The sequence below is a fragment of the Protopterus annectens genome, chromosome 12.part0, assembly GCF_019279795.1.
Source record: "Protopterus annectens isolate FY-2018-M chromosome 12.part0, PAN1.0, whole genome shotgun sequence".
Lineage (NCBI taxonomy): Eukaryota > Metazoa > Chordata > Ceratodontiformes > Protopteridae > Protopterus > Protopterus annectens.
The window spans coordinates 446,444,622-446,588,800 of NC_056746.1; positions in this window are offsets into that span (position 1 = coordinate 446,444,622).

Here is a 144,179-nt window from a genome sequence, read left to right on the forward strand (position 1 = left end):
CTGAAATTCTTAAAATATTTTATGAAAGGGGAAAGTTAATTCAGGGGGTTGCCCAGATTTTTCAACAAAGCATATAATATAAACTTTCCTTTGAGTTCAGATTCCTTTTATATGAAACAGAATAAACAATCCCAGCAAGGCACAAGCAAATAAAATTTCAGACAGCAATGGCATGGGGGTTCAAAAAAAAAAAAGAAGGGATTGCCCTTCCAAAATCAAGGGCAATCAAAGAAAGCAGACTGTCTATATGCCCCATCATGTACCCCACCCCCATATTCTAATGCAACTTTCCTAAAGTCTAGGTCTTCACTTCCTTCTGTGGCAGCAGATAACTTCAGAAACATGGGTTCTGAGAATCATTCTAAATGGCTGACAGTTCTGTGGCAGCAGATAACTTCAGAAACGTGGGTTCTGAGAATAATTCTAAATGGCTGAGAGTTCTGTGGCAGCAGATAACTTCAGAAATGTGGGTTCTGAGAATCATTCTAAATGGCTGAGAGTTCTGTGGCAGCAGATAACTTCAGAAATGTGGGTTCTGAGAATCATTCTAAATGGCTGAGAGTTCTGTGGCAGCAGATAACTTCAGAAATGTGGGTTCTGAGAATCATTCTAAATGGCTGACAGCTCTGTGGCAGCACATAACTTCAGAAACATGGGTTCTGAGAATCATTCTAAATGGCTGACAGTTCTGTGGCAGCAGATAACTTCAGAAATGTGGGTTCTGAGAATCATTCTAAATGGCTGACAGTTCTGTGGCAGCACATAACTTCAGAAACATGGGTTCTGAGAATCATTCTAAATGGCTGACAGTAAGATTCTCTCCCTCATTTTATTGGATTCATCTGCATCCATCCAATCAAACCTCCCTGTTAACAACTATCCTAGATCAAAGCCTGTCTCAAAGAGTTATAGACCTGTTCCCCCAGATCAGAGGAAAGCTTTTATTCAAGAATAGTTCTGGTGCGAAAGAAAGAAAGAAAGAAAGAAAGAAAGAAAGAAAGAAAGAAAGAAAGAAAGAAAGAAAGAAAGAAGAGTAAATGAATGAATGTGGAGACCCATCCTAGACCTTTCTTTTCTGAACCTTCACATCAATATCTCAAAACTCAAAATGCTCTCTGTACAGTCTCTGTTACCTCTTATTCTGCCTCTCAGTTTACTAGTAACTCTACATTTTAATCTTATCATCACATTCTATTTCCCAAAGATTCCAGTTACTTTTTACACTTTTGATGTGTCTGGTTTATATTTTCACTTTTCTGATCTACCATTTTGGTGATCAACAGCTCCAAGAGGGCTTATAAAATAAACGGTTCCTATAATAGCCAATTGCAGGTTGCAAGACATTCACATTTTTTTCATATTTAAATGACTGACGTCTTTTTTGCAGATTCTTTTACAACTTAACAAGAATCTCTGACTTGGGTAAAAAACTTTTTCTCAAACTGGGATTGTAGGTGAACATAGAGAAATCTCTCATTCTATCTCGCAGTTTCTGGAACATCTTCTGGATACATTCATTATGGAGCCTTACAAGCAATGGTTTCTAATATTTTTCAACCAGACTCTGGCATCAGCCGGAGAATATTTCAGGATTCTAGGTTTCCTGGTTTCTACAATTTTCATGATTTCTTTGGCTAGACTATACATGAGGAAAGGTCAGTGGTTCATCAGATCAGTTCACCCCAACACCTGCATCTCCTATCTTTTCAGATTCCACTGCTGGGAATATAAAAAGGGAGTTACTTTGATGAGTGAATCAGTTGTCTTTAACAGCCTGCATATCATTGCTGGAGCCTTCCTGTGTCCTGACTGAGTGCTCTTCAAACTATCTGGAGATATACAGAGCTAAGTATATTTTTCTGGCACTGCAGAGTTGTGTACTGTTAATTGTTTGACTAATTTTATATCATTGCTGGCTGACTTCAGAGTTGTGCACTGTTATTTTTGCTTCACTGTATAGTTTTTCAGATCTCTGCTGAAGGTGTTGTTTTTCCCCTACCCACCCTATCCCTGTTTTGTTGTTTAAATTTGGAGGCTTTTGCAGTTGCCTGCCCCCACTGTAGATTTGATCTGGGACACTCCCCCCAGTCCCATCTCTTTACCTCATTCTACATAACAGACTTCTTCTGCACTTGTTTTTAGTCATTTTAAATTTAATTGCATTTTTTTAAACTGTTTGGTTTAACATTGCTACATACTCAAGTGTGCTAGCTTGCACTCCATTTGAATTGTTTTTACTGCTGTTTTAGCTACTTTTCTGTATAAAAAAAAATCGAAGCTTGTTTCCTACCTTTTCTGTAACTAGTGTAGTTCAGATTCAGATTTGCTGTATCCAGGACTGTATGTAAGCTTCTGAGCCCCCCAAGCTTTCTGTGTTGGAGGGAAGCCTTCTAGCTTATCAGTGGGAATGGTAAGCACTAGCTAACCTATCTACCACATAAGGAGTGTTTCTGGCCCAGAAATTGTAGTTATTGGCCGTTTGGGCAGTTTTTCCATCTCTCTCAACTTTCTGATTTAAAAGCCCGCATTTGCACTTGTCCCCCCCCCTTTCCTGTAACTAGTTTAGTTCAGATACAGACTCTTAGTTTTAGCACTTGAATTTGCTTATTCGTGATCAGCAGTTGTTCAGAACTTGTCGTAAGCACTAAATAACCTACTAATTACTACAACACTCAACCTTCCTCATTACCTAGAGGAAAACAGTTTTGGTGCTTACTTCCCTCACTTGCTTAGAGAAAAACAGCTCTTGTACTCACTTTCCTCACTTATCTAAAGGAAAATACGTTTTTATTCAGGCATATCCAAGGATTAGCTCCCAGTGTTCTCTCCTGTCTATCTGATGAATCTGGGCATCTTGAAGCAATGTAGAAATTGCCTCATGTACACAGACAACCCTCTCCTCCTACCACCCCACACTACAACCTGTGAGAGATGCACTTATCTAGCCAAACTGGAGGTAAAGCTCTCTCCAACCAAAATGAACCTTGACAGTCAAGAGGAGAAGGTAAACACTTGCACCACACCACACTCATCACATAGTCTCACTAAATCTACACCACCAAAATCCACATATAGAAACACAAAAACATTTGCGGAGGCTCTCAATAATAATCTGCTCAAGCAACAGAGACCTCCAAAGCACAAATGCAAGCAACCTCCACCCTCTAACACAACCAAAATGACACCTAGCCCACAGACTCTGTGTGCCCCTCAACCACAGCCAATAAGGCAAAACAATGTACCCAACACACTAGTCATAGGTGACTCTATATGCAAATGGACAATACAGTTACAACTACTGAATCCTACACAATTGCACTTCATAAACACATACACGAGTACATGGATCGTGCTATCCCAAACAGAACCAAGATGCTATCCTCCAAAAAAAGGAAGTCAATTTGGTGGTCCCCTGCCATAAACAAACTGTACAACAGAAGGAAGAAACTGTTGCAAAAGATAGTAAAATCCCATGAGTGGAGGAGCTCCTTGGTCAGCCTCAGTAAGAAGCTGCGATCCCTGATAAAATCCTCCAAAGCTAGTTACAAAAACAAAATTGCCACTGATTCTAAAGACAACCACAAAGCATTCTATAGCTATGTCAAGAATCTCAGTGGCAACACTCAGATCTGCTCTGAGTTACAGCACAAAGGCACTAAATATACAGACCCAACTGATATTGCCAACATCCTGGCAGATAGGTTCAGTGCTAACTTTACCCCCATCTCACCCCCTAAAGGGCTCATCTCTATACCGGAAGAATGCAAAGTTCCTGTAATCACGGCTGCACAGGTAAAAACCACACTCTCAAAAGCCAAGAACACAGCATCCATCATGGAACCAGACAACATCCCAGGCTGCATTCTACACGAACTACAGAATGAACTGGCACCCCACCTAAGCACCATGTTCAATCATAGCCTCACCTCAGGCTTTGTGCCCACTGAATGGCACACAGCGGCGGTTATCCCACTCCACAAGGGGGGAGCCACCACGGACCCCAGGAACTACTGCCCCATTAGCCTGATGAGCCTGGTCTGCAAGGCCATGGAATGTATCATCATGGAACTTATAAACAAAGACACTGGTAATCTCCAAACTCTGGACCCCACCCAGTTCAGATTTGTAAAAGGCAGATGATGTCTCCTAAACCTGATAGACTCCTTTGAAGCAGTCACCACAACTGTAGACAAGAGTAAGGTGGTTCACACAGCCTGTCTAGATCTTGCCAAGGCTTTCAACACCATCCCCCACTCTGGAATTATAGATAAACTCACTAAACTGTGTATACATCCCTATGTCACAAGATGGGTTGCCAACTGGCTCACTGGCAGAACCCACACTGTGAAAGTAGCAGACTCCAAATCCGACTTCAGACCAGTGACAAGTGGAGTACCACAGGGTTCGGTCCTGGGTCCTCTCCTGTTTGGTATCTACTTCTCTGAAGTACAGGCTGACACAGAAGGTCTTTGGTTAATGAAGTTTGCAGATGACTGCAAACTAGGAGCAATAATTGAAACTCCTAACGATGTGGACATCCTACAAAAGGGCCTCACTGAGACAGATGTCTGGTGTCAAAGCCATGGCCTGAAGCTCAGTGCCAAAAAGTTTATTGTCATCCCCTTTGGTAAAAACTCTGTACCCATGAACTACAACATAGGTTGTAGTATACGTAACACTGAAAGTGTGATGAGACCTTGGGACACAGGTGGACAGTAGTCTCTCCTTTGATAATCACATCGCCACAGTAGTCAGGAAATCCTTCTATGTGGCACACCTCATCACAAAAGGTTTCTCATCCAGAAAAAAAAGAGGTCATTGTTCCCCCTACTCATCACTCATTAGACCCATTATAGAGTGCAATGCCCCTTTTGGTATGTACCTCACAAGACATCTACAACAACTGGAAAGACCACAGAAATACCTCGCAAAGAGGATTATCGGCCTCAAACAGATGCCCTACAGAGACCGTCTCTAAAAACGTTGTCGCATATCGCCTACTCAGAGGGTGATCTCTGCCTAACATACAAAGCTATGTCAAACCCAGAGCTGTTGGACATGCTCCACTTAAAGAAATCCCAATCCCTTCGAGCTACACGCTCTAGGAACCTAAACCTTGTCACCACAATAAACAAAACATGCCGGAGGGATAGATTCCTTTCCCAGAGACTTCCCATACTCTGGAATAAACCACCTATCTATATCAAACAAAGCTCCTCATTAGCACTCTTCTTGATGATTGGATGGGAAATAGGAAATTCACCCCGGGGATCACTTCTGTGGCTCTGCTCAACAGTGGCACAGAAAAATAATTTTCTTGGGTATCAGGAGCCACAGTACCTTTTTGGCTGGGCTTGTATAGGCCCCAGGGCCGATAGCCTAGTACCTACCTATGAACCTATGAACCGCAAATACCCGAAGACTTTGCTTGGGAAGCAGTATCAAAGGGGGTGACATTTCAGGATCTCATGAACAAGCAGGATAAATTAAAACACATAAATGTCAAATGATGGCACTGATAAATGCTGTCAAATCTCTAAAGTATGTTTAGATTCCAGGTCCTCTCCTAGAGGTCCATGACAACTGCCTGTGTACCATTTACTTGAATCGCAGTTGCTTGAACCCAGTTGCTCACATAACCAATAGCCTGAAGGGTTCAGTTGCTCTGCTGTGCACATGTGACTGATAGGTTGACAGAGTGCTATACAAACCAGAAAATGATGTGGTTTAGCTGTAGCTCCTTTCTTTCTATATCACAGCCATCACATACCCAACCTCAAAATAAAGACAATAACCCTAGAATGTAAAGAAAAAAAGAAACAAAATGCTCCTTACAATCCCGTTCCCACTACTCTTCAGTAGAAAAGTTTGCCACCATTCACAACAGGCAGTTAAATTCTGTGCCAGGATTCTTGCAGACTAATGCCTTTTCATTCCCATGGATGGGAATGTTATGATATCCCTTTCCAACATCTCCTATGCATGTAAACTCCTCATAACAGTAGATGTCTGAATACTGCACTTTTACTGTAGGAACACCCTACCTGCATTCTAGTTCCTTTTGTTGTTTTTATACCAGGGTGTGGTTTTGTCATTTTTTCTCGTACCTATCTAGCAGAGTTCTTGCCTCCTTTGTTCTGAAGCAAGAAATCTTTGAGAGTTTTGTGCCTTAACCAATGATCTTATACTGCTCATCACAAAATATACAGCAGTTAGCGTACATGGAAGATGCACTAAAGCTTTGGAAGTTGACCGTTCACCCATTCCTTGGCAAGACAAGTCCCATGTTGTCTAAACTACTGCAAGGTGACCTAGTTGAACATCTATTGTTATTGAAAGTTTTAATTATGACTGTGTGCATGATGGGGAGGGGTTGCTATGTATCTATAAGAAGTAAATGGCCACATTTTTTTTTTACTTTCCATCACAGTATAACATCAGCATTGTACTTAATAAGTGAGTATTTCATGTGGTGTGGGTAGGATGTGGGTTTTAGTAACTGACTATTGAGTGTTGCACTGAGCACCATTTTTGGCTGTGATTACGTCTATGTGGAGTCTGCGTGTACTCCATGTTTCTGTGTGGGCTTCACCACCCGCTTTGTTTTTTTTTTTTTTCTCTGAGACCCTCAGCTGTATAATATATGCCTCAGACGATTTATGTTTTTCTTTTTATTCACATATAGCATAATCCATTCTGTGTGGGTTTCACCATGTGCTTTGGTTTCCTCTCCTAGAACCTTGCTGTATAATATATGCCTCTGGCCATTTGTGCCTTTATGTTCATTTTGTATAGCATAATCCAGAAAACTAATACCAGAGGGGAACATATTATGTAGCTATTGTTTTGAGGGATAGGAAGACATACACTATCCCTAGATGGGATTTATATATCCTGGCAAGGATTTGCCCTTTAGTTTACTGGGGTACTACTATTTTGTTAGCTGTGAACCTTAAGTTTTATACCTAATATATTTTTCATTGAAACAATAAATAAGACTAAATCTTCTTTCCTTTCTCATGATTTTTGCTCAGGCCATCTTTAGTTCAAAATGTTGTAAAAAATAAATAAATAACCTCAGAGCATCTAGAGCAGTATGACTTCTCAGGGCCTAGTTTCCCCCAGACCCCTGTCTTAATTCTGTTATTTCCAACAAAGTCTTGGCCAGTTGGCATGTGTTAAAGGCATGGGGGTAAGCTATAAAGTAAGACAAAGTGTGAAAAAAAGAAGAAAGAAATAATCTGTCTGAATGGTGAAGGGAAACAGGAGAGCACTGGACACTGGAAAGGTGCAGGAGGAGACTATTGTGCAATAGGGGGTCCCAAGAAGTCCTTTTTCTAGGGCTTCATTTCAGCTAAGGTTAGCCTTGTTTATTGCAGTCAGACATGTGAGGTATCGTTGGTAAAATAGTTATAATGAGAGAGCACTGCAGTCTGTGTATGAAGATGAATGAGTCTGTCTGTTCTTTAGTCACAGGTAATGGTCATTGACTTTTTGTAATAAAGCCCCACTCCATTCCAGTTATCCTCACCCAGTAAGTTACCCTTTGCCTTGAGGTCAACAGCCTGCACTGAATTCCGTAATTGCCAGCAGTCACCTAGGTATCTCCTACACATCAGTACATTCAAAATAACACTTATTGGAACAGTTGTAAATATACTTTAGATGCAAATTCTTTATAAATAAATCCAACTAAATGGGGAAAAAACTGCCCCATAGATGTACCCCTTAATTGGTGGAAACTTTTATCCTGAAAGTAGTCACATTGTATGTTAAAACCAATTGAATAAGTTGTAATGTAAATTCTACACACATTTTAAAAGATATTTGTTGATTTAAAATTCAACATCTGCCAACCCCCACCCCATGAGGAATACCGATGTACAATGATTTTATATTTAGAAAAATTGTATTTTGTTAGTGTTATTTTGTTCTAAATGGATAATCTGCATTAACCATAGAAAATCATTGCTATTTTGTATTTGTATTCAAGCATTAACCATAGGCAATAAAGGTGTAAGGCACTGAGCCAAAAAGACATACAATGGTTTGCTGAGATACACTCTTCCAGCCACAGTGGGATGATCAGAATATGGAAACTAATATTTGTGAATTCTGGAAAACATTGATTTATAGGCTGTTCATCTTGAGCTCCCTTCTCAAATGTTCAGCAATAATACCAGACATAACCAGAAATCTATCAATATTTTTTTTAAATTCAGCTGATGGATGTAAATGCAAGTAGTGATAAAATGTTTTATCATGGAGTTGGGCAAGGGCTTCAGTTCAATAATCCTACCAATCCCAAATGACCACAGCACCATCATAATCAACATTTACAACCATTAAATTAGGTCTAGGTCTTATCTGAAACAAGGTATTTCTGTCATCACTGGACATATCATGAACATATCTTTTAAAAATGTAAGAATAATCAACATGCAATGCCTTGATGACAGACTGTTCAAACAAATGAACAGCAGGATGGTATGGGGTTGGTAGGATGAATCTTAAAGCTAAATTTTCAAGTACTCCCATCATCACTATCATATCCCGTCATATGTAACAGGTATATTAAACTGAGTATTCTGGTATGTGTTGCAGGCAGGTATGTTCCTAGCCTTAAGCAGCATTTTACAGTCACCCAGAATGATGCCTCAATACAAACAGAAAATGACTGACTTTAACAATTGGCATAGTTTCTGGTGTCATTCCAAGGGGATTCAGTACCTGACAGCCTGGGATGACATGATTGACAAGCCTTGATGCTTTCCAAGAGATGGCCTGCATCTGTCTCCCTTGGGCTTCAGGCTCCTGGCAAAGGCTCTTGCCTACCCCATAGTGCCTTTTTTAGGCAATGCCATGATGTCAAAACTACCAACATGAAAATTTCATCAAAATAAATTAAAGGTCATGCTGCTAAACACTAGGAGTCTAAACATGAAACTGCACTCATTGCAAGCATTCTTAACCCTGGAAGAAGCTGACATTTGTGTAGTCACAGAAACCTGGTTCAAAGCTGCGGAGAGCACCCCAGCCATACCAGGTTACTCATTCTATCATTCATTCAGACCCCAAAACCATGGGGAGAAAAACAAAAGGAGGTAGAGTTGCAATATATATATATATATATATATATATATATATATATATATATATATATATATATATATATATATATATATATATATATATTTAGATAGATATATATATTTATAAGACATGCACACCTCTGGGCTGGTCAAACAGTATTATGCACAGGAAATACTCCAGCTGCAGTTAACAACTGACAAGACCCCTATTCAAATCATAGCTAGCTACTCAAGATGTCCACTCTACCTATCTGGACCTCTTTGAATCTATCAAGATTAAACCCTTTACCCTGATCCTCAGTGACTTCAACTATCCAACCATAAAGTGAAAGAAATTCTCATGCCAAAACACAAATGCCCAGAGATTACTTGATTTCGTCAATGTAAATGCCTTGGACTGGTTGGTTGACACCCCCACAAGAGGTGAAAATTTCTTGGACTTGGTATTAACCAACATGAGCAAGCACTGCAACATCCATACAGTGTCATCATCCCTGGTAAGTTCTGACCACAAAGCAGTCACTTTCGAAGTCACCATCTCTCCTGCCCCCCCCCCCACAGCTAGGGTCAAACAAAAAGAACTTCTCCAAAGCTGATTACAACTTCCTGAGGGAAGGTATAAACAGCTTCACTGCCCCCTCCCCCTCCACAGGAACTGCCACATATGTCCAAACCTGCATTTATATAGCTGCATGGAATCAGGAATACCAGACAGGATGAAATCCTCCTCCTCAAGGAAGAGTAAACCTCTCTGGTGGACATCTACAATATACAAACTCTATAATAAAAGGAAAAAATTGCTGTCCAGGACCAAGAAGGAGCAGGTGTCTAATTGGAAGTAATCTCTCCTTAGCCTGAACAAGCAAATAAAAGCACTAGTGAAATCCTCCAGTGCAAACTTCGAGTCCAAACTGGCCACATCTACTAAAGACAGTCATAAGGCTTTCTTCACATATGTCCGCAATCTCAAGGGAAGCACCCAGATCTACTCAGAACTGGTGATCAAGGACACCACATACACAAATCCTGTAGATATAACCAACCTGCTGGCAGACTGGTTCAGTGAAAACTTCACTCCTCTGTCCCCCTCATCAGTAAAATAGGGCATCCCCAGTGCCTGCCCACCTCCTCTTATCTCTAGGGAGCAAGTCATCATTGCCCTCTCAAAGGCAAAAAAATACAGCCTCCATGGGACCCAATAATATCCCAGGCTGCATCTTACATGAACTCAGGCAGGAACTTGCAGCAACATTAGGCACCTTATTCAACCAAAGTCGGAGTACCAGCTTTGTCCCAGCCGAGTAGAGGACAGCTACTGTCATCCCTTTGCACAAAGGTGGAGCGTCCAATGATCCAGGAAATTATAGACCCATCAGCCTAAGTAGCCTGATCTGCAAGGCCATAAAGTGGATTATCATGGACGTCATTAACAAGGACATTGGCTCCCTCCAGACACTTGATCTCACACAGTTTGGTTTTGTCAAGGGGAGGTTATGCCTGTTAAATTTGGTTGACTTCTTTGAGACAGTCACCAAGGCCATAGATGAGGGGAAGATGGTGCACACCACCTACCATGACCTGGGCAAGGCCTTCGATACTATTCTCCACTCAGGTATAACAGATAAACTCTCTCAACTAGGCATCAATCCATGTGTTACAAGATGTATAGCAAACTGGCTCACTGATAGAACCCACCTAGTCAAAATAGGGGAAGCCGCCTCTCAACTAGACATCAATCCATATGTTACAAGATGTATAGCAAACTGGCTCACTGATAGAACCCACCTAGTCAAAATAGGGGAAGCCACCTCAAGTAGTAGACCCGTAACAAGTGGTGTACCCAGGGGGGCGTGGCCAAGATGAGCACTGAGTAACAGCACTTTCTCTCTGCTCTGTCTTTACAGACAGAATATTTATGACAGGATTTATTGAGTATATCTATCCTAATTTTGTTTTTTTTTTTACATATTTGGAATCTATTAATCATTCTTTAGGATAGTATATAAAAATGTTGGCATTTTTTTTTTTCCTGTCAAAAAGTACTAGAGAAAATATTTGAACTTCAGACTACAGAATGAGCTATTCCAAATCTACACTTCAAGAAACAACCGTTAAGAAAGAACTTCAGTCACTATTAACTAACATTCAAGAACTGACAGCAAAGATTGATAGAATGGATGTGAAACTGGATAACTTCAAAGAAAAATGTTTCCAACAAATGGAAACATTACACAAAGACCTTAACCAGCAAAAGAGACAGATTACTGTTATAGAGACTTCACTAAATGATATGGACACTAGAATTGAAGAAGGTGAGCACAATATAGACTTTCTTTTAAAACATAATACTCTTTTACAAACAAAAAATGATGATCTAATATAACTGTTATATTAAAAGTATTTATGAGTGTTTATAAACAGAGCACTTTTGATACATTTATACCCCTATGTTTCTACACTTGTATTTATAATTCTATTTTATGTAAGTTAAGCCTCTTTTGATTGACACAACAAACATATGGCATATATAACATCATTAAAGTATTTGTAAAAGAAAAAATAAATAAATAAAAAATAAATATATATAAATCTTTACATGAGACCTAAGCAGAAGTTAATATTCTTTTACAAGACATAAAAGTCAGAAATAAGAATAATTCTAGTACAGATAGAAAATAAACAAATAATGATTGAAACATAATATATTCTCTATGAATATAGCTTGCTGCATACAGTATAGTCCCAGATGCAGATGTTTACCATATAAACTAGTATTTTGATATATTCTGACAAATCTAGAAGTTCTCCCAGATTACTAAAGGTCTTAAAGGAAAGAAAGGGAATACGTACCTTCTTAGAAAATACTGAGCACTTTTATTGGTGGCCCATACTACATTGGGAAATTAAATTGTAATATTTTCTATGCTTTTGTTTTCAGATACATAGAGATGGGGAAGTAGTGTTATTAGATATTGCCACAATACATAAAGAGAGAGGGGATTAGTCTACTTATTATTATAGCAGTTCATTACATATAAATTAGTTATGACTTTTGTATTATTATATAATACATGACTGGTATTTATGATATGTTGAATTCATTTGACAAAAGTTAAAATGAAACAGTTATATTTGATTTACTTTAATTTGTTTCTTGACTTGGTACATACAATTCTAATGGGTGTTTGTTAAATTATGCAACAACATATATATTTAGACAGGGAGGTGATGAGTGTTGTTGCTAGCTTGATGGTCAATTTGGGTGACAGATGTCACGCAAATTCGGAGTTTTTAACTCCGGGGGGGGGGGGGTTTGAAAGAGTCTATGTTATTAGTAAATGTTATAAGTTTCTGTTAATAGTTATTATGATGTTCACCAAGTCTTACAAAATTGAATTTGATATAAACATATTTCATTGGATAAATGTTTTATATGTTTTATGTGTAAATTCTAATTGTATTCCTAATAGTCAATTTCTATTCACTTATAAAACATGGGAAAAAAGGAGAGTTATTCAACAACAGATATTCAGAACATCAATGTTTCACGACATCATTAAAGTGTATATCATTAAACATCAATGGATTAAATAATCCTAATAAGAGAAGATCTTTGAACAAATATCTTAAATTGCACAATTCTCAATTAATATGTCTCCAAGAAACTAATTTACTAACTGAAGATGTCACAAAATTGGAATCCAAATCTTACAAACTTTTGATTAGCTCAGATCATACAAAAAAGGGGGGTGGCCATACTATGGAAAAATACATTACCTATGCCTAAAATAATTGATACCTACAAAGACAACAAGGGGATGTTATCTTCAGTTATTATAGAATTTAATAGAAAATTTTGACATTAATAAATATGTATTGGATTCCTGGCATTGGACCTACAACAGTGATACAACATATAGAACATATAGTTCAGTTTTCTAAGGGTAGTATTATTCTTACTGGGGATTTTAATTGTATTTCTGACATAAAAGACTCTAGTACCAATGGTAAAAGGAAAATTCCAACTATAGCTAAATTAGTGAATGAATTTTCAGATTCATATGTGATGAAAGATATTAATAACTTTACTGATGCTACGTCACTGTTCTATACATTTTACTCACATAAACATAATTCATATTCAAGAATAGATACAGTATTAATTTCCAATAACTTAACTGATTTCTTATCAAACTCAAAAGTGATTTCTTGTCCCCTTTCAGACCATAACTCCATAACATTTGATTTTATACTAAAGTCCACATTTAATGTTCAAATTAAAAGAATACCAGCCTATGTAATTAAACTGAAAGATTTTATTGATTTCTTCACTACAGAAGTACAAAATTTTATTGAACTTAATAGTACACAGGGAACTTCTTAAGTATACATTTGGGGTGCTCTAAAAGCTTACCTATATAATAAAATTATTGATTGGTATAAAAAGAAAATAATTTCGTGGGATAAAGACCTTCAAGATATACAAACAAAGTTAGATGCTTTAAGGCTTGATGCTTCAAGGAATCCAGATAAGAAAGATAGAATGAAGGAAATAAATACTTTAAACAATATGTATAGCTGGGAAACTGGAGGTATATCTTTACCAGATCTAGAACTTTATTAAATTCTGTTAGTTATTAAAACAATTGTTTATCTTATAGATGGAGAGTATTTTGCAAAATGGAAAGAAATTATTTAAAATGTATCCCAAAATACCAAAAACAAAAATAACAAACATCTACCACAGTTAATAAATAATTCATTTATATGGAATTTGAGAGAGTATTTTTCCACTCATTCCATTCAAATGCTTAAATCTACTTATGTAATTTTAATTCTAAGGGCCTTTAAAAACTATATATTTAGGTTTAGAATCTTTGAAAATTGGCTGTTCCTCATCTTCCCTATTGCCTATACACAAGGCATAATTATATCTGCAGATCATTCCAAAATGTTGTTATTTAAACAAAAACAATGAATATGTTGGCATCAAATGTTAAATAAAAATGAGGCAAAATCTATTAATGTTCTTATAGATGAATATAACCTTAACACTCTACTTTGGTCAGATTTGCAAGAGTTAAAAAAATATATTCTAGATAAGCTCATTTTAATCCCCTCAAATGCTAAAAATCCAATACCCAAATGTATTTAATATTTGATTTTATACACTTATAATGATTTACCAGTTAAAAATAGTATGTCATATATTTATAAAGCAATTAAGCAAGATCTAGATGTATATTCAGATAACTACTGGAATTCATTTTCAGTAATTAATAGTTTTATTCCTTCAGAAAAAGACAAAGTTAATTTTTTTCAGTCAGTCAGCAAAACCACTTCCTCCATTAAATGGAGAATCTTCATATGGAGATTTTTACATAAATCTTTCATCACACCTCAGAAAATGAGTAAGATAACTAAACAAGATATTGTTTGCTGGAGATGTAATGCAGTAACAAATGCTGATTGGAATCATATACTTTATGACTGTGTACTATTAAAGAATTTTTGGGAAGAAGTTAACACTTTTTACAGGCAATTTTTACAGACAATTTTATGCTTACAAAGTCACTTGTATTATTCAATACACCTGTCCCAGACTGTATAAATAAAGACAAATATTCTTTGCTCTGGTCATTACTATCCATTGCCAGGAACATAATTACAAGAAATTGGAATTCCTCATCAGCTCCCTCATTTAATGAGTTTAAAGGTCTTTTCTTAGAAATATCTAAGTTAAAAATGTTAACTATCAAATCTAAATCTACAAGGAATACAAAATCATATTACAAATGGGAAAATGTACATGAATTATTAGTTAAAGAACTGGATAAATGATTAATGCCATAATCTTTCCCTTTTTTTTACCTTTTATTCTTTTTTTTCATTTTTTTCTGTCAAACTTAAATTAATTGATCTTGCTATTCGATATATAGTGAACATCATTGTACATAGCTTATTGTGCTGTTAGTTATTGTATTCATTTTTTCTTTTTAAATATTGTAATTTAAAAAATTCAAACTTATTCAATTTTTTCAAAATATCTGTTCATTATATTGTTTTCAATAAAACTGTTTAAAAAAAAAAGTGGTGTACCTCAGGGATTGGTCTTGGGGCCTCTGCTGTTTGGGATATACTTCTCAGAGGTGCAGGCCAAATCTTGTGGGCTATGGCTGAACAAGTTTGCAGATGACTGGAAGCCGGATGATGTCATCAATTCCCCTAGTGATGTGGACATTCTTCAAGAGAGTCTCACCCAGAAAATACACCTCTGGGATTCCACCTGTGTCCCCGCTTGACAGTGGCATAGGGTGATGACTTGTTGGAACATTGGCTCATTTCTTGGCTAGGCTTGTAAGGGCCCCAGGCCAATAGCCTAGTAACTTCCTATGGTCCTATAAATGTCTTGGTATCACAGACAGTTGAATATTCTGAAACATGAAACAGGGGCATAATTCAAATCTTCACTGAGGACAGATATTTCACAATGACAGAATTACTATTCCAGGGACAAAAATTAAAATGGGGATATTTGAGGGTGACTTTCTGACACCACTGCTATTCTGCCTTGTCCTTAACCCATTAAGCTTTCTACTTAACAGCTTAGGCCATGGCTATAATTTGGCTTCTAGAAAACAACAAAGTGTAAAGACTTCTCATCTTCTCTTTGTCGATGATTTAAAACTGTATAGCTCATCAGCTGAAGAACTGCAAGTACAACTGCAAGTTGTCAAAACTTTTTCAGATTATATAAGAATATCATTTGGTCTTCATAAATGTGCAAAAGCAGCCTTTAAAGCAGGAAAACTGCAGCACCAAGAAAATGTCAATTTAGGACAAGAATGTGATATAAAAGAACTTGAGCAAGACTGAGTGTATAAATATTTGGGAATTGATGAAGGATCAACAACAAAACATGAACAAATGAGAATAAAACTTAGTAAAGAAAATTTTAGAAGACTTAAATTAATCCTGAAAACACCGTTGACATCTAGGAACAAAATCCAAGCTATAAACCAATTTGCTCTTCCTGTCCTGACTTACAGTTTTGGAGTGATTGACTGGCCCCAAAACATGTTGGGTAGATTAGACAGGAAAACAGGAAGATTATATATTCCCTGTTCCAAAGGAGGGATGGGCCACCTTGAAATTGATTACATGTATAGATCTGCAATCGTGGGACTGCACATATATCTGCTGACCTCACAAGACCCAAAAGTGGTGAAAGTACTAAAACATGAGACTATATCTAAGATGACTTCCCTGCTTAGGCTAGCAGAAGCATATCAGCATCAAGCAGGAATGGAAATCAAACCAGAAGTAGATAAAAATCAGGCAGCAACTGAATGTGCCAAAAACAAAAGAAAGAATATATGGTGAAAGACCAGATGAGAAGGCAAGAAATGTGGAAAATGCATAAACATAGTCCCAAGTATAGAAAACTTCTGGAAGAACCTCATGTTGATCAGGAATGAATGCAAGAATGGCTAAGGAGAGACAAATTCAAATCAAGAGATGAAAGGGTTAACACTGACAGCCCAAGATAGTGGGATATGTACAAGTTGGTTTAAAAACTCCATTGAACATGTGGGATAAACAGACAACTGTAGGCATTGTAAAACAGAATTGGAAACAGTTGCTGGTTGTGACATACTAATGGCAGAAGGACTGTATACTGAAAGGCATAATAATGTGGCAATACTGTTGCATTGGGGATTGTACAAACATTATAGCTGAAAAACACAGAATCATGAGCCACAAAACATCACAGAAAATGATGAAGTCTACATCACGTGGGATCACTCATTACCAACATTTCAAAAGATGGTCCCCTGTTATATGATCGAAGACGCATTCTTTCGAATGTGTCTTGATCGAACCTGAAAGCAGGAAATGGCAAAATACTGAAACGGCATATAAGCGAATACTTTCCCTGGGTAAGAAATCGTTTGGCCGCCTTTGTTATTTTGTCATTTTCATCACTGTAGTGCGATCTCAGAGTTGGTATATTTAAGTAGGGGGGTGGGGGGTGAAGCCCCCCACTTTATGTAATGTTTTAAATTTTTTTCTTTTTTTTCTTTTTTGGAACAGTGATTTTTTTTCCCTGTGATTGTAAGCTTTCGCTTACATGGGGTCGATAAATCAGCATTCGCTTTTTTAAGCATTCGCTGATTTAATATAGGCCCCAAAAGATGGATACTAGAAAACTGGATATAGTGGTCCATGAAAAGAAGACAAAAGTAGCATTGATCATTGAAATCGTCAGACCCACTGACTACAGTGTCTTGCGTGCAGGGAGTCACAAAGTCATAAAGTATCAGGATTTGCAGGCAGACATGAGAGCAATGTGGAAGAAAGATACCCAGACAGTTCCAATAGTAATAGGAGCAACAGGTCTTATAAAAAAGAATCTACAATCGTATTTAGATATGTTGCCAATACATGTAAACCTGTACAAATTGCAGAAGGAGTCATTACTGGGCACACTGTGGGTGGCTGACATCAATGATTGAAACAATACTAATTTTATGAACTTTTATCATACTTTGACTTTGGAATGGGGTCCATTCCGTCATAGTATTAGAAACCCAAAAGACTTGAGTTCGTATACTAATTGATCTGCATTCTAACTACCAAAAGACGCAACCTGTGCAGAGACAAAGCTCCTGCACTAAATATCTATCCTAATTTTGTTTTTTTTACATATTTGGAATCTATTAATCATTCTTTAGGATAGTATATAAAATGTTGGCATTTTTTATTTTTCCTGTCAAAAGTACTAGAGAAAATATTTGAACTTCAGACTACAGAATGAGCTATTCCAAATCTACACTTCAAGAAACAACCGTTAGAAAGAACTTCAGTCACTATTAACTAACATTCAAGAACTGACAGCAAAGATTGATAGAATGGATGTGAAAATGGATAACTTCAAAGAAAAATGTTTCCAACAAATGGAAACATTACACAAAGACCTTAACCAGCAAAAGAGACAGATTACTGTTATAGAGACTTCACTAAATGATATGGACACTAGAATTCAAGAAGGTGAGCACAATATAGACTTTCTTTTAAAACATAATACTCTTTTACAAACAAAAAATGATGATCTAATATAACTGTTATATTAAAAGTATTTATGAGTGTTTATAAACAGAGCACTTTTGATACATTTATACCCCTATGTTTCTACACTTGTATTTATAATTCTATTTTATGTAAGTTAAGCCTCTTTTGATTGACACAACAAACATATGGCATATATAACATCATTAAAGTATTTGTAAAAGAAAAAATAAATAAATAAAAAATAAATATATATAAACCTTTACATGAGACCTAAGCAGAAGTTAATATTCTTTTACAAGACATAAAAGTCAGAAATAAGAATAATTCTAGTACAGATAGAAAATAAACAAATAATGATTGAAACATAATATATTCTCTATGAATATAGCTTGCTGCATACAGTATAGTCCCAGATGCAGATGTTTACCATATAAACTAGTATTTTGATATATTCTGACAAATCTAGAAGTTCTCCCAGATTACTAAAGGTCTTAAAGGAAAGAAAGGGAATACGTACCTTCTTAGAAAATACTGAGCACTTTTATTGGTGGCCCATACTACATTGGGAAATTAAATTGTAATATTTTCTATGCTTTTGTTTTCAGATACATAGAGATGGGGAAGTAGTGTTATTAGATATTGCCACAATACATAAAGAGAGAGGGATTAGTCTACTTATTATTATAGCAGTTCATTACATATAAATTAGTTATGACTTTTGTATTATTATATAATACATGACTGGTATTTATGATATGTTGAATTCATTTGACAAAAGTTAAAATGAAACAGTTATATTTGATTTACTTTAATTTGTTTCTTGAATTGGTACATACAATTCTAATGGGTGTTTGTTAAATTATGCAACAACATATATATTTAGACAGGGAGGTGATGAGTGTTGTTGCTAGCTTGATGGTCAATTTGGGTGACAGATGTCACGCAAATTCGGAGTTTTTAACTCCGGGGGGGGGGGGGGTTTGAAAGAGTCTATGTTATTAGTAAATGTTATAAGTTTCTGTTAATAGTTATTATGATGTTCACCAAGTCTTACAAAATTTAATTTGATATAAACATATTTCATTGGATAAAAGTTTTATATGTTTTATGTGTAAATTCTAATTGTATTCCTAATAGTCAATTTCTATTCACTTATAAAACATGGGAAAAAAGGAGAGTTATTCAACAGATATTCACAACATTAATGTTTCATGACTTCATTAAAGTGTATATCATTAAACATCAATGGATTAAATAATCCTAATAAGAGAAGATCTTTGAACAAATATCTTAAATTGCACAATTCTCAATTAATATTTCTCCAAGAAACTCATTTACTAACTGAAGATGTCACAAAATTGGAATCCAAATCTTACAAACTTTTGATTAGCTCAGATCATACAAAAAAGGGGGGTGGCCATACTATGGAAAAATACATTACCTATGCCTAAAATAATTGATACCTACAAAGACAACAAGGGGAAGTTATCTTCAGTTATTATAGAATTTAATAGAAAATTTTGACATTAATAAATATGTATTGGATTCCTGGCATTGGACCTACAACAGTGATACAACATATAGAACATATAGTTCAGTTTTCTAAGGGTAGTATTATTCTTACTGGGGATTTTAATTGTATTTCTGACATAAAAGACTCTAGTACCAATGGTAAAAGGAAAATTCCAACTATAGCTAAATTAGTGAATGAATTTTCAGATTCATATGTGATGAAAGATATTAATAACTTTACTGATGCTACGTCACTGTTCTATACATTTTACTCACATAAACATAATTCATATTCAAGAATAGATACAGTATTAATTTCCAATAACTTAACTGATTTCTTATCAAACTCAAAAGTGATTTCTTGTCCCCTTTCAGACCATAACTCCATAACATTTGATTTTATACTAAAGTCCACATTTAATGTTCAAATTAAAAGGATACCAGCCTATGTAATTAAACTGAAAGATTTTATTGATTTCTTCACTACAGAAGTACAAAATGTTATTGAACTTAATAGTACACAGGGAACTTCTTAAGTATACATTTTGGGTGCTCTAAAAGCTTACCTATATAATAAAATTATTGATTGGTATAAAAAGAAAATAATTTCGTGGGATAAAGACCTTCAAGATATACAAACAAAGTTAGATGCTTTAAGGCTTGATGCTTCAAGGAATCCAGATAAGAAAGATAGAATGAAGGAAATAAATACTTTAAACAATATGTATAGCTGGGAAACTGGAGGTATATCTTTACCAGATCTAGAATTTTATTAAATTCCGTTAGTTATTAAAACAATTGTTTATCTTATAGATGGAGAGTATTTTGCAAAATGGAAAGAAATTATTTAAAATGTATCCCAAAATACCAAAAACAAAGATAACAAACATCTACCACAGTTAATAAATAATTCATTTATATGGAATTTGAGAGAGTATTTTCCACTCATTCCATTCAAATGCTTAAATCGACTTATGTAATTTTAATTCTAAGGGCCTTTAAAAACTATATATTTAGGTTTAGAATCTTTGAAAATTGGCTGTTCCTCATCTTCCCTATTGCCTATACACAAGGCATAATTATATCTGCAGATCATTCCAAAATGTTGTTATTTAAACAAAAACAATGAATATGTTGGCATCAAATGTTAAATAAAAATGAGGCAAAATCTATTAATGTTCTTATAGATGAATATAACCTTAACACTCTACTTTGGTCAGATTTGCAAGAGTTAAAAAAATATATTCTAGATAAGCTCATTTTAATCCCCTCAAATGCTAAAAATCCAATACCCAAATGTATTTAATATTTGATTTTATACACTTATAATGATTTACCAGTTAAAAATAGTATGTCATATATTTATAAAGCAATTAAGCAAGATCTAGATGTATATTCAGATAACTATTGGAATTCATTTTCAGTAATTAATAGTTTTATTCCTTCAGAAAAAGACAAAGTTAATTTTTTTCAGTCAGTCAGCAAAACCACTTCCTCCATTAAATGGAGAATCTTCATATGGAGATTTTTACATAAATCTTTCATCACACCTCAGAAAATGAGTAAGATAACTAAACAAGATATTGTTTGCTGGAGATGTAATGCAGTAACAAATGCTGATTGGAATCATATACTTTATGACTGTGTACTATTAAAGAATTTTTGGGAAGAAGTTAACACTTTTTTACAGGCAATTTTTACAGACAATTTTATGCTTACAAAGTCACTTGTATTATTCAATACACCTGTCCCAGACTGTATAAATAAAGACAAATATTCTTTGCTCTGGTCATTACTATCCATTGCCAGGAACATAATTACAAGAAATTGGAATTCCTCATCAGCTCCCTCATTTAATGAGTTTAAAGGTCTTTTCTTAGAAATATCTAAGTTAAAAATGTTAACTATCAAATCTAAATCTACAAGGAATACAAAATTATATTACAAATGGGAAAATGTACATGAATTATTAGTTAAAAAACTGGATAAATGATTAATGCCATAATCTTTCACTTTTTTTTACCTTTTATTCTTTTTTTTCATTTTTTTCTGTCAAACTTAAATTAATTGATCTTGTTATTCGATATATAGTGAACATCATTGTACATAGCTTATTGTGCTGTTAGTTATTGTATTCATTTTTTTCTTTTTAAATATTGTAATTTAAAAAATTCAAACTTATTCAATTTTTTCAAAATATCTGTTCATTATATTGTTTTCAATAAAACTGTTTAAAAAAAAAAGTGGTGTACCTCAGGGATTGGTCTTGGGGCCTCTGCTGTTTGGGATATACTTCTCAGAGGTGCAGGCCAAATCTTGTGGGCTATGGCTGAACAAGTTTGCAGATGACTGGAAGCCGGATGATGTCATCAATTCCCCTAGTGATGTGGACATTCTTCAAGAGGGTCTCACCCAGAAAATACACCCCTGGGATTCCACCTGTGTCCCCGCTTGACAGTGGCATAGGGTGCTGACTTGTTGGAACATTGGCTCATTTCTTGGCTAGGCTTGTAAGGGCCCCAGGCCAATAGCCTAGTAACTTCCTATGGTCCTATAAATGTCTTGGTATCACAGACAGTTGAATATTCTGAAACATGAAACAGGGGCATAATTCAAATCTTCACTGAGGACAGATATTTCACAATGACAGAATTACTATTCCAGGGACAAAAATTCAAAGGGGGATATTTGAGGGTGACTTTCTGACACCACTGCTATTCTACCTTGTCCTTAACCCATTAAGCTTTCTACTTAACAGCTTAGGCCATGGCTATAATTTGGCTTCTAGAAAACAACAAAGTGTAAAGACTTCTCATCTTCTCTTTGTCGATGATTTAAAACTGTATAGCTCATCAGCTGAGGAACTGCAAGTACAACTGCAAGTTGTCAAAACTTTTTCAGATTATATAAGAATATAATTTGGTCTTCATAAATGTGCAAAAGCAGCCTTTAAAGCAGGAAAACTGCAGCACCAAGAAAATGTCAATGTAGGACAAGAATGTGATATAAAAGAACTTGAGCAAGAGGGAGTGTATAAATACTTGGGAATTGATGAAGGATCAACAACAAAACATGAACAAATGAGAATAAAACTTAGTAAAGAATATTTTAGAAGACTTAAATTAATCCTGAAAACACCGTTGACATCTAGGAACAAAATCCAAGCTATAAACCAATTTGCTCTTCCTGTCCTGACTTACAGTTTTGGAGTGATTGACTGGCCCCAAAACATGTTGGGTAGATTAGACAGGAAAACAGGAAGATTATATATTCCCTGTTCCAAAGGAGGGATGGGCCACCTTGAAATTGATTACATGTATAGATCTGCACTCGTGGGACTGCACATATATCTGCTGACCTCACAAGACCCAAAAGTGGTGAAAGTACTAAAACATGAGATTATATCTAAGATGACTTCCCTGCTTAGGCTAGCAGAAGCATATCAGCATCAAGCAGGAATGGAAATCAAACCAGAAGTATATAAAAATCAGGCAGCAACTGAATGTGCCAAAAACAAAAGAAAGAATATATGGTGAAAGACCAGATGAGAAGGCAAGAAATGTGGAAAATGCATAAACATAGTCCCAAGTATAGAAAACTTCTGGAAGAACCTCATGTTGATCAGGAATGAATGCAAGAATGGCTAAGGAGAGACAAATTCAAATCAAGAGATGAAAGGGTTAACACTGACAGCCCAAGATAGTGGGATATGTACAAGTTGGTTTAAAACTCCATTGAACATGTGGGATAAACAGACAACTGTAGGCATTGTAAAACAGAATTGGAAACAGTTGCTGGTTGTGACATACTAATGGCAGAAGGACTGTATACTGAAAGGCATAATAATGTGGCAATACTGTTGTATTGGGGATTGTACAAACATTATAGCTGAAAAACACAGAATCATGAGCCACAAAACATCACAGAAAATGATGAAGTCTACATCACGTGGGATCACTCATTACCAACATTTCAAAAGATGGTCCCCTGTTATATGATCGAAGACGCATTCTTTCGAATGTGTCTTGATCGAACCTGAAAGCAGGAAATGGCAAAATACTGAAACGGCATATAAGCGAATACTTTCACTGGGTAAGAAATCGTTTGGCCGCCTTTGTTATTTTGTCATTTTCATCACTGTAGTGCGATCTCAGAGTTGGTATATTTAAGTAGGGGGTGGGGGGTGAAGCCCCCCACTTTATGTAATGTTTTAAATTTTTTCTTTTTTTTTCTTTTTTGGAACAGTGATTTTTTTCCCTGTGATTGTAAGCTTTCGCTTACATGGGGTCGATAAATCAGCATTCGCTTTTTTAAGCATTCGCTGATTTAATATAGGCCCCAAAAGATAGATACTAGAAAACCGGATATAGTGGTCCATGAAAAGAAGACAAAAGTAGCATTGATCATTGAAATCGTCAGACCCACTGACTACAGTGTCTTGCGTGCAGAGAGTCACAAAGTCATAAAGTATCAGGATTTGCAGGCAGACATGAGAGCAATGTGGAAGAAAGATACCCAGACAGTTCCAATAGTAATAGGAGCAACAGGTCTTATAAAAAAGAATCTACAATCGTATTTAGATATGTTGCCAATACATGTAAACCTGTACGAATTGCAGAAGGAGTCATTAGTGGGCACACTGTGGGTGGCTGACATCAATGATTGAAACAATACTAATTTTATGAACTTTTATCATACTTTGACTTTGGAATGGGGTCCATTCCCGTCATGGTATTAGAAACCCAAAAGACTTGGAGATATTAAAAAAAACAGTTATAACTAAATTGTTATTTCACAATCACTTAAAACAACCTTACTGAAAGCTGTAACCAAATTGTTAATATTACAGTAGCAAGCTAAAGCTCCTGCATCATAGTATTTAACACTTTGTGGAAAATTAAAAAAAAAAGAAATAAAAATGTAGGTATAGTAATACTGGCAGCATGCCTGACATGCTTTGGTTCCTGCACCATCTGAGCATATAAGATGCTTGGCTCTCTAGCTGTCCTCATACAGGTTTTTGCAAATGGACACCATTGCTTCAGTCATGTTCAAACTCAGTGGTAGGTTCCATAGTTATATGCAGGTTTGTCCAAATGGACATCATTGCTTCAGTCACGCTCAGACTCAGTGGCAGGTTCCATAGTTATGAAAAACCTACTAAGTGATTGCTCTGTTTACTTCACCACTGGTAACATAATGAGAGGGTTGAACATGTTCGGAACAATGAATATGTCAGTACATTCGTGCAGTATATATCCCCATATTCAAAACCGCTACTTGATTCCACCGGTAAGTCATGTATGGCATACGGAGCAACAGGTATTAGTACTGGCTTTATGGCATGGCTTTGTCTTCTTTAGTGGGATTAACAGATGTTGTTCCACTGGTCATACAGCTAGTAAGGTTCCCACTCAGTTATGGACTTGGAAAGGAAATGAGTCATTGACATTCAGTTAGTGCAGGTACCTAGGTAGCCTACATATCATCCCACAGGTATTATATTAGTGGAAAGTTATGAAATTAGGAGTTTTTCTGCAGGACTAATCTTTTATTTTATTCATGTTACATAGCTTTTAATAATACACTAAGCATGTATGAAATGTTAAAAAATGCCATAATACTAAAGACTAGCAATTTCTTCTTTTTCTTATCTCATGCAGAAGAGGTAGATCTCCTCTGTTTAAATCAGCATTTATTAAGTGCATATTACGTGCATCAGAGTACTGCCCTTAAAATTCACTTTATTAATCCTGTAATTGTGGTAATAGTGACATTGTATGGATGTGTCACATGAAATGGTAAGACCTACATTTCAAAACATTTTCTTTTGCTATGATGACTGATAGTAGTATTATTGCTAACATATTACTTCATCTTCATATGCTTATGGACTTGCAGAACAATAAGGTGGCTAACTAACTCTAAAGCCATGGAAGGGCTAAAACAAGTTCTAAAATTCATGACTGAGGAAGGTGACCATACAACAAGCCTGACAAGCATGTGTCTGTTAGAAAATACAAATGAGACATTCACCCCAGCATGGAGCACTGGTTTGGTGTTTGTCACATCAAGAAAGGTGTGCAACTGACTTTGCAGGCAACCTTCATACAATGAATACTTGAACTGTATAGATACTCACAAATGTCTGTGTGTTAATGGGACTGTAAAAAGGAAAGCTGTGTATTTTGAAAAACATTGGCACCTTCCTTTCTACTATAACAACTTCACGTGCATATGCCCTGCCTCATTTAATGCTACTTAAGAATTAATATGCTTTTTTCTTTTATTTGTATCCCTGATTACAACAGTATTGAAAATGTAAGCTGTGTAAGTACAGAGGCTCACATCATATGGTTTAGTTACGCTCAAGTGCATGTAGTAAAGATTGTGCTTTCCATGTCACATTGCTGATTCTTTGAATATGCTTCCAATAAATACAGAAATGTGGAAATTATATACTTCACAGACAGCAGTACCTGTCAGAAAAGACTTCTGCATGTCTACATAAGTCATACTGAGTATTGTTCTGTTACCTCCATTGCAGGTGTAAAGATGAAATTGGATAAATGTGCTAGTTGGGTAGAAAATGTCATATTATGACAATAAGCACAGTCAGTTAGCAACCATTTGTTTAGGTATGCTCATTCCCATGGTGGCAACAGAGACATAGTAACAGCAAAGTGATTGTCACTAATAAACCACATTTCTGATATCCACATCGACCACAGCGAGATTTTCCCTCGTTTTGAGCATGACCATGTTGAGTCTTGAAAATGGTTCACATGAACAAAGCATGGGAGTACTACATCAAGCAGTTGGATGTTGAAAGTTTATTTTCAATCCCATCCTAACAATTAGTGTTAATATGTAGGTAGCGGGCATAACAATAATTTTTAAATGGACTGCACTGAATTTGATGTTAACGTTGGGACCACCGTGTACCTGTAAATGTGGAGTACTGTGATTTAGTAGCACATAACTCCTGCAGAATTAGACCATTTAACATGCAGTGCTCTCAACTGTCATGATTAGATAAGATTTATACTTCTGCTTTGCTCCTACAGGAAGTTCTGCCTACAAAGAGCTAGGGGTCATCATAGCTAATCAGACATTATAAAGGGATACACCACATCTTCTCGTCACATCAGGCATCTACCCTGACTCCTTAATTTTTTGCAACATAGAGGATTCACAATTTCTCTAACAGTATGCAGGCTACATATGTTTACAATATAGAAATATTAATTTTTTCTGTAAGGTGCATGGTTGTCAAAGAAGTTTGCAGTGCACTCTCAGTGTAATGACTGATAGTTGCACTGACAGAACTTTTCTTAATTAGGTTAATGATATCCGTAATTCACTGCAATGAAAATGAGAATAGCTCACTGGCAGGCAATGCAGGTGGTGATCCTCAGTAATTTGCTTCAGGTGAAGCAGTTAGCAAGGAGCTGAAGACACCATTGACATATGGCAAGCAATGATAATTATTTCCATATTGGCTTAATTTTCATGGCATTATCCTGTAATTGTGCAGATGTCTAAATCTCTGCCCTTTACTCTCTTGTCCCCATTTGTAAAATCATTATATTCCCTTATTGTAGGTTACCTTGTGGGCAAAAGTTATATGTATCCAGTGAACCAATTACATATAATCATGTATGCTCTTCTAATCCATCAGATTCCTGTACTAAGAAATGAGTATTTTTTTTTTGTTTGCATATTTATATTGAAGTATTATATTTATCTGTGCTTCATGGACACCGACAGAATTAATGGTATTCATTTCTTTCATCCAGGTTATGTGATGAATTTAACACATGCCATAAATGGTCTATAGAAAGCTGTCCCTTTGTACAGTTTAGATAAACAGTGAAGGTCAGACTGCTATGCCCCTGCCCCATTTCTGGCATGTAAGTATAACAGACATAGCAAAGTTCAGCTAATCCCTTGACTGAGAGCCCAGTTCATTGGTGGCAGACAACTGACATTCTGACCCCTAACAGACAAATTATTAATGGAGGTCAACATTAATTGAATATGATGCTTGCACCTTGTGTGGAATCACATCCAATACTTCAGCTTATACTCAGCATGTCTTGTTAAATTTCTTATGAAGATAAGTCCATTAAACACTGTCAGATGTAACAAGTGAGCAGGGTGGCTTCCTAATGTAGTGGGAAGTGTACACATAATCCATTTTACATCAATGTAGCATGCCATTGCTAAGTGATGTCCAAAATGTTATGTGACCAGCATTACATGCATTGCATGCACTTAAGAGGATAAATGTACATGCCTGAATGATTGCTGTCACTGCCATCGTGCATTTCTGAAACAACATTTATAAAGTATTCCTTGAGTGACTCTGCTTAGTTGGGCATTATTGTATTTGCAAATTCTGTATTACATATTATTCTGCAAACGTTTGATGTTATTTATTCATCTTATGTTTAAATAGTGCTAATGGTTTAAGAAACTAGCTAGACAAGTACAGTATCCCTGAGTGTCCTTACACTGTTGACCTTCTAATGCTAACTGTGTGTGCATACACAACAACAAAAGTTACACCACAATATGCTCAGTTGAAAAACTGCTGTGTTACTGTATAAAGTGCATATGAGGGTTACAGCTCAGTGACACTTGATATCCTCCATTTATATTCCTACTTGTACTTGTAATGAACTATCTGTGTACCATGCAAAGGCACTGAGTGCCACATACCCTAACAAAGGTGTCAATAAGTAGGAGCAGTAGGCATACAGAGGTGTACACAGGTATGGAGCTTATGTAAAATATTTCAATATTTGGCTACAGATTTACTGACACATTACAGATCTTACTGTATGTCATTAAAACAATGATGAACTTTGTAGAATTGTTTACACATTACTTTGTGAGACATTTTAGACAGTTGATGGAAAGTCTGAATTCAAAATATATTTGTTTCCCCTTGGCATGATATAATCAAGAGTACACAAAACAAAGAAGAGACATCACCAAATGTTTAACCAGTTTTGATTGTAAATTTGTTATTGCTGTATAAATAAACAATTTTTATGTACTTTATCTTTACTCAGTATATATTTTATCACACATCAGCATTTCAAAAAATAAAGGCATGCATTCAAAGATAATTTCTGAGAATTTCCCACAATACAAAATACTCCATTAATTTGTTGAAATCAAGGAAATGCAGTGTGCTGTTGCATACATGTACTCTTATGCATTAAATTTATCTGTGTTAATGTTATATATATCTTTTCTATACATGCTGGCTCTAACACAGTTCCAGCAATTATTGTTATAAAGTTGGTAGAGGCTACCTATATGTTGATGTCCATAGTTTTTCACATGCAGAATAATATATATATATATATATATATATATATATATATATATATATATATATAAACGGTTCCCCTTCAGAAGGTCGAACGGCTGAAATCTCGAAATGCATATGGTCGAGACCATATGCTCAAAATTTCAGAAGCTCGACCTTCTGAATGGGGATCAGCATACAGTGCATAATGGGAGATTTCCCTTTCTGCGCTGTAGTGCGATCTCGGAGTTAGAATAAATAAGTAGTGGGGGTGTGGGGTGCAGGGGCTTGCTGCAGAAACACTGTTTTGTGTTTTCTTGCTTTTTTTTTCTTTCCCTTTCAGAAGGTCGAGCTTCTGAAATTCGAGCATATAGCTTCGGCGATATGCATTTCGAGATTTCAGCCATTTGACCTTCTGAAGGGGAACTATATATATATATATATATATATATATATATATATATATATATATATATATATGTGTGTGTATATATATATATATATATATATATATATATATATAAAGCAGAGAGAGACATAGACAGTATTTCATACATACACATAATAACAGATGAACATACACAAAAACACACACACACACACACACACACACACACACACACACACACACACACACACACAAACATCCATGCAAAATAGGCAAATAAGCTTAGATAAACACTCAGAAATTCTCACAAACCAGGGCTGCAGTTAGATATCCTGTTACATTGTGCTTTCCCCAATCTGGCACCCTCCTTAAAATTGCAGAGCAAAAAAAAGTCATCTTATAGTCAAGAACTAAAAACAAATTCTTCAGCCTTCAGTCCTGACCCTACATGTAGTACTAGCATTCATTTTGTTTTGATCTAACGTGTAGAACTGGCATTCATGCAATCCTCCCCCTACATGTAGTACTGGCATTCATTCAGTTGCAACCCTACATATAGTACTGGCATTCATTCTGTCCTCACCCTACATATACTACTAGCATTCATTCAGTTCTGGCCCTACTTGTATTACAGGCATTCATGCAGTCCTGGCCCTACATATTGTACTGGCATTCATTCAGTCCTGACTTACATGTAGTTCTGGCATTAATTCAGGCCTCCCCCTACTTGTAGTACTGGCATTCATTCAGTCACAACCCTACATATAGTACTGTCATTCATTCTGTCCTGACCCTAGATATAGTACTGGCATTCATTCTGTCCTCACCCTACATATACTACTGGCATTCATTCTGTCCTCACCCTACATATACTACTGGCATTCATTCTGTCCTGACCCTAGATATAGTACTGTCATTCATTCTGTCCTGACCCTAGATATAGTACTGGCATTCATTCTGTCCTCACCCTACATATACTACTGGCATTCATTCAGTTCTGACCCTACCTGTAGTACTGGGATTCATGCAGTCCTGGCCCTACATATTGTACTGGTATTCATTCAGTCCTGACTTACATGTAGTTCTGGCATTAATTCAGGCCTCCTCCTACTTGTAGTACTGGCATTCATTCAGTCACAACCCTACATATAGTACTGTCATTCATTCTGTCCTGACCCTAGATATAGTACTGGCATTCATTCAGTTGCAACCCTGGATATCGTACTGGCATTCATTCAGTCCTGACTTACATGTAATTCTGGCATTAATTCAGGCCTCCCCCTACTTGTAGTACTGGCATTCATTCAGTCACAACCCTACATATAGTACTGTCATTCATTCTGTCCTGACCCTAGATATAGTACTGGCATTCATTCTGTCCTCACCCTACATATACTACTGGCATTCATTATGTCCTGACCCTAGATATAGTACTGTCATTCATTCTGTCCTGACCCTAGATATAGTACTGTCATTCATTCTGTCCTGACCCTAGATATAGTACTGGCATTCATTCTGTCCTCACCCTACATATACTACTGGCATTCATTCTGTCCTCACCCTACATATACTACTGGCATTCATTCTGTCCCGACCCTAGATATAGTACTGTCATTCATTCTGTCCTGACCCTAGATATAGTACTGGCATTCATTCTGTCCTCACCCTACATATACTACTGGCATTCATTCAGTTCTGACCCTACCTGTAGTACTGGGATTCATGCAGTCCTGGCCCTACATATTGTACTGGTATTCATTCAGTCCTGACTTACATGTAGTTCTGGCATTAATTCAGGCCTCCTCCTACTTGTAGTACTGGCATTCATTCAGTTGCAACCCTGGATATCGTACTGGCATTCATTCAGTCCTGACTTACATGTAGTTCTGGCATTAATTCAGGCCTCCCCCTACTTGTAGTACTGGCATTCATTCAGTCACAACCCTACATATAGTACTGTCATTCATTCTGTCCTGACCCTAGATATAGTACTGGCATTCATTCTGTCCTCACCCTACATATACTACTGGCATTCATTCTGTCCTGACCCTAGATATAGTACTGTCATTCATTCTGTCCTGACCCTAGATATAGTACTGGCATTCATTCTGTCCTCACCCTACATATACTACTGTCATTCATTCTGTCCTGACCCTACATATAGTACTGTCATTCATTCTGTCCTGACCCTAGATATACTACTAGCATTCATTCAGTTCTGACCCTACCTGTAGTACTGGGATTCATGCAGTCCTGGCCCTACATATTGTACTGGCATTCATTCAGTCCTGACTTACATGTAGTTCTGGCATTAATTCAGGCCTCCTCCTACTTGTAGTACTGGCATTCATTCAGTTCTGACCCTACCTGTAGTACTGGGATTCATGCAGTCCTGGCCCTACATATTGTACTGGCATTCATTCAGTCCTGACTTACATGTAGTTCTGGTATTAATTCAGGCCTCCCCCTACATGTAGTGCTGGCTTTCAAGGTGAATTTCTTGGCATCCATGTCTCAAACACATAATAAGCTTGATATGATCAGAGTCGATCATAATCCTCTATGTTGATACCCTTATTACTACATTCTATTACTGTACCCCATAGCCATATGAAAAATAAATTTGCACTTCTTCAACTAAAACTCATTGAAACAAGGCTTAATTACATACATACCATCCTCATAATAAAAACGCAGAGTAAACCAAATAATTATGCAATTCATACAGCAGACTGTTACACATGGCTGTAACTTACACCAGCAGATGAGTTGGATGGATATTATTTTTGTATTTCAAATGACACACAATGGAAGAATACAGTGGTTATTTCATCCCGGGCAATGTTATATTGAATAAACAAAGCAGTGATAAGTTATGTAGCACAGTAACCTACAAGATACATAACAATGAGTGAAGCAGTTAGATCACACATCACTTATGCCATATTTCAGTACAATAAGCTTTTTTCATGTACACCACCGATAATAGCACTACAATTGCATTTAAATGACTTACTTAACCAAGTAAAAATGTTATGTTATGCTAATTAAGTACAGGGGATGCACTGCAATTCCAAATAAGAAGTTAATTGTATAGCAATGAATTAATTGGTTCATCATCTCAATTTGGACCATGGCATACCTCTCAACTGTACCGAATTCCTCGGCTTTTACCGGTTTTGAGGTCCAAATAATGGGGTGCCACGAATTCCCGAGTGCCCCCCTTTATTCCCGAATTTCCTGGCTTTTTTTCTGGCAATTTTCAGGCGTGTGTTATGACGTCAGCAATCCCAACCGTTTCCCAGGCAGCAGCAGAGTTGCTTTCCCCGGCCCCACCACGTAAGAATAAAAAACTCAAAAGGGATTAAACTAAAGACTGAGTCACTTTAGTTGCTGTGATAATGGTTTTCTTCCTGTCCGCATTTAAGCTGGAAGACAGAGTGGGTAACTTTGAAGCATTTAAGTGGGAAAACTGACTGAGTAACTTTAGCTGCTGTGAGAACTTTTTTTTTTTTCCGGTCCGCATTGAAACTGTGCAAGCATTTAAGCTGGAAAATACAAGCATTTATGCTGGAAAACTTCACCTCTTGTGAGAATGTTCAAGTATTTATGCTGGAAACAAGACCAGGTTCAGATGATTTCAAGTAAGTATGTTTTTAGCTGCTGCTGTGTTCTGCTTTGTGAACGGTATTCTTCCAGTCTGCGGTCATGCTGCTGTGTGCTCTATTTTGAGAATGGCTGGAAAGTTGAACAAGTGCAAGTGCATTTAGCTGGAAATTTGTGTGTGTGTATTCACTGTTGTTGGTTCATTTGAACAACTCGAGTTCATGCTGCAGTGTCCTTCTTTAAGAACATAAGTTAGTTTTTCAATTAGTAAGCACATTCATCATTCCTGCCAGGTTCAGTTGAACAAGTCAAGCTCATGCTGCAGGGTTCTGCTTTATGAATGGAAGTGAGTTTTTAGTTGCTGCTTTGTGAAGTTTTCCATCAGTCTGCGGTCATGCAGCTGTGTGTTCTGCTGGAAAGTAAAGTTAAACAGAAATGTGTGTGTATTCACTGTTGATTTTGCTTTGATTTAAGAACGGAAATTAGTTTCCAGAAAAATGGTCATGCTGCTCTAAGAATGGAGTAATTCTGCTTTGGTTTAAGAACGGAAATTAGCAAGTGTATTTACCGTTCAACTGCATTAATTGAGCTGGAAAGAAGGGTCATGAAAGGAAAGTTGAACAGAAATGCGTGTGTATTCACCGTTGATTCAAGAACAGAAATTAATAAGTGTATTCACCATTCATCTGCATTTATTTAGCTGGAAAAATGGTCATGCTCCTCTAAGAATGGAGTGATTCTGCTTTGATTTAAGAACTGAAATTAATAAGTGTATTCACCATTCAACTGAATTTATTTAGCTGGAAAGATGGTTATGCTGCTGGTTTGTGTGTGTGTGTGAAAAGATGGTCATGCTGCTGGTTTTTGTGTGTGTGTGGAAAGATGGTCATGCTGCTGGTTTCTGTGTGGAAAGATGGTCATGCTGCTTGTGTGTGTGTGTGTGTGTGTGTGTGTGTGTGTGTGTGTGTGTGTGTGTGTGTGTGTGTGTGTGTGTGTGTGTGTGTGTGTGTGTGTGTGTGTGTGTGTGTGTGTGTGTGGAAAGATGGTCATGCTGCTGGTTTGTGTGTGTGTGGAAAGATGGTCATGCTGCTCGTGTGTAAAATGCCAAGTAGTCAAGTCCATAAGTTTCACAGAGTATCTGGAATGTTTGGCTCATACTTTTGTTCTGTGTTTATCTTAAAATTTGTGGTTGTCTGGCAAATCAGTGAGAACTGAATTCACTAAATAATTACTTATAGCTGTTTAAGTTTTAGATTTCCTGTCGTTCAGGAAACACATGGTAACAACAAAACTTTTTATTCTGGCAACTTTCTAATATTATAAAAGCAGTGTTTAAAATGTGTCCCACACTCTGCTTTTCTGCTTTTGTCCCCCCCCCCCTCCAATAAATTTTGGCTTCTTCCAGATTTCTTGTGCTGCAAGTTCTTCAGGGGAAGAGAAGTTTAGTGCTGCTTATATCAAGTCTGCATTGTTTGTAACACAACATATACTATACTTGGTTTTGATGCAGAAGTCTATGGGTTCTGCCCCCACAGTATTTAGATGGATTTCTGGTACTTTGTTGTACTTTTAAAGGGGGTGGATGCTGCAGTCCTGAGATGCCTCCTGCAAGATTTTATTCAAGTTAACAAGTGGTGTGTGTGTGTGTAAGGGTCTGAAATCTTTGTTAGTAAACTGCAGAATCCCCCAAGGGTTGAAAGTTGTATTTTATTGGATTGCTGAACATTGGTTATTTAGTCTTGATTTTTCAAGGGTCTTTCAACATGCAAATCTGCATTGGTACAGGAGTCTGTATTGAGCAGAGAGTCATCTTCACATTGGCAGGGAAGCAGTGCAGTGGGTGGGTAAATCTTTCACATTAGTGTCCTGGAGCTTGAATAGTTCACATTTCTTTGTAGCACATTGCTGGTGGTTTGCACTTGAAATGGGGATGAGTCAGACACTTTCTTTAGATTAACAGTGAAGACATTAGAATCATTAAGTGGACTATTACATCCTATGGCTTTCTCATTGCCAAATTATTCCTGTGCCCAAACTGACAAGTGCTGCTACATTAAGGATGAATATTTATAGTAGTTATGTATTGAGTTTCATGACAAAATATTTCTGAAGACTTTGACGTGTGTTATCAAAATCTGTGTTGTAGGTATTTTGTAGCCCTTGAGTAGGAATAGATTCTTCATCTGGCTTCAAAAATAAGGCTACTGGTTTGTCCTTCACTTCAGGATCAATTTATCCTTGCTTTTGAACCTGATTTCTCTGCTTGGTTAGTACACTGCTATAAAATGTAAAAATAAAATCTAAATAATCATTGTAGAAGTAAAGCAGTATGCACATTAGTGTTTATGGTAAATGGGGTGAAATAGCCAGATAATAGGACAATGGACTGGCTGCAGAGGGACTCTGGTGCTATATTTTGGTTGTCTGTTCTTTAGTTTGCATTTGAAAGTTGGTATCCCACAATTCCATTGGAGTAGGCGGTGCTATGTAATTATGTATGCAAATGTTATGTTAATCAGCGTACAGATTTGTACCTATTTTTCATGGGCCTTGTCCAGATTTCTGATGTTTCCAGGTTGAGAGGTATGGACCATGCATTGCCACATACTCATACAGACAAGGCATGAGGTTCCCTTCATTGTAGCAGATGGGAGGGAAGTCAGGATGTCATGCAACACATCTGACAACTTCAGATGAGGGGACGTCTCATGTACAGTATGTAATGCCAGCAGAACCTTTTCTCTCTAACAGTTATCATTCTACATTCATCACAGTGACACCTGGAATGGAAACAACATTAAATAAACATTTGTTTTATGGAAAAAATAACAAGCTAAAGGAAGCACGTAAGTGGAACATAATAACAGCACTGTAGTGATGTCACCCTTTACACAACTACTATAAACAGACAATGAACATGCATTATTAACTCACAGCTGTTTCAGAATGACCACATGCCTAGTAATTACTTATAATAAAATATTTTGTATGACATTAAGAGTGAACAACAAATAATCAATATATACAATAAATAGTTTTGTCACTTCTGGTAATGTATATGCAGCTGCAGACTTCAAGTGAAATTAGTAGGGAGATATTAAAGGAATTTAGTGACAATGAACCAATAAGAGTTGCTTGTAGAGATCCTTTGACTAGGATCTGTACTCCAAAATACTTTAAATTGATATAAGAGTTTATTGGAATTCTAGTTCAGGGTGTTTCTGCAATCTGTCTTTTCCTCTCATTTACAGACTATTTGTGTGTCAAGGGACCATGGCTGTTGTATAAGCCTTGAGCTTTAGCTATATTTTTGGCATGCCTGATTTAGTAGACGTCAGTCACCTTTAAGCAAACATAGCTACACTAGACAGACAAGAAAAACAATCATACGTCAGATATTTGTAGAGAAGGTCAATATATCTTATCTAGCACCATTGTGCTATCTAAGAGTAACATCTTGGAATGTTTTAATGTCAGTATAAATTTTTTTGTTTCAGTTTCTTCCCAAATTAAATCAAATTGTATACAAGTAGCTGTCTTTTCAGGGTAGGGAAAAGGAAGTATGCCACATATGTACATCTGACAAGTTGTAATATGTTGTTTTGCTCTATTTGCCCTTTCAGTTTTGTCCTAGATTGACATCAGATAGGTATACAGAGGGATACTCAGAAGGTGTCTACCTTTTGGGGTTAGAACTGAGGAGTCATGTTAAGTAGATGTATGACAGCAGTAACTTGAAATATATGACTAAAGCCATTTGTCCATTCAATTTCATTCCAATCTAAAAGCAAAATGGTATACAGAAAGTAACTCTTTTTGAGGTGCAGGCATGGTGGAAGGCAATCATCCCAGATTTGATTTATAAATAAGTTCATAGATTAGTACTAGGCTAACTGCTCTCATGGACCAATTTAACCCTAGCCAATTACCCCATGTGAGAATCAAACCCTGCATCTTGTGGTTCTAAGGTAAGCACCTTAACCATTACGACAATCTCCCACCCTTATGAGACCTTACATGTATTTTTCTTCTTATTGTATGGCTAGGTAACTACTATTTTGATAGCTTTGAGGATTGAGCCTTGCACACCACTTATTGCTTCCTTAAAAGACACAATAAAAATATTGTCTTTCCTTAATGCATTTTTTTCAGGATATCATTGGATCAAAGGATGTAAAAAAACTGTCTAAAATACATTTGAGACATTTAGAATCGGGTCTATATCAGATAATCAAACTTTTAAAAGTTCAAACACCATATGGTTGAGACCATATGTTTGAACTCTTAAAAGTTTGAAAATCAAAAAAAAAAAAAAAAACAGAAAAACCTACTTGAAAGCTTCAGCAGGGTGGCAAGCCCCCCTGCACCCCCACACCCTCTGCTCTTTAAATATACCAACTCCGAGATCGCACTACAATGCAGACAATGGAAAACTTCCATTGCCACACTGTACGGGGATTTCCGTTGATACATTCAAACTTTTAAAAGTTTGATCATATGGTGTCGACCATATGACATTCGAACTTTTAAAAGTTTGACAACGTGATAGGAACAGTTTAGAATCCCATAGCTTCTGGGAACCAGTAGCCCCCCAATCCCCACCCCCAGCATACTTGGAAGGTAAAGATAACAGTGGAAAAAATCAACAAAGCTTGTGTCTTTTCCCATCTGGAAGCATCATGCTTCCCTGAGCATTGCAGTTCTCCTTAACTAGACTTTGTTGAAGGTAGAATATAAAACTATACCTGCTCAATTGGTGAAGATTATTAAGATACTAGCTGAGTAAATAGACAAAATGCTTGGATTTCCTTAGCTTACTGAGATAAGGAAAAGCCCCATTTAGCAGGTATTTAATTACTGAAGAAGCCAAGATACTTTTTTTGTGTGGGTGCTCCAAATCAAAGCTTGAGTGTTATTTTAGTCTGTTATACAAAGTAAATTTACCAGTTTGCTTTTTCCTCACATTTTTGACATTTAAAGTTACAAAATAACTGCTATGTAACAGCATAGTTATCTTCATGATTATACATGATAACAGCAGTGCTACATTATATAATTCTGTCTGTCTGTATTTTACATTGCTGGGGTAGAGGGATATCTATTGCCCAGGCATTGGTATGTTCAGTGTCCTGTGTAAGTCAGCATTTTATTGAGACTGTGCCTGAGACTTCTGTTCTTTTCAGGTATTACTTTATTCGTTTTCTCATTTGGAAGAAGACTTCATCTGTTCTCACTTTTTTCCTTTTAGAGTAAGTAAAATAGGACTATTTTGAAAGTGTGTGTGCCTGTTTGTGTCTCTCTGTCTGTCTATCTGTCATGTGTGTACAGGAGTCATTGCTTGCTGCCATAGTAATTTTATTTCCTTTCTTTTTCTATCTAAGTAAACACACACACGGGGAAAATGTAGGAAGCCCAATTAATATGTTCATTGTTATGGACTATATTTTTTCACAGCTTAAAAATTGTAATTGAAACAGAAAATGAATACTTTCCAGCACAATAAAAACTGTTGTACAACTACTGAACCAAGGCTGTTGTCAATTTCTAAGTGAGGTAATGGAGTTTGTTATTTCAACACAAGTAATTTTTGTCAGTACCCACTCTTTCAATAAAAATATAGCTTCCCAATCTGTCAAAAAACTAAATCTAATTTTAAGAAAAATGCTTTTGCAGAGAGAGAAAAAAGCCCTTCTATGATCCTCATGCTTTCCAACTCTAAATATGCTAACTCTGAAACTACACAGTAGTGTAGGCAAGCAGAAAACTTCCTTATCCCCACTGTTCTGATATATCCTTGTAAACACAAAAATGTACAAAACAACTTCCCACACTGTAACAAACACAACCACATATCAAATGTTCTCAAACTACAGAAAATAAAAATTGAACACCTTAAAACAACTATTTCAAGTTCTGTAACAAATACAAAATAAAACTGAAACTTCTCAATTAGTCAATAAAGTAAAGCATCAGCTGAATGTGAAATGGTTGAACTGGATGTGACTGCAATATTGTCCTTCAGAGTGCACACATTGTTAAGATGGATGCACAACAGCTTAATTTTGGCTTTCACAGTATGCAAAAAAGAAACTAATAGATAAGGGCCAGTAATTCTGCCTGTTTTAGCAAACGCCAGTTACTGGCTAATAAGTACACTGCCTGGATGCCAGCAAAGAAGAAACTTAAAAAGCCTTAAAGAAAATCAGTTAGAAAAGGAGAAGAGAAAACACTGACTGGGGAGAATCCTACTGCTGTTCAGCAAAAAATAGTTCAAGCTCCAGCTTTGATACAAGAATTGACCTTCAGTAATTTTGAGGAAAAATATGTCAAGTTTGTTCAGAGGTGAATAAAAGAAAAGAAACACTGAAGGAGTATACCAACTCAAACAGCAAAAGACTGGGAAAAGAAATTAGCTTTAAACAGCTACTTAGCTGAACTGATAAAACTGCAAAAATCAGATGTCAAAATGAAGAAAAGGCTGGCTAAGTATTAGAATGATCAAGAAGAGATGTTTAAAAATAGTAGTTAGAGGACAGAGCATGCAGAGAAAACCTGGGGCTTTCTGCTGTACCAGAGAAACTGAAAGGAACAGACTGTATTAATTTTATGAAAGCACAAATAAGTAACTGGACTGGTATTCCACAGCAGGATTTGTAAATTGAAATGACACACTGTGTGCAGCCAATACCTATGTTAGTAAATAAGCAATCATATCAGCAGAAAGAGTTGATCCTGACAAAACTGTGGCAGAAGGGCAAACTATTAAAGTTGGAGACAGTGGTGTTTGTGGAAAATGATTATTCACTGTACACCAGGAGGAAAAAAGCAAATTTATCTCAGCAGTTAGTGTGTGTCAAGAAACGGATGTAAGATTCAAGGTTCTGTATCCAGAATATTTTTTTCCTGGAGGATCAATGTCATTTTTTTTAATGCAGAACAGGCTAAGTAGGAAATATAAAAGTTTATCCATCAAAACGTGAGCCATCAAACAGAAGGGGACTCTGCTTCTCATTCTTCTGATAATAAAGCTCATAGAGAAACGTTATCAGTGAACAATTTTCTAATACTTCAAATGAAAATGCTTGAAAGACAGAAAAAAGCACAGGGGTTGACTAGAAGAATCGGGAGTACCTTGAACTTGAACTGGAGTCTGGGTTTGGAAGATGGAGATAAACAATAAGAAAATGAGCAGCACTAAAATTAGTGAATAAATGTGAGCCTATAAAGCATCAACCATATTTGTGAAATATGGCTTTACAAACAAAGGTGGCTGAGAAAGATTGCATTTTTGTTGACGCTGTTAAACTTAAGGGGGATTGTCAGGCATATACCCTACTTCATGTCATTAATGTTTGGAAAGACACTCAAAGGAAAAAAGAGAAAGAAAGAGAATGTAACTGTAAGTAAAATGATTTTTGTTCTTAACAGTATCTGTATAAAACACTGCATGAAATAATGTGTGTGTAATATAGTACAGCATTTTTAGTGGCTATTGTGTGTCAAAAGGATACTAATGTAAGCAAGTACTTTTTTTCTTTTTTAGTTTTAAGAAATGTAGGTATAACAAAGTAAAAAGAGAAGAATGATAGAAGCTTGTTTAAATTAATAGACTATAATCTTGGACTGTTGTGGTGGGGAATGAATTGTAAAAGTGCACTGATTATAATATATGCAGAGTTAAAATGGTTTCTTTTACTTTTGCATAGGTGAATGTCTGGAGTAATGCCTTTGGCTTACCCCAATGACAACTTTTTGTTTAAGGAAGTTTTTTTTTTTAAAAAAATGGGAGACCAGAATGTAATGAATATTTTTCCTTTAGCCAACACATATTCAGTGTTAGTTGAGAAATACATTCTGTTATTATGTTTCCATGGAAACAAGTTGACTAAAGATGAAGGAAAAAAATTAGAGTTTTGGACAAGGTTTACTGATGAAATGTAAAATTAAAAGTTACAAGGACAAGCAGCTCAGTATAACATAACATTTGAAATTATTGGAAGTTAATAACAGCAGCTTTTCTGGTAACTGAATGGTACATTTACTAGAACAATGCATAATTTACTTGCATTTAAAGATGCATTTTTTCTTAAGGCTAATGGTTAATGTTTTATGAAAACATATAAGCTGTTTTTTACATCTGGGAGGGGAATAAAGTAAGACAAGAACAGACAGCAATTAGTGTAAGTAATAGCATAGGCTGTAACATGCACTTTAGCAAGGATAACCTTAATTTTAGGTTACTTAATGCCTGTTGATGCCCCTGTCAATTTGGAAAATTGTTCTTATCAAGACGGTTAAACTTCATTATTTGAAGATGTACATCATTTGTGTGTTAGTTTTAGGTTAATAAGTTGTAGGGGTGTCCTAGGGAAGGGGTTTTTTTTGAGGGTTTTCATTAAAACAAAAAGTTGTTTGACATAAGTTCAAGTGGCGATGACAAGAAACAGCTCTATAAAGGATCATCCTGCCAAACATTAGTGGGTACATCCAACACAAAAGCTAGAAAAAGACATTTAAAAAAGCTGTCATATAATAGGCAGGAATAATAACTTTTTATCATAATGGCTGCAGTAAACATATTATTTTGGAATGTGATTGGCCTCAAAGGTATAGAAATAAAAGGTAAAAGTACTGAATTATATTAAGAAATGCATAGTGTAAATAGCAATGCTACAGAAGACACCTTTAGAAAGAAGTGAGCATGTGAATGTGATAAAGAAAGGATTTCATGATTGATATTCAGCAGAATATCAGGGGCAAAGGTAAAGGAGAATGCTTATACTAACTGCTAGAGGAGCTCCAATAGTGATAGAAGAGGAAAAATAGTAATGGTATATTTGAGGTAGTAACAGGCCGCTGGAAAGGAATGGAGATTACACTGGTATGTATTTATAATCCACATAAAACTACTATTATGGAGCTTAAGAAAATTTGGTCAGAAGTAATCAGATTTCAGCAGGGAATATTACTGATAGGTGGAGACTGGAGTTTGATTTGCAACAATGAGGATGCATCTTGAGAACTTAGAAGGGAAAATATAACAAAAAGAGGGTATATTTCTGAAGAAATTTAAAAAATATTTGGTATTAAAGACCTGAATTAAGTATAGAAAGTCAGAGATAATGTATAAATTATTACCCAAGATACAATAACTGGGCTAGAATAGACATACATTGTAGTTCACATGAATATGTGCACTTAAATGAAAGCTTCAACACACATCCAGTAACTATTTCAGATCATGTGCAAATAACAACTAAGATAAAAATTAATAGTAATGAAGTACAAATGAGACACTGATGCTTCCCCACTTATCTGTAAAAAAGAGAGGAATTTAAGGAATGGGTTGTTGTTGTTATCTTTCGACTTTTTCCGGTTATGGGTAGTGGAAATTATTCAAGAGTTATTGAGAAATATAGAAATTTCTTCAGAAGTTATAGCTACTAAGTAGAATAAAATGAAAGTGGAATTTAAAATAGGATAGAACTAAAAGAAAAGGAGATATGGTTAAGAAGGACAAGAATTATATAGAGAAGCTGACAAAGGTTAAAGTATTGCAGAACAAAGGGATCTTACAGAATAAGAAGAGCAAATGAAAAGTGCTAAAGAGAAAATAAGGGAGCATCTGGATAATAAGCAGAGTTTAGACATATTGCTGTTAGGCTACATTTTTATAATACCTCCAGAGCACAAACACTTTTAGCACAATGACATAGGCAACAATAATTAGAAAGGGTTGTTGCTAAACTTAGTACGCCTGTAACAAAAAAAAATAAACCTGAGATTCTGTAGCGGTATTAGAAATATTTCAGAAATTTTACAAAAATCTGTATTAAGTAGATGAATGTGGAAATTAAGAAAAAGCACAATGGAAATATTTATGAAAGACTGACTGAATGGTATGGCAAGGTTAGAGGCAGATGAGGCTCAACAATTAACAATTAAGATAGGAGGAGACGAGATAAATACGACAGTGTATAACTGATCTGCAGGAAAGTCTCCTGGAACAGTTGTTATTCCTGTGGAAGTTTGGAAGCTGGTAGGGAAGAAAGTCATAAAGATCTGGAAGAATTTAACAGCATTTTAAAAGGAGGGGAAGCACCAACATCCTGGAAGAAAGCTGTGGTGGCTGCAAAACCTAAAGATGGTAAAGACTCATCAGATTCAGCTTCATCTAGGCCCATTTCAAATTGAAATAATGATTATAAAGTGTTTATGTCTATAATGGCTAAAGAATGGGAAAGGTATTGCTAAAATTGATAGATATAGCTCAGTGTCGTTTTGTGGTGGGGAGGCAAACATTTAATAACATTAATAGGACAACGGCGATACAGAGAGAAGCTGAATGTAAGAAAATACCACTGTTGTTGATAGGTCTTGATACAGAGAAAACATTCAACAGAGTAAGCTGGGATTTTATGAGTAGAGCAGTGGAAGCATTTGCATTTCCTGATAAAATAAAAAAGGTTAATTAGGAGGATATATGAAGGATTAGAAACAAAAATTAAAGTGAGAGGGTTCCTCTCTGGTACGTTTTGTCTGAAAAGAGGAGCCGGGCAGGGGTGCACTCTTCCCTCTTTGTTATTTGCTTTATATTTAAAGCCATATCAAAAAATATAAGGGACTCAGTTATTGAAGGATATAATTGGTATTGTAATCAAGAAAAGTTGATATTATTTTGTACCTGATAAAACCAGAAAATGACATCTCAATGTTGCAGAACATTCTGAGACAGTGTCAAGTTTTTTGGGATATAAAATTAATGAAAACAAAATAAAGGCTATAGTTATTGTGGCATGATAAAATGAAGTACTTAGGAGAATGGGTTATAAATGATTCTGTTATGGCAGCTAAAATATGTGAGAAGAGACTAAACAAAAGATAACATAATGTTAATGGATATTGATATCAAGATACATGAAGTGAAAATGTTTTAGTCTGTTTAGTTTTATATTCATGTCAGGTATGTTTTTATCAACCACCAGAGTAGCTGTAGACAGTAATTAATAAAGGGTTGAAGAATTTTATCTGATCGGGGAAGAGGGCAAGGATCAAGTGGGATAAGGTGATCCTTCAAATAAAACAGGGTGGTTTAGGATTACCCGATATGAAGGGAAAGTTTTGAGCTACACAGTTAAGGCTCATATACATAACATAAGCAGAAAGTTATAATTCAAAGTGGAAGGGTATGGTGATGAAGCAGGGATAAATTCAAGAGATAAGGAGAGAGTGGGATTTTGGATTCAGATCCTTACGGAGAGACAGGCATACATAATATTATATTCATAAAGTAGCAGAAAGTATTCTAAGAACTAAGCAAACATGAGAATGGAGAACGGAGATTCTGAAGATAGGGATGACTGTAATTAGGGGTACAGAGAATGGGCAAGAGGGGACTAGAATTTACTGGAGAAAAGTGGCAAAACACCCAAACTATTGGGAGCAAATAATGAGAGAGGGAATTGTAATAGAGTGGGAAGAGGCCAATGAGACATTTGGACTGCAAATAGAGACTATCTTCCCTATCAGGGATTGATATCAGATAGTCAAAGAGAAAGGGATAGGGGAATCCTAAGTGAAAGCCCTGCTCTGATAAAGTTTCTAATTAAATCAAGAATCTAAGCTGCTGTAAGAAGGGATAATTAGTACAGCATATAAAATATTGCACAATAACTATAGGAATTAATTCGAGGTGGTATGAAAAGATTAGAAAGAGAGATTGTATAAGCAATTCACAAGAAATAGGCAACAAAGTCTAGAAGAGTTCAGATTTTTTCATTGTAAATCTTTGCATAGGTATTTTTATACCCCAAGCAAACTCCAAAGAAGTTTTCCTCAAGTAGATGGCAAATGTTGGAGGTATAATGGGGAAGAAAGAGGTAACTGAGAACACATGTTTTGGGAGTGTGATGATTTCGCAGACTTAAAAACTCCTTATAGAATATTTTGTCAGAAATATTGGGTGAGCAAATGGGCATAATTAAGGAAATTCATTTTTAAGCTGGGATACAGAATCTGAATTGTCTAGATATAGTAAGACCTTGTCAAGTCTAATTCTAGTGGCTGCCTAAAAAAGCAGAAAATGGAAATCAAAGTCTAAGCCAACTGTATTTGAATTGGTGGACATTATAACAGCGATAAAAGAAGTGTAAGTAGGATCTTCAGAAAATGGTAGGAGTAAATTACATAGAAGAAAAATGGAAATTGTGGGAATGATACATACACAATAATGTTTTGGTGGAGGAGTTAGGTGTAAGGGAAGGCAGGAATTGATTAATGTATAAAAATATATGTGATGTATAAAGGTGTAATTGTGAATGTTAATGTTGTTTTATTTTACATGAATCCATGCTATCAATAAAGGTGTTTAAAAAAGTGGATATTGTAGGAACATAATGGGCCTTCTACAAGGAGTGAGACCCTACTTCTATGTTTTCAGACCTCTTTACAATCCTGGCCAGTCTATTTCCCCACAACATCCATCATGTTAGGCAGTATTGCTTATTTAATTCACCTTACTTTTTCCCATTGATAAGTCAATGCAGTAAGTAAGTGATAGTTCTTAAATGTCTGTACTCAAGAAGCAGAGACAAGTTTAAATTGCATATACATATATACATACATGGATCTACTTTAAATAATCAAATTGCCACTTCATTATATCACAAAAGATCAAGCCCACATTGCTGAAAACTTAATTCAGCAAACTCCCAGAACATCGTATTTTGGTGCCAGGAAACTATCCACTTGGCCAGCATGGCAAACTTTGCCTTTTTCTCAACTGTAGTGTGATCTCAGAGTTGGTATATTTAGTTAGGGTGTGTGGGGATGCTCAGAGTTGGTACATTTAGTTAGGGTGTGTGGGGATGCAGCCCCCCACACACGCACACACTTTGGTGGGTTTAATTTGCTTAATTTTGAGTTTTGATTAATGGTGACCAAGAGGTTAGTTTCCAGGCAGCAAAATATAATGTACCAGGAGTTTGCTGAATTAAGTTTTTGGCAATGTGGTCTCGATCTTCTGCAACAAAATTATAATTCAATTATTTAAAGTGGATCCAAATACATGCATACAAATATTTCAAGCATGGGCAATAATGCCCTCCTAGCCTGCCAATTTAGCAAAAACAGTTGTTCCCATAATAAGCATCCAGGATTTTCTTAGAAATATTTAAACTAGTGCTTGTTTTAATGTAATTTGGTAGTCTGTTCCATGCATCAGCTGCTCTCTCAGAGAATCAATTAGTGCACTTCTCATTCCTATAGAATTTTCTGCATAGATTGTCTGATGATTTTTTACTGCTTTTTGATAACCACAAACATTCCCAGAGGTAGTTGTCTTTAAATGCCCTATATACCTGAATAAGTTCTCCTCTTAAATATGTGTATGAGACACTGTACAAGTTCAGATAGTTTAGTCTTTCAAAATAACTTAAATTTTCACATCCATGGATGCCCTTAGTATATTTTTACTGTACCCTTTCTAGTTTACTCATGCTTGTTTTCTTATAAGTTTCCCATATTGTTATTCCATACTCGAGTTTGGGTCTAATGTAACTAACAAACAAAGGCGTCATAATTTCTGATTTACTAGACAATACATTTTATACAACTTATAGTTCTAAAACTATCATTAACCAATTGGTTGATGGGATAGAAAAACTCACAGCTGTATCTACCCATATACTCAGGTCCTTAAATGAGTCTACAGTTTCAATCACTGTGTGCTATATTAAATATACACCTTTCAATTTATGTCTCCCAAATCTCATATGCTTAGTTCTGATATATTTATTGGCATATATGCCGCGGTGGTACGGCAGTAGCATTGTTACCTCACAGCAAATGGTTCTCCCGTTTGATTCTCGGCTTGGCTTGGGAGTTCCTTCTGTGTGGAGTCTGCATGTCCTCCCCATGGTTGGGTAGTGTTTGAAAGATATGCGTGCGTAAATGGGCATGCCTTCGTTGAAGGTTAGGCATCAAGCTGGCACCTCTGCATTTTGTACAAATCTACTGCCAATCATTAGCGGACTGGAGTTCCGCTGTGGCGACCCCTTACCGGGAAAAAGCCGAAAGACAAACAACAACAACAACATTCTATGCCAAACTGGTCAATTTGGTCAAGTTCTTTTGCAGGCATGCCCTATCTGTAACACATCTAATCTATAACAAATCAATAATTTCAAGTCATCTGCATATAGACTGTAGAATACCTCGGATGAAAAGGATAGCTCTGAAAGATACAATCTAAACAAGTATGGGCCTAGGACAGAGCCCTGTGTGACACCCTGACTGTAACTGAGAATCTCACCTGTCCAACTGCTGTATGATACTTGTCAAATCCTATTTGTACGACACAGGAGTGCTCCTGGCCCTAGCATCTTTGACCTCTATATTTTTATTCTGATGAAGTCTAGTGGACGAAAACATTGAATAAACTATTTTACGTTATTTCCTTGGCTCGTTTTTCTGGTGCACCAGTGTTGCTTGTTGCTCGAAGTTGATTTAGCTAGTTTTGGGTTTCTTCTTTGGTTATTAGTAGTGGAAACAACTGAAAGCTCCCTGTAGCAGTGAGCCACCCTGGTATTTTAACCTCAGCTCCAGTGTCGTCTGTGTTAGTCCAGTCCTAACAAGAATGATATTTAACATTATCATGTGTAGGATGAAACAAAAATTATGGGTAAAATTACAAAAGACTTATTGTAAATTAGTGTAAGACTACATGGTAGATGTGAATTACATTGGAGTAACATTGTATTTACAAGCTATTTCTCCATGATAGGGTTTCTCAGGTTATGGTTTGATTAAAAACTACTCGGTAAGAAAACATATGATCACAATAGTACTGCCCATATACACATTTTAAAGTTAAGGTATCACTCCTTTACCTTGTAAACTGTACATTTTTTCACAAAATTAGCTGAGATATTTTTATGACCATCTTCAAGGCTTGAATTCCTTTTTATCACTAGTACTAGTCCTAAAATCTAAACCATGCAGCTGCAAAATGATGTAACTTAATACTTGATATTACATGCACTGGATGAAGCAGAGAAGTAGCAGTGATACTACCGCTTATGAAATTCTAACCATGTGCTATCAGGCCGTCTGTAAGACAGTCAGTATAATGTACATTAATGCCACACACTTGCCGCATACACCAAATTGTATATTACGATTTAGGTTAAAATCGTAAATGATGTAGACACGGACACTGTAGTGGCAATCTGTTTACCAGCTTATTTATTGTCATCAGTAATGTTTAGAATGTTATTTTCACGGAAGAGTGGTGGAATAAAAAGTCACTTTTGCCTCTGTTAACAAGTTCATCTGTTCCTCCTCAGGCTTGCTTCATATTTTTAACTACATATATACTGCCACGAGCTGTTGCAGTAGGTCTTAAAAGTGATTAAAGTTAAAAATAGTAGCACATTCATTTTTGTGAAATCCCTTAATGTAAGGATGTCATGCATTTTCATCCTGACATCAGAATTCCTCATGGTTTGTGATAATTAAACTACACAAAATGAGACTGAACCATCAACTGAGAATTCAGTAACATACATTAATGTTAACCCTGTAAAAACTGACTGGTTGTACCATAAAAAATAACTGGCCCAAGATTTTCTGGGACTGTTTACACAGTGTGTGCATAAATCACTGTACATGAAAGATGTTTATATAGTTATAACTTTACTAGATCTATTTATTTTTGGTCACATAGCAATTATAAAACTGCAAATTAATGACACTGATTGAGTAAGTCAGTTTATAGAAATCATTTGTTTTGTGTAAAGAGTTAATGTTATCTCAAAATGAATACAGTAAATAGCTTTGACTATAAAGTTATAATAGCTTGTAGTTTAATATATGAAAATCATGCTGTTTTTGAAAGTGTAATTGTTGTCTTTCGTGCAATATAAAACAATTATTATTCAAAATACATTACTTTTGTTGTATATTTTTATTTTTTGATGCAGTACAAAAATGATTGTTGCTCAAACTTGCAATATAACTCAGTAAGCAATAACAATTAATTACACACATTCTTCCAGAGCCATAAGTCTGTAACCTCACCTTCATATGCTGAGCTACACATCAAATGTCAGTATAAGAATACAGTTTCAAATAAATGTAATAAAAAATGTAAAAGCATTTATAATACTTGTTTTCTGTTAACTTTCTGTGCTTTGCACAAATAATTCCTTTTCATGTTTTTAGGTCTTTATATTCCATAGATATGCCGCATTCTGTGTGAGCATTTGAGTTTGGATTCATAAAAATCATTCTTTGCAAAGCAAAGGCTTCCTTGCACACTGTAGGCTTACTAGTAGCACTTTTGTGTAAAGAAGGCAGTCTTTGCTTAGTCAGATTGTTCACTAGCTGGAATCCCCTTTGCTGAATGTTTGGTTTTCCAAAAAGTTTATGAAAACAACTGCTTTGCTCCTTATATCACTTAATTGTCCATTGTGGTGCTTACACAGGGACACACATTCAGATGTGGTAATGATTTTAATGTAGCACTTCACTCAAGATGGAGGTGAGTAACATCTATCATACCATAATGCCCGAGCTATAATAATACAAGCTACAACTCTCCAGCTCCTGTCAGGTGTACCTAGAACCAGCTACACCATAGCCTAGCCAAGGTGTGCATCAGAGGTCATTTGTACTGTCCATATTCTAGAATATCTGCTTCAGAGGATAGTTGTACTGTCCGCATTATGGAATTTGTTGAAATATCCCAGGTTATTGCACTTTGCCTCCCTACCACCTTCCAGAATCTCATGAAAGACTTATCAGCACTGGCAACAGTAGGATTCTCATACACATCTTACTGATTTATCCCACACCGCAGATGATGACAAAAACTGCAACATCAGGCTTTATATAACAAAATTGATTAGTTGACTCTCCATCTAATTGACTTTAATGATAACTAAAAAAAATAATATTCTGTATAGATGGAGCCATCCTGCACCTCTGACACTCCCATATCTCTAGACATACTAAATCTGATGTGTATCAACCTCAGAGGTAAGGGTAAAACTTCCTGACTCCCAAACTTCAGAGAAAATCAGAGTTAGCATTAAATCTGCATGCCATGGCATGGGAGATGATGACCTGGGATCAATATTTGGGATTCAGTCAGACTTGCTGAAGAACTAAATGGATTCCAGCAGATTATTTCATGGCACTGCAGTCAATAGTGACCACATCTCTGATACTATATGGTACTATATTATACACTCCACCAGGCAGAAATCTGTTGCCTAGTTTAACTATTTTGTGCACTGCACATTTCCCCCCAGTAGCAACTATAGGGGAGGACAAACATCTCTTGACTACCAGAATTTTTTGGTTAGAAGTTACAAAAAAGAAGCATCTAAGATTCTCTGAATTATTTAGTAGCCTATTGTCTCAACAACTGTTGGAGTCGGTTTGATAAACATTTGCATGATAAATGAGTTCCAACCTCCTACAAGCTTCTTTCTGTATTGTGTCTTTTATTAATCATGGAAAGAATCCACTGGTGCAAGTCTTTGAGTTAGTTACCTTCAGTCCTAGTCTTGACTACAAGCTGGTTGCTTCTGTTTAGGTCAATAAGATGAAACACATCCTTCATAACCTACTTAACCTGGAGCAGTATGGACACATATCAGGCATGAACAATGCAGATGTCTTTTAGTTCCCTAACCTGCTAGTTATCATTCTTATAACCTACTTAACCTGGAGCAGTATGAACACATATCAGGCATGAACAATGCAGGTGTCTTTTAGCTCCCTAACCTGCTAGTTATCATTCTTATAACCTACTTAACCTGGAGCAGTATGGACACATATCAGGCATGAACAATGCAGGTGTCGTTTAGTTCCCTAACCTGCTAGTTATCATTCTTACAGGATTTTGGCCAACCAACCTGGCTGTTTGTGTGAATGGTCCTTATTAAGTTTTGTTTCCTACAAGCAAAATACTTAATGACTATTTTAAAGGATGCAGCTTCAACATTTAAAAGAATGTGCTGTTCTTAGGTCCATTTTCTGTTCTGCTGTAATACATATGAGGTGTCCATGTTTTTTTTTCCTCGCTCTCTCATTACCTTAATACTTGAATGCATCATACAAAAACATTCAAGCTTCAGAAGTTAAAGACTTCAATAAGGTATAAAGGTTACAGTTTCATCTGTACACAGAGAATAGTATTATTTCTTACCTCCCTTCTGTCAGGGTAACTTTAGTAGAAAAGCCAAGGAAAGACTCACCAACATTGCAGTACATAATAATTCCAAGGGACCAAATAGTATCAAACACAAGAATATTAAATATGCTAGTAATATCCATGGTAGTTCCTCAGTATTTCTAATTGTAATTTATTTGTTCACTCAATTTCTAGATTACTAAGTAGTAAGATAAGATTCATAGTAGATTGTAAAAAAAAAAAACAATGGAAGTACATGCATCTAAAACATGAATTGCACAACACTGAGAGCACTGCCTAAACAAAGCAGATATTTTGAAGGGGCAATCCCCCTTGTACCACCACAGTGCTTTACAAAAATATATGAATTCCACAACTTTGGGGAAATGGCAAGAAACCTTACAAATAAACTACCCATTACTGCACACAACATTTGCTGTACTTCACTGCAACAAAAATAAATATAAAATACAAATAACAGTCAAAAGGAATATACTTAAGAACAAATACAATAACCTAAATAAAAAAATACAATAAGATGCAGTTTAAAATATATATTGCACTAGTGTCAACTGCCCTGCCCCATCAGAACACAAATTGTAAAACCATAATCCTCATTTCGTTTGACCATACAGAATCTTGCTAATCACATTTTTCTGCTACTGTAGTCAACAAACAGTCACTTTACAAAAAAAACCCCAATGGGATCAGAAAGATTCTCACTGCTTATATAAATTGCCTAGCATTGGTGGGTTCAGTTACATGATGCTAAGAAAATGCACTCCAGCGACAGCTATGGCCACAATGAGAAACACCTTATTTCATATCATTACGATACTCTAAATCAACCTTTTTAGCACTAACACTGTCAGACCTGGCTGCAGTAGTGTTTTCCCTGTAGCACACACACACACACACACACACACACACACACACACACACACACACACACACACACACATTCATCTGGCTTCATTCATTCTCATACATGCATGCGCACACCCTTCCACACACATAAGCACACTAACACCCCTGTGCACACCCTTCCAAACACATAAACACACTAATACCCCTCCACCCCTATGTCTTTGCTGTATTTACGTGCAACATGACTACTTCCACAGGAGTGAGTGAGTGACTGCTGTCTTTTGACAGCATTCACTTTTTCCTCCATCAGTGGAGACTTACACAGCTGAGTTGTTGTTCTTTGTCTTTCGGCTTTTCCTGGTTAGGGGTTGCCACAGCGGAACTCCGGTCTGCTAATGATTTGCAATTGTTTTTTTTTTATGGTGTCGAGTTGCCAGCCCGATGCCCAACCTTCAACGAAGGCAAACCCATTCAACGCATGTCTTTCGAACACCCAATCGACCGTGGGGAGGACATGCAGACTCCACACAAAAGGCACTCCCAACCCAAGCCAAGAATTGAATGGGAGAACCTTTTGCTGTGAGGCAACAACGCTACAGCTGAGTAATTCTCTGACTTGCACAGCAGTATCAATGAGGAGTCACAGGCATTTCTAGGGGAGAGCACATAAGTAATTAGCATTAGCCACTCCCCTGGATTGCTGTATTAGCATGTGGCTTGACCAGCTGGACTGCCCTTTACACCGACTGAGACCTCCACCAATGAGAAACCCATGCAATATTGAAGTCTAATAATCACAACAAGTGGTAAAATGGCCATGTTATGGCTTCTTCCTCATAGTAAGCCTTTCTGAATTCCAGGGAACGTGCTCCCACAAAATAACCTTTTATTTTATTCATAGAGTGTTTGGTGTGATGGGCAAGCATCCTCTCCATGACTGGTTCTTTCTTATGGCTAGTACTTGCTCACATAGACCCTGGCTCACCCCCATTACACTGAATAATATAATGCTGGTATTGAAAAATGAATAAATGTAGAAAAACTGAGGAAAATAAAGTTGTTTTTTTACATACTGAAAAAATTACAGTACTCATTTCCCAGTAGTAAATGTGTGCGAGTGTGATAGGCTAATAAAACTGAAAAATTTTCACACAGACTGCATTTTCTATCTGGGGGATGGTTACAGTACTAAGAAAAGTAAAGTTTGCACCAAACTGAAAGAAAGCATCAAATTGCAATGATTAAATGCTTTTGGAAAAACCTAAGAAAAGAAAAGAAAGTGAAGAATAAAAGAGACTAGAAACAGGAAAGTGAATGAGCAGAGCAGAGAGGCAAATCCACAGAAGTGCTTGTAAATGAAATAATTAACTAAGTCTCTCTTTGGAGAACTATCCCTAAAGCCTCCCATAACAGGTTAAAATAAAAAGTTTACTTGTGTTAGATCAGGTCACTAAATTATGCTTTATTGTTTTACGTTCATAACAAAACATAGTTCAAAGCCATAGAAAGTACTCTGGCAGTGCATGGCTATAATGCCTATCATAAGTTCCATTCGCCCACTGAATGTTTGTTTGTCTGTCTGTCTTTTCGGCTTTTTCCAGTTAAGGGTTGCTACAGCGGAACTCCGGTCCACTAATGATTGGCAGTCAATTTTTATGGTGCCGAGTTGCCAGCTTGACGCCCAACCTTCAGTGAAGGCATGCCCATGCACCCATGTCTTTTGGAGGCCACTCAACTGCGGGGAAGACATGCAGACTCCACACAGAAGGCACTCCAGCCAAGAATCGAACAGGAGAACCTCTTGATGTGAGATAACAACACTACCGCTGTACCACCGCGAAAGAGTGAAAGGCTCGGGTGTATTTATCCAACTAACTATGGGAAAAATCCATTACCATATGCTTGATAGCTACAGGTCCCCCACCATGAACCAGGAAACCCACACATCATACCTAGAGATATTTGAATCACTCAACATTCAGCCCAGTACTATACCCATGGGTGATTTAAACTATCCCTCCATTAACTGGGAGGCATACACGACCACTAACATAGAGACCCAAAGATTTCTTAACTTTGTGAATTCAAATACCCTGGAGCATCTGGTCTACACTCCTAATAGGAGAACAAATATCCTAGATCTGGTACACACAAATACGGGAGAGTTCTGCACCCCCCCCCCACCCCCAATATGTGATATCCTCACTGGTAAAATCAGATCATAAAGCAGTCTCCCTGGAAATTAAGGCAAAACTAGACCTCCCCACTGAAACCCAAAAACTTTAAGAAATTTTCTAATGAAAACTACCTCCTATTAAGTGACAGCATAGCTAGATTCCAAGCTCCCCCAAATCTAGAAAACAAAGAAGCCCATACAGAGGAGTACACAAAAGCCCTATACAACAACATAAACAACTACATAGAAATGGCAGTACCAAACTGAAATAAACCCAGGTCAAACTGTAAAAACAAGCCATCCTGGTGGATCCCTGGTCTTAATAGGTTGTACAACAAAAGAAAGAAAATCATTTTGAGAAGTAAGAGGGATTGTGCACAACAGAGCAATAAGTCTCTCATTAGTTTAAACAAGTGAATCAGGGAACAAGTCAAGTCTCTGAAAGTAGACTTTGAGGTAAAAATATCCTCCAAAGCTAAAGATAACCATAAGGCATTTTCAGTTATTTCTGCAATCTTAACAGCAACAACCAACAATGTGTGGAATTAGTTATAGATGGCATGTCCTGTACTCAGCCAGAAGATATAGCAAATCTTCTGGCCGATAAATTCAGTACAAACTTCACTTCCCCATCACCCCCAGTTCTCCCCCAGATATATCCTCCCCCACGCCTCCACCAATTATCACTAATCAACAGGTACCCACAGCTCTCTCTAAAGCTAAAAACATGGTATCAATCAGGCCCAATGATATACCAGGTTGTCTCTTAAATAGCTTATGTCAAGACTTATCAGAACCAATAGGATCCCTACTTAACCACAGCACCCAGACTGGCTTTGTTCCGATAGAGTGGAGAACAGTTACAGTCTGCATAAGGGAGAACCATCAATTGACCTGGGAAATTACAAACCCATAAGCTTGACTGGTCTTGTTTGTAAGGCCATCAAAAGAATAATCATGGACCTGATAAATAAAGACATAGGATAACTACAAACACTGGACCAGACCCAATTCAGCTTCATCAATGGCAGGTCGTGCCTACTAAATCTGATGGACTTACTTGGAAAAGTCACTAAGGCCATAGATGAGGATAAAACAGTGCATACTGCATACCTCGACCTAGCCAAGGCATTTGACACAATTCCCCACTCAGGTATTATAAGTAATCTCACAAAACTGGGCAAACATCCCTGCATCACCAGATGGATAGCCAGCTGGCACAAGGACAGGACACGTGGTTAAAGTGGGTGAATCAAATTCCAGAAAGTGGATAGTTACTAATGGTGTGCCACAGGGCTCAGTACTGGGACCACTCCTGTTTAGAATATTCTTCTTGGATGCCAAGTCCAATGTGGAAAGCCTCTGGATGGTAAAGTTTATAAATGGCTGCAAGCTGGGGGCAATCACTGAATTCCCCCAATGATATAGATATCCTTCAGGAGGGTTTACATCAGGCAAATGATTGGTGTCAGAATCACGGCATGAAATTAAATGCAAAGAAATGCAAATACCCCTGCTAACTACAACATTAACAACACACCCCTAAGAGTAGACTCAGGGGTAAGGGATCTCAGTACACAGGTGGATAGTAGCCGAACTTTGACCGTCATGTATCCACAATGGTGAGGAAGTCAATCTATGTGGCATAAGATATACGTAAAGGTATAACATCCAGATCCAAGGTGATTATAGTCTCACAATACAAAGCCCTTATTAGACCAATACTCGAGTACAATGCACCATTTGGAATGTATTTGACTAGGCACTTACAACAGCTAGAGTGACCTAGGAGGTTCCTTATTAAAAAATACAGGGTGTTAACAACATATGCTATTTGGATAATCTAAATGTCCTTTCCCTTTACTCTGTCTATTATTGACTATTAAGTGGTGACCTATGGCTGACCTACAAGGCACTCACAAATCCAGCCTTGATGGAGCTGCTGCCTACCCAAAAGACAAACAGTACAATGGTCACCCATTCTAGTGAACTAAACATGGGTAGTGAATCAAGCAGCACATGCTTGTCCTTCTCTGGCCCCCTTCATGACCAATATGGATAGATGGATGGGGAATCAAAAATTCACACCCCAGGTGGTTCCTATGTCCCTTATGGATAGTGGTTGTTGTTGTTGTCTTTCAGCGTTTCCTGGTTAAGGGTCACCACAGCGGAACTCCAGTCCACTAATGATCGGCAGTAGATTTTCACGAATGCTGAGGTGCCAGCTCAACGTTCAACCTTCAATGAAGGCATGCCCATTTGCCCATAGTGGTAATCTGTAAAAACTGTAAAATATATATATATATATATATATATATATATATATATATATATATATATATATATATATATATTACTCAAGACATAGCCACAAACCCATGCTATCCTTCTGTCTGCAGAGGCCATATACTGGATAAAACTGGGTTATGTTGCCTAGGCTTGCAAATGCTCTTGAGCCATTAGCCTAGTAATCTCCTATGAGCCTATGTAAGTACATGTATTGGAGTGTAGAATAACCACATTACACCTGTCAAAAAGGTCACTTACAGTATACAAGATCCCAATGTAGACACAGATCCTAGGATTCAGAAAGGCTTACCATGATGTGATGGTCTTAATTTGGAAGACTTCCACATCATAGAAAGCCTTTCTCATTTAAAGGGTGCTCTCCCACTACTGTTATCCCCTGGTGCTGGCCATAGAACAACAGTCCAGGGGGAGTGGGTAATTCTATTTAGCCATGTGCTGCCTCACAGAAATGACACTGACTCCCAATAAACTAAGCAGAGTGATTCAAAGAATTGATCTGCCAAGGTAAATTTTTCTCTAGGAGGTAAAAATAAACCCTGTCTTTTGACAGTATTCAAAATCTCTGGAAGTAGTTGTGATACATGTAAATACAGAGGAGCAATGTGTGTGTGAGTTTAAGAGTGCATGTGTGTGTGTGTGTGTGTGTGTGTGTGTGTGTGTGTGTGTGTGTGTGTGTGTGTGTGTGTGTGTGTGTGTGTGTACATGTTTCTGAGTGTGCATGAGTCTTTCTGAGTGTGCATGTGTGAAAGTGATTGTATGTGAGAGGGTAACGTTATGCGTGTACGTGAGAGTGATTGTGTGTGCCTATGTGCGTGGCTTTCCACAACTATACAAAAACACGTTAACTGAAATACACATTCTGTGTGCAAAAAAGACTACATCTCATAAGTACTACAAGAAATGAATAAAAAAGAAAAACACCATAAAGAATGTCTTTTTTCTATGGGTGCTGTACCTCTCTGTGCTCTCCATATTGGTAATTCACCCCCACCCTCCTACTTATTCATTGTTATTCCACAGTGGCACAATGACATGACTCCAGTAAAGTACTACAGCAACAAACAGGGAGGACCGCATGCTTACCCACTATGAAGAGAACCACTCAATCTCTGGGATGTGACCATTCAGAAACAACTTACTTTTCAGCCAGAACTTTTGATTGTCATAATGCAAACCTGTGCTGAACAGTGTCATGAATGTCAGGATACACCAGCATTTCAATAAAACAGATAATTTCTATTCAGTACAAAATGGCAGCTCAGTAAGAATGGCACTGGTACTAGGCAATAAACTCATTGCAATATAGGATACAGTCATTCTTAAAATAACAATACTATACATTTGTTTTAAACAATACTATACATTTGTTTTAAAAATGGTAAAAAGTACAATAAATATTCACAGTATAAACATAACTAAGCTGCTCTATATTGCTTCTGAAAAGCAAAAAAACTGGAAACTTAACATAAATAAAGCCAAACATGCATAAAACATTATTCAGCAATGGAAAAACAGACTCTATTTAGTGCTTTCATTCTTTTAACGTAACTCACAAGAATTTCATTCAAATTAGACTTCTCTCATGCTCTAATAAGTATACAACATGAATAGTTCACAGAGTGCAGCCACCAGTCAGTTTTCTGTCCATATAAAACATCTACATCTACTCTTAGTCATTAAAACTATAAGTTTGGATATCTGTCTGCTCCTTCATTACTAAACCTTGTCACTTTAGGAATACAAGTCATGAATGAAGCCAGAGCATGAGGCCCAAGTGAAAACAAGTTCTGTTTTTGAGTAGGAATCAGTGATCTGCAGCTCCAGAACTGCCAGTTTCTTATTCCTTTACACTGTTTGTTCTCCATTCTTTTAAGCAGGAATAACTTATTCACGAAGTTAAAGTGCAGTGGGTGTCACTTTTTAATTTCTCCAAGACTTTTTGGTTTCTAACACCATGATGGGAATGGAACCCATTCCTAAGTCAAAGTATGATTAAAGTTCATAAAATTAGTACTGTTTCAATCTTTAATGTTAACCAAAATTGCTCTTAGCCACACCTGCAATGTGCCCAGAACTGACTCCTTCTGTAATTCATATGGAGTTAGGGCCTATAGATAACATATCTAAATACAACTGTAAATTCTTTTTTATGAGACCCATTGCTCCTACTACCATTGGAAATGTCTGGGGATCCTTATAACACTTTGACCTCATTTCTGCCTGCAAATTCTGGTATTGTATAACTTTGTGTCTCTGTGCGTAAGACACTGTAATCAATGGGTGCAGCAATTTCATGATCAATGCTACTTTAGCCTTCTTTTCCTGGACTACTATATCTAGTTTTCTCACATCTGTTTTTTGCATTGTTGGTAATGGGTGATCCCATGTGAAGTAAACTTCATAATTTTCTATAATGCTTCATGGCTCATGTTTCCAATGCTTCTCAGCTATTTCAAAGTTATAATGTTTGCACAATCCCCAATGCAATAGTACTGCCACATGATTATGCTTTCATTATACAGGCCTTCTGCCATTAGTGTATCACACTCAGCGACAAGATGTGCAATCATTTCCAATTCGATTTTACAAAACCCACATTTGTCTGTTTCTGTGGCAAGTTCAATGGACTTTGTAAATCAACAAGTATGTAGTCCAAAACTCTAAAAATGTCCCAAAAGGATAGAAAGTACACAACACTATAAATAAAAATCCACCAGGTAGCTCAGAAGAAATCCACCAACAGCCGGAATGAGCCCAAAAAATCATTAGCGTAAAAACTTTGTATTCGCTTTATCACAACTGACTTCTTCAGAACAAATGCCTTGGCCAGGTCAAGGTAAGCAGTGTGAATGATTTTGCCCTCATCCATTGCTTTGGAGACCTTTTCAAAGATGTCCTCCAGGTTGAGTAGGAATGATCTGCCCTTGATGAAACCAAGCTTGTTTGGATCCAGTGTCTGGAGGTTTACTATATCTCTGTTGATCATCTCCATGATAATTCTTTCCATGGCTTTACATATAAGACTAATGAGACTTATGGGTCTGTAGTTTCCAGGGTCTGTATATGACCCATGTTTGTGCAGAGGGATGACTGTTGCCTTTCCCCATTCATGAGGCACGAAGCCTGTTTTGAGGCTACAGTTAAATAGTAATTCCAGAGGCCCTGATAGGTTGTGTTTCCTGCTATTTAGAAGGCATTGTGGGATATTGTCTGGGCCCATTGATGCAGTGTTCTTGGTCTTAGAGAGAGAGCATTAAGGACTTGTTCCCTAGTGATAGTAGGGGGAGTTATATTTGATATTTCCTGAGGGAAGGTTGAGGGGGAGAGAGAAGTATAGTTGGAGCTGAAAAGTCTGTAAGCTAAACCAGATTTAACAATAACACTTGTAATGACAGTTACTAAAGCTGTCTATCTGTGAAAGTCAAGGAATGGCAAAAATGCCTATGCCAAGATTGAAGTATAAAAACTGCATAGAGATAAAAGTTTAATCCTCTGATGTATATATATATATATATATATATATATATATATATATATATATATATATATATATATATATATATATGGGTCTATCTTAGTACATCGACATTTCAAAATACCGAAAACGAATTAACCGACACCAAAACATCGAAAGACATTTAACCGACGCCAGAAGATCGACAGTTCACAAACACGACATCGCATACACCCGACACATCATACCAACAAACAAAACACATCCCCTATCCAACACCCACACACACAACACAAGCACACCAAAATCCTTACAAACAAACACTAACCCATACATACACAACTATCTACAACCCTAACCCAAACCCTTACCCTAAGGTCCGTCACTATCGCACACTCACCCAACCCGCGCCCTAACCCTAACTCACTTATCCCACCCCTACCCCTACAAAACACCAACATCGCACACTTACCTTACTCGCACACTCACCTAACCCGCGCCCTAACCCTAACTCACTTATCCCACCCCTACCCCTACAAAACACCAACATCGCACACTTACCTTACTCGCACACTCACCTAACCCGCGCCCTAACCCTAACTCACTTATCCCACCCCTACCCTACTAAACACCAGCATCGCACACTTACCTTACTTGCACCCTATCGTCCGTCACTACCGCATACTTACATATCCTTTCCCCAGCGCAGCTTCTCAGCGTCGGTGTCTTCCTCCGTCGGTCTTCTGCCTTGTCGATCTTCTGGCGTCGGTAACATGACTTTCGATATTATGGTGTCGGTGAATCCGTTTTCGGTATTGTGAATTGTCGATGTACTAAGATAGACCCATATATATATATATATATATATATATACATATACACACACATATATATATATATATATATATATATATATATATATATATATATATATATGGGTCTACTACTAATTACCGACACGACGATTCCCCGACGGAAAACTCCCCGACGCCAGATAACCGACATCACACAAACCCGACAACGCAAAACACCGAACACCATTACACCGAACACCATTACACCGACACACGGAACGTAAACAACACGCGACACTACATAGCATACACACTAGCCCTGACCCAAACCCTAACCCTAAGGTCCGACACTATCGCACACTTCACCTACCTGCACCCTAACCCTAACTCACTTAACCCACCCCTAGCCCAAGCTCCGACACTAACGCACACATCACCTACCTGCACCCTAACCCTAACTCACTTAACCCACCCCTAGCCCAAGCTCCGACACTAACACACACTTCACCTACCTGCACCCTAACCCTAACTCACTTAACCCACCCCTAGCCCAAGCTCCGACACTAACGCACACTTCACCTACCTGCACCCTAACCCTAACTCACTTAACCCGTCCCTAAACTACAGTCCCTCACTAGCACACACTTACCTTACCCGAACCATACCTCCGACACGAACACACACTCACCTTTCCCACAGCCTAACCCAACATCCCACAATCTCGAGCACTTACCTGACCGCTCCTAACTCCGTCACCATCGCACACTTACCGCGTCGCGATCGCACATTCCCTTGTCAGTCTTTCCGCTGTCGGCAAATCACCCTGTCGGTACACTTACCTGTCGGTCATCTGGCGTCGGTGAGTTTTCCGTCGGGGAATCGTCGTTTCGGGCATTAGTAGTAGACCCATATATATATATATATGACACTTTTTTGTAACGTGAATAAATCTATCATGTACCTGAAAAATACGATCATATCACAGCAACATCAGAAGCCTTCTGTACAGATAAATCAAAAGGAATATCAATCCTTTGTGTTCTACAAATACACAAGTCATCTCACCTTCAAGTTCCCTAGCTACACAGTTACCTTGTTATGGTGTAGACTCATGCCTTTGAGCACACTGAAGATGCAACTGAGGTGTGAACTCAATAGAAATGTTGAATCCCAAACTTTTGGATTTGTGCATCAGATGTAAACATAGTGTAGTCGCTACATCATTGTTTTTTGCTAATGGAGTGCAACTCTGAATAATTAGTTGTAAGGAGATGGAATACATAACAATTCAGACTCCCTACCTGCAGTGGGTGTATCAAGCAGAATACACTTACAAAGTGTAGAAGTAATTGTAGCAAGCTTTGAAATGGAAGTGAGCAGCACACATTTCTCATTTTCAGTGCACTAATAGGAAAACGTTCCTTCCTTTAATGAAAACTGTATTTTATTGTCATGTAATATTGTCATACATTTTAAGGACAATGATACAAAATGCCCTAGAGACTGCATGTGTGAGAGTACAGCACGCATAAGAGAAGAATGAACACAATATAAAGAGACGACAGAGCTGCACTGGTTACAAACAATACTCATAATTGGTTCCGTGATCATTCCTTTCACTAAATATGTAAGCAACACATGTACAAGCAATGGTGAGTGTACAAGTGTTATATGTCTTTATAATGCTATGGTGGAAATGGGACTTGCTTATATGCACAATGATTTTCATTCCTGCTGTTTCTGTGGCAAAGAGAGATAAGACACCCTTACTGTGTATTGAAGGCTCAGTAGTCTGACAGTTTAAATGCAGAGTTGTGTAGAAATCAGTAATGTATGTTAAAATGTATTTTGTATTTTTTCTTTTACTTTTTTGGAATATTAATATATGTGCAACACACATCTTAGCTCAAACAGTGAAATGAATAAATACATTAAATTTAATGTTAAGTTATTTGTATGATAAAGACTGCATAAATTACAGCTGTGAATGAAGTGTGTGTATAACACACCTGGTAAAAACAATGATCCACACAGTATATAACATCTTATAGATCATGGTTCAAGTCCCACATTTATCTGTTAATGTTGAAACCTAATAAACACTTGTTACCACATTAATGCATGTGGAGCTTTGCTTGTCACATTTGCACATCACTTACCTTCATCCAAACATGGTCTAATGGCCCAGACAACATGCACACATTTTCAATTTCAAAAAGGATGCATTGTTATCTCTTTTGCTTTCCATCAAACAAACCCACTAAGTGGTGCTGTGTGATGTCAACAAGCTTACATAACACCTGCAGGCCCAGAACATATGCAGACAGGATGCAGACAGTAGTACATGTCAAAAACGGATTACTTGTTGCATCTATTGCTTACCATCTTGCAAACCCGCTAAATGGCATTGCGCGATGATCAACAAGCTCTCACAACACCTGCAAATCCAGAACAAAAAGCAGACAATAGACAATTTCAAAATGGATATATTGTATCATGTGTGGTTTGCCACAGCACAAGCACGCTAAGCGGTGTTGCATGATGGTCAATACACATACATTATAATGAATGTGAAAATATACAGCTGCTGCCTAGCTGTTTCTGTGGCAGCAGTTGTAGGTTAAGGGCTATAGTACAGGTGAGCTTTTGTTCTAATCCAGCAAAGGTCAAACTTTTCTTACTGATGTTTCACTTTATATAAAAATTAACAGTAGAAAAATACTTACACATAGAAATAATTATATACAGCATTTGCATTGAGCATACACAGGATACCAGAGATATATTACATGTGTAACTGTGGGTATTGGTGCAATTATGATTTTCTGAACTTTCATGTCACACACATACATGGTTAAACACTCAACTCTTTAATGAGTTTGTATAATAAATGAGCAGGTCTGACAAATAAGGTCTTAGTTGCAATGAGCACTCTGCACAGTAATAACTAAATAATGCACTTACAGCCCAACCTTTCATGTGACAACTGGTATAACTTAATGCTCACAAGTGAGCCAGGTTCTAATCTAGCACACTACCAATTTTATTAATGCTTTTTCACTCAATTTAAAAAATATAAAACAATATAAACATAATTACAAATACCTATATGTATGAGTAGTATTGCAGCTCATTTGAATTATATGTGTGACTGAGGGTATGCTGACAATTATGTTTCTGTAATTATAATTTTGTCTTTTCTGGTCTTGGATGGACTCTAGATGTCAATGATACTCATACACACATGAATATATGAACCAGGAACTTGTCAGGGCACACACATACATGGCTAACCCCTCACTCTGTCATGTGTATTTATACATAATTAATGAGCATGTCTGACAAGCACTTTTCTGTGGCAAGGATGAAAACTCACCTATGTGGAAGAATATGTTTTGCCTATTTTGTATAGGCTTGAATCCCACATTGAACAAATAGCACTGAGTGAAACCACATAAGAAATGGGTCAGGTCATAAAAATATATGTCCCCAATACATGTCTTCAAAGTTACACTAAATTACAGTTATAGCAGCAACCAACCCATAAACGAACACCAATTGTTAGATTAACCTTCCTATTTTTAAATCTGCTTTTCTGTCAGTTTGTCACTGTTTTTCTCTGCTTAACATCGCACAAACTCGGTTGGCATGGTTGTTCGTGTTTGTATACTAGCATTAAATGTGATAACAGGAATTCTTGGGCAAACACTCTTAACTGTTGCTGTCTGACATAAATGGACATGTCTGTTGCTAGAAGGGAAGGTGCCCAATTTAGGGCTCAAAGGTGGTGTGTGTAGGAGTCCAGAATCTTTACTGGATTCCTTGTAAAGTGCCACATCCAAAGGCTTCTGCAGGGGGGACTATACCAGATCCCAGTACAAATCTGAGGCTTGGAATAATCTGGCCAAGGCTGTCTCCAGTGCAACTGGCATTCCACACAATGGACAGCAAAGTAGGCACCACTATAATGAACTCAAAAGGCGATAGTAGGATACACTTAACCAGTGGCTGGATAAGTTTAGGACTGATAACATCCCACAGTTGTATAAGTATACAGATAAATATAATTTAAATTAGATAGAAAGCTGGATATAGGCAAGACTGGTATGTATAACGCTCTTTTCTTTTTCTCTCCTCTTTATTCTACAGCTGATGAGGAGACTGCAGTGAACAGAGAAGCTCATGCTGATCAACACTTAGGGAAGGAAAGGGTATGCATGCAGCACAACATAAGTATTATTTTATCTAAAGCATTGATCTTCTATACAGTAATAGTAAATTAAGCATGTGTATCTTAACATTAAAATCAAACCTGTATGCTTCAGTCTGTAGATCAAGCCAACTGTAGGAGTCAATTGTAATACTGCATTCAGATGTTGTGGGTTCATATCCCACAGGAAACTGATATATGACAACATTATTTAACAAGATTAAATAATAATTTCAACAAAATTGGCATACATACCATGCTGTTTAATTAATTTATATTATTTGATCAAGCTTATGTGCAATAAATGCATATTGTAAGGATTACTTGGAGCAGTCATCAATTATAATTTGTAGTCATTAAAAAGTATACTTAATGTAAAAGTAGAAATAAATTATTTATATTGTACTAATTTAATGTATGCCACATACGACAGTACTTATTATCTTTTTTTTTGTCTCTTACCCCAACCATTATCTTGGTTTTTATATTTTTATTTGTGTGCTCACAACATTTTGATGTCATCAATTTCTGACAACCCACAATATAAATTATAGCAGAGGAGGTAGGCCAACCAGTGTGGCTTAGCCTGCCCCTGCTCCAATAGCTGCTGCACCAGCACACAACACATCTGGGACGCAACCTAAAGTACTGCCTCTGCAGCCACTGTACTACCTAGGCTGTCCATGTCAGGTAGCACTACCTCAGAAGATACAGGGAGTATTGGCACCTGCCAGGAGATGCATGGCATGGTGCGTGAGGTTGTGGAAAGCACCACAGGTGCACACCTCAGCCAAATAGAGAAGATGCTTGCCAGAATGATGAGCAAACTAAAACATCAAGCATTCCAACAGCAAGCTAAGGAGGGATCAGTGATGACAGTTCTGAGAGAGTGGACTAGATTCTCACTGTCCCCACATTTGAAGGGCATGGGAATTTGATGACCCCCTCCCTATCCCCAATCATGATGTCCCCCAAACTGTTTTGTCCATCCTTCCTGTTTATTGTCTTATTTGTCCAGTTTGTCTGCATCTGCTTCCTCACCTATCCTACTTACCTGAACCTGTCATACCTACATCTCTTACCCAACATTCCTGTCTTACTGAAACAAAATAAAAAAAATGGACACCTGTCCCACAAAAAAAATATATATATATATATCATCCTATACATAGCTCTCTGTTTCTCACATGTCTTCTGGACACACTTGATTTGGTCCAATTGGCTATACTACATGATTGGGTTTTGTCACCCACTTTTGTTGAGGTGACAGTCCAAATTCAGCCATATTCTATAAATATTTATTTTACACTGTTGAAGAAGTAGATAGCTGTAGTTCTTTCCTAATTATCCTGCACATTCCTATATTGTTTTCCCTTTGTTCTTCCCCTGCTTACCCCTATTTCACCACTGTCTTAACTACCCTATTTTCACACTTTTAATCTGGTCAAAAAATGGAATCCACAACACACATAGAGCCAAGAAATCCACAATGAAGCCCTTCACTTTTTGTCCCCTGTGTTTGCATGGAATTTTGCATCATGCACCAATGCCAAGGGATGGTGACTGGCTTTACACCATCGGCATGGTGTGGTTACCTCTGCACAATGCTACTTAAACATGCTGCATGAAGAAAACACATACTTAAAGTGGAATAAAGGCACTTACATTAAAAATTTCATTTAAATAACTATTTTATTTGGTCTGATGATTGTATCAATATGTAATGCCATATGTGTACTGTTGACATAAATCCGTTGAGTAATGTTTGTTTTTACACAGTACTGTACTGTAGTAATTCCCTCTCACATATCAAATAATTATCACATGTAATTATTTAATTACATCATGAATACATATTAAAGTTATTACAGCTGGATTTGACCTGTGTTTGCTCATCACTTAACTACACACAAATGGGGAAATCAGTATAAATACTTTTTTAAGGTTAGATAATTTATGACACATTTCCGATGTGAACCAGTTATGAACACCATAGTATCTGTTAGCTGTGTATACCATAGCCAGTATGGGTAAGCAGTTCTCAAGTTCAAGTAAGTGTCATAAAATTTGCATCTCTCATGCACCAACACTTTGCCATCGATCGTGCAAACCAGTTGTTTGGTGGTGTGCTATAGAAAGTGCTTATTGACATGCATTGCTTACATTTACTGTATAGTTAGTCTTCATACCAGTAAAGTACATGTAAAAACACAACCAAAGGGAAGGCACGTTTTAATGATTGAACACATATTTATACTATAGACATGTGCTACCTGCACCAATGCACTTGAAACTTGATATCTAAGTACTTGTTCCCCAAATATTAACTACACTACAGAAATAAATACCAAAATGCTTTTATTACATACCATAGACATCTTTATACTGACAATACGCATTCAGATTGTCTAATACATGTACTAATGAGGACAGTAATTATTTACAAACATGAACACACAAATATGATCCCAAAAAATTGTGTGTATCTGTATGTGACAATTTAAGTGTGTAATGTAAACAATATACTGGGAAAAAGCAGAAAATGCCTCATTTCTGCTACATGCATTCCTGATAGATGTTTGCATGCTATCTCTTAAAGTATACCTGCACATTAGAAACACAACAGGAAATTGAACATCCACACTTTGCACACCACTCTCATAACAGGATATGTCAACCAGATCATATAATGATAATGGCATCATCTACAAAGACAACTCTGACAAGGCAACTACATATTTCAGTGGTAGTGCAATCATCACATACTGTGTTTTGCAGATGGGAACAAATTAATTATGTGTGCTAGATCAGCACAGCAGCCACATTATATGTGTGTCTCTATGTATGTGTACATGTGTGTGCACAGTCAGAGGAACATCAGTCTGCATCCTACTATCATCCATCCAGTACCATGCAGAACTTCAATATCTTGACAGTCATACATGGCTACCTATCCATTTCATACAGGCCTCCCAACATCTTCTCCCAAACATCCAATGATCCTCTATAAATTGTCCAGCAGGATTGTAAAAATCCGACTTGTACAGTGGCACTTGCGTTAAATACTGAGTTCTCTAGCTGGTGTACTTAGGTAGGGGTTCTAATCTCACTGGGGTGTGTATGTGTTTGTTCACTTGACTGACATTCAATAGAGCATTTTACACCAGCATATGAAACCTTGCAATTACCATCCTCTTCTCAGCAGACACTGCTGATGGTATCAACTATAAAGTGTTATCAGACACTATAAAAGCCAGATTTGTGCTGTGGTGCTTGCATTAAGTACTGTACTTTGTAAATAGTTAGGTAGGGGTTCTGTTATTACTGCAGTTAATTGGTAAGTTTCTGTGTCTGTGTCTGAATTTGTTAATTTGGTTGACATTTGAGAGAGGATTTTACACCAGCATGTCATACCCTACTTTTACTAACTTCTTCTCAGCAGACACTGCTGATATCATTAGCTATAAAGTGCTGTCAGACATTATAAAAGCCAGACTTGTGCTGTGGAGCTTGTGTTAAGTACTGTAATTTGTAAATAGGTAGGTAGTGGCACTATTCTCACTGCAGTCAACCATGTGAGCATTCAACAATCACTGTGTTGACAACTTTAGAATGATATAAGAGTCCACAGCTATGTCAGACCCTCCTCTGAATATCTTGTTGTAGCATACACTGATGACATTAACCTGTATAACATGCACCCTGACAGTATTCAAGACAAACGTGTGCTGTGGCAGTACCATTAACTACTGTGTTTGCAAGCTACTTTACCTACACATATAGGGGTTCCAATCTGACAGCAGGCAACTTGAGTCTCTGTACATACAAATATCACTTTTGAGACAATTTAATATAGGGATGTGATGCCACATCCATGTCCTACTTTCCTCCCAGCGTGTTCTCCTCAGCATACAATCATATCATATTCCATAAAGTGCAACATGGCAGTGTTACAGTCAGACATATGTGGCGTTGTTACTGTTACATTGCATGGCATTCATATTCTGTACCTACACAGGTGTAATGTTCAAATCAGGCCCAGTGTGTGTAATTGGTGATACATTACGGTCACTGTATGATCTTTAGAATCACCCTTCATTTCACTACCACTTAGAGGAACCTTTCACATAGCCCCATGCATCCACCATCCTCCTTTTTCATCTGGCCACATGACATTTTTCCTAGGGAGGGTTGGAAGATGTCCTCATGTCAAATATGCATGCACACATCATGAAGCAGAGTCATTCCATGAGCATCTGAAAGCCATCTCCAGATCACTACATGTGTGATGCTAATTCTGTCATGGTGTAGTGTACATGTCCCATATGGACAGTGGCAGCATGTAATACAATCAAAGAAATATACACATATGCACAATAGTTTTACTGTCTTCCATAATATAGATATAGGGAGTTTATTTTCCATCGTATAATAATGGCTATAATTTTATGTGATGTTGATCATTAGCCTAATAATGCCCTATGAGCCTATGAACAGTTGACATGTCAAAGTTGCTGCAATTGACATGTGCTATATTGAGGTATGGGTGTACAGTATGGCTACAAGAGGGTATTATAATCTGTGATGTGAGAATGTATTGATGGCCATTGCTGCCATTTTATAACAGCTGTATTAATATGCCTCCTGAGAACTATTGACACGGTATGATACACTTTTATGTACAGGCATATTGCTCTCTTATTAGAGCATGTGTTGTTGTAGTGGAGCAGATCAGCCTTCTACACAGTTCACATTCCACCATCACAGTAACACTTGCAGTATGACACAGATGTGTATATGTCTACATACCACTTCAATATAAATTCATATTGATTACATGGTCACATGTCTTGTTTCATACATATGCTGTTATGCTATGATGTACACAACAATGTATCATGCTGAATCCAATTTCAACCTTGTGGAATTCATTGTATGTGCAGTTGTGTTGCTATTCCCAAGGATTATTGAGGTGGTCAGCAGCAACATTGTGTGACTATTAGCATTTGTGTCAGGAAATGTTCTGCATGAGCCACAAACAACTAACCTGTAATATGTCCTTATATGGCATCAGTCTGCTCAAACCCAGTTTTCCCTGAAACACATACATAGGCATATGTTGTGCAATTGATGTAAGTACATGACATTGGTACAACTGTATGAATGTGTGTGAATAGTGCCTATGTCTGGAATGTGATGAATGACCAAGGTTGTATTTGGAGGTCTTTTCACAAATCATTTATTCCAATAAATGTGAAATGTTAAGAGAAATACACAACTAGGGATAGATCTGTATGTAGATGCCACATGACATACAGAACTGGAGAAATTAGACAATCTGCTAGCTAACAGTTTGTCTCACACATCACCCACATGTCACCACTGGCCATCAGCCGAAGTATACTTCAAACATTACTCAATTTTTATTCTCAGGCAGGCAGCACATCTGTGCACTCTGTAAGGTTAATAACAAAGAATCAATGGTCTTGATAACATCACAGAAAGCCTATAGCATGACTTAACACCTGACCTACCAGACACAGTTGGATCTGTACTTCAACACAGCCTCCAGACAGCCTGTGTTCCTGTAGAAGGATGTATACATGCATCCTTCTGACTGGGGGGGGGGGGCATCAGCTGATGCATGCAATTATAGACCCATCCTGACTCTCCTCAACAGTGAGGTAGGCCAGCAAGTCATCATGGACCTTCTCTAAAAGGACACGGGTAATATCCTGACTGTGTAACAAACTCATGTTTAATTTGTTAAGACTACATCATGTCTGTTACATCTGTTCACTGTCTACAAGAAGGTTACCAAGGGCACTGCATAATGACTGCACTATCATCCTATGCAACTTGACCTGGCCAAGTCATATAACACAAATCCACCATCAGATATTACACAGAAACTGTCTCAAGTGGCCATAAACACCTACATCACCAAGTGGTTAGACAACTGGATCACATACGTGTCAGATAAATATGTTGCAGTGTCTGAAGTCACCTCTATCTAGAGCCTAGTGACAAGGTCCATACTTCAGGGGTCTGTCATAAGCCCTTTCCTGTTCATTATTTAAGTCTCAGACATCAAAACTGGCATACACATCGTTTCTCAAACCAGCTTTGTTGAGGATTGCAAATTGTGAACAATCATTGAATCCAAATGCGGTGTTGGTATAATGCAGACAGTATCAACACACAGAAAGGATTGCTGCGACAGCCATGGGGACATGGTAGATGAAGAAAAATCTTAGGGAGATTAGTTCCATTATGAAAGCAAATACACACGATAATTACAATACAGACAACATACACCTATGAGCAGACCAAGTGGTATGTGATCTGTGTAGATGGCATGCAGAACATTCACCAGCAAGTACCCACAGTGGTGACCACTCCCTTGTATGTAGAACAACTCAGGAGTATGTGCAGGACATCCACATCAAAGGGCATTACACATCCAATGTTCTCAGCCCTCATCACATCAATAATTGAGTACAATGCACCCTTCTGCATGTACCTCCCAACACATCTTCCAGAGATGAGTTTCTCAAGTGTACAACTTTTGCCACAGTGGGCTTCCACACATCTTATTGGGCATATCTAAGAATTCTTTTTGGTACATAAACATTAGGGGTTAACGGTGCCGAACCTCCTTCAAAGTGTTATATAAGATGCCTATGTGATACGTGTTCCTGTGATGCACAGATTAAATACATAACTGATTGACAGAACTGATGGCGGGAGTTACATTCGCAAAATTGTGGATTGTGACATATATATGCCACGTAAACCTGTCAACTAGCCAGGATTGCTTGTAATTTCAAATACAGGTATACCAATGTCCCTTCTAACACCTCCGACAGATGTTAATTTATGAGGAAGGTGTGCGTGATTCCCCTCATAGATTAATGACAAATCATGACAGTTGTACAAGTGCGTTCATACAGAACTATCTATAATCACTCACATTCGCATATGTTATGTCAATGACATGGATTAATGGTGGTGCTATGCTGATATTGTCCATGATTGTGCATGCCTCTGTCTACTGTTGTCCATGAGCCTGTTGCTATGTGTCCCGCTTAGTTGACAACTATGCTGATACTACAGTCATATTCAGGCAACTAATTTTGCACAGCTTCACAATATGCACCTACCCCCTACTGTGTATACTGCACTTGATAAATGTACTCTCCAGTGTTCATGTCAAGATGCTCCTATCATGAAGACTCCTCTACACTGATATGTCACCTTGTGTGACAGTCACATAATATTCAATAACTGTGCGATGTTTATATGACTATACCCACACAGGAGGTGTACACAGCAGTATGTACTGTATCATGCAGATATGTGATTAATTTTCATGCTACGTCTGTCTTGTTTTTCTGGAGTAGGTACATCAACATGCCCTCATCTGCTGTACATTACCATGTTTCACCTGTCCTTTTCCCCGTGTTCATTCCTACAATTCATGTGTGTGTGTCTCTTTCAATACACACACTTCCATGAATAATTATTTATAATCCAATCTATGAATCCTTACTGATTTAGTTGCAAAACTTTTATTCAGTATGTCTAAAACAGGTTTGCACACTATGCTGAATACACTTTCATATAATATGTTAGAACTATATACATTGCTTTATATTAAACCCAGGTAGACATTGTGGCTTTCCATGCAATGTCGTAGACCTAGTTTGCTTGTAGGTAAACATGTGTACATGTCTGCGTGTGTTTGTGATGGTTTAGACGGCCACAAAACCACGCTTGTATTCAGGTAAGCATGATATGTGGCAGGTATAAGCAATTAGCACTGCTGCTCATCTTGCAAACACATAAACTCTGTGTAGGCTTGAATCCCCAGGAATGTTTTTCATTAATCTGTTGTATTAATGAACACAAATTTGCATTTGACGCATTTACAGTTATTCTGGTGCAAGTGTTTTTTTCTTTCTTCTAGTTTCTCTCTTAATCTTTTTGCATATCTTCCATTTGGAAAGTCTGGGCTTCTTGCATAATAGAAACAATACATAATTTATTTCTTCATCTTTATGGCTCTTTTTGGCCTGTCAGTTTTTGTGATTTTAGTGGACTACTACCTCCTTCTACAACAGGATGGCTGGCATCCCCCTCAGCCTAGCCTAACCCTATTGTAAGAATGTTCCTTTGTCTTGAAGATTCAACACTGTCATGTTTTTCCAGTTCTGACACCAGTGTGCCTACCAGGATTGGACACTTTTTTAATTTTTTTAACTTACGTCTCTCCATGATATATATGCTATATAAAATACAGTCCATATATCAGTGTCATCTTGTTAACATTTTGTAAAAACAGGGTTCACCTCATGAAGATACTCACCAAGACCTGAGGATGAATTCAGTTCCACCAATAGTACTCTCCTTTGTTTGCTGATTTTATCATCTCTCCATTCGGACTCCAAGCAGTAGGTGTCATCAGTGTGGAATTTCAAATATATTAAGAGGGAAACTGATTTTAGACACATTTGTGCCAACCAGCACAGTGGAACTAAAATTTCTATGTTGGAAAACATTTTAGCAGCAGTTAGTTTGGTTAGGAGAATGCCACAGCTGATCATCTTCATCTTCATCTTCATATGCAAACTTCCTAATGAGGTCTTTCACTAGGACATAGCCTCTCTAAGGATAAATGCAGCTTTCATTTTTTTTATATCTAAAATTGTTTAAGCTTCTACTTTGCACCCATCAGTTTATCTTTAGATACTGATTTTACAACAACAGAACAAAAGCCAGACAATGCATCATACTATGGTTGTACACAGGCAATTTGTATAGTATGTGGACAGTATAATATATGTGTACATTTCTTTAAAATATTAGAACCCTTAACCTCTTTTACAGTCCTCCTAGTTCCTTCTACACTATTGTACAGTCTGGAAGTAAAAGAGGAATCATTCTATGTATCAACCATTTATTTTTCCAGGGTAATAAAATCTCACAGATCTATATATGCTTATATTACTGAATTAAAGGAATGAGTCAAAGACTGACAATTTGTTGTTATATGATTAATCAATACATGACACAATCATATATGGTATCAGAAATTATCAAATTAGGGTGACATTTTGAATCAGATTTAACTTTAAATAAAATGTACAGAACAAGTGAAAATAAATTGTCACACTTAAAACATCTCACAGATCATTGAAATGAAACACAAAGTCGGAACACCCGGACCGAACTCTGAAACCACTAAAAACACTGAAAAACAAGCGACTGTTAGAATAAGAAGGATGCTGCAAAGCCAAGTGGATTTAAGCGCTTTCTTTCACTTTATTTGTCAACGTGAACTTCCTCAGAAAACCAGGATGCCTCCCAACATCCTGGTTTTAAAGACATATACAGGAAATGATGTAAATTCCGATGACAATGTTGACATCTTTAGATAATATGTTGTGTTTAAAAACAATTATATAGCCACACATCTTATAAAAATATATTTTAAATACATACTTTGATGTGTTATACATCGTTATTAAATCAATATCACCTGAGATGGAAACTGAAACTCAGTGACCTAATATCAAGACTTTTAAAAACTTTTAAAAATTTACCCTGACTGACTCATATCTGTGATTAACATATAGACCAATTGAAAGTAAAAACTACACTTGTTGTTATTTCTGGTGTGTGGAACCATAATTAGCTATTACATACAATGAAAAAATTAATGTTGCCACCATCTGAACCATGGGAATTGTAATCATGTAACCATTCCTACAACGATATCCAAATACAAGACAGAAATCACATGATGCCTCTCGTGGTGAATTGATAATTCACTTGTGACATCTATTGCTAACACTATTGGAACTTATTAAACACAATCACAGTTAAGCTTTTAAGATATCACCAAAACGCGTTGATGTTTGTGTTTATTACACTTAATAAGAATTGACTTTCATATGATCATAGTTGTGAATAGAGAAAAACCAACAGAATTTAACAGACGCAGGCTTAAAGTGTGTCTGAGTAATACGGAGATATTTAATATTTAAAACCAGGATGTTGGGAGGCATCCTGGTTTTCTGAGGAAGTTCACGTTGACAAATAAAGTGAAAGAAAGCGCTTAAATCCACTTGGCTTTGCAGCATCCTTCTTATTCTAACAGTCACTTGTTTTTCAGTGTTTTTAGTGATCTCACAGATCATGTATAAGTGTGTGAGGCAAAGAAAATGAAAAGAATAAAAATCTAGAAAAATTAGTCATGATAGTAAATGGGAAGCTAGAAAACATAAGAAGGGTGCCATTGATAAGCTCTGCACAAGATGTGACAATAAACATGATAAAAACACATCCTGTGATTAACTACCTGTGGAAAGAGAAATCACTTCCAAAAGTTTGTAAAATAAAATAAGAATTTCCAGTCAAAAAGACTGTGTCTAAATGAACAGTCATAAAAGTGTCTGCACAGTCTGTGCTGGAAAAATACACAGAGTTAATAGTCTGTGAAAAGGGCACAGAAAATATACAGCATGAGAATCAGAATTCTGGTGAAAAGAAATATCGGGTTCTTTCAGTCTAAAAGACCTAAAAGACTAAACTGAATCCTTTGACATGCAAACTGTTTACTAATTAGGTTTTCATGCAAAGCCATTGAGTCAGAAAGTGCTTACTTGTTAATATAAGAATAAAAACATAAGCTCTTTTCCACAGTTAATATAATGGTCTTATTATGTTTGGCTGCATAGAAAAGAATGAGCTAGGCTTTTCTGAAAATTCATTACCCAAAAGCACAATTCAAAATACTTTAAAATATGATTGATATACATACAAATAGATAGATATTTATTTCAAGGGGGTAAGCCCCCTGCAGCCCTATGTGGAAGGCTTGGAATCCCTATTTCTAACTTACAGATACCAACTGCAATAACAGCTCTTGACATAACCCTTACTACACTATTGATATACTACCCCAAGCTTACTTAACACTACTAAAAGCTATTACACTTTTACCTCAGAACTAGAGCAGAAATGTACCCATGAGAATGACCATTCTTAAAAAGCTCCATAACGTATATAACTTGTTATTCTACAGTCAACCAGTACAGATAACACATCCCATATAAATGAATACAGAACTATAATCCAAACTTTAAAAAAGCTGGTTAATGGAATATGTTGAGACAGTTGTGTGATACATAAAATATCTTGTACAGTAGATTCAGAGAACTTGAGTCTGTGACTAATGACTTTGCAGCTTAGAACAAAAGTAATTTGTTCAGAGGACAATAGATGGGACATCAGTAGATTTTAACAAAGCCATCCTCATCATTATCATTATATCATAGAGCACAACCAGCTTCAGTGGCATAGAGGGATAAAATCCCAGGTGACCAAATGTAGCAGCTTGGCTACCTGATAAAGCTGTCTTGGGAAAAAGAGGAGTGATGTGGCGTTACTTGCCTGTCTCTCTCCGAGAGAGGGTGTAGGAACTTGCGCTAGGGATACACAGTCTTATGGACTGCAGACTGAAGAACACACACAGGAGCACTGGATTCTATGGTAACAGGGAGTCTTCAGGGGGTTACATCACTTGCCAAAGTGAGAGACATTCACTCATTGATGACCTTGCATGTGAAAAGTGTGTTACCTGGCATGCACTGTGAAGTTAGGACTAAATATAGAAAGGAAACCTATGAAGTCTGCCTATATTATGGCCCCTCTTTGGCAGCTGTCACCTATCCTGGTGAAAATGGATTGAGTGGGACCAGTTGGTCATGATGGGGCTGAGGGTTTGCAGGCAAGGGAGAATAAACAAAATGCAAACAAAAAAGTATTCATAGAATACACTAATAAACAAGTGTTTGTTCTAGACATCACACACAAGATTCAGGATTCACCATCAACCATTGTACTGAGGACCACACCACTGTGCAGGAACCAGTCATGCTCAAGTATGTCACGATTCATATTACCAGCTAGTTCTGTGGAGTAGTGAGGGAAACAATGCAAGAAATGGTGCGTGCAAATGACTATCTAATAACTAGAAAAGAGTGTTCCCTCTCACTGGCCACCCTGACCCATCTGAAGCATTTTCTTTGTCGAACAGACATCCTTCTAGGCTGAGTATCAGGCAGCCTGCTGTCTGTACCCCACCCTATTGGCAGCCAGGTGTATCTCAAGCTTATTGTGCTACAACCCATTTCATGTGCATTGCCCACACCTCCCCATCACCATCTGTCTTTCTTCTGTCTGTCTCTGTCCAGTCCATGTTTCCACCTCCTAGTGTATGTATACACATCCATCCCAGTTTGTTTGTAGTGTTTTGTCTTTGTGTGTCACCAGACTACTTTTTCCCACCTTTACTCCCCTTTTTCCATATTACTCATCCCAGCATTTCTGCTCCCTATGTATATATTAAAAAGAGTCATTTATCTCCATAAAAAGTGCCCTACTTTTCCCCAAATGCTTTTCCTTTATACTTCTGTATGTGTACCTCTGCCTGATATATTGTCCCATTTTCTGTTATCCTGTATTTCCTTTCCTCCCTTACCATGGAACCAATAAGTGTCAGGATGACTGGACACCTGACAGCAGTTGTTTGTAATGTGCATCAGATTAGTAATATGCAGTGATTGCCAACAGATAGTTCCTACATACACCAGCTGGTGCTATCTGCTGTCTTCAAGTATTATTAGATATGATCTAGCCAGAGCATGACCATTATTGCCTGCTCTGCTCCACTTTTTTTGCTTGTAGCTTTTCATACATACTCTGATGTGGGTATAAGAGCAGTTAGCTGTTCAGCTTCTCAGATTCTTACTATTTTTTTATATTTATCTGTGTTTTACCTGCAGTATATTATTAGTAAGCAGTACAAGGCACACAGTGCATCTCTGGCCTGGGGATAGGGTGGGGTACATGCAGTATGTCATTGTTAAAGTAAGTTAGGAATTGGTGTGGAGGCAAAATATAGATGTAAACAGGATTCCTGCTGGAAAACATGGTTTACTCCATAGGTTACCCCACCACCAGCCTGATGGTATAAAAGTTTTGTTTTGACAAATGAAAGTGGACCCAGAGCAGGAAGCTTTCCTGGCAAGTGGAGTCATGTTTCAGTACAAATGCTATTCTCTCCAAGAATAGGGTGTGTGCAGGGCTAACTTTGGCTAGAAAGAATGGAGTACTGTAACCTAAAGGTTTAAAAATGCCTTTGTTTCTGGTAGGTGTAGTGAATGTCATGCATGTAGTTTTACATGAGTTTCTACCTTATCCACAGCATTCCACCCAGGAGCTGGGGAGTATTAGGTCTGAGCCCATCACTGCATGCATATAGCAGTGTATACATATACATCTGTCTACCCCACAGCATTCCACCCAAGAGCTGGGGAGCATTAGGTCTAAGCCATTCACTGCATGCATGTAGCAGTGCACACATGTACATCTGTTTACCCTACAGCATTCCACTCATGAGCTGGGGAGTATTAGGTCTGAGCCCATCACTGCATGCATGTAGCAGTGCATACATGTACATCTGTCTGCCCCACAGCATTCCACCCAAGAGCTGGGGACCATTAGGTCTAAGCCATTCACTGCATGCATGTAGCAGTGCACACATTTACATCTGTCTACCCCACAGAAATCCACCCAAGAGCTGGGGAGTATTAGGTCTGAGCCCATCACTGTATGCATGTAGCAGTGCATACATGTACATCTGTCTGCCCCACAGAATTCCACTTTAGATCTGGGGACGCTAGGTGTGAAACTTCCAGTGGCCACACATAGTTGTACTCACATACATCTATGCTTGTTCCTTATTATTCCTCATTGGAGCCAGGGAGTGTTATGTTTGCACCCGACAATTTATCAGTGTTGTAGTTTATGCACTGTCTGCTCCACAACATTCCATGTTGGAGCCAGCAAAGGCTAGGCCACAGCCATCCAGCACATGCACCTGTATCTACTCCATAGTATTCCACAAAGGAGCTTGGGAGTGCTATGTTGGAGACTTCCACTGTTAGCACACGGTAGTACCTGCATAAACCTGTCTGCTACACAGCACCCCCTCATTGCAGCCAAGGAGGGCTAGGTCTGAAGCCTCCAATATATGCATGTGATAACACATACACCTATGCCTGCTCCACAGTATTCAGCATTCAAAATGGACAGTGCTAGTCTGAGACCCCACCCCCACCGTGTAATCAGTTTCTAGTGATGGCCTCTATTCACACCATTAAAAAGTTTCAGAAAAGGTAACCTTAATATGAGTGACTGAAAGAGGTGAAAGGCTGTGGTAGAGGTAACTGAGTAACAGGCAGTTTGATAGTGTGCTGAGCTTAGGAAGAAAAAGTAATAAAAAGGTAGATTTATAAAATAAGACAGTAGAATGCCTGAGGGTTAAATACGAGGATATGTCCTGTCCAGTTTCTTTATTAGTGACACTGTGATGGGGCTCTAATAGAATCTATATTTCTTTGCAGATGACTCAGATATATGCAGCGTGGCACTGTGCCCTGGGCAGACAATAACCAGGGCAAGGAGAAACTACAGCAGTGTGATAAATGAGGTTCAGTTCAAGGCAGCACAAAAATGCATTCACAGAGAATAAGCAGCTTGGAAGGGCTATAGGTTTTCCAGGAGAAGTCATCTGAGAGGACATAATTGGTGTGCCATTATATTTCTGAGATTTAAGGAACAGAAAGACTACAAACAAATAGCAGAAAGGTAAGATCATCTATCTGTCTGGTGACATGAATTTGGGAATGAGCTCAGAGCTGATGGAGCAAGCCAGGGGCCAGGGGGATAGGATGCAGCGCCAGTTGCCACTTCTCTTATCCTGGGGGGGGAGGGGTCAGGGAAAAATAATATTACCTGTGCAACCTGTGGTGGAGACCTGGAGTCTTACAGGTAACCTACTTAGAAGGAATGTCAGGATGTCACAACATCATTGCAGATGTCACTCTCACAAGCTTGGGATTCTTACTGTCTCTATACAAAGGCTTCCAGTGCTATATCTTCTCACAGGATCCCTAGGAACCCTTGACTCACTCCCCTGGCACTGGTAATGTATTCCACATAGTTAACTCTTAAAGTAATTGGAGCCCACCCTGAAACAAGGATGCATTGGGGTTAACTTGGTAAGTAGCACTTAGGCAATACATGAGAAACGCCTCAAACAAGAGGCAGGATAGGTAGAGAAACACATAAAAAAACTGTCTGAAAGGGTCTGAGCATGTCAGTGTGTATAGCCATTAGGATTGTTTCACCAGGCTAGATGTGGTGATGCCTTTATATGGATCATCACTATGGTATTACACGGAATACTAGAAGCAGTTCTAGAGATCATATTCCAAAAAAGACAGAAAAGGTATAAACTGCAGAAAAGAGCTGTTCAGACACATACCTCTCAACTTTCCAGAAATTCACAGAATGTCCATGTTTTTCCCTCATAAAATTTGTGTTTTTCTGGCAAAACATTGAGTATTGAAGTCACTAAATAATGACAGGCATTTGAGCTTCAGACTTTATATCATTCAAAAAATGCACATTATTATGTTAACTTTCTAAATTTATAAGCAATATTTAAAATATGTTCCTGATTTGGGGTATTTGCCCCCCCCCCCCAAAATGTTTTTGGCTTTGTCAAGAATTCTTGCACTAAAAGACTGAGAGGTATGAATCAGACAGAGACTCAAGTGAAACCTTCCAGCCCTTAGTGTCATAAATAACGAGCGGACATGAGGTGTTTCTGAAAATGATTTGAAATTGTTATAGCAGAAGAAAAGAGTATAGTACGAAACTGGAAGGGAGTCAATTAAATTATAATAACAAGTGATTTTTATTCATAGATAGGCTGACAGACACTAGGAATAGATTGCCATAGGTAACACTACAGTCTGGCAAATTGTAACTTTAAAAGTGAATCAGCCAAGCACATATATATGCCTGATGGTGAAGGAATGTTGAAAAGTCATTAACTACACAGGATTAATGGTACTTGTGATGTATAAGACCTGTGTCCTGGGGACTGATTGGGTAGGCCTGACTGTCTTTATCTGTGAGTAACTTCAGTTAGTTCTCTTCCTGTGGATGAATATTAACAGATCTGGAAAGCTGGTCAGACTGATTAGTGTTATATGAGGATAACTCTGCATAATTACTTTTATGATGAATGATTCTTCTTGAAAAGATGAAAGGCGTCTTTGATGCAAGTGAGTGCTCCAAAGACCATGTTATGTATGTGCGAAGATTCAGTATGTCATCCGAATCACTTGAAGAGTAATGATACCTCAGACAGAGACAAGAGAGGGGTAAGTTCTGCCTATCTTCCAAGTAGCAAAAGAAAATGAGGATGACAAATTATCCTAATATCAGGAATGAAATTTACCTTAGATACTACCAGCATATCTATTCATTCAAAATATCCTTTGATAAAGACTTTGTCTAGGAGTTCTGCTTACAGTTTGACAATGACTCTAATTCACAGAAATAATATGAAGAAATACAAGAAGTGGACCACAAAGCAGCAAAGAAATCTTGCTGAACAGAAGTGTCTGTATTAAAACCTTCAGTACGTATTATAGAAGTGCACAGCGTTTTTGAACACCAGATGCCATAGCTGACCACTAAGGGAGGGACGTGTAGAAATGCAGAAATTTAGAGAGTAGCAAATAATGGTTAATGTCTGTCACTAACAATTCACACAGCATTTAAATGACACAGAAGTTATAGCCTTAAGTAAAAGGGCTGGCATCAGTGCTCATTATTTGTTTTAGTATCTTCAGGAAAACAGAAATGAAACATTTTATTTCCAAAACCAAGAGAAAGCAATACTTATTGACTGATAGGAATATTTGCTAATCTACCTAAAAAGGTATCAATTAGAAATGCAGTTGCTTAGTGCTTATCAGCTCAGAAAATTGACTGACTTCAAATCTAATAGCAAATAAGGAAGGTTTAGCCCACCCATTCCGTACACATCTCTTCTGAATGATTAAGCTGGCTACGCTTCTTGACCTGTAACATTTCCTTACTGACACCCCTTTTAAAACTTCCCTTATCACTGTTTATAACTAAAGCATGTCAAGTATCGCTCAACAGCTTGCAACCTGTCTGCTAAAATTACATTTTTCTCAATGCAGTTACTGTTGATGACCATAACACTATATCATTCACCACCTTTTCTTTGACATAATACTTTCTTTTTTTCTTTCTTTTTAGTCTACTCTAATCTGTTTGCCTTGTGTATCTCCTTCTTTTTTAATATGACAGCAGTTTAGACTATACAGATTCTCTTGGGAAGCTTGAAATGATACCACCATGAATCACACTACACTCATTCTTAAAGACTGTACTTTCTCCTCCATCTCTCTTTACACAGATTCTAGTGCAGTCAGTGTACCATTTTGTTGCCTTCTTATGAACTACCTCTATCCTGTCTATGTCCTTGACAGTGAGATCACCAGCTCTGTACTCAGTACTCAAGATGGGGTCTTATCATCTGCCTGGATGGAAGGATAATGTGTTGATTTATTCTGATAATACTTCTTTCTTTGTGTCCCAGTATTCAACCAACATTCCCTGTTGTTCTGCCACACTTCTTGCTTGCTTTCGTAGGTCTCTGACATGACCTTCTGAAAGAATCTTTCCTCATTCTTTGTTGTTACTGCTTCCTCTCAGGTTGTGCACACCTTTCCTGGACTTTCTCAGCCCAGAAACTGTTAGAAACAGGAATACAGGATGCAAACCTCTCAACTGTCCAGATTTTAGCAGCATGTCCAGATTTTTGCAGCATAATGTTGTCTAATCCTCATAACATTTCTGTTTTTCTACGAAATCACTGACTAAATAATGACTTATATTTCAGTTTCAGCCTTTATATCCTCAGAAAATGCAAGCTAGGTTTCCAAGATGGCTGCACATTGAATAACAGCTTATTTCTACCTCTAAAAAAGTAATGTCTTTTGGCTTTCCCACAGTGGAACTCCGGTCCGCTTATGATTGGCAGTAGATTTTTACGGTGCCGAGGTGACAGCCCGATGCCCAACCTTCAATGAAGGCACACCCATTCATGCACGCCCCTACCTGCATGTCTTTAAATGTCACTTGACCACAGGGAGGACATGCAGACTCCACACAGAAGGCGCTCCAGCCGAGAATCGAACCGGAGAACCTCTTGCTGTGAGGCAACTCCCAGTTTGAAAACAGAAACTCAGCAGAGAAGCCAGAAGACTTGTATTTGTGGGTACATTTCAGTAACTGGCTAATAAGTGGACTGCCTGGATACCATCAATAAAGAAATACAGAAGACCTGAAAAAATCAGCTTCAAAAAGTGAGGAAGAAACACTGACTGGTGAGAGTTCTGCAGTTGTTCAGCAAAAAGGAATGCAACCTTCAAACATGACATCCAGTAACCTACAGGAAGATATAAGACAACTGCATACAGACCTGGTTAAAATGAACAAAATACTGATGGAGTACATCAACACAAACAAAAGGGTGGAAAAAATGGAAGAAGCTTTAAACAGATATTCAGATGAGATGATAAAGCTGCAAAAATAAAAGGTCAAAATAAAGAAAAGGCTGGCTGAATATGAGACTGCTCAGGTAGAGATGTTTCAAAAACTAATAGAATTAGAGGACAGAGTATGTAGGGAATACCTGAGATTTTCTGCTATACCAGAGAAGATGGAAGGAACAGACTGCATTAATTTTATGAAAGCACAAATAAGCAACTGGACTAGTATTCCATAGCAGGAGTTGTTAGTTGAAAGTGCACATTGTGTGTTCCAAACCTGGCTATAAGAAAGAAACCTAGACCTTTAATAGTAAACATCCAATCCTGCCAGCAGAAGGAGTTGATTCTGACAAAACTGTGGCAGAAGAACAATGTATTAAAGTGGGAGACAGCAACGTATTTGTGGAGCATGATTACTCACTGTACACCAGATAGAAGAGGAGCAAATTTATTCTACTGTTCAGGGAATGCTGAGATGCAGGTGTGAGATTCAAACTGCTGCACCCAGCTGTCTTCAAAATATTTTTCTCTGCTGGGACAAAATCATTTTTTTATGAAGTACATGCTAAGGAGGAAATGGAAATGTTTGTCCAACAAAAAGTAAGCTTTGAAACAGAAGGAGATTCTGCTTCTTGTTCTTCTGGTAATAAAGACCACAGAGGGACTGTTCCTGTGAAACCTTTTCAAAATTTTCAATGGAAAATGTTGGAGAGGAGGAAGGGAGCATTAGAGTTGACTAGAAGAATCAAGAGTACATTGAAAATGAAGCAGAGACAGGATTTTGGAGATGAGCAGTAACAAAACCAATAACATAATATGGGATTATAATGCAATAATTATATTTGTGAAACATGACAGAACAAGAAAATCTGGAAATATTGGACTTTTTCAGAGTTTGTTGGACTTGTGGGGTCTCTAACACATATGTCATACTTTGTGTCATTAATATTCAGAAAAGTGCTTTGGGGAGGGCAAGATGAGGGAGAAAGTTAACTGTAAGTAAATCTTTTTTTTCTCTTAAATAAAACCAATTTTGTGGCATGTGGTTTTCTTTGCATGGTATAAAGTATTTTTTTCAGTTATTTTTAAATGTAATGGGGATTGTAAACAGGCACTGCTGTTCTTTTTTTCTTTTTTTTCTCCCTTCTCACTCTTTTCTTGTACAGTTTTAAGAAATGTAGGCACTGCAATATATAAAAAAAACATGATGAAAGAAAAATGAATGTGCTTTGTCTCATTCTTGCATGGGAAAATGACTGGATTAAAGACCTTAGATTGATTTATTAACACGTTTTTAAAAAGAGAGCAAGTAAATGAAAAAGAACATTGAATATCATGAAGCTTTTTTTCCTAGCAAATACATGTAATCTCACTAACAAATCTGTAGCTGGTCTTTAAGTTTCCATGGAAACAATCTGATAAAGAGAAACTGGCTGCTTGATTCTCATGTTTCCATGGAGACAATCTGATAAACAGAAACTGGCTACAGTTTGATGTAGAGTGACTGGCTGAGGAAAAAAATAAAAGAGAAATTGGCTATGAGATAATGTTTTCTGAAAGCATTCAGTGTTTTCCCAAGGTAGATAATGTTCTCTGGAAGCATTCAGGGGCTTTCCCAAGGTAGTTAATGTTCTCTGAAAACATTCAGGGGTTTTCCCAGCTGGGAGAGCTCTAAAGATAAGACAAAACCAATCAGCACTTAGGAGAAGCACAGGCTACATCATGCGTCTTAGCATGGATGACCTTTCTTTTAAGTTAACTCAAGTCTGTGAGTGTGGTTGTCAGTTTGGGACTTTTGTTCCTATTAGGAGGGTAACACTTCACATTTTTAAGGTGTACATAGTTTTGTGTGTTAGTATTAAGTTAATAGGTTTTATGGGATATTGAGGTGTGTTTGTTTTGTTTTTTTGTTTTTGTTTTTTTTTTTTTTTATGTTTGAGGGCTTTCAATAAAACATAAAGTTTTATAGTATGTGACATAGGCTCAAATCTATATGACAAGAAACAACTGTATAAAAGTTCAACCTGCCAAACAGTGTATGCATGTAACACAAAAGCTGGAATTAGGCATTTAACAAAAAAGGTGTTGTACACAAAAGGTGGGAATGATAGCTTTTTAATACAATGATGCTTTCGTTAATGTCTTTAAATATAAATGGCCTCACAGATAAATACAAACAAGAAAGAGTAGTGAACTATATTAAAAATGTAGAGTGCAAATAGCTATGTTACAGGAGACACATTAAAAAGAACAGAGCATGTGAATTTGATAAAGAAAGGTTTTCAGGATTATTATTCAGCAGAATACCTGGGACGAAGGAAAAGAGGAGCACTTATATAGGTTCATAGGTTCATAGGTAGGTACTAGGCTATTGGCCCAAGGGCCTACATAAGCCTAGCCAACAAGGTTCCCTGGCTTATGCCACCCAAGAAAGTTATTTTCTAGAGGAGCTCCAATAGTGATAGAAGAATATAAAAAAGATAATAATGGCAGATCTGTAGTGCAAAGGGGCTACTGGCAAGGGAGGATGGTTACACAGGCATGTATTTACATTCCACTTAAAACTGCTGTAATGGAGCTTAAGAAAATTCTGGGAGAAATAATCAGTTTTCAGCAAGGAATATTACTTATAAGTGGGAACTGCAATTTGATTTGCAACAGTGAAGATGTGTCTGGTTGCCCAGAAGGGAAAATATAACAAATGAGGGTAGATTTTTGAAGAAATTTATAAAAATATTTGGCATAGAAAATGTGATTTCAGCAATAGGAGTTTGGAGTCATCATCATCATCTTTCGGCTTTTCCCGTTAGGGGTCGCCGCAGCGAATCATCTCTTTTCATTTCTTCCTATCCTCTGCATCTTGCTCTGTCACACCAACTGCCTGCATGTCCTTTCTCACCACATCCATAAACCTTATCTTAGGCCTTCCTCTTTTCCTCTTACCTGGCAGCTCCATCCTTAGCATATTTTTCCCAATATACCCATCCTCCCTCCTCAGCACATGTCCAAACCAACGCAATCTCGTCTCTCTTGCTTTGTCTCCAAACTGTCCAACATGAGCTGACCCTCTAATATACTGATTCCTAATCCTATCCATCCTAGTCACACCGAGTGCAAATCTTAACATCTTTAACTCTGCCACATCCAGCTCTGACTCCTGCCGTTTTGTCAATGCCACTGTCTCCAACCCATATAACATAGCTGGTCTCACTACTGTCTTGTAGACCTTCCCTTTCACTCTTACTGGTACCTGTCTGTCACAAATCACTCCTGACAATCTTCTCCACCCATTCCACCCTGCCTGTACTCTCTTTTTCACCTCTCTTCCACATTCACCATTACTCTGAACTGTTGATCCCAAGTACTTAAACTCGTCCACCTTTACCAACTCTACTCCCTGCATCCTCACCATTCCTCTACCCTCCCTCTCATTTACACACATATATTCTGTCTTAGCCCTGCTGACCTTCATTCCTCTACTCTCTAGAGCATATTTCCACCTCTCCAGAGTCTCCTCAACCTGATTCCTACTCTCACTACAGATCACAATGTCATCTGCAAACATCATAGTCCACGGGGCCTCCTGTCTGATTTCATCTGTCAACCTGTCCATCACCACTGCAAATAAGAAAGGACACAGAGCTGATCCTTGATGTAATCCCACCTCCACCTTAAACGGATCTGTCACTCCCACTGCAGTCCTCACCACTGTCACACTACCCTCGTACATATCCTGTACCACTCTTGCAAACTTATCTGTCACTCCCGACTTCTTCATACAATACCACAACTCTTCTGTAGGCACCCTGTCATATGCTTTCTCCAAGTCTACAAAGACACAATGCAACTCCTTCTGACCTTCTCTGTATTTCTCCAATAACACTCTCAGAGCAAACATCGCATTTGTAGTGCTCTTTCCTGGCATGAAACCATACTGCTGATCACTAATCATCACCTCCATTCTTAACCTAGCTTCTACTACTCTCTCCCATAACTTCAAGCTGTGACTGATCAATTTTATCCCTCTGTAGTTACTGCAGCTCTGCACATCATCCTTATTCTTAAAGATAGGTACCAAAACACTTTTTTCTCCACTCCTCAGGCATCCTCTGACTTTCCAAAATTTCATGAAATAATCTAGTTAAAAATTCCACTGCCATTTCTCCTAAGCACCTCCATGCTTCCATTGGGATGTCATCTGGGCCAACAGCCTTTCCATTCTTCATCCTCTTCATAGCTGTCCTTACTTCCTCCTTGCTAATCTGTTTCACTTCCTGATTCACTATCCCCACATCATCCAACCTTCTCTCTCTCTCATTCTCTTCATTCATCAGCCTCTCAAAATACTCTTTCCATCTACTCAACACACTCTCCTCTCTTGTGAGTACCTTTCCCTCACTATCCTTTATCACCCTTACTTGCTGCACATCTTTCCAAGCTCTGTCCCTCTGTCTAGCCAAATGGTACAGGTCCTTTTCTCACTCTTTAGTGTCCAATCTCTCATACAACTCTCCATAGGCCTTATCCTTAGCTTTCGCCACCTCTCTCTTTGCCATGCACCTCATCTCCTTATACTCATGTCTACTTTCTTCATCTCTTTGACAATCCCACTTCTTCTTCGCCAGCCTCTTCCTCTGTATAGTCTCCTGTACTTTCTCATTCCACCACTAGGTCTCCTTGTCCTCCTTCCTCTGTCCAGATGTCACACCAAGCACCTTTCTAGCAGTCTCCCTTACTAGCTCTGCTGTAGTTACCCAGCTATTCGGTAACTCTTCATTGCCTCCCAGTGCCTGTCTTAACTCTTCCCTAAACTCCACTTCACAATCACCCTTTTTTAACTTCCACCATTTAATCCATGGCACTGCTTTCACACTCCTCCTCCTCTTCTTGATCACCAACGTCATCCTACAGACCACCATTCTATGCTGCTTAACTACACTTTCCCCTGCCACCACTTTACAGTCTCCAATCTCCTTCAGACTGGCCCTCCTACATAGGATATAATCCACCTGTGTGCAACTTCCTCCACTCTTGTACGTCACCCTATGCTCCTCCCTCTTCTTAAAATATGTATTCACCACAGCCATGTCCATCCTTTTCGCAAAATCCACAATCATCTGACCTTCTGCATTCCTCTCCTTAACACCATACCTACCCATCACTTCCTCATCCCCTCTGTTCACTTCACCAACATGCCCATTAAAGTCCACTCCAATCACTAGTCTCTCACCCTTGGGTACACTCACCACAACTTCATCCAACTCACTCCAAAATTTCTCTTTCTCATCCATTGCACACCCAACTTGTGGAGCATATGCACTAACAACATTCATCATTACACCATCAATTTCGAGCTTCATAAACATCACTCTGTCAGACACTCTCTTAACGTCTAAAACACTCTTGGCATATTTTTCCTTTAGTATAACCCCTACCCCATTTCTCCTGCCATCTACACCATGATAGAACAATTTGAACCCATTTTCTAAACACCTGGCCTTACTTCCCTTCCATCTGGTCTCTTGCATGCACAATATATCAACCTTCCTTCTCTCCATCATATCAGCTAGCTCTCTTCCTATACCAGTCATACTGCCAACATTCAAAGTTCCTACCCTCACTGCTACACTCCTAACCTTCCTCCTCTCTTCCTGCCTTTGGGCATGCCTTCACCCTCCTCTTCTCCTTCGGCCAACAGTAGCCCAATTTCCGCCAGCACCCTGTTGGCTAACAGTACTGGTGGCGGTCTTTGTTAACCCTGGCCTCGACCGATCCGGTATGGAAATATGAAATTTTCGCGCCATAAGGAGTTTGAGTTTGGAGTAAATTTACATATTATTCTCCAAGATATAAAAACTGGGCTGGGCTAGACGGAATTTATGTTTCACAGGAACATGTGCATTTAACTGAAGGTCTTGATACCCACCCTATAACTATTTCAGATCATGCGCCAATAAAAGTTAAAATAAAAATACAAGGTAATGAAATAAAAATGAGACATTGGCACTTTCCCACCTATCTATTGAAAAGAGAAGAATTTAAGGAATGGGTAGTGGATGCTGGGACCCTCTTTTCACTGCTTCGGTAGTGCTGGGACCTTCTTTTCACTGCTTCAATTATTCAGGAGCTGTTAGAGAGGATAGAAATTTCTCCTGAAACTATAGCTAGGGAGTGGGATAAAATTAAGGTGGAGTTTAAAACAGGGGTGGAAATAAAAGAAAGGGAGCTATGGTTAAGAAGTAAGAAGAATTATTTAGAGGGACTGACAAATGTGAAAGTATTACTGAATAGGGGGAATCTCACAGAACAAGAAGAGGATCAACTGCAGAATGATAGGCAGAAAATAAGGGATTACATCGATAATATGCATGAGCTTAGAAAGATTGCTGTTAAGCAATTTTTTTTGATAATAACACTAGAGCACAAAAACTTTTAGCACAACAACTCAGGCAATAGAAAGTACAAAGGTATGTTGGCAAGCTTATGGAGCCTATAACAAGGAAGGTAACAAGAGATTCTGCAGAGGTATTAGAAATGTTTTGGAAATTCTATGAGAGTCTCTATAAAGCAAAGAAATATGTAAATCAAGCAAAGATACAAATGGAAATGTTTATGCAATAATTAGATATGCCAAGGTTAGATGCTGATGAAGCTCAGTTACTAACAGTTAGGATAGGAGGAGATGAGATAAAAGTGGTGATGTATAACCAATCTACAGAAAATTCCCCAGCAATATATGGTATTTTTGTGGAAGTTTGGAAGCTAGGAGGAAAAACCTAATTAAGATCTGGAAGGTTTAGTTTAACAATATCTTAAGAGGAGGAGAAGTACCACCATCCTGGAAGCAAGCAGTGGTAGCTGTAAAATCCTAACAAGGGTAAGGATCCATCAGATCCAGCTTCATACAGGCCCATTTCAATAATAAACCATTATTATAAAGTGCTCATGTCTGTAATGGCTAAAAGAATGGCAATAGCCATGCCAAAAATGATAGATATAAATCAATGTGGTTTTGTGGAGGGGAGGCAAACATTTTGCCAACATTAACAAACATTGATGATCCTGAGGGAAGCAGAATATAAGAAAATACCATGGTTGTTGGCGGGCCTTTATGTAGAGAAAGCATTTGACAGAGTAAATCGGGACTTTATGAGCAGGGCAATGGAAACATTTGCATCTCCTGAAAAATTATATGGTTGATTAGCAGAATATATGAGGGATCGCTGGTGAAAATTAAAGTGGGAGGGGTCCTATCTGATAATTTCTGCTTGATCATAGGAACCAGGCAGGGGTGTCCTCTTTTCCTTTTATTATTTGCATTATATTTAGAACCATTGGCAAACAAAGTAAATGACTCAGAAATTCAAGGGTATAACTGGTATGGTAGTCAAGAAAAGCTGGCTTTATTTGCAGATGATATTATTTTGTACCTGACAAAAACAGAAAAAGACATCACAGTCTTGTGGAACATTTTGAGATAGTTTCAGATCCTTTCAGGATACACAATCAATGAAGCTAAAACAAAGGCAATAGCGATAAATTATATACCAACACATGAACTGGTTCAGACATGATAAAATGAAATATTTAGGAGTATGGATTAAAAATGATACTAGTGTGGCAGCTAAGGATATGTGAGAAGAGACTAAAGAAAAGATAATACAAAAACTGAGAAAATGGAATCTTTGTTACATGGATATGGATAGTAAGATACAAGCAGTTAAAATTTTTTTAGTCCCTTTAGTCTTACACACAGGTCAGGCACATTTTTATTAACCAGAAGAGAAGTTGTGGGTAGCAATTAATAAAGAGCTGAAGGACTTTATCTGGGAGGGGAAGATGGCAAGAGTCAAGTGGGATAAACAGATTCTTCCAGTATAACAGGGCAGATTGGGATTACCCAATTTAAAAAATGTATTTCAGAACTACACAGTTAAGACTCTTATACATAGCACAAGTAGAAACCTATAATTCAAAGTGGAAAGGATGATGATGAAACACGCGGGAACTCAAGAAACAAGTAGAAACTGGGATTTTGGCTGCAGGCCCTTAAGGAGAATAACAATAATCATGCAAAATATTATATCCATAAAGTAGCAGAAAGTATTCTAAAAACTAAAGCAACATGGGAATGGAGGAAGGAGATTCTGCTGATAGGGATGACTGCAATTAGGAATACAGACAATAGGCAAGAGGGGGATGGAATTTATTGGAGAAAATTGGCAAAGGAACCAAGTTATTGGGAGCAAATAACTAGAGAGGGGAAAGATGATAAAATGGGAAGATGCCAAGAATTTCTTTGGACTGCAGGTTAGAAATTGCCTTCCCTATCAGGGATTGATATCAGAGTATAGGCAAAGAGAAAGAAATAGGGGGATCCTAAATAAAAGACCAGCGCTGGTAGAATTTTTAATAGAATCTAGAACAGAAGTTGCTATTAAAAATGAATCATTAGTAGAGCATATCATATTGCATGATAACTATAGGAATCAATCAGAGGAGGTTAGAAAGGATCGGCAAGAGAGACTGGATGAGCAATTCACAAAGAAACAATGGGAGGATATATGTATGTCTCCCAAATATACAACAAAATCTAGAAGATTCAGGATTTTTGCCTGGAAATATTTGCATATATATTTTTATACTCCAAGTAGACTCCAGAGAATTTTTCCTCAGGTAGACAGCAAATGGTGGAGGTGTGAAGGGGAAGGAGGAGGTAACTGGAGATATATTTTCTGGGAGTGCAGTGAGTTGGTGGACTTTACGGATTCCCTGCAGGAAGCACTATCAGAAATGCTCAGTGGGCAGATTGGTCTGACGAGGCAGATGATTTTTCAGAGCTATAACACAGAATCGGAATTGCCTGGGCATGGTAAGGCCTTGCTGTGTCTAATAATGGTGGCTGTCAAAAAAAGCTATTACTGGAAAATGGAAATCAAAATCTAAGCCAACTATACTGGAAGTAGTGAAGATAGTAACAGAGATAAAACAACTGGAATTGAGATCTTTAAAAAAAGGGTAGGAGTAAACAACATAGGAAAATGGGAATTGGGGGAACAATATATACAAGCGAGGAATGAAGCCTAAAAGCCAGCAGGACTTAAATGAGCTATGTAATGTTTGCAAGATAAAGATTGGCTAGATTATAAGTGATGTATAATGTTTGCAACCAGGAGTGTATCAGTATGGTTTGTGATGTAAAATGCTTGCGACTAGGATTGTGTTTGTTTTCATTTATATAAATATATGATTGCTTATGTGGTAAGTGATGGTTTAATGAAGATGTTTCTTGTTTAAAGAAAAAAAGCAGGAATTGAATAATGTATGTAATATTGCTTAGGTTATGTGATATATAACAATATATGTGAAGTATAATGTTTGTTATGTTAATATAGTTTGTTTACCTTTATATGAATGTAAATTTGCCTATATCACAAGTGCTAATTCAATAAAGGTGTTTGAAAAAAAAGAAAGAAAATGCACGCTAGCACAAATCTTGTTATTCTAGCAATTTTCTAGGTTTATAACAGCAATATTTAAAATCTGTAATTATTTTTGGGCCTTTGTTCCCTAATTATTTTAGGCTTTATCCAGATTTCTTACACTTAGAGATTGAGAAGTAAGGACAGGAGAATTTGGGAATCAAAAAAGGGGAAGTGGTGCTTTGCAAAAATTCATTTAATTTAATTTAAAAAGTGAGGTTAAAGAGCTTATTTGTTTTACCTTTGCAATAACAAATTAATGGAACCTTTTATGGATTTACATTGAGGTTAATGGAAGGACTGTACCTAATGTCAGATAAAAGAGATAAAAGTTTTAAGTACAGAATATAATCCAATACAACTATGTGAAGGTCTAGGGATGAATACAAGTGTAATGTACATACTCAGGGGAAAAAGTAAAGATTTACTGGGATTCAGAGAAGTCTAGCTCTGTAATAAATTTCAGACATGACATTTATGAAAGACTGAAGGGTGCTGACATAACCCACCGTATGAGAAGACAGAGAGAAGAAGGAATAAAAGATGCAATAAAAAAATTAGTGTTACTTATTTCTAAACCCCTAACCTCCATGGTTGAAAAAATAATGAAGACATTGATGGAAAGGAATCTTTTGTGATATGTCTAGACACCAATGGTTCACAAAATAGAATGGGACTGAGTGAGTGAGGTACACATTGGCACACGCATGTGTGAGCACAAATACAAGAATAAAGATCATGTTTAAAGGAGCAAAACGTACTTTTCAAACAAAAAGTGTTTACATGCATCTTTATACTTGCAAACACTTTTTGTGTGAAAAGAAAAGTGCATTTTGAAACCTTTACAAAAGATATACAAAAGATATACAGTTTTAAATATTCCTCCCAAATGTGGAAGACTAAATGTAGTAAGACTTTTTTTAAGGCATTGATATTCATAGGAGGGCAGGGAGAGGTTACATCATTTTGGGTTCCAGCTCTAATACTGCTGGGTTAATTTAACATTTTGGCAATTACATCATAGGTTCATAGGTAGTTACTAGGCTATCTGACCAAAGGCATTTATAAGCCTAGCCAGAATGTGTTGGCTTTCGTCGTCCACTTAGATTAGTTTATTTATTTATTTATTTTACATTTGTTGACCGGACTTGTCTAGCTGGATAAATGTCCATTTTCAGTAGAGGCCCGGGGAGAAAAGCTCCAGAGATTAAACACATTAGACAAAGATAGACAATGCAAATACTAAGGCTTTAAATCAGGGCAAGTTAATACACGTAATACATAAAATAGTCATGGCAAATACAAAGTATAATAAACAAATGTCTTAAAAAAAGAAAAATTAATTTTTTTTTTTTTTTGTCAAAGATAATTACATAAGACTGTATAAATGTCATAAAGGGAGAGCTATCAAGGCTGTAGGGAGCAGATATTGTAGGAAGTTTGGAAGAAGAAAGGATAGGGAGGTAAAACAAAGAGTTAATCTGGGTTGGTGCAGGAGCAAAGCCAGTGTTTATTGAGATGAATTTTCAGCTGTCTTTTGAAAAGTGGAAGAGAGGACAAAGATAGGATTTCAGAGGGTAGTTTGTTCCACATTTTGTCAACTGAGTTGGAAAAAAGACAATCACCTGCAGAGTTATTGGGTTTGGTTATATTAATCAGTAATTTGTTGGAAGAACGTAGATGTTTCAGGTTATTGTATGGTGAAATGAGGCTAGAGAGTATAGGTGTTTGAGTTGGTTGGTATAGGATCTTGTGAGCTATTAAGAGCTGTTGAAGTATGAGTTGGTTCTCGAGTTCAAGCCAACCTAGTTTTCTTAGGTTCAGGCAGTGGTGAGTTTTAAATGGGGATCCTGTTGCAAATCGAGCAATATTATGGTAAAATGTTGCTAGTTTCTTGAGGTTGTTTTTGGAAAGATTCGTGTATATGGGGGAGGCATATAGAAGTGTAGAGATAAGGTGCGATCTGGCTAAGGTGGTCCTTGCTTCGGGTGAAAGGAAGGGTTTGATTCTATAAAGGGATCCGATTTTTCTATTAACTGATTTTATTGTGTTATTGATGTGAGTCTCGAAGCTGAGATTATTGTCAATAGTTATACCTAATAGTTTAGTAGCTGAATCTGGAGAGATGAGAGTGCTATCAGTGGAAGAAAGAGTGAAGTTTAGTGGGGTAGATCTGCGGGAAGGTGAGAACAATAGCAATTTAGTTTTCTTGGGATTAAGGAGTAGGCAACGATCAGAGAACCATTGTTCAACAGTTGTAAGAGCTTTTTGAGTGATTGACTGTAGTTCAGTTTGTGAATTAGCGATGCAGATAATAGCAGAATCGTCTGCATATTTTATGTAGGTAGTATATGGGATAGCTAACTGGAGGTCATTAATAAAGATGGAAAATAGAATGGGGCCTAAGATAGAGCCTTGAGGTACACCTAGAGAGATAGGGAGGAGATTGGACAGTGCATTTTTCCAGAAAACTGCCTGTTGGCAGTTTTCTAGGCAAGATGTAAACCAAGTTAAGGAAGGAGGATCAAGTGAGAGAGATTTTAGTATGTGCAAAAGAAGTTTATGGTTTACCATGTCGAAAGCTTTAGATAAGTTAATGAAGATAGAGGATGATAGGTTATAATTGCTACGGTTATAGTTGATGGAGTTGGTAAAGGAGAGTAGAGCTGTGGTAGTACTGTGGGAAGGTTTAAATCCATGCTGACAGTTCGCAAGTAGGTTGTTATGCAGAAGGTGGTTAAGAAGTTGCTTATGGATACATTTTTCCATGATTTTAGCTATGGGTGATAGGAGTGCTATAGGACGAAAATTAGAGAAGTTATTAGACTTACCTCCTTTGTGAAGTGGGATGATGTGAGATATCTTCCAAATAGAGGGGAAAATACCTTCCTTTAAGGTTCATAGTTCAGTACTAAGCTAACTGCCCTTGCGAGCCATTTTAAGCTTAGCCAATTATCCCTTGTGAGACTCAAACCCTTCAACTTGTGTTTGTAAGGCAAACACCTTAGCCATTAAGCCACCCTCCCAAAGGATCTAGTTATCAGAATAGAAATGGGATAGGCAATAGGTTTGGCTCCTATTTGCAAGAATTCTGCAGGAAGTTTGTCTGCAGAAGGAGTAGTAGGTTTTAGTTTTTGGAGCAGTGATAAGATATAGGAGGTAGATACAGGTTGTAAATGAAAGGAAGGAGGTAGATTTAGAGTAGGTAAGAGTACCTTAGAAGTGTCAGGAGATAGGTGACTGGCTAGAGTTTGGATAGTATTAGTGAAGAATGAATTAAAGTCGTTAGCTGTTTGTGTGGGATTCTCTGGGTTACAGTCCTGGGGGTTAGGTGTGATAGACTGGCCTGGGGATAAAAGATTATTAATACTGGTCCAGAATATTTTGGGTTCCTTTTTGGAGGTTTGTTGTAATTAAAGGTAATAGTTCTTTTAGTCTATTAGGATGGGTTTTTTGTACTGTTTCTAAGTTCTTTGAAGTTTTGGTGGTCAGTTAGATTCTTAGTGGTACGCCATTTAGCCCAAGATTTGTTTCTGAGGATGATTTTTTGCCTAGTATTGTTGGTCAGCCAGGGTGCTACTTTAGCTTTGGTTCTAATAATGCGACTTGGGGCATAATGATCCAGGATAGATAAGAATGTCGAATTAAAATATTCTACTGCTTCATTAAGAGGGAGATATTTTAGTGGACACCAGTTACTTTGTAGTAATTCATCTAGAAATTCTTCAGAGTTAAAATGCTTTTTTGAACGTAGTGTTCTGTATATGGTAGGCAAAATTAGGTTGGTTTTATGCCTAATGGCATAAGTAAGTGAGTGGTCACTGAGATCATCAGGGAGAGTACCTGATTGGTAGGTTTGTTGAGGAGTATTTGTAAGAATCCAGTCTAAGATGGTTTCGTTATTGTTGGTTTTATTAGTTCTGGTAGGACTGTTTATAAGTTGTGTGAAGCCATAGAGGTTTATATGGGAGGTAGGGTTTGTACTATTACAGGAAAACCAGTCAATGTTGAAATCACCTAGGACTAGTGTTTCTTGAGGGAGGTATTTGGAGAGTGAGCTAAGGGTGCATTCGAGTGTGTTAATGTTATTCCCTGGGTGAAAGTAAACACATATGATATTTAAGGCTTTAGTACTGTTGCTTTGAAGTTTAGAGCTGATAATTTCAGCATGATTATCAGGGCTAAGAGTCTGGTCTATAATGCTAATTTGCATATGTGCTTTATAGAGAATTGCTACCCCTCCACCGTTTTTTGTAGTACGATCTAGTCTAATGATGTTATACCCAGGTGGGGTGATTTCATTGTCTTTGATGGTAGGCTTTAGCCATGTTTTAGTTAGGCATAAGATATTGAAATGATGGGTTTCTAGAAGGGCGTGAACTTGAGTAGTTTTGTTACAAATACTTCGAATATTGAGATGGGCAATAGAGAGAGAGTTGGTAGGTTTGGTGGATGATAGAGAAGTGGCTTTGTCTTGTTTCTTGTAGGTATTGGAATTGGTATGATGTGGCCCAGGGTTAGGATTAATATCTCCATCCAGTAGTAAGTGGAGGAATTTAATGTCCTTTGACTGGAGAAGTTTTTGAAAGGTGTCTATACGTTTCCTGGATTTTGGTTTGCTTAACTTGAAATGTGCTAGTCTGTGGTATTTGGCTAGTAGGTAATTGGGTTGAGTAGTGACTTTGGAGAAGGTAGGAGAGAGAGTTGATATAAGTGTAGAGGTATATTTAGATGAAAAAGGAAGAGTAGAGTAAAGTGGGTATTCATAAAAAGTTAAGAGGTAAGTAGTAACAAGGCAGGAAAGAAAGGATAAGCAGATGAGTGGTTTTAGTTGTGAGGGGATAGATATTGCGCCCATTTTAAAGGTGGGGAGGTACAAAAGGAGGAGAAGGTAGGTTGTAGATCCAACAAAGGAGAAGTTGTTTAGGTTAAGTAAAAAGGTAGGAGGTGGGTTAGTTAATTAGTGGGTGTGATGTTCAGTAGAAGAGGTTGAATGATTGTATGATAGGTACTTGTCTTACAGTTCCCTGTGCCTCTGTCCAGCAGAGCCACTGAAGTGATCCCTGGGGTAAACTTTCTGTTTCCCATCCACTCATCAAGGTTTCTCTTGAAGAGTGTTAGGGAGGATCCTGATGTAGATTGGAATCTTGTCCCAAAGCATGGGAAGTCTCTGGGACAGGAATCTATCCCTCCAGCACGTCCTATTTATTGTTGTGGTGAGGTTTGGATCCCTAGAGCGTGTGGCTCGAAGGGATATGGTTTTCTTTAGGTGGAGCATGTTCATCAATTCTGGGTTGGACGTGGCCTTGTATGTCAGACAGAGATCACCTCTGAGTAGGCAGTATGCAACCAAGTACAGCTGGAGTTTCCTCAGTCAAGTTGCATATGGCATCTGTTTGAGGCCAGTGATCCTCTTGGTGAGGTGCTTCTGTGGTCTTTCCAGCTGTTGCAGGTGTCTTGTAAGGTACCTCCCAAATGGGGTGTTGTACTCTATGATGGGTCTGATGAGTGATGATTACAGGGGCACAATGACCTCTTTTGATCTGTATGCGAACCCTTTTGTGATTAGGTGGGCCACATAGAAGGATTTTCTAACCACTTTGGCAATGTGATTATCAAAGGAGAGATTATTATCTACATGGGTCCCCAGATCCCTTATTATGTCTTCCATATTTAGGGGACTACCACCTATGTGGTAGTTTGTGGGTACTTTATTTTTTCCAAAGGGGTTGACTATGCACTTTTTGACATTTAGCTTGAGGCCATGATTTTGACACCAGATATCCATCTCAGTGAGACCCTTTTGGAGGATGTCTGAGTCAGCCAGAGAATCAATTATAGCCCCTAGTTTGCAGTCGTGTGCGAACTTGGTCAGCCATAGTCCTCCGGTGCTTGCCTGTACCTCTGAGAAGTATATGCCGAACAGGAGGGGTCCTAGGACTGAGCCCCGGGGAACACCACTTGTAACTGGTTTAGAGCTGGACCTAGCACCCGCAACTCTCACCATGTGGATTCTGTCCATGAGCCAGCTGGCAACCCATCTTGTGACATAGAGTTTTATGTTCAGGCTGGTGAGCTTGTCTATAATACCAGAATGGGGAATGGTGTCGAAGGCCTTTGTGAGGTCTAGGTAGGCTGTGTGTACCACCTTCCCTTTGTCTATAGCTTTAGTAACTGTCTCAAAGACGTCCACCAGGTTTAGGAGGCATGATCTGCCCTTAACAAAGCTAAACTGGGTAGGGTCCAGTGTTTGGAGGTTCCCAATGTCTCTGTTAATGAGTGCCATGATGATGCCTTCCATAGCCTTGCAGACCAAGCTAGTCAGGCTTATAGGGCGATAATTCCCAGGGTCTGTTGCGGCTCCACCTTTGTGGAGTGGAATAACCATTGCTGTGCACCACTCTATGGGTACATAGCCTGTGGAGATGCTGAGTTTGAACCGTGTGTTTAGGTGAGGGGTTAGTTCGTCTTTGTGCTCATGTAGGACTCAGCTTGGGACACCATCTGATCCCATTGATGTTGTGTTTTTGGCTTGGGAGAGGGCTGTTTTAACCTGAGTGTCTGTGATTTCAGGGGTTCTACATTCTTTTGGTATAGTTATGGGCCCTTTTGGGGGTGAGAGGGAAGTGAAGTTTGCACTTAACCTGTCTGCCAGGATGTTGGCGATATTGGTCGGTTCAGTGTATTTTGTGCCATTCTGCAGATCATTAAGACTTAATTGTACTTTTAAATAGAGTGCAGTATTTTCTTCTCAGTTTAAAAGTTTAAAGTAGTTGAAAAGCAATTTTACTGTGCAGAAGGGATGTTTATTTTTGGGGAGGGGGGCTGGAAAAATGTATTTTTGTTTTTGTAAGACAAAAGTGGCTTTTAACAACTTTAAAATTTTACTGGTGTATGCTGATTGTTCTCCCCAAGAAAGAGGTACAATTTTCAGTTTGACTATGGAACAAACTACCAGTCACACAGTTTGTCCTCTACCAGAAAAAAAGAAAAAGTTTAACAAACAGCCTTTGCCATCACAACATTGCCTCAGCCGCAGGTGAGTGACTCTGTGGCCAAAACTGGTTCCTCGGACCACTCATCTTTTACACTGAATCCTTTTTAGTATAGCACCTACAGCCACTACGGACCAGGGATTACCCATATCCTTTGCATCTGTTTGGCTTAGAGGGCAAGGGAGAGTCATTCTTGTTAATCCTGGTAGAGGGAACACAAAAGGCTTCCTTGTTTAGTCAGAATGTTGTGCCCATCCCTGGAGCTAATGCTGCCATTAACAACTCTGTTGGCCCCATTTTTCCTGTTAAAAAGAAACAGAAAACTGAACATGTTATCTGCTCCCTCTCAAATTCTCTAGACAGGTGTAGTTTACGAGATCTGGATCAAGGTTTAATTCAAGCTATTGAACATTCTTATAAGGTGGTTTCTAGTAAAAGAAAATAGGGATGTCTCTTTTCCTGAAGAATTCAAGATTTTGAATTTGGATAGAAAGTGAGAGCAGGGAACAGGTGGAGGAGACCCTGGAGACGTGGAGATATGCTCTAGAGAGAAGAGGAATGAAGGTCAGCAGGACTAAGACAGACAGAATATATGTGTGTGAATGAGAGGGAGGATAGAGGAATGGTGAGGATGCAGGGAGTAGAGGTGGCGAAAGTGGATGAGTTTAAATACTTGGGATCAACAGTTCATTTTAATGGTGAGTGTGGAAGAGAGGTGAAGAAGAGAGTACAGGCAGGATGGAGTGGGTAGAGAAGAGTGTCAGGAGTGATTTGTGACAGACGAGTACCAGTAAGAGTGAAAGGGAAGGTCTACAAGAGGGTAGTGAGACCAGCTATGTTATATGGGTTGGAGACAGTGGCATTGACAAAAAGGCAAGCGTCAGAGCTTGACGTGGCAGAGTTGAAGATGTTAAGATTTGCACTGGGTGTGACGAGGATGGACAGGATTAGGAATAAGTATATTAGAAGGTCAGCCCAGGTTGGAAGGTTTGGAGATAAAGCCAGAGAGGCAAGATTACGTTGGTTTGGACATGTGCTGAGGAAGGATGCAAAGTATATGGGGAAAAAGATGCTAAGGATGAAGCTGCCAGGTAACGGGAAAAGAGGAAGGCCTAAGATAAGGTTTATGGATGTGGTGAGAGAGGACATGCAGGTGGTTGGTGTGACAGAGCAAGATGCAGAGGACAGAAAGAAATGGAAACAGTTGATCTGCTGTGGCGACCCCTAATGGGAGCAGCCGAAAGAAGAAGAAGAAGAAGAAGAAGAAGATAGAAAGATGAAGGGCCAGATGTAGGATTTTCTCCTTAGATTTCTGATTCAGATTCAGAGGAGATCACAGCATCTGATTCTCCCTGTGGGTGTCTCTTTTCTCTAAGACTATTTCCAGGATGCGCCAGTGCTTTTAATGGGGTAACACTGAGGTTTTCCTGTCCCTCTGAGTTATGAATGCTGGAATTTCCAGAACCTTTACCAATTCCCCCAGTGATATCTGCTCGAGGATGTGTTTGTCACTGCCTGCAGTTTTCCTGCTACCCCTAAAAATTGTTACTAATTTACGATAAATTACCCACGCTAATCCAACAATCTTAGAACTGGAAACCAGAATGATGTAACTGCTCCCCGTCCTCCTATGAATATTAATACTGTAAACATGGCATACTATATTTAGTCTTCTATGTTCAGAAGGAATATTTTAAAAACTGATTTTTAACAGATGGGTATAAAACAACCCTTGTTTTTGGTATAAAAAAGTGTTTGCATACATAAAACCAAAGGTCATTTTTGCACCTTTAGACGTGATCTTTAAATGGGCAGCTGCAGTGGTGCAGCAGTTAGCATTGTCACCTCACAGCAAGAGGTCCTCCAGTTAAATTTTTGGCCGGGGTGCCTTCTGTGCAGTCTGCATGTCCTCATTAAAGTTGCGTGGGTTTTCTATAGGTGCTCAGGTTTACTCCCACATCCCAAAGACATGCTACAGGTGGACTGGACACTCTAAACTGGTCCTCCGTGTGAGTGGGTATGTGCCTCCTGTGGAAGGCTGGGTGGTGGGCTGGCAACTTGACACCGTAAAACTCCACTAGCAATCATTCTGCAGACTGCTGTTCCACTGTGGTGATGCCTAATTGGAAAAGCTGAAAGAAGAAGACATGATCTTTAAATGCCTGATAAGTTTTATGAGTGGAAAGAAAATAATAGGTAAGACATATGCTTATTTTGCCATATAAAAGCTGCACTGCTGTTTTAGCTTGACAATATGGATGGAACTGACAGACACATGGTTTACTGATGGAGCTATTAAATATTACACCTCCAGCAGTGATATCATTATTCTTAGAATCAGTATTCTTATAACCAAGAGGTAACAAAACTGATGGAGCTGTTAGATATTACACCTCTAGTAGTGAAGTCATTATCGTTAGAACGAAGAGGTACTTAAACTGATGGAGCTCTTAGGTATTACACCTCCAGCAGTAATGTCATTATTGTTAGAACCAAGAGGTAACTATTTAGTAGTGAAATGTTTGATTAGTAGAGCAAGTAGAGATTTGAATGAATTGAAAAAAAGGGTAGTGTCAAAAAAGACAAGACTGGAGTGCTAAGTTAAGTTTGACCCTTTCTCCACCTTAGTAATGCATGCTGACACTAACCCTGCCCTTGTCCCTAACCCTAACATGCCTGTTAATGTCTAACAAAAAAAAAATTTCTATAACACTACCACTACACGAGGCAACTTGGACACTCACCACACACACACACACACACACACACACACACACACACACACACACACACACACACACACACACACACACACACACACACTAAATCTATCTCCTGACCTGATCATAACCCTAAACACTTACAATTGCAAACACACTTAGGGCTCAATTTGCAAAAGGCTTCCTCTGAGTGTAAGTGATTTACCTCGGTGTAAGTTTGCCCTGATTCCAAAACACTTGTTCTCAGTGTAAGTGACTTACTTCACTGTAAGGCATTTCTATAAACAGTTTTACTCCAAGACTTGTTCTCAGAGTAAGGAGTTTATTCTGACAGTAAGTCTTTTGGAATGTGGCCCTTAATCTACCCACTTTCCTAACCCTTAATCTTACCCTAACCCATACACATTCCTAACCCTTAATCTTACCTTAACCCATACACTTTCCTAACCCTTAATCTTACCCTAACCCATAGACATTCCTAACCCCTAATCTTACCCTAACCCATACACATTCCTAACCCTTAATCTTACCCTAACCTATACACTTTCCTAACCCATACACATTCCTAACCCTTAATCTTACCCTAACCCATACACATTCCTAACCCTTAATCTTACCCTAACCCATACACATTCCTAACCCTTAATCTTACCCTAACCCATGCACTTTCCTAACCCTTAATCTTACCCTAACCCATAGACATTCCTAACCCTTAATCTTACCCTAACCCATACACATTCCTAACCCTTAATCTTTCCCTAACCCATACACATTCCTAACCCCTAATCTTACCCTAACCCATACACATTCCTAACCCTTAATCTTACCCTAACCCATACACATTCCTAACCCTTAATCTTACCCTAACCCATACACATTCCTAACCCTTAATCTTACCCTAACCCATACACATTCCTAACCCTTAATCTTACCCTAACCCATACACTTTCCTAACCCTTAATCTTTCCCTAACCCACACACATTCCTAACCCTTAATCTTACCCTAACCCATACACATTCCTAACCCTTAATCTTACCCTAACCCATACACATTCCTAACCCTTAATCTTACCCTAACCCATACATTCCTAACCCTTAATCTTACCTAACCCATGCACTTTCCTAACCCTTAATCTTACCCTAACCCATATACATTCCTAACCCTTAATCTTACCCTAACCCATACACATTCCTAACCCTTAATCTTACCCTAACCCATACACATTCCTAACCCTTAATCTTACCCTAACCCATACACATTCCTAACCCTTAATCTTACCCTAACCCATACACATTCCTAACCCTTAATCTTACCCTAACCCATACACATTCCTAACCCTTAATCTTACCCTAACCCATACACATTCCTAACCCTTAATCTTACCCTAACCCATACACATTCCTAACCCTTAATCTTACCCTAACCCATACACATTCCTAACCCTTAATCTTACCCTAACCCATACACATTCCTAACCCTTAATCTTACCCTAACCCATACACATTCCTAACCCGTAATCTTACCCTAACCCATACACATGTGCAAATACATACACACAAACATCCCTACTACACATCCTACTTACCTACTTTATTGAAACATACATACAGCAAAATGACTGTTCAGTAAACACAACCCAAAAAAATAGCACTTCCACCTGTCAACCAAAGCAGAGGTCAACCAAACAAATGGAACCCATATATAGTATTGCTAATGGTACCTGTAAACATCTCTTTTCTGCATGGGACTACTTATTCTCTCACTTTTTGCCTCGCTCGTAGCAATTGCTTTTGATGTACTGCCAGCCTACTGAACTTGAATCATCTAACACTGTTGCACACTTTATATCGATGTATGACATCATTGTTCCTGAGCTTAAACCTTGCTTTAACTACTTCTGTCACCTGTGCTGTTGTTTTATTCAAGCCCTTAATACATTTATATCTATAACTTGTGATATAGCATGCTTCTTACATCTTTTGTATTATTATTTAGTGTCTACATATCATGTATTATTTGAACTTTGTTTGGATAAGGTGAAATTCCTTTGTTTGACAGCACAAATGCATAAAACTGAAATAGAGAATTCTCATAGTTACACTTCTGCTGTTTGTTGATAATCTAGTCCCTTTAAGCCTTACTTCAGTATGCCATCATATTCTTTTTGTGGTCTGCCAAATATAATAATGTCATCATAGGTTCATAGGTGTGTACTAGGCTAATGGCTCTGGATCCTTTATAAGCCTAGCCCATAGAAGTGCCCTGGCATCATGCCGCCCAACATTAGTTCCCAGTGTCTCTATCAAGTAGAGCCACTGGAGTGATCCCCGGGGTTAACTTTCTAATACCCATCCACCCATCAAGATTTCCCTTGAAGAGGCACAGTGAGGTGCTCTGCTTGACATGTATGGGAAGTCTATTCCAGAGCATGGGCAGTCTCTGGGTGAGGAACCTGTCCCTCCAGCATGTTCTGTTGATTGTGGTAATGAGGTTGAGGTCTCTAGAGTGTGTGGTATGGAGGGATTGGGATTTCTTTAGATGCAGCATTTCTAACAGAGCTGGGTCAGACATGGCTTTGTAAGTCAAGCAGAGATTGCTTCTAAGTAGGCGATATGAGACAGAGAATAGCTGGAGTCTTTTGAGTCTGTCCATGTAAGACATGCGTTTAATGCCTAGGTTCCTCTTTGTAAGGTACTTCTGTGGCCTCTCCAGCTGTTGCAGGTGTCTAGTGAGGTACATCTTAAATGGGGCATTATACTCAATAATTAGTCTAATGAGGGAAGAGTAGAGGGAGATGATGACCTTTTAATTCCTAGATGCAAAACCCTTGGTAATAAGTTGTGCCACATAGAGGGACTTTCTGACCACAGTGGCAATGTGATGGTCAAAGGAGAAGTTATTGTCAACCTGCATCCCCAAATCTCTTATAATGCCTTCAGTGTTCATTGGGCTCCCACTGATGTGGTAATTAGTGGGAACTGAGTTTTTACCAAGGGGATGATGACACATTTTTTGTCGTTAAGCTTAAGGCCTTGGTTTCGACACCAGTCATTGGTCTCGGTGAAGCCTTTCTGTGGGATGTCTGCATCACTTGGGGAGTTAATAATGGCTCCCAGTTTGCAGGCATCTGTGAACTTGGTCACCCAGAGTCCCTTTGTGTTGGCCTGGACTTCTGAAAAGTAGATGCCAAACAGGAGAGGACCCAGGACCGATCCCAGTGGGACTCCACTCATGACTGGTCGGCAATCTGACTTGGAGTCGGCTACTTTCACATTGTGTGTTCTATCTGTGAGCCAATTTGCAACCCACCTAGTGATATAGGGGTCGATGCCTAGTTTGGTGAGTTTATCAATAATTCCCGAGTGAGGAATGGTATCAAAGGCCTTGGCCAGATTGAGGTAGGCTGTATGCACTGCCTTAACTTCATCCACAGCCCTGGTGACTGACTCAAAGAAGTCAACCAGGTTGAGTAGGCATGATCTCCCTTTCACAAAGCAAAATTCCATACGGTCTAGAGTTTAGAGATTTCCTGTATCTTTGTTAATCAGGTCCACGATGATGCACTCCATAGCTTACATATCAGACTCATCAGGCTAATGGGGCAATAATTCCCAGGGTCTGTAGTTGGTCCCCCTTTATGGAGAGGGATGAATGTAGCAGTGCGCCATTTGGTAGGGACAAAGCCTAAGGTGAGGTTGTGACTGAACAGGGCACACAGATGTGGTGCCAGTTTGCTTTGTAGTTCATGTAGAACACAGCCAGGGATATTATCGGGTCCCATGGAAGCTGTATTCTTGGCCTTGGACAATGCAGTTTTAACTTGTGCTGCAGTAATGCTGGGTGCCTGGCATTCTTCCGGTATTGTGATTGGTCCTTTAGAGGGGAAAGAGGGGTAAAGTTGGCACTGAATCTGTCAGCCAGTATGTTGAGTCAGTATAGGAGGTACCATTGTGCAGTAACTCAGAGCAAATCTGGGTATTGCCGTGAAGGTTCTTGATATAACTATAGAAGGCTTTGTGATTGTTTTTAGTGTCTTCTGAAATTCTGCCTTCATAGCTGGATTTGGAGTATTTCATGAGGGATCTCAACTTTTTGTTGAGGTTAATAAGGGAGGTTTTCCAGTCTTGGGACTTCACCTTTTTCTGCAACAGTTTCTTCCTTCTGTTGTAGAGTTTATTAATGGCAGAGGACTACCAGATTGGCTTCCTTTTTTGGAGGAGAGTGTCTTGGTTCTGTTGGGTATGGCTAGTTCCATGCATTTATGTACATTTGTACAGTGCATTGGTGTATGATTCAGCAGTTATGCAGCTATTTTCCATTGGCATGGGTTCCGTGAAGTTAGCTACCTCTGTTTTTAGGAGCCCAAAGTCAGCTTTGGAGAAGTTTTTCAAGGTGGTTACCTTTGTGGGGGGGGGTGTGGGTGAGATGTGGATTTCCATGGTGATTAGATTATAGTCAGATATGACCAGGGAGGGATTGACTATTGGTGTAGAGCAACGGTCACCCATGTTAGTAATAACCAGGTCAAGGATGTTGCTTCCTCTAGTGGGGGTCAGAAAGAGCTGGTCCAGGGCATTGGATTTGATGAATTCCAGGAAGCGCTGGACCAGTGTATTAGTGCATGAGTAGTTTTCCCAGTTGATGGAGGGGTAGTTGAAGTCTCCTAATATGAGAGTGTTGGGATGGACCTTGACAGATTCCAGGAACGTGGAGTCTAGGGACATGGTCGGGGACCTACAGCAGGCTATGACCTGGATCGCCATCTTACCCAATGTTAGTTGTACCTGAAGTATCTCAGATGCGTTATGCTGGGCTATTAGTCTGGAGATGTGCATATCCTTTATGAATATGGAGACACCACTGCCTTTGGAGCTTCAGTCCATGTTTTGGGGCCAAAAAGTGTGGAATAAGTTATAGCCTGGTAGTGCAGTGGTGCTTTCTGCTGATTTAAACCAGGTTTCCGTTACAGCACAAATGTCAATGTTCTCCATTTTGAGGAGTGCTTTGAGTGAGTGCATCTTGAGATTTAGACTTCTAACATTGAGCAACATGACCCTCAGATTACATTTATTTATAGCTGTTATGATGGTAATTTGGTCTTTGGAACACAGTCTAAAAAAGGCACTATAGGGGTGGCAAGAGCCTTACCCAGTACACGGAAACCCAGGGGTGACAGATGCAGGCTGTCTCTGACAAAGCATCGAGGTCTGTCAATCATGTCATCCCAAGCAGACAGATACTGGATCCCCTTAGAATGACACCAGAAGCTTAACCAATTGTTGAAGTCAATCATTTTTTTGTTTGTACTGCGGTATCATTCTGGGTAACAGTAGAATACTGCTCAGGGCTAGGGTCATACCTGCCTGAGCCACATAATCCGAGAGCTCCACCATGTCTCTTTTCATGTAGTCCAGGGTGGTGCATCTCAGGTCATTCAAACCCACATGGACAATGCTAGTCATACTTGGACTTGTTGTGGAGTGACCTGAGTGTATGTTTTATGTGTCGGATTCTGGCACCTGATAGACAGTTGACTGTTACCTTCTCCTTAATCAACCTAGTGAGTGGGACGTCTGTGTGCCTCACTATTGAGTCACCTATGATTAGTGTATTGGGCATGGTGTTTAGCCTTAGGTGCTTAGGTTGAGGGGTACAGCCTCTGTCCTTTGGATAACTTATTGGATCAAATTCCAAAATACCTGCTGTCAGTGTGAGTACAGTTTTTTTTTTTTTTGTAATCTGGCCCCCAGTATAAGACTGTTTATTCACAGGCCTTACACCAAAGTAAATGACACAGAAAGCACAATATTTTGGAATCAGGGCAGACCTACATTGCAGGCAACTCTTGAAATCTGGTCCCTTGTGCTATATCCTTGAATATTTTTGATATTACTCCAAATATTAATTGTCCATATCTTATATAGCTTATGTAAGTCAAAATATTGCAAATGTTGTACTATTTCAGTATGATACAAGTTGGTACCAGATGGTCCTTAAATGTGGTTTCTTGAATAATCCAATGCAAGTAAGTTCATTTGTGTAATCCAGTTTTGTGCTTAGATGCATTTCTTTTTGAATGGTCTTATGGGGAATTCTCATTTCTATACACAATCTTACTTCACCTGGTTGAATTGGCTTCAGAAGTGTAACAATATTTGAAGCGTATATTGTTGACTCCATAATTTTTCAATAATGTCTATTTTCTCTAAATTTTCTAACTCATTTTCTGCATTCTTGTCCATTTTTCTGTAAGTATTCTAACCAATGTATTGCTTTCTTTTTCAAATGGAATAGTATTTCATGTGGATGACTTGCTGGCTGTAAATCTGTGTCTTTGTAAACTATTTCTTTGTATATCTTTGTTTTCCTGTACCTTCATATAAATATTTATTTAGTAAGTGAAGTCTGTCACTACTTCTTTGCTGTTGCATACAGAATTTAGTATTTACATTTTTAGTGAATTCATAGTTAGGTCAAAAGTGAAGATTGGCATTCTTTACCACCTGGAAAGCTGAAGTTTTTTTTTGTCTTATTTTTTCACATTTGCTTCAAAGTAGTCCTTAATGGGTGCTTTTTTTATATGTGATAAGCATATACTTTAGCATTTTTTTGCAGCTTTGACTAAAGATTCAATGTTTTAAATAAGTTACTTTACTAAGGTATCAAAATCTGTATTCCACGGTGGTACAGTGGTAGCGTTGTTACCTCACAGCAAGAGGTTCTACCGTTCACTTCTCTGCTTGGCTTGGGAGTGCCTTCTGTGTGGTGTCTGCATGTCCTCCCAGCGGTTGGGTAGCGTTCAAAAGACATGTGTGTGCAAATGGGTGTGCCTTCTTGAAAGGTTGGGCATGAGCTGGCACTTCAGCGTTGCGTAAAAATCTACTGCCAATCATTAGCGGACCGGAGGTCCGCTGTGGCGACCCCTTACCGGGAAAAAGCCGAAAGACAAACAACAAAGGTATCAAAATCTATTAGTATTCTCACTTTGCAAAACTTTTCAAGTTATTTCTAGTCTTGTGTTATTGTTACTTTGATTCACTTTTCTTATTTTTTACCACTTTCTGTCTCTTTCAGATATTTTAATAAACATTTTGTACATGTCATGTCCGATGTCTTTATTCTGTACTTTTCTATATTTGTGTCTGTCATATTTCTGTCTTTGTATTCCATCTATCCAACTGATACGTTAGCATGCTCTAGTAATATGGTATAATATTATGCATTTTGTACATCTGTCTCTTAGTATAAAACTTTATTTCTGTGGGAATTGTCCACAGCACTATCTACAGATGGACCTGTTACTTTCAGTCATGCCTGCACCACTCATATCCCTAGCTTGTGAATTACTTTCTTTTGATTACTTTTTCTTTCTTCGACACAAAAAAATTGCTTTTAGAAAACAATACCAATTGCATAAAAATGCCAGCACTTCAGAGGAATATGGGTGATAAAAGCATCCAAACATTCAACATATGCTCCTTTACAAGGGCCACCAGACACAAATTCATGTTCTGGCACTTTTGTCTACTTAAAATGCCAAAGGGCTAAGAATTAGTAAAATTCCTAATGCCATTGATCTAAAGAATTAACAAGCTTGTTTGATAGAATAGGAAGTGAACTGAAGTAAACACTGGTTTAACACAACTGACTTCAAATGAAATCCCTGGAAAAAAGCTACTGAAACACTTAATTTCCACCAATTTACTAGATCCTGTTTGTGCTGATGAAGTCTATACTGCCATATAAGAGACTCAATAAGTTTGAGGGCAAGTTAAAAAAATGCAAGGGGATTTTAATATTCACATGAGAGAGCTTATCTTATCAACAAGGAAAGAATAACCAATCAGTCAAACAACATACATAGTACAGCATGTCGAGGAATACTTTTTACGGAGTGAACAAACATAACAGTCGCCAAGGAGAACAGCATGATGGCTTGAACAGAGGAAGCAGTATTTTCCTATAGGTCCAGAATTTCTTAAGGACCAGTCAACAAACAGCAGAACTCTTGTGTTCCATGAAGAGAAGCATATGCAGTCATGGGAGAGGCAACTAGAGATGTTTAATAGAACAGAAGTTGATATTAATGACTCTAACCATTACAAAAATATGTATAGCTAGTGTTCTTTCAAAATTAATGAGACTCACCTTGAATTTATGAAAGGTCTGTCATTTATACAATACATGAACAATTTCACTGTGGAAATGGTACATGGATTAAAACTTTATACACATAAACTAAATTTACATTTTTTATTTATGCAACTGGCTCTAACTGAACATTTAGAATACTGGTTTAGATAAGCAAAATAATTCCAAACCATCATTCACACCAAGTTTTGCTGCTTTTGAAAAGGCATGCAAAACAGATAATTGAGAATTGCTTTCTAAAACAGTAAACCACCAATATTACAATATAACCTCTGCTGAGGTTAAAACACTGAACTCTTAAAAAAAGAAATTAATTAATTTCCTTAAAACCAGATACTAGTGATTTTATAGTTATTATGAATATTAATAGGAATTTATGAAAATAAATTATATACTGCTGGATGATAAATATTATATATTGGTGACACTAAGAGACTTAGCTTACAAAGATACAAATTTTGTTTTATAGAAGACCTACATACGTCTACATCAGTTAAGAATTGGTATGGCTATTTACAAGTAGGTCATTCTAGAACTGGTTTGCTTTTTGGTATCCTAGTTTGGTATGCATAAAAATAGGATGGACCTTCCATTATGTACCCTTATGTCGTTGGTTTTAATAAAGTTTAATATTTAAGAGTCAATAGTTGCAGCAAAGAAAGCATATTGCAATGAGGACATATTGATATTTAAAAATGACCATTGCTTTTGCTTTTATATATTGGAACATGGACTAAATATACAAATTGACCTTTTCAACATAGATATATTTGTGGATATATTCACTGCATTTAACAGGCTTTACTCTAAATTTCCCTGACCTTTATTGACACACTGACAGTGGGCATGTCAAGTATACAACTTTTTCAGCCATTTAGAGCTGCCTTCTGCAGTGCCTCTTCTGTTTTAGCATTTTATTTACTGCCTTTATTTCCTGCTTTGAGAAATATCTAAGCCTGAAGTTTTTTTTTTTTTGCTTTTTTTTTTTTTTGTTTGTTTGTTTTTCCAGTCCCTACTCTAAATTATCTTTAGAAATTCCTCCCCTTCTTTTCTCCTCTACTCATTTTATTGGGCACTGAAAGATCAGACTAGGAAGGTCCTCCCCTTAAACTCTTAAAGCCTCTGTTAGCCTCTGTTTCGTATCATCCCACTCAGTTAGGATGCACTACAATATTCAGAGTGATACTCCCTTCTTTTCATCTTACTTTTGAAAACTGTAACATCTGAGACTAGACAAACCAATTACTGCAGAGCCTGGGAACATCTTTACAGGAATCAGCTTGGAATTAGACCTTCTATTTTGCTCCCTGTAAGAGAAGGAACACTGGAGCATTATACTTTTTCTGAGGACTGCTGCTGTATTTTCAAATGATTTATTGCATTTTCCTGTATTTTATCAATATAAAGTATATTTGACTTTCCTTGGCCTTGCTGGTGCTAGTGTACCTTGAAATCACCTTAAAGTGTGTGTTTCTCATTGCTATCTTGTTGGCCTTAGAATCATCCTGTAATTACTAGTTGTAGCTATTTATATGATTTGTTTCTGGTACCTTTTCACTTTTGGCTGAGGGTGTCTTTACATTAAGAAGACTGGGAATGCAATTCTAGTGATAGTAGAAAGGTAGCCTGGTCTGTCCAAGTTGGGACACACACAGGAATTCTTAAAATGAGATTGTTTCATTGACCACAGGGTTTTTAGTTGGTTTAGTCTCTTTTCTTTGAATCTAAAAATTACACTTTGTCACACACAGGTGTTTAGTAATGCTTTGTATAGACGTAGGCACTTAGAAACTCCATTTTCCATATAAAACTTCCCCTGCAACTTTACACAGTGCTCAGTTGCACAAAGAGTAAATTGTTGGCCTGTTGAAGAACACTGGCACTCAAATTCAGTCATACATAGTCTGTCTGTAGGGTTTACCCTCACAACACCCAAGAAATTCCTGCTGAATCACCTCTTTGTAGTTTTCCTAAAAAAAAAATCTGACACCACTGATGGGCACTTCCCAGTTTTCCCACTATCAGTTTGGTATATATGTGCATCCTGAGACAAAATAAGAATTGTCTAATGCTCACTGACAACCATCTAATCCTTAGAGAAATAAACGCAGTACGTGAGAGATGTAATTACACAATTTCACTGCAGGCAAGACTGTCACATAAAAGGACTCAAATTAACAATCAGGTTGTCAGTAACGTAAGCAAAACACCCACTGTAGATCAGTGTGTATCTTAAACCTAGTCAGCCATTATAGCTAGATAGCATGTACATATAAGTTACTGTGCATGTGCAAGATCAGTGCCATTTTGTACAGTCAGCCAGAGTAAGTGCAGACATGTATAGAGATGAACATGTGAGAGTGTATGAAGTCACGAGTCAGTTAGCTTATGAAGTTCAAAGTACATGTTCCGGTTACAACTCCTGATGTGTTTATCTACAATAAATGACTTGAATGCATACCCAGCCTCAGTGTCTCATTTGAATAAATGAGACATGCAACATGGTGTCGGAATGAGATCTGAAGTTGAAGCAGCTTACAAACCATGAGGCACGAAGTTAGGAGTGGAGAAATATACAGGAGGGAACTCGCAAACAGGTCAGCAGATATTCAAAGGTACTTAAACTCATTTAAATGATTTTTCAGTCACTGAATGTGTGGCAAAGCATTCAAAACATTCAAAATAATTACCAAGATAAACAAAATGTCCAGAATAGCAACATATTGATAAAAGTGTTGGAAATAATTTCCGAAATATTTAAAATGTACGACAAGGCTAAAATGATCACATTTTTTCACAATGTAGGACTTTTTTGCATTAACTAAAACTTTTTGAAGTATCCAAAGTATCCAGAGTGCTCACAATATTTGCAATGTTAAAATAAAGCCATTTCAGAGAGATTGTTGTGCAGCTGGGCATAATTACAAGTACCTGGTTATGTTTATATTTAAATGAATTTTCTTCTTATGGCAGAGGGATTTTGCAGGCATGGACTACTGGTGTTTGATGATAATGTTGCTGAGAATTGGTGAGTGTTTGAGCACAAATATGATATTTTCATTCAGGCTGTATTTTCTGATGAAGAAGCACGTACAAAAGTATTTATATTCCTCAATTTAGCTGGCTCGGAAGCCATTGAGAGGGAATGTTCATTTGTGTATGCACCTGCCATGTATGCAAGGGAGGGGAGAGCTGCTATATTGTGATACAGGCTGAAACAAGGGAAGACCCTGAGTGCTTAAAATGCTAATTTAGAGAAATGTGTAACCATACAATTGAAAGGCACATATTTTACACAAATGAAAAGCCTGGTGAAACTATAGCAGCCCATATTACTGACTTGAGAAATAAAGCAAAAATGTGCAGATTTGGTGATTTACAAGATGAGTTGATAAAAGACTGTCTTGTGTGTTGTGTTAATAATGATGCAGTGAAAAAGATGTTGCTTCAAGATACTAAATTAACTTTGAGAAAAGCCATAAAGATTTGTCAAATACATGAGCTTACAGAAAAGCACAGGAATATGCTTATGAATGAGAAAAGCAAGCGCGGTATCTGCCAGTGCAAATGTTGATAGTGTACAACATAAAGTTAAGATGAAAAAGAGATATAAACTGAAGGGTTTGACAGCAAATCTTGTTTACTACTGCAATTGTGGAGGCAGTCATGAACCTACGGAATTGTTTAGCTTTTGGTTAGCAGTGTCAGAAATGTAAAAAGTGAAATCATTTCAAAAGGCTTTGCAAAACTAAAGTGGCACAATCTTTTATTAAAAGGGAGCATTCAAAGAAGCAATTAGATCACACACAGAGCTGTGAGCAAACTTTTTATGTTGATGATATCTCTGTGATTGATGAAACAGTTAATACAGTAGACTATCAGCTGGCAGCAAATAATGAAATATTTTGCACTGTACGAATTAATGGGAAACCTGTACAGCTTAAAGTAGATTCTGGATCCAAGTGCAATGTTTTATCAGCACAAATGTTTGCCACAGTAAGCGCTGGTGAGAAACTTGATTCAGCAAAGTATGCAAAACTAGTTGCTTATGGTGGTAAGTAGATTCAAACTGACGGTGCAGTATTTCTTTCATGCCATTCTGCTGGAAACAGCTATGACTTCTAGTTTTACTTAGTCTAAAGACAGGTGATGTCACTGTAGGCTTCAAAGACAGTTTGAGAATGGAACTGATTTCTTTTAATAAAAAGGTCCACCATATAAGTCTGAACAATAATGATAGTTTTACACAGAATATTTTTAGTCAATATGCTGATATTTTCAAAGATGAGCTTGGCAAATTTCCATTCACGTATTCCATGAAATAAGCCCAGTTGTCAGACCAACAAGAAAGGTTCCAGTAGTAATGCAGAGTAAAGTAAAAGCAGAACTAGATAAAATGGTGAATTTAGGTGTCCTTACTCCAGTAGAAGAACTGAGTGAATGGGTATCCTCCATGGTCATAGCTCATTAGAAAAGCTCAGATGATATTTGAATATGTATTGATCCAACAGACTTAAACAAAGCAATTAAACATACTCATCATCTGATGCATACAGTAGAAGATGTAGCTGCTCTCATGCCAAATGCCACTATTATGTCAGTCTTAGATGAAAAACATTATTTTTAGCAAATTTCACTGGATCTGAAATCTTCATTGTTAACCACATTTAGCACACCATTTGATAGATACAGATTTTTGAGAATTTCATTTGTAATCAATTCTGCTAGTGAAGTCTTTCAATGTGCAAGGGAACAAATTTTTTCTTGTTATCCATGCGCTATCATGGTAGATGACATTATTGTAGGGGACAGTGGTGAAGACGAACATGCCAGAAATCTCAGGAAAGTTCTAGACCATGCACGTGAAGTAAATCTTAAACTGAATCCTCAGAAAAATAAATTCAAACTGAAAGAAGTTACTTATGTGGGACATTTGTTTACTAGTTCTGGCTTACAAGTAGATCCGTCTAAGCAAGCAGCAATTCTTGAAATGCCACATTCAGAGAATGTCACATCTTTACATCATTTTCTTGGTATAGTGAGTTGACATGCAAAAATGTAAACTGGTCCTGGTTGGAACAACACCAAAGAGCATTTGATATTCTGAAGAAGAAATTTGCCAGTCCACCCATATTGAGATATTATGATGTTCATAAACCTGTAACTCTTTCTTATGATGCTTCAAAGTATGGCCTTGGTGCAGCATGCTTTCAGGAAGGAATACTAGTAGCCTATGCATCAAGAACTTTAATCCAAACAGAAATGCAGTATGCACAGATAGAAAAAGAGCTTTTAGCAGTAGTGTTTGCATGTTCAAAGTTCAATGGTTATATTTATGGAAGGCTTATTGAAATAGAGACTGATCACCAACATCTACTGACAATTTTAAAAAACCCAATTCATACAGCCCCAGCACACTTGCAACGCATGATGTTAAAATTGCAAAAGTACAATTTCAATATTGTCTAAACAAAAGGGAAATATTTATACCTTGCTGATGCTTTGTCACAAACACGTAGACAAATAACACTACAATATGAAAATGAGAAAGCAGACTTTGAATTCGGAGAAGTGAGAAATTTCTTGTTCTCACGTCTTGATGAACTCAAAAATCATACAACTTCAGACTCAATTCTCCAGAAACTGAAAAATGTTATCATTCACAGATAGCCAGCATGACAAACCAGTTTACCACTAGACATACGGCAGTTTTTTTCCTTACCAAGACAACCTCATGATGGAAGATGGAATCATCATGAAAGGTCCTAAAGTGGTAATTCCTAAACCATTATAACAGGGATATATCAAAATTTTGCATTGTGGTCACCCAGGTACTGATTCAACCAAAAGAAGGACAAGAGGCATAGCATTTTGGCCTTCTTTTGTGTGCTTATATTTTAAGAAGCATGCAAGGCTGTATGTGCATGTATATAACTCGGACATGTGCACAACCTTAGTGCCATTTTGAAGGAGCAGCTAGGGAGTGAGCATGCATGATCACAGACATTAATTGTATAGAAGTTACTTAAGTTACAGTCTATAGTCAACAGTAGTAATGTGTTTGTATATAATAAAGCTGCTTGAACAGAACCCATGAAGACTCGTTTATTCGTGTCCTAACACAAAAGCGACATGGTGTCAAAAGTGGGATGGAAGAGAAAAGAATTTTCAGAGCCATGAGATCTAAAGGTAATGAGAAACAAAACAGATTATATACTCAATGTGAAAGACAATAAAGGGTCATTACAAGGACACAAAATGCAATATCAGGCAAGCAGAAGCACAAAAAGTTTGTAGTTAACTAAAGAAAATATTTAAGATAAAAGTATTCGATGAAACAATTAACTGTAGAGTAAAAAATGAGCATGTTTAAAGTAAAAAGAGTATGTTTGAGGCAAAGTTGGGCATGTTTGGAGTAAAATGAGCACAAGAAAAGTACATTGGGCATGAAAAGGGTTTAAACAAGCAAAACAATTACAATAAAAAAGAAAAGGGTTCATTAAGCAAAAATAAAGCAAGGTGACTACATGTGTTTTGGCAAAGTGCTGTGTTTGGGCATAACTACAACTTCATATTGTATCAAGGGCATAACTAAAGTTATATGAAGTATCTCAGAGTGTGTAAAAGTGCTTACAGTGTGTGCTTATTACTGTGCATGTATTTCAAAGAGGTCAGTGTGCAAAGTGCAACTATTTTGTGCAATCCAGTCAAAGTATAGCTGTTTCAAAAGGTTTTTGTGCTGGGTGTGTCTATTCACAAAGTACCTCCATTACAGAATGCTTCTTGGACTGTATAGTGTTGCCTAGCAAGGTACCACCATTCTGGGGACATTTCAGTGTGCTGTATGCAGTTATTCGCAAAGTACAGTTATTTCAAAGTTATTGAGTTTTGGGCAACAGACGTTCAATTTTATGCATTGTACAGTTGCTTGACATGTTTCTTCCACTGATAACAGGTGTGTTCTTATAAAAATCGACATTACAAGAGTATTGCAGTGTTCACAAATTACTCAATCACATCATAAAGTTCTTGAATGTTTCTTAAAGTGATGACTTTATCATATGATGGTAAATAACTGTAGCATTTCTGCCTTTACTGATAATATTCCAAAAGCATTGAAAAGCCAGAGATGTTATTTTGCAAAGTCCAGTAAAGTATCAAAAAGCCCAAGAAGTTATTTTGCAAAGTCCAGTTATTCGAAAGTACTATGAGTTCCTTCATTCATATAATTCTGATAAGCCCAACAAAAAGTATAAGTTCAGAGCACGAAGACATTGAACAAGTTCTGTTTATGCCAGAAGCTTATGTGTATGTGTATGCGTGTATATTCGTGCTTATTCTCAAAACCCTTCAAAATCCCCTACCACTTGTGCTTGATCAGAATATTGCAGAGAACTGAAGAATATTTGAGCAAGAGTATGATATTTTCATACAAGCAGCTTATGCAGATAGAGATGCATGCACCAGGGCATTCATTTTGCTAAACCTAGCAGGGTCAGAGGTCATAGAAAGAGAGCATTCATTTGTGTATGCACCAGAAGTGTCTGAAGGAGAAGGTGTAGACCGCCATATTGTTGTACAAGCTGAATCAAGGGAAGACCCTGAATGTTAGAAGCGCAAGTTTAGAGAAATGTGCAACCTCCAGATGAATATTACATTACAGAGGCATTTGTTTTACACAAGACATGAGAAACCAGGGGAAACATTTGCAACTTATATAACTGACTTGAGAAACAGAGCTAAGTTATGTCGGTTTGGTGATCTAAAAGGTATGCTAATAAAGGCTTGTATGTGGTATTAATAGTGCTACTGTGAGAAAAAATGTACTTTGTGACAGTGATTTAACATTGAGCAAAGCCATAGAGATTTGTCAAATCCATGAGGTGACAGAAAAACATACAAGTATGCAAGTTACAAGAGCATGGTTTCAGTTGGCACCAAAGCACATGTAGACAGTATGCAACACGTGACAGACAAGAACAGGCCTAAGCACATGTCAGCTACAGGATTTCCAAAGAACCCACAAGATTTTCTAGAAAGTTCCAGAAAAAGTACAAGCTCCAGCAGCAGCTCAGTGCAACACAAACATGAATCAGCAAAATCCAAATCTAGCTTTATTGTTAACTGTCATAATTATGGTGTGAATAATGAGTCTAAAAAAGAAAAGTACTTTGCATTTGGTCGGCAATATCACCCATGTAAGAAATTGAACCATTTCCAAAAGGTTTGTAAATCAAGTAAGCGTCACACAATTTTAAAGAAAGGTTTCACAAAAAAGCAAGATGAACAAGTAGAGCCAAAACAGTCAGCTTTCTATGTAGATGGTGTATCAGTGCTTGGTGAATGAGTTGATGCAGTAAACTTATTAACAAGATGTGAAGTGTTTTGTACAGTCCAGATCAATGGAAAATCCACAGAGTTCAAAGTAGACACTGAGTCAAAGTGTAATGTTATATCAGCAGACACATTCGCAAGAGTGAGAACTAATGAACAACTCAATGCAACCAGTAGTGCAAGACTTGTTGCTTATGGAGGTGAAGAAATTCAGACCGAAGGTTCAGTGATACTTTCATGTTATTTGGCCAAGAATTGTTACAACTTGTTATTTTACTTAGTCCGAAGACCAGTGCAATCTTTATTGGGACTCAAAAATAGTTTAAGAATGAATCTGCTTACTTTTGCTAAAGAAGTTCATGTGAATGAAGTTCTGAGTTCCAATTTATCCAAAGCCATTTTCTCAGAGTATGTTGATGTTTTCAATGAAATATTTCTTCCCAGGCCTCCATTGAAAATGGGCTCATTTTTGCCCTATTGGAATTTCCTTGTAAACAAACTGCAAATAAATAAATTGGCCAAACTTCCAGTTGTGTATTCCATGAAGTTAGACCCAGAGAACACGACAGTAGTCAGCCCAGCAAGAAGAGTTCTGATAGCTATGCAAGATAAAGTAAAAGCTCAGTTGGATAAAATGGTGCAGCAAGGTGATTTGCACAGTCACAGAACCAACTGAATGGGTGTTGTCCATAGTAGCCACTCACAAAAAAGGCTGAGATGGAATCAGACTATGTGGTGACCCAAGAGATTTGAACAAAGCATTAAAAAGACCATATCATCCAATGCGCGCAGCTGAAGAAGTTGAAGCTCTAATACCGAATGCCACTGTATTTTCTGTTTTGGATGCAAAGAGTTCATTTTTGCAAGTGATGCTGCATCACAAATCCTCATTTCTAACTCCGTTTGGCAGATACAGATTCTTAAGGATGCCATTTGGAATAAATTCTGCAAGTGAAGTTTTTCAGCATGCAATGCAACAACTTTTTTCGGGTTATCCTTGTGCCATAATAGTATACACTCTATTGGTTGGAGGCAATGATGAAGAAAAGCATGACAGAAACCTCAAGAAAGTTCTAGACAGAGCATGTGAAGTGAACTTAAAGCTCAATCCTCTGAAGTGCAAATTCAGACTTCCAGAAGTTAAATACGTAGGTCATTTGTTTACAAGTACAGGCTTGAGACCAGACCCGAGCAAGCAAACAGCTATTCTAGAGATGTCAGCATCAGACAAAGTACAATGTTTACAGCATTTTCTGGGCATGGTCAACTATTTAGGTAAATTTATACCAGACATCAGTGCGTTAACATCATCTTTAAGAGAGCTAACATGCAAAAATGCTGCATGGTCATGGTTGGAACATCTTCAGAAGGCATTTGAAGACCTTAAGCAGAGAATTGCCACCTCACCTATGTTAAGATACTATGATGTGAACAACTCAGTTATTCTTTCCTGTGATGCTTCGAAATTTGGCCTAGGTGCAGTTATACTTCAAGAAAGCAGACCAGTAGCCTATGCATCTAGAACACTAACCCAAACTGAGATGCAGTATGCTTAAATTGAGAATGAGCTTTTGGCTATAGTATTTGCATGCTCTAAGTTCATAGGGTAGTACTAAGCTAACTGCCCTTGCGAGCTATTTTAAGCCTAGCCAATTATCCCTTGTGAGACTCAAACCCTGCACCTTGTGTTTGTAAGGCAAACACCTTCACCATTAGGCCACCCTCCCAATATTTATGGTCAAGCTATTCAGATTGAAACTGATCATCAACCTCTAGTTACTATTCTGAAGAAGCCTATGCATTCTGCTCCAGCAAGATTACAAAGAATGATGCTCAAATTGCAAATGTACAATTTCAAACTGCTCTACACTAAAGGCAAATTGCTCTATCTGGCTGATACTTCATTCAGATCTCCTAGAAATACAACAGAACAGCTTGATACAGAGACTTTTGACTTTGATGTGATGTTAGTGCATAATTTTTTCACCACTAGACTTGATGAGTTAAGAGATCATACTCAGACTGATCCAATTTCGAAGAAGCTCAATCATTATATTAATGTCGGATGGCTGTCAAAGCAATCTATTGTATCACCTGAGGTGCAAGCATATTTTCCTTACAGAGATTAATTGTTGATGGAAGATGGCATTATTTTCAAAGGGCCTAAAATTGTTGTTCCTGCTTCCTTACAGCAAGAATATATTCAGATTTTGCATCATGGTCACACAGGATCCACATCCACTAAGAGAAGAGCAAGAGAATTGGTATTTTGGCCTTCATTATCAAAACACATTGATAGAGTTCTTTCTTCTTGTTCAGTATGCAATAGTACTAGACCGCATTTGCAAAGAGAACCACTTCAACTAAGTCCAATTCCTGAACTACCTTGGTCTACTGTAGCAACTGATATCTTTGAGTGGAGCAATCAACACTACTTGGTTTTGGTAGACTTTTATTCAAATTGGTTTGAGATTAATCTGCTATGAAAGTTAACCTGAACTGCTGTTAACTACTAAGTTGATATGTCATTTCTCTGTTCATGGTAATCCACACAAACTTTTTCCTGACAATGTTACTCAATTCACTAGCCAGTTTGTTTCAGAAATTTGCAAAAGAATGGGACTTTGTACATGTCACTAGTAGTCCTGAATATCCTCAGTGCAGTGATCTAGCTGAATGTGCAGTACAGAGTGCAAAGTAATTACTTGAAAAGTCAAAGTGTGACAGTACCGATGTATTCTTGAATTTGCTTAATCTCAGAAACATATCCCGTGATGATATTCTTGGCTCACCTGCTCAAAGACTACTTTATAGGCAAACTAGAACTACGCTACCTATTTCTTCAAGTATGTTGCAGCCTAAATCTAAGAACACTAAAACCATCAAGGCTCAATTATTTAAGAATTGTAATAACCAGAAATCTAGTTATAACAGATCGAGCAGATTACTTCGTCCATTGAGACAAGGACAGACGGTACGAATCCAGATGACAAAAGGTTTTGATCAAATAGGACAGATTACAGGCATCTGTGCAGAGCCAAGATCTTACTTGGTAAATTCCAAAGGAGTGGCGTATATGAGGAATCAGACATCTTCTTCTTCCTGTACCAGAACCATCATCATTATTGCATCACAACACTGTATCTGTGATGCAAACTCTAAACAGAAGAGTGAGTTAGACACTGTTTCCAAACCAGAATGTGTTCAGAAGTCTAATTCTGTTCCAGAAAGTGATTTGAACATTCCACAGGTCAACCGTTTTGCAGAAACTGTCCCAATTGCCAAATATAATTTACAGTTTTATGTCACACAACATGGATGAGTGTCTAAACCAAGTGTGAAATACGCAGCAACGTGGACTTGATTGTATATACCCATATGTTTAATATTGCTTAATGCATGTCTATAGATTACCTGTGATTTCTGCACGCCAAACAGTTGCATGGTCTATTTCTCAAAGAGGGAGGATGTAGATCAGAGTGCAAAATGTGTGTGCTGTATCTTTAAGAAGCATGCAAGGCTGTATGTGCACATATATAACCCGCACACGTGCACAACCTTAGTGCCATTTTGAAGGAGCAGCTAGGGAGTGAGCATGCATGATCACAGACATTAATTGTATATAAGTTACTTAAGTTACAGTCTATAGTCAACAGCAGTAATGTGTATATAATAAAGCTGCTTGAACAGAACCCATGAAGACTCATTTATTCGTGTCCTAACACGAAAGTGACATACATCAAAAGATATAGAGAAGGAAACTGTAGCATGTTCAATATGCAACAGCACTAAACCATAGCAAGAAAAAGAACCACTTCAGTTAAACCAGATTCCTGAATTACCATGGCTGATGGTGTCTACAGCTATTTTCAAATGGAGTGGCCAGCATCACTTAGTGTTAGTAGAATCTTATTCAAATTAGTTTGAAATTGACATTCTGCCTAACCTAACGTCCAGCACAGTCATTACAAAACTGAAGAGATATTTTTCTGTCCATGGTAGTACATACAAATTCATTTCTGACAATGGTGCACAGCTTACAAGTCAGCAGTTTAAGAAATTTGCTGAGTCTTGGGACTTTGTCCATGTTACTAGTAGTTCTGAGTATCCAGAGTCCAATGGATTAGCTGAGCATGCAGTTCAAAGTGCAAAATGTTTGTTGGAGAAATCCAAGAGGGATGGTACTGTTGTTTTCCTTAACTTACGCAATCTCAGAAACATTCCTCGAAATAACTTCCCAAAGACTGATGCCCAGACAGACTACAACAACTCTTCTGATCAGTAAACGATTGTTAGTACCAAATGCAAGGAACAACAGAATGGTTAAAACTCAACTTACAAGAAAACATCACTCACAAAAGTTGTACTATGATAAGTCCAGTAAACCTCTTAGACCATTAGGACAAGGAGAAGTTTTTAGAATGCAAACATCTAAAAGATATGACCAAGTGGGAATTGTCAAGAACATCTGTGAAGTGCCAACTAATGTACATTGTATGTAATGTACCTGTGTACTATGTATGCATTCTACCTATGTTCCAAATTTCAGCTGTACACCACAAATCTATTAATTACCTTTATTTTTAAATTAATATTTTCTTGTTTGTTCTCTCCACTATAACTGTTGATATGCTGCATACCACTGTAAAAACACGTCTATTGTAATTTGTGTGTATACTGATCATGTCTAAATATTTATTTATTTTATTTATTTATTTATTTGCAGTTGGTTTACCAGGATAGTCCATTGGGCCAAAAAGAACCCGTTTTCAATGGAGTCCTGGGGAGAAAAGCTCCAGACAATGTAGGTTACAGTAGGTATTAGGCATATTTAAACATTGTTAAAGTCACAGTAGGCAAAAATCAAATGCTAAGCAAAACAGTTACAATAAATTTAAGTTTTAAAAGTAAAAAAGAAAACTGATGACAGATTATCTCAAATTATACATAAATTCAAAATTCTACTAGAGTTATTTAATAAAGAGAGTTCAACATATGAGAGTGCAGAGTATTCTTATGTATTCATTAGTGATGAACAGTGAAATGGGAAATTATGGATAATGAGAGAGAGAAGTCAAGAACATCAGCAGGAGTCCAGGAGATGGGTATTTAAGTAGGGTGGGAGCAAGAGCATTCCCACTGGGAAAGTAGAAGTGTATGAAGAGATTTTTTGAACATAAGATGGTTAGAGGTAGTACGGATAGATGAAGGTAGAGAGTTCCAGAGACGAGCTAACCCATGTGAGAGAAGGTATTTGCCAGGTGGACGGGTTGGTTTGTACACTTCAAGCAGATTTTGGTTGCTGAACCTTAATATTCTACCAGGTTTGTGCATTTTAAGCACAGAAGAGAGTGAGGACAGAGGGAGGGGTTGAAAATAAGTTTGTGAGCAAGGGATAGTTGTGTATAGGAGAGCTGATGGGGTAGTTCTAGCCATTTTAGTTGTTGGAGAGAGGAGCAATGGTGGGAGTAAGTCTTTTGGTTGGTAGCAAACTTGGCTATTTTATTGTAGCATGAGGTGAGTTGTTTTTTCAGGGAAATTTGTAGATTAGTTAGTAGTGGAGCTCCATATAGAAGGGAGGGAATAAGAAAGGAAGTAGAGAGAGTGATTTTAGTGGTGGTTGTTAGGTAGTTTTTTTGTCTATAGAGCATCCCTAGCCTTTGATGTGTTTTTTTTAATATTGAGTTGTATATGAGAGTGATAGTAAAATATCTAAATGTATCTGTAATTTTTCTGTGTGGAGCTTTTCTCCCCGGGGCATCTGCTGAAAAAAGGGCCTTTTCAGCTCAGTCAGACACCCCCGGTTAACAAATGTAAAATAAAATAAATAAATATTACCAGTCTCTGAACCAGTGATGCAGCAGATTGCCTGTGCCAATGACTCTATTTCTCAGAGTGACTCTACACCTGTTCAAATACAAGAGTACAGTGTACTTTCTTCAAATAATCCTGATGCAATCCCCAAAGTTCCAGTTGTGAAGGAATCACCAGAGACTGTCTCTGTTGCTAAACCTAGTCAAAGTTTTTATATGACCAGATCAGGTAGAATTTCCAGACCCAATCTGAAATACACAGTGACTTGGACTTGAGTTCAAATTTGTTGTTGAAATGTTGATGTGATATCTAGCTTCTAAAATATTTTGTTCTCCTCTTGCGTATCGACCAAATTAAAGAGGGAGGATGTAGATCAGTGTGTATCTTGAACCTAGTCAGTCACTTTAACTAGATAGCACATGCATATACGTTTCTGAGCACGTGCAAGATCAGTGCCATTTTGTACAGTCAGCCAGAGTGAGTGCATGTATGCAGATGCACGTGAGAGTGTTTGAAGTAATGAGCCAGTTAGTTAGTTTATGAAGTTAAAAGTATATATGCCAATTACTGCTCCTGATATGTTTATGCGCCTCATTTGAATACACGAGATATGTGACACCCACCACACATAGTACTGGCACAACGCATAAACCAGCATATGCTGAGATACTTAAAAGCAACCTTCCTAAACCCCAAAGACCTGCTAAATATTCATTCTACAAAAAGAATCTTCAGCAAAACCGAAAGCACTCCAGCAAAACAAGACCCAATACAACACATTCAGCCATACCCATTGGTGCCTCAACTGCAAAGACCATAAGCAAGCCAGCACAGAACTCAATATTTTAGTAACAGAAAACTCCATTCTGAAATATACAGATGTTTCATTCACTTGGCTGAATAAGGAGAAAAATCAGAGTTGGCTGTCTGTCAGGGGCCAGGATCCACCCAATTACCATGAACTCAAGTCATTAGACCACAAGTACCAGTTTATATCCATAATAGTCCATGTGGGTGTAGATGACCTCCCTGGACTATATGAAGAGAGACGTTATGGAGCTCTCAGACTATGTGTCCCAGGCAGGTATGTACTTAGTATTGAGCAGCAGTCTACCTTCACCAACGATCATGCCACAGTATGAACAAAAGATGACTGACTTCAGTAATTGGCTTAGTTTCTGATGTCATTGTGTGTGTGGGGGGTGGGGTACAATATTGGTCAGAATGGGAGGATATAGTCAACAGACCATGCTTTGCCAAGGATGATACGTACCTGTCCCTAGGCTTTTGAATGTTGCCTAAAATATTGTCCACCCCCATAGCATTTTTTTAGTCCATGTCAAACTGATAAACCTTCTGATATAGAAATAACAATGCAAAGGGATATAAAGGTGTTATTGCTCAATGCCAGATGCCTAAACAAGAAACTCCATTCCTTTCAAACAAAAAGCAGCAACAAACCAATAATCCACAGAAAAGCAAATGCAGGCCAAATGACTCCACAAAGAAGAAGCAATAAATCCACTTTATTTATACAGTTGTAAAAGGTTAGCGTTTTCATCCCTGAAACAAACTAGGAACTTCATCAGACAAAATAAAAAATGTTCCAACAGCTTTTTAAATCTTGTAACCTAAAGTGCATGTATAGTGACATCACAAACCACACCTCTAAACTCAACTAAACCACACCCCTGGTTCATGACATATATACAGCCTTGCTTAAGAGAAATACCTGAATGAATGACTTGAGTATAAAATGTAATGTATAAGATAGTATATCAAACATTTTAAAATTGTAAACAAATGTAAATACTAAATAGACACTGTTAAAATGCATGTCTAATAGACATAAGTAAAAAAAGCATTTTTTCTGTTAAAAACCTAGTGCAAAACACTTGTAAAATACTTATAAAATCAAGTATGTACATAAAAGTAACTTGTATATATGTAAATGTATATAAAAATCAGGTGTCATCTATTCAAGGCTTTTAATTTTAGAACACTTGAAATAGAAACAGCCTCATTCAACCCAGGGCAAATCTTGGCATTTAAGTGCAACTGCCATATCAATTCTTGTCTTTCCAATAGCAGTGGTCATGCACCCCCCCCCCACACACACACACACACACTATCCAACACTATAAATCTAAAATTGTGTCCACTGTTTTCTTTAACATGTTTTGCCAAAGAATTAAACTCACATTCATCTCTGATGTCCCTCATATGTTCCCCAATGCAGTGTTTCAACTTATGTTCAGTTTTTCCTATGTAGAAACATGCATTGGGAACACTTAGCACAATAAACCACTTTTTCTGAGTTGCAGCAAAATTTACCCAAAATTTTGTAGCACGTCCCATTAATATTAATTTCATTCACTGGCAAAACGTATGGGCAAAATTTGCACCTACCACACTTAAACATATATCCTGTTTTTTTGGGGGGGTTTTTTGGGGTGTTTAGATTTTCAAAAAAGCATTTCAAATTATTGCCCTTTTTATAAACACAGACTGGATATTCACCTACATGTTTCATGATATCCCTGTCTGTACTCAATAAACTCCAGTTCTTATTAAGGGTTCTTTTAATAAAGTGGCTGTCAGTAGAGAATGTTGTGATGAATATGGCACTGTTGCCAAACTTGGCTTTATTATTCTCTTTGTTTGTTACCACGTCCAAACATGTTATGTCTATTGTTGATGAAGCATGGTAGAATTCTGCCATCAATCCATCTAACAGTAGGCTCTGGTCAGTAGGTCCGTCCCCCAATAATGCCCTAAAATATCCATTTTGTCTCTTTGTAATGACTTCCCTCATTACTTCTTGAATTAAATATCTAGGGTAACCTCTCTTTAGGAACATATTTTCTAAATTATTACATTCTAAAAGAAAACTTTTCCCACAATGTTACCATCATCGCAGCTCTAACAAATTGCCCTTTCAAGACAGCTCTTTTTTGGGTGCGAGGATAGCTGCTATCAAAATGGAGAAAACTATTACAATATGTTTCCTTTCAATATATCTCAGCCACAAACTTTTTGTGTGTACTGTCCTTAGAAATAAGGACATCCAAAAAAAGATATATTTGTTTTACTTTTATTGCTAATGAATTTTAGGAATTCAGTAGTTTGGTTGATGTGCATTAAAAACTTGTCTAAACATCTTTTTGACTGTCCCACAAAATGAAAATATTGTCCAAGGAACATAAATATACGAAACAATGTTGAAATAGTGGGTCACCTGTGAGGAAACGCCTTTCTCATTCTATCATCACAATGTTTGTGTACAAACCTCCACAGGCTGCACCCATTGCTACTCCTTCTAATTGATGGTAATATTCACTATCAAACAAAATGAAATAATTTTTTAATACAATTTCTAAAAGTGTTTCATATATGTTAACATTATTTTGTGGGACCCCTTTGCTGACTAAGAAGTCACAAAACTCCATTCCTTCAAGGCTCTCCTCACCCTAGAGAAATCGGGCATTTGTGCATTTATTGAGACTTAGTTTAAAGCAGCACAGATCACCCCAGCAGTGCAGGGCTACAATGCCTTCCACACATTTAGGTCAGCTACTTCACGGCCATAACCAAAGGTGATGGTGTCTCAGTCTATATCAACAGCAAACTCACCTCAAGACTTTTCAAACATGATGATGCACTTGAGCTTCTCCATGGGCAAAGTCCTGTATCATATCCTTACAAGCTATAGATCAGCCTCTATGACCCAAGGAATCCAAAGCTTGTACTTGGACTTACTGGAGGCTCTCACCATTCAACCCAATACCATATTCATGGGTGACTTCAACTATCCCACTATAAACTGTAATAGTTACACAATTCCCAACTTGTTTGTACTTTATAAACACAAACACTTGGACCAGATAGTCCATATACCCACTAGTAGTGAAAAGATACTTAACCTAGTACTCACAAACATGGGAAAATGCTGTACTCCCCACCCCAGTATAGTGTCCTGTCTAGTAAGGTCAGACCACAAAGTTGTCCCCTTCATAATAAAAATCAGTTCTGTGACCCTGACTAACCCTGAAATCTTTAGGTACTATTCTAAGGCAAAGTTTCTATTAATTAAATTATTGCAAACTAGGAGCAGTCATAGAAGCCCCTGTGACAATGACATCCTATAGGAAGGACTAACACAAATAAGTAACTGATGTCAAAGCCACGTTTTAAAACTCAGTGTCAAGAAATGTGTAATGGTACCCTTCGGGAAGTCAGACATCCTAGGAAATTACCAAATTAATAACACACCCAGTAGTCAGGGATTTAGGTAAGTATTGTAGATAGTAATCTGGCTTTCGTCCAACATGTGTCTGTGGTAGTAATGAAATCATTCTATATTGCTCAACATATAAGAAAGCATGGCATCTAGGTCCAAGGAAGTCATTGTTCTACTGTATTCACCCATCATCAGGATTATTCCCCACAACCCCCCTTTGGTATGTATCTGACCAGCCACACACAACTAGAATGTCCACAGAGGTTCCTCACAAAAAGAATACAGTGTGGAAACAGCATGTCCTATGCAGAAGGCCTCAAAGCCCTATCTTTATACTGTGTTTCATACAGACTGCTGAGGCATGATCTATGCCTGCCATACAAGGCATTCTTGGATCCCATTCTGATGGACCTCTTGCATATTGACAAAATGAATAACATCAGAATGACTTGATCTAAGGATTTAAACTTTGCCTGTAATATAAACAGGACATGTTGGAGGAACAGGTATGTGACTCAGAGAATTGCCCTTCTCCAGAACAGGCTTCCCATCCATGTTATGCAGAGCTGTTGCCTAACGCTATTCAAGGGAAATATGGATAAGTGGATAGGAAATCAGAAATATACCCCAGGTCTAGCATCTATGTCTCTAATGGACAGAGGCAGCCTGTATCAGAAATATACCCCAGGTCTAGCATCTATGTCTCTAATGGAAAGAGGCGGCCTGTATCAGAACTATACCCCAGGTATAGCATCTATGTCTCTAATGGACAGAGGCAGCCTGTATCAGAAATATACCCCAGGTCTAGCATCTATGTCTTTAATGGACAGAGGCAGCCTGTATCAGAAATATACCCCAGGTCTAGCATCTATGTCTCTAATGGACAGAGGCAGCCTGTATCAGAAATATACCCCAGGTCTAGCATCTATGTCTCTAATGGACAGAGGCAGCCTGTATCAGAAATATACCCCAGGTCTAGCATCTATGTCTCTAATGGACAGAGGCAGCCTGTATCAGAAATATACCCCAGGTCTAGCATCTATGTCTCTAATGGACAGAGGCAGCCTGTATCAGAAATATACCCCAGGTCTAGCATCTATGTCTCTAATGGACAGAGGCAGCCTGTATCAGAAATATACCCCAGGTCTAGCATCTATGTCTCTAATGGACAGAGGCAGCCTGTATCAGAAATATACCCCAGGTCTAGCATCTATGTCTCTAATGGACAGAGGCAGCCTGTATCAGAAATATACCCCAGGTCTAGCATCTATGTCTCTAATGGACAGAGGCAGCCTGTATCAGAAATATACCCCAGGTCTAGCATCTATGTCTCTAATGGACAGAGGCAGCCTGTATCAGAAATATACCCCAGGTCTAGCATCTATGCCTCTAATGGACAGAGGCAGCCTGTATCAGAAATATACCCCAGGTCTAGTATCTATGTCTCTAATGGACAGAGGCAGCCTGTATCAGAAATATACCCCAGGTCTAGCATCTATGTCTCTAATGGACAGAGGCAGCCTGTATCAGAAATATACCCCAGGTCTAGCATCTATGTCTCTAATGGACAGAGGCAGCCTGTATCAGAAATATACCCCAGGTCTAGCATCTATGTCTCTAATGGACAGAGGCAGCCTGTATCAGAAATATACCCCAGGTCTAGCATCTATGTCTCTAATGGACAGAGGCAGCCTGTATCAGAAATATACCCCAGGTCTAGCATCTATGTCTCTAATGGACAGAGGCAGCCTGTATCAGAAATATACCCCAGGTCTAGCATCTATGCCTCTAATGGACAGAGGCAGCCTGTATCAGAAATATACCCCAGGTCTAGCATCTATGTCTCTAATGGACAGAGGCAACCTGTATCAGAAATATACCCCAGGTCAAGCATATATGTCTCTAATGGACAGAGGCAGCCTGTATCAGAAATATACCCCAGGTCTAGCATCTATGTCTCTAATGGACAGAGGCAGCCTGTATCAGAAATATACCCCAGGTCTAGCATCTATGTCTCTAATGGACAGAGGCAGCCTGTATCAGAAATATACCCCAGGTCTAGCATCTATGTCTCTAATGGACAGAGGCAGCCTGTATCAGAAATATACCCCAGGTCTAGCATCTATGCCTCTAATGGACAGAGGCAGCCTGTATCAGAAATATACCCCAGGTCTAGCATCTATGTCTCTAATGGACAGAGGCAGCCTGTATCAGAAATATACCCCAGGTCTTGCATATATGTCTCTAATGGACAGAGGCAGCCTGTATCAGAAATATACCCCAGGTCTAGCATCTATGTCTCTAATGGACAGAGGCAGCCTGTATCAGAAATATACCCCAGGTCTAGCATCTATGTCTCTAATGGACAGAGGCAGCCTGTATCAGAAATATACCCCAGGTCTAGCATCTATGTCTCTAATGGACAGAGGCAGCCTGTATCAGAAATATACCCCAGGTCTAGCATCTATGTCTCTAATGGACAGAGGCAGCCTGTATCAGAAATATACCCCAGGTCTAGCATCTATGTCTCTAATGGACAGAGGCAGCCTGTATCAGAAATATACCCCAGGTCTAGCATCTATGTCTCTAATGGACAGAGGCAGCCTGTATCAGAAATATACCCCAGGTCTAGCATCTATGTCTCTAATGGACAGAGGCAGCCTGTATCAGAAATATACCCCAGGTCTAGCATCTATGTCTCTAATGGACAGAGGCAGCCTGTATCAGAAATATACCCCAGGTCTAGCATCTATGTCTCTAATGGACAGAGGCAGCCTGTATCAGAAATATACCCCAGGTCTAGCATCTATGTCTCTAATGGACAGAGGCAGCCTGTATCAGAAATATACCCCAGGTCTAGCATCTATGTCTCTAATGGACAGAGGCAGCCTGTATCAGAAATATACCCCAGGTCTAGCATCTATGTCTCTAATGGACAGAGGCAGCCTGTATCAGAAATATACCCCAGGTCTAGCATCTATGTCTCTAATGGACAGAGGCAGCCTGTATCAGAAATATACCCCAGGTCTAGCATCTATGTCTCTAATGGACAGAGGCAGCCTGTATCAGAAATATACCCCAGGTCTAGCATCTATGTCTCTAATGGACAGAGGCAGCCTGTATCAGAAATATACCCCAGGTCTAGCATCTATGTCTCTAATGGACAGAGGCAGCCTGTATCAGAAATATACCCCAGGTCTAGCATCTATGTCTCTAATGGACAGAGGCAGCCTGTATCAGAAATATACCCCAGGTCTAGCATCTATGTCTCTAATGGACAGAGGCAGCCTGTATCAGAAATATACCCCAGGTCTAGCATCTATGTCTCTAATGGACAGAGGCAGCCTGTATCAGAAATATACCCCAGGTCTAGCATCTATGTCTCTAATGGACAGAGGCAGCCTGTATCAGAAATATACCCCAGGTCTAGCATCTATGTCTCTAATGGACAGAGGCAGCCTGTATCAGAAATATACCCCAGGTCTAGCATCTATGTCTCTAATGGACAGAGGCAGCCTGTATCAGAAATATACCCCAGGTCTAGCATCTATGTCTCTAATGGACAGAGGCAGCCTGTATCAGAAATATACCCCAGGTCTAGCATCTATGTCTCTAATGGACAGAGGCAGCCTGTATCAGAAATATACCCCAGGTCTAGCATCTATGTCTCTAATGGACAGAGGCAACCTGTATCAGAAATATACCCCAGGTCTAGCATCTATGTCTCTAATGGACAGAGGCAGCCTGTATCAGAAATATACCCCAGGTCTAGCATCTATGTCTCTAATGGACAGAGGCAGCCTGTATCAGAAATATACCCCAGGTCTAGCATCTATGTCTCTAATGGACAGAGGCAGCCTGTAAATATGTCCTAGCTTACCTATCCTGCTTAAAATAACCTCTAATGCACATAAACTTGTGAGATACATTTGGGAAGCCTGACCAGACTTACAAAGGCCAGCACATAAATCAACTGAATACACTTTGGATGCTTGACTTGGCTTATAAAGACCCTAGTGGTCATTAGCCTAGAATACACCTATGAACATATAAAAGGATTGTGAACAAGGAAAAGCCATTTCATTTACCTGGATTAACAACTACAGACAATATTTTATGAAAAACTGACAGAACTGAGTAATATGTTTCTGGAAAGATACTGAAAAGATGTGATGAGAGGTACTCTTAACTATGTTAAAGAAAGGAGACATACTAATTATATTCCTGCATAAAGCAACAGGGGCATGATTACAGCTATGAACAAGATGCTACTCCAAATGCATATAATATCCCTTAACATTCTCAGTGAATTCAAGAGGAATTATGAACATTATAAGAATCATTGGAGAATTATTGAATGGACCTATATTTTAGCTCTTAAGAATCAGGGACAAATTTAAAGATAATAGGGGTAAAGACCCAAAATCAAGAATCATTTTTAATATTACCGTAATTCACTTAGAAAGTCCATAGAACAACATGTTTTTCATCACCATGCATTTTCTAAACAACAGGAAACTTGAAACTACAATGTCTCACATTTTTGACTAACTGCAATCCTCCTTGATTTATCAGGAAATTAAAAAAAAATATGATGGACAGTGCAAAAAAATAAGGTAAAATCAGGGATGTTCCAAAGAATCAGTGACACTAGAGAGTGTTATCAGAAATAGGATGCTGCTCTCATTTTACTATGAACCAATACATGTCAAGCAGAGCACCTCGCTGACCCTCTTCAAGAGAAATCTTGATGAGTGGATGGGAAACAGAAAATTCACCCTGGGGATAACTCCAGTGGCTCTACTCAACAGAGGCACTGGGAACTAAGGTTGGGTGGCACTATGCCAGGGTAATCCTATGGCTAGGCTTGTAAAGGTCCCAGAGCCATTAGCCTAGTACACATCTATGAACCTATGAACCTAAAAGAAATTATAATTTAAAACCTTTGCTAGCCAGACGTTGTCATGTGACCATATTACGATTCTTGTGGAACTTATAAGTGTGGATTTTGTAGATTTTGTCATTATATTAACAAGTGACCTAGCAATGTACTGACAATTATCGGCAGACATTTTAAGCTAAATGATTATTTTTAACAATATATTTTGATAAATGTCACCTGTACAGCATGTTATGTGGGTAACACAAAGTGAAAATTACAGCAAAGGACATATGAACATTTGCATACAAATGGACACAGACATGGTAGGAATGCACTGTTTAAACATTAAATGGAATGAAATACCTTATGAAATTTGCTTTGTTGTTATTTAAGGGACTAAAGGTGATAAAAGAATGGGTGATGCTGAATCCATGTTAAAATTAAAAAAAAAATGCCATGACAAATTACACTGATAGTAACTTAAAGGTAAAGAGGTCAAATAATTTATAATGACCTGTGATGACAAACCTTGTATCAAAACCATTTATTTAAAAACAGAAATGTTTTCTAAATGTTTTTAAAGTATTATTAAAATGTTGTTAAAGTATTAAAGTATTATTAAAGTGTAAAAATATTACTAAAATTCAATACCACCGACCTTAAAAAACAAATACATAAAATCTATAAAGTGACAATAGAATATGAAAGATGTGTGTACCTTGAACGGTTAACAAAACAAACCTGCTGAAGGTAGAAATCCCAAAAAGACATAACTCTCTAGTAATAGGTCTACAAAGTCATTAATTGTGTCCAGCAGCTTGAACTGGATTTATCTCATAAGATTTCTTAATTTAAGCAAACATAAAATATTACAATTCTCGTTGGACAGTCACCAAAAATTGTTTACAGAAGAGGCACTAATTTAAAAAGATTTTTGAAACTAAAAATACTAAGTTTGGTCCAAGACAGAATGGAACATTCACATGTGGGGCATGTAGGATGTGCAGGTTCATTAAAACAGGAAATTCTTTTAGAGTAACAAACACTGGTAAGTTCTATATCAATCACAAGTTGAATTGTGAATCCAAAAGTATTATTTACTTAGCTACTTGTAACCTGTGTCCGGCGTTTTACATAGGTAAAACGGATAGGAAGTTCCGTGATAGAATTTATGAATATTCTTATGCAATTAATAAAAACAAAAAAGAAAATGCTTTAGCAAAACATATTTCTTCAAATGAAGGACATACTTTTGCTTTTCAGTCTATAGACCAGTTATTACCTGATACTAGGGAAGGTCCTTATTCAGTACTTTTAGAGGTTCGTGAACTTGAATGGCAATTAGCACTTAATGCGTTCTCTTTTCCTGGTCTCAACAAGAATCGTAATATTTTATGTTTGTCATCACAGGTCATTATAAATTATTTGACCTCTTTACCTTTAAGTTACTGTTTGCACTTGTCACATGATTTTATGCAACAAAGTTTAAATTTGGCAGTTACTTTGTAGCCGTTGTTTGTCTGTTTTCTGAAGAAGTTTCCTTACTAAGAGTGATGAAAACGTGAAAGTTTGTATATTAAACTGTTTTTATGTTAAAGCAGAAGTTTTGTTTTTGGGACTTTCATCTAGTACTAGCTGCAAGCTGTTGGTTTTCCTTTTTCGTTTGGTTTGTTCGTGTTTTTTTTGCCTAGTTTGTTCGTCATAAATTACACTAATAATCAAAAATCTGGACAAAATCACTGCATTACTAAAAAAAAAATCATGTTACAATTAAAATAAGATTGATATTATAAACATTGCTTAGGTATGCATACAGTGATTTTTTTCATTGATTTGACTATTTATTTATTGATGCAAGGTGATTGACTTTTAAAACTACTGAAGAACTAAAGATAATATATTACTGGGTGTTTTAGCATGTAACTTATTTTGTGTATTAAAATGGTGTATCCATTTTATTAATTTATTTTTGAAGAAATCTGTACTAAGGAGACAAAAGTACTCAAACATTACTTTGTGTGCGGTGCTATCTGTGCAGGGATATCTGTTGGATTATAAAAATATATACTTTGAAAAGGAAAAATAAATTCGACATAAAAAGAGAAATACAGGGTCAGCTCAAAAGCCAAAGTTTATGGAGAGGTCTTTCAATAAGACTAGTCAACATGCAGTTGCAATATGTGAATATTCTCTCTGTGATGAACTGGAATTCCATCATAGGTTAATAGATTATACTAAGCTAACTGCCCTTGTGGGCTATTTTAAGCCTAGCCAATTAGGCCATGTGAGAATCAAACCTTGCATCTTATGTCTGTAAGCAAATATCTTAACTGTTATGCCAAACTCCCTCTGTTTACCTGCTTTACACTAATTACTACTATGTGGCTCTTCAGATTAGGAGTTAAGCAGGAAAAAAGGCACCATCTCATTCATTCAGTTATCTGTTTCTCAGAAGGAGGAAGATATCTTAATATATAGTACTAGATTATTTCACTAAGGCTAGAAACTGGCATAGAGGCTGAGAAGTCCCTTCCTTTTATTCTTTCTCGTAGCATGTCTCCTTTGGAGAGAGGCTTAGTTTATAAGGAATTGCTATGAATGAGGGCAAGGCAGCTGTCATTACCTACAAAAAGAAATATATGTTTTTTTTTTAAACCAGGGCTCCTAAACACTTGGCAATACGTCCATTTAGTCCTGCATCTTTAGATGAAGTAAGACTGATAGCCATCTTAGCCAGGAAGCCAGATAGATTTTATACGGTCCTTGAGCAGCATAAATTCCTCTTCCAAAATCCAGTGACCTTGAGAATTTAGGAAGATTGCTGATTTAAGTACTTTAGCTAATGAAAATAAAAAGCAGCGGGATCACCAACAGATGTGACTATCAATACTAGCTGTTAGGAAATCATTTACCAGACCCATATAGTGCAGCGTGAGAGTAAAATATTAAAACAAAGTGAGGATTTGGCTCAGGACCTATCAGCCTTAAAAATGACAAAGCTGAATCAGACTGCAGATAAAATTAGTAGTATGTTATCAAGTGAGGCTGTAACTCAGTAGATGCCTCGTTTAGTTTTTTCACTGCTTCTGTAATTAGATGTGCCTGAGTCTGTATTTAGCCCTTTCTCTAATTATGTATCAGAAAATTACTGGTCACCATTCTGGAATCTTCACTGCCATCAACTCCCCTTCTTTGCACTTTTATATGGGATCACTGTGTCACATCTATTTTCATCACTTCTCTCTACAGACAGACACTTTCCTACCTTCTTCAGGAATCATGCCCACCTGTCACAGGTCTTCACCCATGCAATTTATCCATCTCTAAGCTGGAGATTCTCATCTTCTCTTGTCTTCTTCCTGCCTCTCCCATACCTGCTCTACAAAACTGGCTTCTGTGTTCCTGCACATTTGACCAAACCACTGTAAACTGTTCTCTCTGACCTTCTCTATAATTTGGGCTACTTTAGCTTCTGCTGAGATGCCTTCATTTCTTTATCTTTCATACAGAGTGCATCCTATCACCCATCTCAAGCACTTCATACCCATCACTTTAAGCTTTCTCAGCTGCTCTGCCTTCACCATCCAAGCCTTAGTGGAACCCAGAAGTACTTGTTGCACCACAGAGTTGTACACCTTAATTTTTGGCTTCTTTGGCATTCTTCTGTCACACACTGCACTTGACACTTCACATTAGTTGGCTGCAGCCTGTCTGATTCTAGCTTTGACCTCCATATTCAGACACCCCGTCTCCTCAACCACCTCTCCCAGATACATGAAGTTGTTAACCTGTTCCACTATTATCCTATCTCAGTTTTCATAATCTTCTGAGTTCCTCCATTTGCTGCTATAACCGCGGTCTTGTCTACTAAGTTGCATCCCACATGCCTTCATTTTTCATTCCAGTCCCCTCTCATTTGCTGAAGTTCCTGTTCAGGGGATGCTTATACTACCACATTGTCTGCATACAGCAGCTTTGTTGCTCTGTTTCCTGTGACATGTTTGCTGATATAGTCAGTCACTAGTCTGGACAGCAGTGGGCTCAGAACTGAACCTCAGTGCATATCCACTTCCACTGGGGAACACTGCTATAAGTCTGAGCACTGTCTGTGGTAGTTCATTGGGTTCTTATGTCTAGTATGCACTAATTCTAACAATATCTCCAGAACTTCAAACCATGGTAAGACTGCCAAGAACAGCTTTCTTTGAACCTTGCCATATGCCCTTTCTAAGTCTTGGAACACCCGATTGGATTCTTTCCTCATCTCCAACATTTTCTCTACAATCACTCTCATTGCAGATTCTGGTATAGTTGTACTGCAACCTGAACTGTTCATCCTCCATCTTACTCTCTACTACTCTGCATATTTGCTTATCAATCACCCTTTCCAGTACTTACATGCAGTGTGACACAAGTTTCATCATTTGCACTGTCCACAGTTGTAAGTATGCCCTTTGGTCTAATACACTGCCACTAGAGTACGTATTCTCCAGTTATCTGACTTCTCTCCTTACTGTGATGAGTACCTTCAAGAGCCATTTTTCACCTTATACACTCAACATCTTGATCATATCGGAAGTGACTTCATCTGAGCATGATGCTTTCAATGATTAAATTTTCCTTAGTGCACCTCATTCTTCTTCTAGATGGTCTGTCTTTCCTCTTGAATTATTAGCTGTGCATTTGGCAGTACAGCTCCTGTGGGTTTTTCTTCATTCAGAAGTTTCTTGAAGTGTTCCTTCCATCTGCTCTGGATGTCCTCTGTTCCACTGAGTAGATTGTTGCTAGCATCCCTTATGAACAGTGGATGCCAACTACCTTCTCTGTCTTTCTGCTACTGTCTTTAAATCAGATAGAGCTACTTTGTGCCACCTGCTGAGTCATTTTCTAGAAGCTGGTAGAGTTTTTCTAACGTCTTGTTCTTTGCCATTGTGACTGTCTCTTACCTTGTTTATTAACCAACCTGCACTCTTTCTTATCATGGTCCATCTTTTCTATTTCCCACTCCTTGCTATTCTCCTTCTTTCTTTTGATAACTTCCTGGAATTCTGCATTCCACCACCTGCTTTCCATACGTACCATATTTGTCGACCACTAACACTAGTCTGGAACCATTCCTTTCCTTTTTTTCTTTGCTTTCCTGGTTCCATTTCAAATACTCCAAGGTATCAGCCTAATGACACAGCTGGATGTCTGTGTGCCAGTGACCTCAGAATGGGAATGGATTTAAGTTAAAGGTAAGCCAAGCCAGGGAGGATAGGATCAAGAGGCCAGTGGCCATGTCTCCTATCCTGAAAAGGGCTTTAGGACAACTGCTACCTGCGTGATCTCTGATGAAAACCATGGGTCATGCAGCTCAGCATATCAGTAAGGTGGGAGTGATGGACATGCTGACATAGTTGCATGTTGCTTCTTCTAGGAAGGGAATCTGGCTGGTTCTGCAGCAATCTGATGACTTCCAGTACTTGATCCACAACTCTCCATCATCATCTTCTTTTAGCTGTTCCCATTAGGGGTTGCCACAGCGGATCATCTCTTTCCATTTCTTCCTGTCCTCTGCATCTTGCTCTTTCACACCAACCGCCTGCATGTCCTCTCTCACTACATCCATAAACCTTATCTTAGGCCTTCCTCTTTTCCTCTTACCTGGCAGTTCCATCCTTAGCATCCTTTTCCCAATATACCCAGCATCCCTCCTCAGCACATGTCCAAACCAACGCAATCTCACCTCTCTTGCTTTGTCTCCAAACTGTCCAACCTGAGCTGACCCTCTAATATACTGATTTCTAATCCTGTCCATCCTAGTCACACCCAGTGCAAATCTTAACATCTTTAACTCTGCCACATCCAGCTCTGACTTCTGCCTTTTTGTCAGTGCCACCGTCTCCAACCCATATAACATAGCTGTCTCACTACCTTCTTGTAGACCTTCCCTTTCACTCTTACTGGAGCCCGTCTGTCACAAATCACTCCTGACACTCTTCTCCACCTATTCCACCCTGCCTGTACTCTCTTCTTCACCTCTCTTCCACACTCACCATTACTCTGAACTGTTGATGCTAGTACTTAAACTCATCCACCTTCACCACCTCTACTCCCTGCATCCTCACCATTCTTCTACCCTCCCTCTCATTTACACACATATTTTCTGTTTTAGCCCTGTTGACCTTCATTCCTCTCCTCTCTAAAGCATATCTCCACCTCTCCAGGGTCTCCTCAACCTGGTTCCTACTCTCAGTACAGATCACAATGTCATCTGCAAACATCATAGTCCACGGGGCCTCCTGTCTGATCTCATCTGTCAACCTGTCCATCATCACTGCAAATAAGAAAGGGCTCAGAGCTGATCCTTGATGTAATCCCACCTCCACCTTCAATGTATCAGTCACTCCCACCGCAGTTCTCACCAATGTCACACTACCTTCGTACATATCCTGTACCACTCTTACATACTTCTCTGCCACTCCTGACTTCCTCATACAATACCACAACTCCTCTCTAGGCACCTTGTCATATGCTTTCTCTAAGTCCACAAAGACACAATGCAACTCCTTCTGACCTTCTCTGTATTTCTCCAACAATACTCTCAGAGCAAACATTGCATCTGTAGTGCTCTTTCCTGGCATGAAACCATACTGCTGATCACTAATCATCACCTCCCTTCTTAACCTAGCTTCCACTAATCTTTCCCATAACTTCAAGCTGTGACTGATCAGTTTTATCCCTCTGTAGTTACTGCAGCTCTGCACATCACCCTTATTCTTAAAGATAGGTACCAAAACACTTTTTCTCCACTCCTCAGGCATCCTCTGACTTTTCAAAATTTCATTAAGCAATCTGGTTAAAAACTCCACTGCCATTTCTCCTAAGCACCTCTATGCTTCCACTGGTATGTCATCTGGGCCAACAGCCTTTCTATTCTTCATCCTCTTCATAGCTGTCCTTACTTCCTCCTTGCTAATCTGTTTCACTTCCTGATTCACTATCCCCCCATCATCCAACCTTCTCTCTCTCTCATTCTCTTCATTCATTCATCAGCCCCTCAAAGTACTCTTTCCATCTACTCAACACACTCTCCTCGCTTGTGAGTACATTTTCCTCACTATCATTTATCACCCTTACCTGCTGCACATCTTTCCCAGCTCTGTCCCTCTATCTAGCCAATCGGTACAGGTCCTTTTCACCCTCTTTAGTGTCCAGTCTCTCATACAACTCTCCATATGCCTTATCCTTAGCCTTCGCCACCTCTCTCTTTGCCATGCGCCTCATCTCCTTATACTCATGTCTACTTTCTTCATCTCTTTGACAATCCCACTTATTCTTCACCAGCCTCTTCCTCTGTATACTCTCCTGTACTTCCTCATTCCACCACCAGGTCTCCTTGTCCTCCTTCCTCTGTCCAGATGTCACACCAAGCACCTTTCTAGCAGTCTCCCTTACTAGCTCTGCTGCAGTTACCCAGCTATTCAGTAACTCTTCACTGCCTCCCAGTGGGTGTCTTAACTCTTCCCTGAACTCCACAACTCTCCATGGGGTCGTTACTCCCTCACTGAAAGAATTATGCTGTAAGGCCAACTTCCTAAGAAGACAAGGGGCCCATGGAGTGAAGGGATACATGGATACATATGGAATTATCTAGTTGGAGACATGGAGGTACCTGAGAATAGCAGCCATGGTTGTTGTGATTATAGCCAGATGCTTGACAGTAAGTAGATCAGTAAAAGAACTTAGTAATTCAGACCATTTCATTGTTACATGGAAAATACAGATTGTTAATATTGAGAAAAAATGTAAAAAGATATTCAGCTAATTAGAAAAGAAATAACACTGTACTACTGCAGTGGGACCGGAGACACAATTTACAAGTGGTTGACATCTCCCAGTCATGAAGGAAGTGTTACCTAAGAATGGATGAAATTATTAAAAATAATATAGCCCTCTTACTTGTCATAAGATATCTATTTTAAGAAAAGTCATTTCAGGATGGTGTAGAAGAAAAGTTGATTAAAATCACTTTGGGCCCATTTTGAAAATAAATTCTAACAACGTGAAAGAAAGAGAGACACAAGAAAGTGAGATGTGATAAAAGGAGGAAAATCAGTGATCCAAAGCAAAATATGCAACCACTTTAACTTTGCAGAGAGTAGGTAATAAAAATCCTTCTTTAAACATGTTAAAAGTTATACCTACGGGATACAGAAACAGCATACTATTAAGATGGATAATACCTCTGTTTCCAATAAAAAGAACATAGCAGAAATACTGTGTAAAAGTTTTTTTTTTTTTGGCTAGAAAAAATGGTTGATTTAAATTTAAAAAAATTGGTTTCATAAGAAATGGCACAGCAAGCACTAAACAGAATTAGCTCTGACCCAGCAGTCTAATGGCTCTTTTTAAATAATATTAAAATCTCTAACCATGCATGTCTTACTTATTTATTTCATAAATCATTATAAAACTATTATGCTACGAAAGTGTGTAGGGAAGCAAAAGTTATCCAAGTCCCAAAGATAAGAAATGTTAACTTTTTGACTCACTTTTCACATTTCCTTACTCTTGAAACACTAGGGAGTCCAAACATAAATTCACGCACACATCTATGTATAGATATATGTATATATATATATATATATGCATACACACACACATATACACATAGATATATACATATAAAACTGGACTAGGAACTAACTAAAGTCTAAACACATATCCAACAGCATAATTGCATAATGAGGTGTGGCCCAGGGCTCTGTCCTGAGCCCATTCTTGTTCAATACATTTATGTCAGCCTTACACCTATCTGAATGCATATGGCTATTAAATTTGATGATCATACCAAAATAGGGTAACAAGTCTGGAAGATGAAAAAATATTGCAGCGTTACTTAAGACTGTTTAATTTCAATGGGCAACACTGAATAATGTTGCATTTTGTCCAAAAATATGTATTTTTATTATATATTATTGTCTTCTTAATAGGAATATCGATATTCTATTAATTATATTTTACAAGCAGCTGATGTTGTTAGAGGTCTTGGCATGCTAATGAGTAGCTCCATATCATTCATGCCGAATGTGAATACAATAACCAATAAACGGTACCTCGTGATATATGACATTTTCTGTACAGTTTCATCAAGACATGCAGATATTAGTCTCCCACTAATAGGTGCACAGACTCATAGGCAGTTAACTAGGCTTGCAATTTCAGGGGACCATTCAGAAGCCAAGCCCAAATTTCCTAGTTACTCCCAAGCACTGTCTGGTTAAGTAACTTACTCATGGTCACAGGGGAAATGAAAGCTGAGGGAATCAAACCCTGTATCACAGAAAGTATAGTTCACATCCTTAACCCTCTGCATCACCTGCCAGACCTATAGACACATCACAGCACACTGTGGAATGGCAGCCACATGATAGCTTTAATTCCATTCAGAAATGTATTCCTGTTGAATAGTCCTATTATCTGGGTATTTAGATTTATATTCATCTCACACAAGCAAACTTTATAAAAAGGTTACATGGTAAATAATATATTGCATAGTGTTCAGCCAACATTGGTTAAACATTTTCTTTTTAACATTTTTCCTACAGTTTTACAATTTCTGCCCCCAAATGGTACAAAGGTCTGTAAGGGACATACTTGAAAGGCCTATAACACATATTGTGAGGGGCTGATTTATCTGGTAAAGATCCTTCAAGTTTTCTGCTAGCTTCCTTATGTGAATTATGATAAAATGCGACAGCTACATATAACTCAGCTAAGGTATTATTCAGAAAAATGAAATAGTGTGAATGGCTTTAAGAGAAATGTTGTATTACTATAACTATGTAATATATATATTTATATGACTGCATAAGAATTTTCTAGGCATGTATGCCTGCAGAGGATTATCAGACAGGGACAGAGATTTACAGACTGCACACATGAAATTTGTCGTCGATGTATTGAATTTTGTATGACACATGACTTGTTTATTTTGGGCTGGGTATTATCGTCAGGCTTCTAAGCACACTGCATCTTAAGAGACGAAGCTCTTGAGGTCT